The sequence below is a fragment of the Cyrtonyx montezumae genome, unplaced genomic scaffold (assembly GCF_038088225.1).
Source record: "Cyrtonyx montezumae isolate F1298 unplaced genomic scaffold, pur_monq_1.0 scaffold_7, whole genome shotgun sequence".
Lineage (NCBI taxonomy): Eukaryota > Metazoa > Chordata > Aves > Galliformes > Odontophoridae > Cyrtonyx > Cyrtonyx montezumae.
Genome location: NW_027072078.1, coordinates 7,108,170 through 7,231,812, shown reverse-complemented (window position 1 = coordinate 7,231,812; position 123,643 = coordinate 7,108,170). Strand labels below are relative to the sequence as shown.

At 40.6% G+C, this 123,643-nt stretch overlaps 6 protein-coding genes, 1 long non-coding RNA gene and 1 other non-coding gene across 10 annotated transcripts in view; 3 read left to right on the top strand and 5 right to left on the bottom strand.

Moving 5' to 3' along the window:
• Positions 1-3,715, bottom strand: part of LOC136057545 (uncharacterized) — a 10,245-nt gene extending 6,530 nt beyond the window's left edge. Inside the window, exon 1 of the long non-coding RNA XR_010623041.1 lies at positions 3,679-3,715. This is a non-coding gene — a long non-coding RNA (uncharacterized LOC136057545). The remainder of the gene's footprint in view (positions 1-3,678) is intronic.
• Positions 3,716-8,719: 5,004 nt separating this feature from the next.
• MSTN (myostatin) lies at positions 8,720-15,046 on the top strand. 2 transcript variants are annotated; one of them, XM_065750479.1, is made up of 3 exons: positions 8,720-9,199; positions 11,569-11,645; positions 13,682-15,046. In XM_065750479.1, the coding sequence occupies exons 1-3, from the start codon at positions 8,827-8,829 to the stop codon at positions 14,060-14,062; spliced, it is 831 nt and encodes a 276-aa protein (XP_065606551.1). In that variant the 5' UTR covers positions 8,720-8,826; the 3' UTR covers positions 14,063-15,046. The 2 variants fall into 2 exon arrangements, with proteins under 2 accessions (XP_065606551.1, XP_065606550.1); XM_065750478.1 differs by having other exon boundaries at positions 11,272-11,645.
• Positions 15,047-31,395: 16,349 nt separating this feature from the next.
• Positions 31,396-31,478, bottom strand: TRNAL-CAG (transfer RNA leucine (anticodon CAG)). Its single transcript has one exon. It is a non-coding gene; the product is annotated as a tRNA-Leu (tRNA).
• A 14,432-nt stretch (positions 31,479-45,910) lies between these two features.
• PMS1 (PMS1 homolog 1, mismatch repair system component) lies at positions 45,911-87,052 on the bottom strand. The gene is made up of 13 exons (XM_065751122.1): positions 86,941-87,052; positions 84,623-84,776; positions 81,733-81,915; positions 79,576-79,678; positions 77,877-78,040; positions 68,224-68,340; positions 64,308-64,430; positions 62,855-62,998; positions 60,791-61,656; positions 56,210-56,665; positions 55,531-55,661; positions 48,505-48,665; positions 45,911-46,234 (listed from the first exon to the last, which is right to left on the bottom strand). The coding sequence occupies exons 2-13, from the start codon at positions 84,752-84,754 to the stop codon at positions 46,064-46,066; spliced, it is 2,751 nt and encodes a 916-aa protein (XP_065607194.1). The 5' UTR covers positions 84,755-84,776; positions 86,941-87,052; the 3' UTR covers positions 45,911-46,063.
• Positions 87,013-91,606, top strand: ORMDL1 (ORMDL sphingolipid biosynthesis regulator 1). The gene is made up of 4 exons (XM_065751135.1): positions 87,013-87,090; positions 88,843-89,036; positions 90,053-90,204; positions 91,242-91,606. Exons 2-4 carry the CDS (start codon positions 88,863-88,865, stop codon positions 91,375-91,377), a joined length of 462 nt encoding a protein of 153 aa, XP_065607207.1. The 5' UTR covers positions 87,013-87,090; positions 88,843-88,862; the 3' UTR covers positions 91,378-91,606.
• Positions 91,607-93,105: 1,499 nt separating this feature from the next.
• OSGEPL1 (O-sialoglycoprotein endopeptidase like 1) lies at positions 93,106-97,987 on the top strand. Of its 2 annotated transcripts, none has more exons than XM_065751131.1 (7): positions 93,106-93,318; positions 93,963-94,350; positions 95,031-95,235; positions 95,310-95,458; positions 96,447-96,577; positions 96,707-96,778; positions 97,857-97,987. In XM_065751131.1, the coding sequence occupies exons 1-7, from the start codon at positions 93,113-93,115 to the stop codon at positions 97,945-97,947; spliced, it is 1,242 nt and encodes a 413-aa protein (XP_065607203.1). In that variant the 5' UTR covers positions 93,106-93,112; the 3' UTR covers positions 97,948-97,987. The 2 variants fall into 2 exon arrangements, with proteins under 2 accessions (XP_065607203.1, XP_065607204.1); XM_065751132.1 differs by having other exon boundaries at positions 93,300-93,318; positions 93,968-94,350.
• Positions 97,988-109,034: 11,047 nt separating this feature from the next.
• ASNSD1 (asparagine synthetase domain containing 1) lies at positions 109,035-112,072 on the bottom strand. Its single transcript, XM_065750403.1, has 3 exons — positions 110,594-112,072; positions 109,885-110,066; positions 109,035-109,419 (listed from the first exon to the last, which is right to left on the bottom strand). Exons 1-3 carry the CDS (start codon positions 112,070-112,072, stop codon positions 109,173-109,175), a joined length of 1,908 nt encoding a protein of 635 aa, XP_065606475.1. The 3' UTR covers positions 109,035-109,172.
• A 10-nt stretch (positions 112,073-112,082) lies between these two features.
• ASDURF (ASNSD1 upstream open reading frame) lies at positions 112,083-114,140 on the bottom strand. Its single transcript, XM_065750405.1, has 4 exons — positions 114,040-114,140; positions 113,583-113,636; positions 112,969-113,044; positions 112,083-112,165 (listed from the first exon to the last, which is right to left on the bottom strand). Exons 1-4 carry the CDS (start codon positions 114,103-114,105, stop codon positions 112,095-112,097), a joined length of 267 nt encoding a protein of 88 aa, XP_065606477.1. The 5' UTR covers positions 114,106-114,140; the 3' UTR covers positions 112,083-112,094.
• Positions 114,141-123,643: the final 9,503 nt, after the last annotated feature.

Here is a 123,643-nt window from a genome sequence, read left to right as displayed (position 1 = left end):
GCAACGATACATTTTGATTAAATTTACTCAAGAAAATCAAAATAAAATTGTGCTATGCACTGGTTGTTACTGGTACTATGAAGAGTTCCTGTGAGTTCGTACTTGCAGCTCTTTGTACAGTTTCACATGGGCTAAGCAGCTCAAGGCCATTCAAAGAGCTTCTTGAAACAAAGAGCATCTTATCTGCTTGGTAGAGCTTTCCAAGGTGTTATGCAAATAACAGCCTTCCCATTGTCTTATGGCTGTGTTCAATAGGACTCAAAGTGCAAGATACAAAACTGGCTATCAGTTCCCTTTCAGTTCCACTTCAGTAGCGCTGAATGCCTGCAAGAGACGTCTACATTTAACCTTATACAGTAATGGTCAGATAACGAGCTGTTAATTTCACTGATGACTGACAAACCATTTATGTTTTCATATGTCTGTTTTTAAGTACAACGTTCTGAAAGATGAATATATATAAGTCGCTCTGAAAATAATGCCTCCTATCTATTTCCATGGAAACTACAACAGGTACAAAGAGGACAACAACAGTATTTGATAGAGCAAATTCTGAGCTACAAAACACTATTTTTCAACATAGTCACCAGCAGTAGCTATGTGTTTTCAGATTGCCCCTCTGCTGCCATCTGCTGCACAGCAACAAAACACAGTACCGGCGGGAAGGTTCAACCCCTACTGCAGTACCACCAATTCTAACTTCATGGGCCAGCGTAATAAAACAGAAGGCAGTACTTTCGGAGCAGCTCTTGTATGTTTCATACAATTCCAAATACACGTTGAAAAACGTAATTATTTCTTATCATTTTTTGGTAGGCCTTTTTTCCTTTATGAAGTGCATACCAGTTGTCATGTAGCACAGTTCAAAGAAGTATTAGTCATGTTAATGGTGTTCTAGCTAATGGGAAGGGATATATGGGAAGGAAATCTCCTTTATTAAGTCAGTCAGTGAAGTATCCATTAAACCACAAATATCCTGGTGTAAAGCTCACTGGGTGTAAAACAAGCTTTGTGCACTTACCACAAAATTAGCAGTATACAAACAACTTCATCTATTAATCTGGGTGTGCTAGAAGTATTATTTCTATTAGCTCTTCCAGATCTACTCACAAGAAGCCCTTCTGTAAGTTAGCACATGGAGTGTGACTATTTTGGCAAACATCATGCCAGCACACCTTAATAAAGAACTCTGACAGAACGTTCACTGCAGTATTTCAGGTCTATTACATGAATTTATGAGATGTTCTCATCGTTTCCATGAGCCCAGGGTACATGTCCATTCAGGCAATGACAGGCAGCTATTTGGTACCAAGTGTTAAGTCCTAAATTGTTGTATACACCTGCAGAATGACAGAGGTGTTTTGAAAGACTATAACTGAAGGTGAAAAAAACAAAAACAAACAAACAACCCTCAGTCAGTTTCTTTGTGGTTAATTCTCACTTCTCCTCAGCCACTTGGCTCATACTGCAAATGAGGGGGCTTGATGGGAAAGAAGAGATTGCAAGTCCCAAGAAAGATTTGTAAACTTTTAAAGCAGCAGCCTTTATTGTGAGAAACTGGACATGTCTGGTAAAGGAGCCAGAGATAATTCCCAAGAGGAAAGGGCAGGACAGCTAATGCTCTAACCAGTGCAGACTTTTCCTTTAAGTTGGTGCTCTTAGGTGAAGCTTCATAATGGAGCTCATAAATAAGAAACATCTTTATAACATCAACAGGAAACAATCAACAAAGAAGAAAATATTTATCAAAGGGGAGATAGTAAATGCTGAGTTTCTCTTCAACGTTTAAAATATTCTACAAACAATGTGATAAGACCTCTAACACCTAAACCAAAGCATTACAGATGAAACCCTCGGGTTATGTTCCACTCAAAAGGAGTTCTGTGAATGCATTGCCACCACGGATGCACAATGCTGGAGCCATATGCCAGGCCTGCAATCACAGAAAGCTCTTTCATTTTAACCACTGGAATTTGGCACATGCGTACAAATTCAGTTCTAAGTTGTAGAACTTCTGCAAGACTTTATTTCAAAGCCAGTTTTTCCACTTAGAAAAAATAAAAGGTGGAAGAGAAGCTGCCTTCACCACTGCTTATCATACTGCTCTATCACATATAGACAAGTGGGCACCAGTCCTTGCTGCCCCTGTTCTGCCAATACCTGAGTTCAGCAGGCAAAGCCATGGAGCTGAGCTGAAGCAGAGGCAGAGCACAAACACAGGGAGCACTGTCAGAGAACAGCTCGAGATGGAGCCACAGGGATCACACACAGAGCTGTGTTCTGATTGGAAGTGTTTAATTCATCCAACTATGGCAACGGGCAAGAGAAAGCCATTGTATTTTTGCATTTTGCTAAACAGTGTTTCTCTGAAGTTGGCAGAACATCTCACAAGTTTTAACTTCTCACGTACTAGGGAAAAAGAGAAGGGGTGAGAGAGGCAAGAGAGAGAAGAAGGGAGGCAAGAGGAGGGAGGAAACAGGGAAAAGTGGGGAAAGGAAAAAGAGAAGTCTTCAGAGCTAGAGCACTCTGGCTCATCCCGTCCCAGCGGGTGCCATTCCCGCAGAGCCCAGCAGAGGACAGGCCGCACACAGCAAACCTCCGATTCCCAGCCTGAAAATCCCCACTCCACTTTAGGGAGTGTTACCGTGAGAGATAACAAAATGAAGGGCTTTGGTGCTTCATATGCCTTGGTTGCACGAAAGGAAAACTCACCCACTTCCAGCATCAGCTTCTTAGAGAAACTGCATGTTTCCCAGCACAGCAGCTGTGCTCCAAATGGAGTGCTGACATCCCCTGGGGTGGCTCCTGGCTTCACACCTCCGAGGCTGACAATGACAATCCCACCACCACTTGCAGGTTCTGCAAGGACCTCATGGCTTTCCTCAGGGCTCAGAGATGACACTTTCTACTTGTTAGATGCCACTGAAAGTTGCCATGGACAATGACTGGGAAGGCGCACTGATTTCAGTTGCATGCCTGCACTTGGGATTGTGCTGGTACCATCCGCACCATTCCTCTGTAACTTGGGGCGGGTTTTCCCCAGCTATTTCAGTAAGCATTGAACATTAATGTCAAGAATTCTGGGTAGACATAGAAAAGATGCAAGATTAAAGAGAAGAAAGCGTCCTGTAACAAGGAGGGAGCCTTCAGAAAACAGCAGGTGTTTAACATGGCCCTATTGTGAGATTTGTTGTAAGATTGGTAATGAAACACCACAGTGAAGGCTGCAGAATAAAAAGCTGAACACAAAACTCAGAAAAACTGGAAGCATTTACTGCAAGTGCATCCTCCCTTAAATGTTTTTAAGAAGTCCAATGGGAATACGTTTCTCTACCTGCTAGTAAAGTTCATTTCCATTAGTATATCTGCTCTGGAGCAATGATGCAAATTAATAAGCACGGGAATATGCAGGAGAGAAAAACACAGCAGGAACATTCCGGCCCAGCTCAAACATACAACTGCGCCCTGCAGCACTAATTCACAGTCAGGAGAAGATAGTGAAAAGAAAAAGCTGTTGGACACCAGCTGAAGGAGACCCCACGTCACTGCCCTAAGCCTTATTAAATCCATCATCAGCTCCTGGGTGAGCTGAGAGGTGCACGAAAGGCCAACATTGCTGCAGCACCGGTTTCCTATTTTATGTGTTTTTCCCATTTCGTCCATTGCACACTTACGTACCATTGCTGGTGTGGAAGTTCTGAGCAGGTACGACTCTCTACCTCTCTCAGCTCCTGAGGGGAGGAAATTATCTTTCAGGCAGAGTGAAGTTTAGTCCTGGTACTTAAAATGCAGACACAGACCCAAGTACACCTTGAGAGAAGACTCCACAAAATCCCAAGTCCATGAACATCTCGGTTTTCCTGGGAAAACAATGGGAGAGCAGGAATTGAAGAGCTGCAGCAGATCCCATTCAGATGCCAGTGCACCATGGCATTCACATCCTGCACCGTGCTCTTCTCTTACGTGAAATCTGCTCTCTATTAACTGGAACTCAGAAGTGGTGAAAACAAGATGAACTTGATACTTTTTTTTTTCCAGTAAGTGAAAGCAATTAAATATCCATATCATCAAGCAGCTGATGTAGCACAACATTTAGAAAGTTACAGATGACCACTTCTGTAGGAAAATATGCGGAGGAGAACAAACTCTTCTAGGGCTTTTCTTACAGACCAATATTTTTTCATAGTTACAGATTTCATCTTCTAGTTAGTTGTAATAAGTTGTCATGGTTCAATTAAAATTGGGATTATTTATGCCTTACAGTAGCTGCAGCTCTAATTTACATAATGCAGTTGTAGTCGTGTTTTCATAGTCTTCTTGTTATTGTGATATTTCTGTGTTTCATTAGACATTATCTTATATGCACTATCAAGTTCAATAAAACAGTTTTTCCTGCAATTCAGGTGTCTGAGAGAAAGTACCTGGTGAGTTAAGACAGATGGACACATGCTTACGCACTTAAAATACTCCAACTCCACTGCATTTCATTGTATGTCTAATTTTTCTATTTAATAGTAACTGCTCTAACCAAAAGTATTTCATAATCGGATCCATAAACGGATTTTTCTCTCCTTTTTGATATCTTCTTCTAGAAGCAGGGGGGTTGGACTCAACGATCTCTAGAGCTCCCTTCCAAGCCCTGCAATTCTTTGATTCTGACAAGTGATGTAAGGTGACTGAATGCATATCTTACCCAGATGTCCAGGAGCTTCCTTATAACATTTGTTTCAAATTAGAAATCGAAGCCTACTGGTTCTGAAATAGAACAAAAATCACTGTGAGCAACAAGTGCATGTTTACAGTGCATTTCAGCACACCTGGCTTTTTATTCAAATTCTGCCTTTTGCAGTGAATCAATTATGGGAACAATTTCACTGAAATTAAATAACAGAAAAAAGATGACTGAATTCCTAGTCTTCCAGTCTGTAAGTAAACGTTTGACAAAGTAGACTACAACAGAAGGAAGATGCCTGATTTCTGGCACAGATATAACCTACATCCTTCTCCTTTCCTGCCATCAGCTCCTTCATATTCCTGTAACTCTTTCTCGGAAATGTTCTGGTTCCCCTTCCATAGCCACTTGGTCCACCCCCACAACAAGTTCAAACCCCATCCTGTCCTATCTATCTTTTCTGGGTTGCTGGCCAGGCAAGGGGTGACACAGCCTAGATGGTCCAGAGCTATCAGCGTGTTAATGACTAAGCACATGCTGATTGGCTAATTAAAGGCTGCCAAAAAGGATGGGTAATGGTTGAGCTCTGCTTGCCTTCTCCTCAGGGAGGGCATTAGTAATCTCCTTTTCTTCTACACAGTCACTGTTTTTCCATAAAACTCACAGTAACACAGTGTCTTCAAAACCTTTGTATCCATCATGTTTGGGTTTTATTTATTTTTTTATATTTTCCTTAGGTTTTCCAATGAGTTGAAAACTACTGGTGGAAAGGAGAAAGCCAAAGGGCAGCTGACAGGTAGATAGACGTGTGCCTTTTATGAAAGAGACACATTCTTATGTTACTTGATTTTGGGGGCCTGAGTCATGATCTCTGAATAGCCAGTGTTGGGAATACTGTTCACTATTGGCAGGCACAGCGGGTAGAATGACACAAATCCCAAAGATAATATTAAAACGCCATAAAGTTCAGTAAGATGTGCGTTTCATTTTTAACTCTTCTTTGGTTTTGCTGATGCTAACGTGCTGCATATTTTAAAATCAGTTTTTGCAAAATATTTTTTGGGGGAAATACTTCTACCTGGTTACTTACTTTTCACTTATTACTTACTTCTGTCATCTACTTCTGTAGCCAGCATTCTCCTTAGATGCCACTATGAAAGTCAGAAAAAGAAAAAACATTTCTATATGGCACTGTTAAAGAAATAGAGCGCATGAATATCTTCAGATCAAATGCTATTCCTTAAGGTCTCTCCAAATTCTTGCAGTCTCATAGAAAACAAACAGCGACAACAAAAGACGAAGACAAAGTTATTCTGCTAACAACTTATGGGTACTCAAAGAATGTTGATATGAAGTGCATATCATGAGGGAACTACTGGGAAAATCTTACTTAGGATTGTGCAGCTGCTGTTCAGTTCCAGGGCCCTGTTGGTGCCTCGGGGGGTAGTCCCCCTGTCACATCTCCAACTGCCATTGCTATCTTCCAAATAGTGAGCAGCCATGGTGCTAAGGTTTGGCACCACACATCACCATGGTGGCTGAGAAAAAGCTCTGCTCTTGCTCAGAGCTCAGTGGTGTTTTCACACATAAAAAATAAAGGATTTTGGTCCTGCAGTCATAAACAAACGCCATGTTGAGGGGAAAAAGGTGGCCTTTTTTGGCAGAATCGTTACACAAGATTAACGAAAAATCATGCATTAGTTCACAACAAGCCATAGTCAGCGAAAAACCTCGAAGGAGGAGGAGGCCAGGTACTGCAGCAGGCGAGCTGCTGCAGGGCACAAAGAGGAGACATGGTGCAAGGGGCACTTCTAATCATCCACTTCTCTTGTCCCTTCTCCAACACGATCAGTGGCTCCCAGCCAGTCTGCCAGAGCATTTAATGATTCTGATTTTAATGACTGCGTCAGTGATCCTACCTGTTTATTGATGGATCATCATTCTCTTTGGAACTGTATCTAGTGTGAAACTTGGCACTATACCAAGGTTTCCACTCAGATTCCCTTTTATTTTCAGCTCTTTAGTCATTCTGATTAATATATTTTTTTATGACTTTCACTGTCATAATATATTAACACCACAGCCCAAAATGAAGAACCAACTAAAACCTTACAGCCAGTCCGAAAATGGGTTAGTGACTTTCAAGACCCTTGATGTGAATCATCCTATCCACCATTCATAAAGATTTTTTTCCAGCACCTGTAATGCACTGGCCTCTTTAAAGTACAATACTAAGAGTCGATTTAAAACAGTATGTTAGGGGCATGGCTTTGCAAACTCGGATCTCTCCTGACTTCAAATTCCAGTAAACCATGAGTTCATGTATGTTTATCATGTACTGAGAGCAGTTGCACAAATATCTTCTGTGAAAACAATTGCTCAGGTTGTAAGCAGTCAAAATGCTTGCTTTACACATAGATTTGACCGAAATGAGAACATCAGGGTTAGACCCTAAAGCCATAGCCTGGAATGTGCAAGGGTGAAACATTTATTGCTCACATCAGCTTGACACCATCAGTTTCAATACACAATCAATTTCAATTGAACACTCAAAATTTATGTTGCTGGTCATGAGTTGAATATTAGGCTCAGTTCTGAGCCATTGAGTGAATTTTCATGCCCTGGAAAGGTAATACAAAATAATGCAAACGACCAGGCAGAAAATGAGCTCTCGAATTGTTCTAATCCACATCTTTCTATGCAGTAACATTCTTCCTATATGAACATATGCAAAAAAATCCCTGAGCTTGCCACACTTTCAGGTGTGCTCATAATGAAAAAGAAACAAAAGAAAAATAATCAGTGAAAACCTGACAGTATGGTTCTAACTTAGATAGGCAAACTCTGGCATACTGCATGAAATTCCAGGATTTGTGTTTGTTCTAACATATAGACCCCCAACTCCCCAGATGAAATTCTTTTTTGTTGTTTTTTTTGTTTTTTGTTTTTGTTTTGCTAGCAGCTTGTCCAGTGTCATCTACGTTAATGTAAGATTTTATAAGCCATGACCTGTAATTATTTGATCCTGTCCAGATGTGTCTCGTGCAGAAAGCATATTAAAACCATAATTTTAAAAAATATAAGCGGGATATAGAGAACTTATAGATGCTTGAGTAGAAAGCAGAAGAAAACACTCTACCACTTCAGATGGCATAATACAGAGGTATCCTGAACTGAAATAACATAAAATAGGATTTAGAAAATGAAGATTTAGTGATTTAAAAGTTTTATGTCTTTTACAACTTGCAGAAATAATGGAAAAAGCAAGCTCAACTATTTCTGTGTAACATTAGAGTTAAGTAGCTAATGACATTCCTTAAAAATACCTTTGCTACTAAAGGTCTCTCAGTATCTAATTTGCTGCCCAGGATTTTGCTGACAAGGCAGACTTACTCTACTTAATAAGTGTCCACACACTTCAGTAATAAATTTTGATACTTAAAGGGTCAAATGGTTAGCACTTACTTGTAGTCGTATGCGCACTAAGTCTTTATTCCTGCTTATCTAGTACCTATCAGAAAAATCTATTAAAGTTTTCTGAAACATGAACTGCTTCATACACTTCAACTGTAGAACAGCATAGATTCCTAACATTTGCAGTGTATTTATTATGCATGTTTTTCCTTCCTGCTAGCATAAATCCCTCAGAATTTTCCTTTAGATAGTACAAACTTTCAGTCAAAATAGTGATAGAATACTAAAGCAGCTTTAAAGAGAGCTCTGCCTCAATTCATGGTGCAGCTATGTGGTTGGTGTATGTTTAAGAATGATAGTGCTGTCTTCCAGCACTGCTACCCATAGTACTTGGAAATATATCCTTTCAGTATGTGAAGACATATCCTCTATGAAGCCACCAGATAAATCAGTTCACCCTTGGCTGTAACTAAATGCTGTCTAGTGACTGGTGATCGACAGGGCTTTAACCTCTGACAGCTAGATTCATTGTTGGGACAACAACCAATCGTCGGTTTTGACGACATGAGCCTAATCAAAGTTGGAGTATAAAAGCCCCCTTGGCATATATAAGGCACACCAGTGTGGCAAGCTGTCTCTCAGATTGCATTTGCTTTCACGGATCTATTTAGAACTGAAAGAAAAAGGGAAAGAGGGAGAGGAAAAAAAAAAAGGAAAAAAGCTGCAGTGACTGTAAGATCATGCAAAAGCTAGCAGTCTATGTTTATATTTACCTGTTCATGCAGATTTCAGTTGATCCAGTGGCTCTTGATGGCAGTAGTCAGCCCACAGAGAACGCAGAAAAAGACGGACTGTGCAATGCTTGTACGTGGAGACAGAATACAAAATCCTCCAGAATAGAAGCCATAAAAATTCAAATCCTCAGCAAACTGCGCCTGGAACAAGCACCTAACATTAGCAGGGACATTATCAAACAACTTTTACCCAAAGCTCCTCCACTGCAGGAACTAATTGATCAGTATGACGTCCAGAGAGACGACAGCAGCGATGGCTCTTTGGAAGACGATGACTATCATGCCACAACTGAAACGATTATCACAATGCCTACGGAGTGTAAGTAATAACCCTGCTGCTTTCATCTCGCACCGCTCCTCCGAGAGAGGTGTCTCCGTGCTGTAGAGCCACACAACTCCTTCCCAGGCTCTCCCAACAGGCTGCTGGCTGGAGTCTGCCGGAGGGAGGGAGGAGAGAGTATTTCTAAAGAATCTGAGTCAGGTTCAAGTGACCGTGTTGCAAGCCTTTGTCTTACTGTTCATTTTTTCAGCTCCTTAGAATGTGTGTGCCCTGTAGCACACTTGGGATTTGCCAGTTGCTTTAAAAAGTAAAAGGAGACCTGCAGTTCAGTCGGCTCTGTTATTCACAGCGTTCAGGGCATTCCCTATTGCAGATAGAAAGCGCAAGTGCAGCTAACAAGATAACTATATTTTTCTGCATGGCATTCCACCTGCTGATGTGTTTAAGAGCAATAGAAGCGAGCAGAAAAATAGCTTAGAGTAGGAGAACTACTTAACTACTGCATGTTACAGCAAGTGCAAGCATAGAGTTAAATTCTTGCTTCTTGGCTGATCCCGTAAGCTAGCACCACCCACCTCTGAGTTAAAACCATATATTTAAAGCAGATCTATGCGTAACAGATTTAAATGTTAAAATGTCCACGTTATAGCAATCAGCTCCAGTAGTTGTGCCAAGAAAGAATGAAGGCATTTACTGAATGAGCAGATTCTAAGTTATCTTCTAAGTGCTAAACATCTGCTATGGCTCCTATCAAGTATCTTTTGCACAGCTAATACTATAGGATCTTATGTTCTTCATCAGCTAAAGTATTTGGCTGTGGCAGCTGTTTTTTAAAATAACACTTAAGAATATGATGTCAAAAAGGAAAAAGATGTCAGGACATATAAGGCAGGTTAGCAGTTACAGATACCATTACAACACATGTACTAGAATAATATCTGCTCCTGTAGCCAGCTCAAAGAGATGAAAAATGAACTTTATCTGTAACCTATTTCAACTTTAATTAGATGCATACTTGATGGCAATACATAACTGCAGCCTTATCGCAAACTGTCAGCAGTTTTATTCTAGCCTATTATGTCCAAGATTTCAGAACTATTTTCAATTTCTATATAGTTACAGTGACTGGGGAAAAGTCATTATGCTTTACTGCTCTATTTCCTTCTTTTTTATAAAAAGCCTTTGAACTACTATAAATATGCTTGAGAGGCAGTTATCTTAAGTGATCTGATTTATGAGTGTCAAAGATCCGTACCATTTAAGATGAGTATTATCTGTTTTATCCTGGCAGAGCAACACTATCATGACTAGGTAGGACAGCTGCATTATAGGCTACAGGAAAGAGGAATGCAGGACTGCACGTGACCTTCCTATAATAATGTTGAAATGAAAACAAGTCTTTAGATTAGCACTTTTAATTTTCTTTCTGCTCAGAAAAGAAAACGAAGTGTTCAGGTGGTTTGCACAATGCACAGCACCCTAAGATTATTTAGTAAACTATAAATTCCTAGAGGTGACTTAAACGTTGAGTCAGCTCACGCTAAGTTACTGTTGCTTTACAAAGGTCCTCAGATGAACAGCAGAAGTGGGCTTGCAGTAGTCACTGTGAAGTGGCACTGGCTGTGCACTACCCTCTGGCAAATTTTGTCTGGGAAAGAGACTTTTCTGCAGCTGCATGGGTCAGCCCACAGAGCCAGTGTGATGGTCAGATCCTGAGGACCGCAGGGGTCCCCTCCTCAATGCTTTTCTTCTCTTGCCTATCATTCCTGAATTTCTGCCTGTGCACATCATTCACTCTGCATAGCCTACAGAGTGCAAGGGATCAGCTACAGTTACTAAGAGAATGGTTAGCCAAACCTTCTTTTAGCCTGCTTACAAAACAGCCATCAATTCCTTGACACATTATGGTACTTTTAGGTGACAGAATAAGGATTATATTTGTTGGAGAATGCGAAGTGCAGAAATTGAATGATATTGCATCCACTTTGTTACCAGTACAATTTATATAATATTGTAAGACATCCTACATGATCTGGAAAAAAATTGGGTTGATATATGCATATTTCTTTTTGTTCCCTGTTCAGTAATTTGTTCTTTCCATTCATTTATAGCTGATTTTCTTGTACAAATGGAGGGAAAACCAAAATGTTGCTTCTTTAAATTTAGCTCTAAAATACAATATAACAAAGTAGTAAAGGCACAATTATGGATATACTTGAGGCAAGTCCAAAAACCTACAACAGTGTTTGTGCAGATCCTGAGACTTATTAAACCCATGAAAGACGGTACAAGATATACTGGAATTCGATCTTTGAAACTTGACATGAACCCAGGCACTGGTATTTGGCAGAGTATTGATGTGAAGACAGTATTGCAAAACTGGCTCAAACAGCCTGAATCCAATTTAGGCATCGAAATAAAAGCTTTTGATGAGAATGGACGAGATCTTGCCGTAACATTCCCAGGACCAGGTGAAGATGGACTGGTAAGTTTATTAGAAAAATCCCATTTAAATATCTTGGGGTTTTTTGTTTGTTTGTTTAATTGGAAAGTGTTTGAGTTGTGTTTTAAGGAAAAAAATGGAAATATTGTTTAGGAAATGGAAGATAAACTTTCTGTACACCCAATTCTTTCACTCACTGCTCTCAATTAATGGCAAAATCGCTTTGCATTTTTTGCTTCCATTATCCTGTTTGAAAAATTAAGATGAATTGCATTACATCGGGGTCAAGTTGAGAGGCACTGATTGGAAAATATTTTGGTACTTAACAATGGATGGTACTATCAAAGTTACAGTATTTCCAAACTTCAGAGCAAATACTGCTTAATGCAAAGTTATTTTGCATGAAGTAAAATAAAAGCAATTCAGCTCTTTCTCTGATAAGGAATTTGCCTTAGTGTTGAAAAGATTTTTCGTTCAACACAGATAAGAATTTTTCCCTATTCTGTATGCAGATACATATTCAATTGATTATGCAGATATTTTCAATTGATGACAATGAAAATTACCTACGTTTATGAATCCTGAATCACATATCTTTCAGTATGTGGCAGAATTAATAATTTCTCCTACTAGAAATATTTGAATACATAAATTCTGCTTGATTCAATAAGTGCATCATAATGATGAGAAAGAACATAAAATACCTTGTGGTTTCTTTCTGTAAGATGGATGTAATAAATCTAAAGTGTACCAGTTGAACTACAGCATTTTCCTTGCTGCTTCCCCAAATTGCTAGTCAACTACAACCACAGCTGAAATTACTTACTTGAACTTACTTAGCTGAAACGACCTAGAAATTTCTGCTTCTGAATAGCGTACCAAGAGCATAATTTTGCTTTTACAGCTACTCAATAGATAATTCTGTTTATGTAGCTAGGAGATGTTTAACTTCACGTCAGTGTAATGCAGTGAAAAGAATTGAGAGGAAAGGCACATCTTAATTGTAGATCCATCGCAGATGCGAGTTTCCCATAGTCGAAAGAGGCCACTTGCATATTGTTAGTGGTCACAACACCTCCACCCATTCGAACATCCAACAGAGTGTTTTCACACATGAGGATAAGCCAAGGTTCTCCCAGAGCCATTATCATCATCTGTAAAAACAAACTGAATCAAGAGCAGCACAGGGATAGATGCTCTGCAGCCAACGGCAGAGGAAATGTACCTTCTCATTCCTCCAGCTCTTCTCCAGCTGCTTTCTGTAGTGGGATATTCCTCTTCATCAAGCCTCCCTCCATACTGTTTACTTTTGGAGGGAGCTCTTCCAGCAGCTGGACACTGTGCAGCCCTAAAGGTGTGTGTCTTGAAAGGAACCAGCCTGAGTAGCAGTTAGCTGGGCTGTTATTTATTCCTGAGGCAACAGCCTGGTTAGTGCCAAACAGGCACACTGCTGAAATTGACATGGAGCAGAGGAAACTTTGGGAACTTTTTCAAACTCATGATTACAAAGGTTGCAATTTCTTTCTATTTTTAGTTAAGGACTGTGCAAAGACACCTTCAGTAGAAAGCATGTGGCTCAGAGATTTGCCCGAAGTACTTTTCTGACCATAAGGCTCTCTCAGCAGTCAAAATATCAGCTGTCCCTCCAAAGTCAGTGCAGCAAATCCAGCCCTCTAGCTGAGTGAAAGCTCTTACTGTAGTATTAAGGTAAACAACAGCTAAAGTAAAAACCCAGGATTCTCATGATTTCTGAAACTTCCTTTTAGCAGTTATTAAGAAATGGTGCTAGCACTGAGGTGATGGTATTTCAGAAATTAACACTACTTGCGGAGAAGCAGCAGGGAAATGCTGGTCTTTAGAATGAAGAGGAGAAATAATCCCTGAGCAGGGAACAAACGTAGCAGACTTGGATGAGGAAAAGAGTTCTCAGAAGGGTAGAACATCAAAAATGTTTGCACGTGTTATTTGAGAATATTAATTTGATACGTTCGTGTCAGAGATATCTATTTGCATGTTTTTTCTCAAATTACATATGCCTACCTTGTTAATACTTCCGATTCCTTTTCCTCCTCTCTCAGAACCCATTTTTAGAGGTCAGAGTTACAGACACACCAAAACGATCCCGCAGAGATTTTGGCCTTGACTGTGATGAGCACTCAACGGAATCTCGATGTTGTCGCTACCCACTGACAGTGGATTTTGAAGCTTTTGGATGGGACTGGATTATAGCACCTAAAAGATACAAAGCCAATTACTGCTCTGGAGAATGCGAATTTGTATTTCTACAGAAGTACCCACACACTCACCTGGTGCACCAAGCAAATCCAAGAGGCTCAGCAGGCCCTTGCTGCACACCCACCAAGATGTCCCCTATAAATATGCTGTATTTCAATGGAAAAGAACAAATAATATATGGAAAGATACCAGCCATGGTTGTAGACCGTTGCGGGTGCTCATGAGACCGTCGTGAGATCCACCACTTCATAAATTGTGGAAGCCACCAAAAAAAGCTATATCCCCTCATCCATCTTTGAAACTGTGAAATTACGTACACTAGGCATTGCCAATATCCATATACTGTACAATTGTACAGACCACAGTAAGCACAACATGAGCTGCAGAATGTGAACTAAAAGACAATAGAGTTACCTAAGGACTGGCTTTGAAAGAGCGGACAAAGAAGCTACGATCAAAATCACCGGATCTAACAGATGAGTTTTTTACATTGTGAGGGAATCAATATTCAGTCATTCGTACACAAATATATATGCTGTTTTCAACATATGTTGGTAATCAAAAATAAGCTCCTTCTCATCTGAGGACAGAAGGAGTGGGCTCTAAAATCAACCTCTTCACAGCTTCACTTAATATTGTATTTACAGGAAAACATATACTGGTAACATATACACCACTACACAATGCCACCAGAATCGTCCTTGAACACTTGAATACTTAGTGCAGAGTTGTGAAATGCATTGAGATTCCACATAAATGGACAAATCCTGAAGTTAGGGATGGTATAGTGTATTTAGCGTGTTTCCATTCCTTTTTTTCATTAGTATGTTAGTAATCAATGGCAATGGTGCTACGTAAGCAGGCTGAGTAAATAGAAAGATAGTTATCTAAGTGAAAGAATTTAGAGTAATAATGAATTTGCCCTATCCTCAGGTACACTATTCAACATTCGCAAGAAATAGGTATTTTTTAAAGGAAGGTGAACAGTTTTCTAAATGTAGTGAAACAAAAGGCAGCACGGAAGTCTAACATTCAAACCATAATCCCATATTGTAACCTGCCTTTGCAACATTACCGTTTGCACTATGATAAGCCAATGCAAATAGTTGGTTGCTACAGATATTGTTAAAAAACCACTTTGATATAACTGACTTGTGTAATATGTATGCATCAATATTTTGTAAATAAATGTTTATTTTTTAATCACTGTTGGTATATGTTCATTATGAGAAAAGAGTGATGTTAATCTGTACTTTAATAAACAAAAACCAGTATTCTCTTCATAATAGAATTTCCTGGTTTTTAACAATGATATGAAGGAGCAATGCAACAAAGTAAACTATACATAGACAATTATACCACATTTTATGTTTTTTTTTTTTTTTTTTTTTTTTTTTTTTAATTGGCACAAGCCAACTGTGGATAAATGAAGAATGCTGAATGTGAATAAGATTTCTTTAGGTTACTGTTTTTCTGGTCATTTTGATCTACACCTGATTTTCCATTCTTTGAGTGTTACATCCACAAATAATGGCCCCACAAAATACTATTAAATGCCTTCTATTAATTTTTACATTTTGCAGCAGACATCTTCATCTGAGCAAACACAGTAAACCACCCATTACAGCACTTACAGCAGCAGCACCTCTGCACATGGCTGCTATCTGTGCACTATCTGGCTGCAGCAAAGACATGCAGCAAAGAAGCGCTCACAGAACCACTTCTGCCACACTGCAGCTGCTATCCTCTGTGTTCTGCCCCTGGGAGCGGTCTGACCATAATGCTCCCTTGAAATATACATGTTTCCTGTCTTGAGCCAATGAAATTAAATGTTAACAAGCTCTGGAAATGCTAAAGCTCCAGTTTTATCTCCTGCTTAGTGCATAAAAAAAGAACAACAAAAAAAAACCCTAACAAGATCCAAAGAAAAATTTAGGATATGGGCCAGTTTATGGATTTGGATAGGCATGAGGTATTGCTCTGTTCACTCTTTGCTATCAATAAGTAATCAAAATAATAAGTAAACAAAAGGACTTACATTGCCAGCATCTCCTGAAGCAAGCTTGTGTGAAAAGCAATAGATAAGGGGAGGCATACAGTATGTTCAGCACTCAGCAACTATGAAGCAAAATTGCAGTGGGCATTCTACAGTCTATTGTTTGGTACTCCAGAATTTATTCAATTAGAAGCCTGGAAGTCATCTGTAGGTCAGGTGAAAAGGTGGGCAATGAGCTTTGCAGCAATCTGGGTGTAGATCTGTCTGACACTCGCCAGCCTTGACTGCTGAAGCTCATTGTGAAGCTACAGGAGAGACTTCATTTTCTTCAGAAGTGGATGTAATTCACCTTGCGTGTGTGTTTTCAAAGTGGTGTGGCTTCCAGGGAAAATAAAACAGCTCATGAGTCAACCTGTAACATGTCAGTTCGTAACATAAAGGCCATCTCTTGTCACACTCTCTAACTCTAATTATGTATCCAACAGCTCCCACACAGAAATATCTTTCACTAGAAGTCAACAACCAAATGTTATTTCCAAACTGTTGCTTTTCTGTTATATTTGTCATACTGCATTTCACCGTTAGAAGCAAAGGTGCTTTAAGTGCTGGAAGGATTGGGTCCAGATGAATATTAGCTGAGGAAATGTAAAGAGGGGTGAGCTGTAGCCCAGTCCTGTCTCCTGTTACTCCCAAAAAGTGCCACATGACCTTTGTGAGATCTGATTGGATGGGAAAGCATAATAACACTCTTTTTGTGGTGGGGAAGGCCATATATGTTCTGTGTTTAATTAGTTAAACTAACAAGAGCCCCTGAAGACATGTAACGGTATGAGAGGAAGATCCTGGAAGGCATTAAGGAGGCATTACTTGACAGAGAGTTCCTCAGAACTGTTTGCTCATAGCAAACCTGTCATGAATTAAGGATGTTTGGCTTCTACGTATTCCAGTACAAAACCTGAGATTTAATGGAGTGATGATTTCATGGGAGGTAGCAAAGACTGTGAGAGATTTTATATTCCTCTGTTCAGGAGGTTACAAAGAGACATTTGCTAACCTTTGATTTCCTCCACCATAAACATACCTGTGTTAAAAATTCTGAAGGAGGTATGCTCTTTGACAAGGCCAAGAGGTGTTTCAAGGCAAATCTATCTCAACCAGGTGCATCAGCAGCCTGAACACGTGGCATTACACAACACAGTCAGGATCCAGCTTACGGCTTGCAGTTAAGATTATTTCATCTGTGGACTTCTCCCACCCTGAAGTAATGCTCACCCACACAGCACTCACAGCAGCTCGCAGAGCGCAGGCTCCGTTTGCGCTGCAGCACGCGCACCTTTGAATGAGAGGCTTCTCCTGCCTTCGGCCAAGCAGCGAGCCTCTCTCCCGCCAGCACATTCGTCACCATTTTTCATGTCGTTATCCATCAAGTTCGGCCCCGCTGACATATGAACCCTCCAAACCGAACACCTGGCTGTCACGCATTATAGCATCAGGTTGCAGCGCGGCGCCAGGTGGTCCCACGTCAGGCAGATGCCTGCAGGCTGAGGTCAGCTGCCTACTGTATGCTGCGGCCGGCGGCACTGTCATGTGGGCAGCGCAGCGAGGTGCTGGGGAAGAGCCTTCTTCTTGGCTGTAGCTGGCACCGACCGTGGTCGGCAGGAGCTCCACCTCGCCCATCAGTTTCTGGCACATTGCTCACGCCTCACTACCGGAACAGCATCTAAAATACCCTTCCTGCTTGGAGTACTTCGGAAACATGACGCTTCAAGAACCGCACCGACTCAAATCCTATAAATCATCTCCTTCTTATGAGTCTTTAAGAGTCTTTCTCACTCGGGATAATTCATATGGTAATGTTTTCAATACACTGATTTTTGTGCTGGATTTATGTTGCTGCCTATAAGTCAACGTCTCAAAACCTATTTACTGGCTTGTGGACACATCCTCTCTCAGAATCAGAGTATTAGTCTGTGGGTACCAGGCTTCATGTACAGCTCATCAGACACCCAGAAAGAAGAAGAGGAACCTCCAGCATTCCAGCAACGGCCTCTGCATGGCCAGAGGCACCAACTAGCAAGGCTACACCAACCAACTCTAGCATAACCTCCATTTTCGTACTGACAGCTTATTTCATTTTTCCTATATCTTAGCAAAACTGAAGCATTATCAAAGCATCCTTGCAGATTCATCTTCTGCTTTCTAAAAGGATCTTACCCCCCTGGTTCCCACACCACTTCTCAACTTTTCTTATCAAGCCATCCTAATGCAGATCCAAGCTCTAGTTGACACACAACGGTAATCCCCTTAGAGCTTATCGTCGTCTTAGGTTTGTCCATTTCTGTCAAAAATGTCATCTGCCATCAACATTTTATTTTTTTTTAACTCCTTAGTTCATGAAAAAAAAAATCACAGTATGGTTTTAAAAAGTCAACAACATTAAGACAAAGATCAAACACACAAATTCTCAGGTTCAAGGGAAAAAAGTACCAAAAAAAAAAAGCCTTAATTTTCACTGTGTTATTTTCACCAAAAAATTCAGAATGGATTCAACTACCAAATTTTTTTGAAAATGGCTGCCTGAGGAGAATAGAGTTAAAAATAAAAAAGTGAAGAGGTCTTTTACTGAAAAATGTACCTTAAATATTAAGATACATAATGGGTACTGAGGCAGTACAGGGAAGTACGAAAGATGCTTAATGATTTTTCTTACACATTCTTTCACCACATGTAATCAGCAATAAGTAACAACTATTATTATTACTTTTTTTTTTAATCTCAAAGCACAGATTTCAGGCAGCACAGTATTGGCCTGCTAACAGAGTCTGTGCTCTCTTTGTGCCTTTGGTGACTGGCACCTTACCATTACTCCATGTGTTAAGACTGCAGGCCTTCACAAAGGTGCTGCCAAAATCTCTCACTGTTCATGGCTTTCCACTCCTTTAAGGCTCCACTGCTATAAGTCTCCCACTTGTACAGGAAGTCATCTGACTAAATCTGTGCCAAACTGTTATTGCCACATAATCATATACAACAGTCCTTTTTTTACAGTGGATATCAAAGTAAATTAAGTCTACAGAAGGTACAACACAGTCCTTAGTATCTGCTGTTTGTATTAGATATGACTAAATTTCAGATCTTTAGCTGAAAAAATAACCAAAAATTGGTTCCACAAATTTCTTTTGACTATGATTCAGCAGGAGCTTAGTTAGAACCAAATGTGATTACTCGGTTTTGGCTATGCAGCCTTCATGAGGCTTTCCCAGATCCGCTCCCACGGACCCTAATGCTGATTCAGAGGCCAATTGTTCCCTGGCAACGTTGCCATGGGCTTTGGTCAGAGATTTAGCAACATCTTCTCCATGGGCTTACAGCAAACACCGATGTGTCACACACGCAGCTTTCTTATGCCATAATTTTAAAGTCACAGAATCATTAAACAATCTGAGTTGGAGGGACCCTTAAAGATCATCTAGTCCAAATCCCCTGCAGTGAACAGGGACATCTACAGCCCAATCAGGGTGCTCAAATCTCCATCCAGCCTGACCCTGAACGTCTCCAAGGATGGGGCACTCAACCACCTCTCCAGGCAACCTGTTCCAGTACCACACCCTCCTTACTGTAAAAAAACTTCTTCTGTCTATCCAGTTTAAATCTACTCTCTTTTGGTTAGAAACCACTTCCCCTTGCCTATGCTGAAGAGTCTATCCCCTTCCTTCTTACATCCCCCCCCCCCCTTCAGATACTGACAGGCCACTCTCAGGTCATTCTGGATCCTTCTCCCAGCTGTGCAGCCACCACTCTCAGCCTGTCCTTGAAGGGAAGGTGTTCCATCCCCCTTTAATCATTATTGTGGCCCTCCTCCTTACATACTCTAATAGATCCACGTCTCTTGTACCGAAGACTCCACATTTGGACACAGTACACCAGGTGAGGTCTCACCAGCACAGACTAGAAGGGCAGGATTACCTTCCTCGTGCTGCTGGCCACGCTTCTTTTGCTGTAGCCCAGGATACGGTTGGCTTACTGGGTTGCGAGGGCATATTGCTGTCTCACATGCAGCTTGCCATCCACCAGTACCCGCAAGTACTTTTTGGCAGGGCTATGCTCCATACTTACATCCCCCAGCTTGTATTGATAGTGGGGGTTGCCACAACCCACGTGCAAGACTTGGATTTGTCAAAACTCTTGAGGTTCTCCAGGGCCCACTGCTCGAGTCTGCTAGATCCCTCCCATCCTCATTATGATGGAGGAAAGGGTGGCATTCTGTGCCACTTGAGAGGTCCTCTAGCTGTACCTTCTGCCGTATTCTCATTATAAATAGTTAAGTCATCTTGTAAGTAGAAATGCAACTGCAGTCTAGATTGAAATATCTGAGCTGAACATAATCTATTTTACAATAGCAGTGATGGTCCAGCAAGAAGCTGGATATATGCCTGCAAGTCAGCTGACCAGGACCAAGCCCTCGAGCTTCTCCCAGTGGAGCTGGTGAGGCTGAATCTGCTGGGCTGGCTCAGCACCTCTCCACAAGTCTCACACTTCATTCTCTCTGCACTTTGACAGAGAGTTGTGCAAGGCACGTGTCAAGGGTATGACAATGTGGTTATAGTACTTCTGCAGCAAGTGCTTTAAAACCTTCCCTCTCAGAGCACTGCTTTCTGTGTTTCAACTGCTCAAGAAGTGCTAAACAAGTTGAAACGCATGAAACTGAACAACTGAGCTGGAAATAGTTAAGCTCAAAGATAATAATATCAAGAATGGCCTCCCGTCTCTTTTTTAAGCCAATGCATAATGTTTCTGTGTACAGAGCAGTCTTCATCCATCCATGCAAGCATGACAGGATGAGAGCAGAAGGGCAAATCAGACAGCTGTCATTCAGTGACAGCATCTTTAGTACTTCCCTGTACCACCTCTGCACCCATTACCACTATTGGGTATTTTATTCAGAATTCTCTCTCTGACCATATTAAATGTTACATACTTCACAGTATGTAAGTTTCCACATATCCTACAGATAGTATCCAGGTCATATGGAAAAAGTGTAATGAATTCACAAGGCAACTTGACCTCTTTCTTTCATTATTTTTTTTTTTTCAACAAAATTCAGCACATCATATCTCAAACAGGATTCTCTCTTGGAGAGTAAAGAACTTGATAACTGCTCCTTTGGGACACGTGAGGGTGATACATTCATGGAACAACACCACTGAAATTATCCCAGAATTCCCAGACTGCTCTTAGACTCCTCTCTACAATAAATAAATACAGTGAATCAATATTTTCCATAAAAATTATTCCTAAAAATATATTTTTCAACCAAAGCCTCGGCAACCTGGCAACACACAAAAAGCAAATGCCACAAAAACCACCCAAATTTCAAACCCTATGCCTGAGAGCATTGTCCAGCACACTATGAACTCCAGCAGGCTTGGGGTTGTGACCACTGCCCTGGGGAGACATTTTAGACAGTTATGTGTAACACAGGGGTGCCAGTCACACGCACCCACATTTCTGAGTCTCCATAACTGCCTATGTCCTATTACCTCTAGTACTAAATCTCTCCAGCAGAAATACAGATGCATTTATTTGGAATAAAAGTTTCTTTTGGTCCTTCATTCCTTTTACCTAAAATTCTAAATTCTGTTTTTCTTTTCTTTTGGATGAGTACATTGTTAAGTTACAGAGTAGTTCTGCTAAAGCACTGTGCTCCAAAAATTGAATAAGAAATTACATATTGCTCAGAGTACTGGGAAAAGGATGCAGCCCTGTTCACCAATTAGGAAGAGGAATGTTTTATTCAATCTTTCTTTCAGTGAATTTTTAAGTCTTCTCACGTATGGTGGTTCATAGGTGGCTCAGGTCACAAGACTTCTCATACACCCCACACTCAACATCAGACCATGTTTTGCAATCTTTCTGGAAAAAGCATTTTGAAACAATTATACTGAAATTTTTGAAGTTTAATTTTATTATCTAATGAATAATAATATTTAGCATCTGACCTCTTGCAATAATGTTTGGCCAGCTTGATTAACTGGAAGAGTTACTGAAATTATTACAAAAAAAATTTACAGAAAGATACCTTCTTTTGTTTGACCAGATGGTCATATTTCATTGAACAGTAAAACAATAAAATCCACTGGACTCAATGACAAAATCATGGGCTGGAATCTGAATTTCCTAATCATTTTTTCTAAGTGAGGTGAAAGCCTTCAATCCCAGATTCCAGTTGTGCTAAAGTACTCGGATAATCTTTATTCTGTATGTGTGGAAAGAATGTAAGAGAATACTGCCGTTACAGCTGCTTGCTTTAGCACGCTATGGATGTGAGTACAAATAAGTGTAGTTCATCCCAGTAACTTAATTGGGAATATCAGGAAAGCTACATGGCCAAGCAGGTGGAAAGCCACAAACACTTATTTGGTCTGTTCTTCAGAAACCAGGCGACAAGATTTCTGGTTGGACCTCTCAGTGTACCCATACTTACCCAGTTTTCCATTTAACTTTGGACACATCTGTTAACAAAAAAGAATTTTCATTCACTCTCACTGCCAGCAAGGCAGTGGAACTTGGCTGCTCAAAGACAAGTCTCCAGTTAGACATTTTTAATTCTTTTTGGTATTTCCTGTATTTGGGATTAAAGGGAAGTCTGACTGCACATAAACTTGCAGGTGAGGAAGTGACCTTGCATGAGGCTTTGCATTCAGTGTTAGACCACAGACTCCTCCCTGGTTAAGAGCTCAACATGGGGCAGGCTAGAACTTACATTAAACAATGCTTACAGAGCATGTTATCCTCCCTTGCAAAAGGCAAGACAGGAAGTACTCCTGAAACTAACATACTTGGATATACAGAATATCATATCCTATTTAATTACACCTCAAAACATTCCATCCTATTGGCATGTAGTATAATGAAGCAGCAACAGGAGGGAAGGTTAAGAAAAACTACTGTGCACAGATTTTATCTTTCAGTGCCATAAAGCAGAAACAGCAAAATCCAAATAAAAGCAAACATCTGTCTTTAAGTTGTGCAACAAAGCAACAAAAATCCATCTTCCAGTACTGAAGTAGCATGCTTGCCCTTCAAAGTACTATTCAGAAGGTGAATTGGCTCCTAGAGCAGCAATAACTGACAATATCCCATTAAACCTCTTTTTTTCTTCTTCTTGCTCCACACATTATATGTAGTTTCCCCACTGTATACCTTTCCTGTAGAGGCAACAAACTGGTGTGCAATAGATATCCTGACTATCTAACTAAGTTCAGGTTATATGGTTTTCAACTGGATTAAATCACAGGGATGATACTGGCCTTGCCCTCAGAGCAATACATCTATCCAAGCACACATGGGACAAAGATTCACCAAGGATTCTCACTCTCTTTGAATCTCCCTTTGCAATTCATATAAAAGCTTACCATGATGCTTTCCCTCTTTATACCACCTCAAAGGTACTGACACCTAATCTGATTGCATACAGAAGTAATAACTTTCCAGTGCAACTACTTCTCTGAAGCCGTTTGTCACCACACGATAGCTATCCTACATGCAATTGAAAATCCAATTTCCATCCCCAGGAAAAAAAAAACAAACCTATTAAGTGATAAAACAACAGCTACAAGAGCAGTGTTGCAAATAGCCTACTAACAGCAGAAGCTTAATGCTACTTGTCAAGAAGATGAACTGCAGCCATTTCTTCAGAATAAAACATTAGCAAAGAGCTATAACAGAAAAATACATGCAAGCAAACACTTGCTTTTAGAACAATGCGCGCTTCTGCTCTGAAAGAATTACTCTTCTCAACTATAGAAGAAAGGGAAAATCGAACTCTAAAACCTATGAATATATGAATTACTCCTTGCTTTAACAAGGGTAAATAATGAATTACCACCATCTCTTTGAAATGGCTTCTTTCCCTTTGCAATTAAGGACCTACGCAAACAGAAGCCACAAAACATCAGCCTCTCTTGTACTGCTGCCTTTCTTCATGACCTGTGCATGTTATCGGGTTATTCTTGCCTTTCTCAATCTTCTGATCAATAAAGACGCCCATGATTAGTTTTACGTTGAGCCCTGATGCACTGTTTCCTATGATGTGCATTTTTTTTTTTTAGCTTATATTTGCTTGCAATCCACCACGATTTCTCCAGTGGAGCCACAGCCCAGAGATCTCCTTTAGTTCTGGGCAGCATAGGGTTGGAAGGCTGAGACATCAGTAACTTCTCTCATGAGGCCACCAACACTCCCACAGCTACCAGGCCTCACAGTTTCCCTTGCCTGGGGACCAACTTACTCAGCAGAAGTGTTGCAGCAGTTGCCTCTAAACCCCAAAACAGCTCACCCCTTAAATTTTCCACTATTCTGTTACTTATGTAAGCCGTGGGGTATTTCAGCCCTTGATGTTCTGCCATTCTGCTGTAAATTTGGAGGCCAGGTGTTAGGAAGGACCATAAGCAAATGGCTCTGAATGAGACAGGTACAAGAATTAACTGTACGTGGCTAATACGGAAGCAGTTTGCATGGCTTTATTATTACATCCTGTCCTTTAATGACAAGGAAAGGAGCCGAATGGAAAAAAAATAATGAATTTTTACATTAGCAACAATCTTTAGTCTCCCCCTAAAATAATTACTTGAAAGAGGTTATGACTTTGACGTATAAGTACAAAATTCAAGTAAACATGATTTTTGCCTCATCTTGCCAAAAAGTTGTTGAAAAAGGATGGAAAGTATCAGGAAGCAGAGATTTTCAGGATCCTGCAGGCATCCATTTGTCGCTGTTCCTGTAATGCGAAGCATTCCTAGTGAAAGGAGACACCTGCTTTTCTGCAGGGCAGTTCCCCTATGGGCCATGAATAATCTGATACACTTCAGCAGGGTTTTTCATCCTTCTGAATCCAGCAGTAATCCAATTTAAAATACAGAGTGGATTTTCCAAGGCAATAAATTATATCTGTTATTAACATAATATTTTGGACAAACCTCTCTTTGGTTAACTAGAGATTTCAAAGGACCTGGATAATTCATCAGTATGGTTTATTTTGGCATCCTGTTTTCTCAGTATTGATAATGAATATTCCAAGCTGATAGATATCTTAGAAACAAGGCAACATGATAAACTGTGTTAGAAAAGTGCTTATACATGGTACGTTCACATTGTTATATATTGAACCAATAGTCCGAAATAGTTGAAGAACTGAAAACATCAGTAGAAAGCTGAACTACATTATATATTTAGTATTAGCACATTCAATACATGGGAGTATTGGATTTCTGGACATGGAAAACATAAGACAGAAGAAGTACTTGTTAAAAACTCTCTCTACTTATACTTTTAAACCAAGAGATTCTGTTCAAGTTTGTTTAAGTGTACTATACTGAACTAAAAGCAATAATCTTCAGTTAGCAAGTGATGCTTTTGCTTTCTTGCTCTTCTAGCCTCAGAAATACTGCAAACCTGCATGTCTTTATCAGATGGGTCATATTAGACACTCTGCATTTAAGGCAGCGACAGCAAGAAGCTCCATCAGTGTTTTTACCACATCAGAACTGAGCATGTGCACAGATCCCAGCAGCATGACCACAGTGAGTGCACAAAGCTCATTTTGAAAATAAAACATGGGTAAATTTTTCTTAATAAACACAACCTGATCAACTGTCACTATCCATCTTAAATCGTCTCCAGTTTTGCTGCACATTTGAAGCATCTGAAACCAACTGACACTAGCACAGTGATGCTGAAGGGCAATTAGGAGCTGACACTGGACTGCAGAGCACTCTATTTTCAATGTCAGCATCGGAAAGCAGCAGTGGTGAGAAGCTCAGAAGTGAGGCCTTTTATAACTATGGCTTGGCACTTTAAGTGAATTCTCTAATTTTTTAAAATCTGTATCAAGAAGTAATCCAGAGCTTTTACAAAGAGCTTCACAAGAGTAAAAGCATTTACCAAAAAGCAATTAAAAATAAAAATTCCCTTCTTGATTTTTTTTTGCGAAGCTTTTTGTGAAATCTATTTGACGTATTTAAGTATTATTGTACATGACTACATCGATTCCAGCAAGGCACAACAGATAATGAAAATCACTCAATATCATTGCCTTTCCAGCTGCAGTTCGAGCTGAAATATTAAGCTATCACATAACCGTGGCAGCTCTCCAGGCAGCAAAAAAAAAAAAAGTTTTGCACCTGTTTACAAATGTATGTAGTCATTATTCATCATTACCTTGACTCTACATCTGATTAAATATATTTGAGCCAGCCTACTTTTCCACTACAACTGTTTCACAGCCCTCTTACAGTCTTGATGAATCCTTGGTTTCTAAATGAAAGAGAATCCCAATTGCACTTGCCATTTTATTTTCCTGCATCAGTCCAATAGTCTTTAAATAAATCCCCATATACATTCATCAGCAGTTCCCTGAAAATCTCCGAAGCTCTCCCCTCTGCCAACCTACATCAAAAGTGCATAAAAACCTCTTAGATGTCTTTTTCCAACAGAAAGCACCACACTGAAGATCACTACTTACTACTGATCATACTCCCCAGCTTCAGTAATTTACAACAGCATCCTTTCAAGTACAAATATGAGGGCAAATGGCATCTTTTTTTAACTGGGAAGAATTCACACAAATGCTGACCAGTTATACCTCTCATTGTCAGCTTGATAATTGTTCTAGATGTTTGAGTCAGGCCTGGACTATTTTGAAAGCATTACTCAACATGGGAATTGAGCTCAATCGCACAAAATAATCATGATGACGATATTTAGTTACACTAAAGCTGTAATATGACATAAGGAACCACTGAGAAAATGTAAAACAAATACAGTTCCTTTGCAGAGCTCTATCCAAGATGCTGACATTCCTGCTCCAACAAGAAAACTTCGGAAGCTACTTGAGAAACAAACAGGGCCACATGGAAAGCTTGTGAATCTGACTACACAGAGATTTGAATGATTCCAGTCATCATTTACCAACTATAGCCAGTCTACTTTCTTTTCTTAAGAAAGGTGATCAAAAATTATACTGACAGAACAGATCTTGGAAATAGGTTTTGCCTATAAAGCTCATGCTTAAGCTCCATACTTGCAGTATACCTGCAACCAGATTTCTTGGAATAAGTTTGCCCTCCTTGTTACTTGGAAAGCAGGACATGAACTGCATTGTAGCAATATTTTTGTTTGCCTTTTAACCTATGCTTCAGAATTTTGAATCAATACTGCTTCAGTTAATTGGGATGGAAAGGAAAGAAGAGGAATAATTGTAATTCTACAATTACAGATATCTACTCACTACAGCATGAGTGAGTACCCTGGGTTCCTCAAGTGGCTGCCCACACAGACTCTCATCCATGTGACTGAAAGGTATTGATACTGAGCTTCAAGATAGAGAAGTGCTCCTATTTGAAGGCTGAGGATAGGAGCAACTCGTAGTACTTCTTACAGCACTGCCTCGACAGGTACTAGGGAAAAAATAGTTCAGTTTTCCCTGCACTGAACCATAAAATAAAAGTTTTCACATAAGGAGTGTGAAATTTAACATGGTTCAGATTATAACACAGATTTTGAGAGGAAAAACAGAAGATAAAACAGTTACATTTAAAGTCTAAGAATGCCTTTTATAGAATCATGAGGGCATATCTAGATCTTCTTGCAACAGAATATGAAAGATGTTCCACAAGATCCTTTCCAGATCACTTCTGCTGAAGCAATAGCCCCACTGAAAGCTGTATCCTTTTGCAATTTGCAGTAATGGTCACAGGGTCTCCCAATAAAGGTCCAGGGTCATAAGGGACACAACAAGGCTCTTTATAAGTTCATACGGCTAGCTGTTGGGAGCACAGGAAGGTGCACCACTGGAACATACAGAAAGGACACAGGCAACAGCAGAATTATATTAATGTATATACTAACACAAGAAACGTCACATTTCCAGAGTGAGGAGCACATTATTATACTTGAGCAAAGCAAGGATCTACCAGATTTTACAAACCAAGCTAAAGGAAAACAACTGACTGAAGCATCTGAGAGGGGCGTGTAGAACATAACATCTCTTTTACTGATACCTGCATTTAAAAGTCAAGGTTAATTTTAAATTGTTGGGTGGTCACTTAAAGAAAAACAAACCCACAAAATCCCAAATATACTTTCAAGGAGAAAAACCACCAGAAGAGCTTTTGGAGAAGATGACAAATGAGTGCACAAAATTTAGTTGGCATCACTTGGTTTGTGATGAAGTCTTAAGAGCACGACTTCTCTCTGAGATGAGGCAAAGGATCTGGTTGTAAATCAACAGAAGTAATTTATATATGATAAAATTTTGAGGTAGTCGTGTTTACAACTTATTCTTAAACATATAGAAGGAAGAAAATAACAGCTCCCACAGTCTCTGCATTGTGAAAAGTTAATGAGAATGGCATGTGATAACGCTGAAGGTTAACATCTCCTTATTAACGATTCTCTTCAGAGGATTTTATAAGCCCAGTGACTCTACAATGCAAATGCAGAAGATAGTATTCCATAAAACAATTACAAGTCTAGCTCTGCTGCTGGTTGTGTGAAACCCATATGGTTGCAGCTGATGTCTCTACAGCAGACAATTCTGTCAACGGACAGTGTGACATCTGAGGTAGTACACTGGACTCCTGGCTGGCATATGGGGAAAAGAAGTCCATGTTCTGATATGCATCAATCAGCACAAGAGCCAGCCGAGCTCAGCAGGGAGCACAAGATTGCAGACTTGGCCATGCAAGAGGCCCCAGCCATGCTGCTGCTCCCACTTCTGCCATTGGTGGTTTGACCGTGGCCGCTGCTTGCCCTCAGTGGAAAGATAAGACTGGAAGAGTGGGAAGGAACAGGAAGGTTTTGCATTATGCTGTTATTTGCAGTGCCAGCAAAAGCCAAAACAGATTAATCGGTGTCCAAATTCAAGAGCACGTGCTTCAGAGCCAGCTTCCCAGTTGTTCACCATTTATCTACCCCTCATCTCCTCCTAAGATAGTGTTAACTATTTCAAAACTTGAGTAAGTCACCCTCTAATTACTTATCTCCATGTCAGCTAAAGGGAATATTCCTGGTATGACTGGTTTCCTCAAGAGCACAACTGATTCCCAGTGTAAATACCCACCTGTCTCCACAACCAATTTCACAAAATGGTTGTAAAAAAGTGGAATTCAGAACAGTCATTAAAGACAACATCCTCTAACGATGTTGAAATTTTGGACTATATACAGAGTTCTGAACACAGAACAGTTTTTTGTTCCAGTGAATGGTAATAACAGCTCACTCTTTCATGTAGAACATACAGTCTTCAAAATATGAGGAGATTGGGGCTCTGAGAAGAAAAGCTTCAATGCTTTTTTGTTTTGTTAATTTCTTTCCCACATTGACTAGCACAGTAATACTGAAAAGTATGTCCCCAAACATTTAATGCAAATCCACTGAACTGAATTTTGCAGATATTTCAGAATATTCACTTAGCAGCCTGCCTCTTAAATTACACACAAACACAGGAGGAAACTGCTGAGTGAGGAGTGCTAAAACAAGTGTAGAAAGAGGTATAATAGTATAAGTGGAGTGGGGGGGGGGGGGGGGGGAAGAAGAAACAGTGGGAACTCATGAGGAACAGGAAAAAAAAAGCTGAACGTTGTTTTTCAATCTCAGATCAAAGGCTTAAAAACCTGGATTTAGAGTTCAACAGAAAGGTATTTCTAATTAAAAGTTGCGCTCGATTGCCATGAGTTCTGGGGAGAGAAGGAAGCTGTAGATGGAAGGAGGGGTGGAGAAAAGGCAGCTGTGGGTAACTAAAAGAAAACAAGAGAGAAAATCATGCGTATGTAGAAGAGGACACTCTTTCTGAAGGAAGAGGCTGCAAGGGATGAAAGAGGCAGCAGAAAAAAAAAAGATGGAATTTAAGTAGTTGGAAAAGAAAGTGTATGAGCAGTAGAGACTATTTGCTGAAATAACAGAAAATTAGAATTAAAAATTTACAATATGTATAAAATCTAATACATTCCTCTGACATGATTTCTGACAAAATAAATATGGTGCTTAAACTAAAGGAATAAAGATATCCAAAAGTTATGTGGATGTCAGGTAGTGAAAGAGAATAAAAAATAAAAATAAAAGTGAGAAAAATCAAAGAGATGCACAAAATAATGGGGTTTGTACCTCCACAGAATCTAGCTACGAATCACCTTCCACTTATATAAAACCTCTAAATCTCATACTGGAAACAGAGGCTGGTATAAAATGCAAAGGGATGCTGATCTACCAAAGCTCAGACCAATAAAACATAAACGTGTCAGATACGGGGAAGGATGCTTAGAAATCACAAGTACTTGTGAAAGTTAATAGCAAGAGAGAATTAATGTCATGCCAGTTGAGAGAGCATCAGTATGAACAAAGCTGTCCACATTTACTTACACATAAACTGATTTAAAGTTGCAGGTTCTCTTTTGTAGCAGAATAACAACTACGTACATCTCAAAGCTACATTGCTGAAATTAACTTTGAATGGACATAAGAGAAAGCTTTTACAGCACAGGCATATTTTATGTAAATATTTACCATTGCATATCTAAATTACACTGGGTAAAATCATAGATTCCCAGGGGTCAGAAGGGACCTCTGGAGATCACCCAGTCCAATCATCTGCTAAAGTAGGTTCCCTATAGCAGGTTGAGCAGGAAAGTGTCCAGGAGGGTGCTGAATATCCCCAGAAAAGGAGACTCCACCACCTCTCTGGGCAGCCTGTCCCAGGGCTCTGTTCACCATCACAGTAAAAAGGTTCTTTCACACGATTATAAGTAACTTCCAGTTTTTGCCCATTGCCCCTTGTGCTGTGGCTGCACACCACTTAAAATATCCCTATCCATTTGACTCCTGTGCTTCAGATATTTATAAATAGTTATGAGATTCCCCTTCAGCCTTCTCTTCTCCAGGCTCATCAGCCCTAGGTCTCTCAGCCTTTCCTCCTACGAGATGCTCCAGGTGCCTATCCATCCTTGTGGCCCTCTGCTGGACTCTTCCTAGATGATCCCTATCTTTTTCCGAACTGAAGAGCCCAGAACTGAACACAGGAGTGTCCTTACCAGGGCAGAGTACAGGGTGAAGGTACTCCCTCACCTGCTCACCACGCTCTTTTTAACACGCCCCAAGATACCATTGGCCTTCTTGGCCACATGGGCACACTGCTGCCTCGTGGCCAACCATCTCTCGCCCAGCAGAAAGCCAAGTCCTTCTCTGCAGAGCTCCTCTCCAGCAGATCAGCCCCAAACCTATATTGATGCGCACAAATACTCCTTCCCACGTGTAGTACTTTACATTTACTCTAGTTGAGTGTCATCAGGTTTCTCCCTGCTCAGCTTTCCATTCTGTCCAGGTGCCATTGAAGGGCAGCTCTTCCTTCTGGTGTGTCAGCTCCTACTCCCAGCTTCCTACTGCCAACAAACTTTGTGAGGATGAGCTTCCTCCCCCTTTGTTAAGGTCATTGATGAAGCTGTTGGAACAAGATCGAACCCAGTACCAACCCCCAAGGAACACCGCTAGTAACAGGCCAAAAAACATTGTCAGGAGTGGGATTTGAACCCACGCCTCCAGGGGAGACTGCGACCTGAACGCAGCGCCTTAGACCGCTCGGCCATCCTGACTCACAAGGACTGCAGCGCTGAAATTCTTTTTTCATTTTTTAATACTAAATGGTAAATAGTTTCTAAGTTAGAATATATCTGAACTGGTCGTGGCAAGAGAGCCAAGCTTCCTCTTTGGAGTAAAAATCTCCTAAGACTTAGCCAGGCAGGCTTACTTTTAACCCTGGCTACATAGCAAGTATAGGCTGCTTTCTCAGCAACAAATGAGCAGTAGAGTATACTGAGCTAAACACAGGGAGAAATATTTAATTCAAATGATTTCAGCTTTCTTCACAGCTTAAAGAGAAGGATATGCTCATAGCATGTCCTTTCATTGAAACACTAGGAAAGATCTTCTATTTCAACTTGTCAAACTTACTGTGTCACAGCAGACATCTATTTATTTATTTCTATTATTATTACTTTATGTAATGTGTTCTTTTTTTCTTCATTTTGTTGATAGTTTGTTGTTGTTGTTTTTCTTCCCTTGTGTTAGAACTTCCAGACAAGCACTGGAAAACTGGCTGAGGCAGGAGCCAAAATGCAGAGATCTGGACTGACTGAGTAAGTAACACCAGGAAGCTCTCAGAAGCCTGAGAAGTGCTCCTTGCTCTCATACACAGAGTCATTTATCCATTTTTGAGATTCTGTCCAGGAATTGCATTTCCTGTGCTACAGGAAAGATCACCCACAAAGCTTTCCCTAACACCTGGGGAGCAGCTTTCTGGCTTCTGAGACCATCCTGAGCGAACTCAAGTTGGTCCCTTAGCAGCACAAGACACCAAGGCAAAGACGATCAGGGATCTTCTGTTTCCACTCACAACCTACGTGCTGCTTGTGTAGGAGAGAAATACCTGGCCTAAACGAGTGCTAAAGTTTGACACTAGAAGCACATGAAACGTAGTGTCCATCACACACAACATAAAAGGTAAAGCAATCTTGTACACCCTCTAAAATACAAGTTCACTTCATTCTGCTTGCTGTCTGTACAAAGACTTCCTGTGGAGTGCAGTTAGATTTGGTATGGGCCCCTCCATGACTGAAGGGAAGAGAGAAACTAACTTCCAACTAAAGAAATACCAAAACATCCCCTAGCATCACCGTATGATATTTGCATCACAGACACACAATGAAAAAAATCCCATATTTAGGCAACACAGGTTTTGAAATCTCTGCCATATAGCAAGATTACTTCTTCCCCTCAAAGCTGAGCACTAATTCCATATTTGTCTGCATAGAGGTAATACAAAAATCCATAGCAATCAATTTTCAATTAGTATGCATTAATATAATTAAAATTAACACTGTTTTAATAATAAAATTTCTGGCTAAAGAGTGTAGAGAAGAACAGCAACAGCTTCAGAACAGCGTTTGGATGATATTCTGAAGGTTACAGCAGAATCCCTAAGCAGAGAGTACATCATATACGCACACTTGAGTTGAGGTAAAGCTCACGTGAGCCTTGCTATGTAGTCCATATTCTTCCTGTTTTACAAACTCCCTGCAGTTTGACCTTCTCTATCTGAAAACCTCTGGAAAGAAGTTCAAGAAGGAACTGGAGCAGTTGTTGATCCTATCTCAATTCTAGGTCTGTTACACGCAGTTTACACGCATTCAAGGCTGAGATTAACCTACTGCACTTTAGAAAACAGATAATAAAAAAAATAAAATTAAGCATCATAAATTACATTCCATCCCAAAGGATCTTAAAATGCTTTATAGGTTGTGCACACAGAGCACTCCATCTGTCACCCAAAGCAAGTACCTCTGGGATGAAATGCAACAACTGTTGCACAGCGAATGGCAGCAGAGAGGAAGTGAGGAATACCAGCGCATCGAATCAGAATTGCAGGGGGAATTTAGGTAGGAAGAATGCAATTACCCACTTTGGAGCCCAGCCAAACCACGGGGGTTAAAATCTCATAAAGAGCCCTATGAGAATTTTAACAGCCCCTCGTGCACAGGACCTTCGATTCACATTAGCCTTCAGGAACAAGGTTAACAGCTCTGCTCAACTGTTTTTTGCATGCTGCCACAGGATGTGGGGAAAAAACAACTTCTGCTCCTTCCCTGCAGCTTCCACTCAACTCCTGAGCAGATTAATACTACTTAGTCTGCAGTAGCTGATGAAAACGCAATGGAAGGCAACATGATTGAAAGCTGTGATGAGTCAGAGCAATTCTTACTGATCCTTCAGAAGCTCAACAGGAAGAAAATGTTTCCTACTCCACTAAGTCCTCAAATCCTCATAATGAAAACATTTGAGGTCAGCTCAGCAGGTATAATAAATGCTTGTGAAGGTGCACAGAGAGGAAGATTCACGGTGCTAACATCAGAAAAAGGTATTCTTGCAGTCACTGAGAAAGAGCACGCGCAGATCAGGTCCTATCACATACAAAGCAATTGTCAGGATTACGTTTTGAAAATGAAAATATATCTCATGTTACCACATACGTACACGTTGCTCAAGTAAACCTGAAAGACTAAAGCAGCAGTGAAAATGAGAAAGGTGAGCAGGTAGGAAGAAACATGGGCATGCAGCTTGTCTGACTTCCTCCCACCCCACTGTCACCTTCAGGCTATAAAAAAAATTGCAGACTCGCTTCCAAGTTTCCTTCCTCCAAAACAAAATATCAAATGGGGCTGTAACGGAGCACGGCCCTTCACTCCCATTGAATTGAAAGCATTTGGAGCAAATTCCAACTCACTGCCAAATACTCTTGGAGACTGTTTACATTATGTATCCATACCCCACAGTAGTATCTTATTTCTTCAACAAAGTTCCACACAATTTAGATACATTTAACCTCTTGCCATAGACCAGTGCAACCCATCGCATCACAGATATCTTCGTGTCATTGCTTTGAAACATTTGAACGCCTGCAAGGGTGAATTTCGTTTGCCTTTGGCTAATTTGTTCCGTTCACATCAGATGAATAAGAGAAATATCACAGTATTGTAAGGATTTCTAAGAGGAAATCATCTACTCGTTCCATCTTACGACTCGTTACCATGAAGTAACGAGCAGGGGAAAGCAGCAGCAATCCAAAGCAGAGCATTTGTGGTTGTAAATATTCCTCGGCGATAGCAGAACCGCTGCGTGTCACACGGACAACGCTACTGCTGCAGGAGCTCTGTGATTTATGCTAATGAGAAAAGCCACCTTGACGAGCAGAAAACAAAGGACAGACCAGCTCAGTGCTGATGCACATTTTGAACATTAGGTTTAAATTTCACAGGAAATACCGAAGACCATTGGTTTTAGGAATCCTGCAATGCTGGTACATATCTGGGAGTCCACACTGGAGAAATGTCAGAGGCACAAATCACGTAGAGGCGATTTGTACCATGTGGTTTCATCCCAGGTCTTATCAGCTCTCTTGCATCTTCTGTTGAAGATGGAATGGTTCTTGCTTTTTATAGAGGGTACACAGACCAGTGCTGCAAGAGCACCCTTGAGAAAGCACTTAATTCAGCCTCCTCTGCAAGGTCATCATGCACAAGCACAATACTGTAACTGCAAGAGAGGCTTGCTTTGCTCTAAGTTTAGGTTTAAGTGGGTCTTGGCATGGAATTAGTGCAACCTTTTCCTTCCCAAGCACCTCCGGTACAACTTCCAAGAGCTAAACAAGTGTTTAGGCGTCTATTTATTCACTGGCTTTCAAGGTTAACCGAGCTCCTCTGAGTCCCTGAGAACCAAATTTTCAACAGCACTTGGGTAGTTGCAGAGATTTCACATGCTCATCCCTATAAATTTCAAAGCAGTGAGGAAAACAGTAGCTCTGGCTTAAATCCCGTGTCTTTACTACATGCAAAAAAATTAAAACCAATCATACGAGTCCTCCGAAAGGCTACAGAGGTAGAACTTGCAAGCAACACTTATTTTCAAAGTTACTGTGAGTGAAACATACAGAACAGCTAGTACTCACATACCACAATGAGCACACTTGCTCTTATTCTGTCTTGAAAGAATTTGCTTGGCAGTGTCAGAGACATCTCCAACTTTGATGCTTATCTTTCAATTCACCTGAAGAGGTCATAAGGCCACAAAAAACCTCTTTCTTCTGACTTCTGGAGAACAACAGGGCTGAACTCCAACTACGCTCAGTATTATTTCTGGTTGAAGCACTGTCAAACTCTTTACGCATCCAGCCTGAGCCACATTTTCTTTCAGAACATGCCACTTAACACTTTGTACATGTGAGTTCATAGTTCAAGACCTCATAACTTGTTACAGGTCTGCTCCATGTGAAAGTCTAAGTTCATCCTACCCACAGAAACTGGTCTGAGTAGGTAGGTTACTTCTAGAGGTAATTATCTTTCAGATCATATAAGAAACAGTTTGAAATTATGAACTCGGGTCTTGTCCTTATTGTCTACATAGAGATTACATCAGCTCACTGGCAAGAAAGAGCCATCAATAGTGATTTATTTATCTGCAAATGATTGTGTCCATTGATAAACCTCATGCTTAACTTTTGACTTGACTAAACAGGGCAGTAAGTGCCACTGAGCCTACTTGTGATTACTTGAAGTGCCCTCCCTCTCCAGCATCTGAAAGGAGAACTCTACTCACACATATTGCTTATTCACACACTATATTCATGCCTCACAGTAAATGCAGCAAATACTACTTACGTAAAGTGCTGCAGGGTTAGAAAACAATACTTAAGTAGAGAAATCTAAACAAAAATCCAGCTTGGATTTAGGGAGGGATTCCACTTAAGCTGCCGAGCATAAGACAGCTAATAAGTGTTCCTACAATCATAAAATGGATGGTAAGAATAAAAGTGATTTGAAAATGTTACTGCTAACTCTTGTGTGGTTAAACTGCAGAAATAAATATGCTGTTGAAACGTAAGTTAATGGCTTTAAAAAACTACAATTCTGTAATTTGCAGGGTCAGCAACTGCTAATTCATAGCAAGACCATGTCACACTGAGGAAGACCTTATTTAAATTCTCTAAATATATACCACCATACAGATGCTGCACACTATGACACGTATGCACAACAATTAACACGGACACCTTCCTTTACTTATTTGCTACGACATCTTAAACAAAAATCACACCAAGTAACAGTTTTGGGGTTTAGTACAAGGTGGGGAAGAACAAGGAATGTATTTTGCCCCATTGATTAGAGCAAACAAAAGTGGCCATGATCTTAACACCTGGGAAAAGTCAGGGCATGCACAGCTGGCCGCGAGCTGGTCACACATTCCTGAGGTTACAATTACGACCAGTGTTCTCAAACCAGGCTCACTGACGAGCAGTTGCAGATGGCCAAAATGCTTATGTGTGGAAATAGCTTTACTCAGCAAAATCTTAGAAAAATAACGTATCAATAGGAACACTTGTATATGTAGATGTAGCATTTTCTCAGTGATGCTTTCTTCAGTTAGCCCACAGGTCATGTAATATAAACTGCAAACAGGAAATCTTTTGTGTTGCACGCCATATATATCACCCGGTACCAGAGTATCGTTTTCTGCAGCGAGCAGACTTCCCGTGCAGTTAAAATGGGGAAAAAGCCTGCACACAAGGTCCCATTCCCAGGTCTGCCAGCACCAGGACAGCCCTGGGCTCCACGTGCCAGATTCATGATGGAGTGAACGGGTGCAACGCTGCTGTCACCCACATACACAGCAATGGGGTGCAGACATGGGGATGAGCAGCACTGAAGGCTGTCAAATACTATTTCAGAATCTCTACAAGTAATGTGAGAAAAAAGCGTACCTATGTTTTCCTTCTTCAGCGGTGACATTTGACAAAGATGTTACAAAAACTGCAGTGATCAAAACTCAAACAAGGTAAAAGCAGAAACATGGCTTGCACAGTAACATAAAGCTTAACTTCTAGCTGTTTTCCAAACCATGCCCACACAACGCTCCTTCAGCCAGGTTACCCAGGAGCCATTCTACCAGGTGACATGTTTTTATGCTGAGGTTTGGACATTTGGTATAGAAAAAGGACAACAGCTGTTACTGTGCCAGAGTACAGGAGGGAAGAAGTACTTCAATGCAGCACATACTTTGAATTTGTTGTTTTCAAACTTCTGAATCAAGTGTCCAGAAAAATTTATACCAGAAATGGTCCAGTTCAAATTATCAGCCTTCCCACCAGTGGAGACAGAGCTGGTAATCACGGAAGAAGTATCAGCTGAAACTTAAATTGGGACACCAATGCCTATTTGGCCCACTAAATGGATCTTGTTTTCAAGACAAAAGAACAGTTATCTCTTCCAGCACAAAACATACCAAAATCCCGTCATCCGAGTACAATTACAAACATTTTAATCACAGAATTTTCTCTATAAAAACCACAGGAGTACAAATGTACAAGAGCATTGCTCATTCCTGCTGTCCCCTGAGCCAGTACCTTGTCGCTGTGTAAAGTGCAACGAACATCTTTATGCACATGGTCAGCAAGACCAAAAGGTCACTATGGTTTTAATTTACTATTTGCTATAAAACTTATATTGCAAGCAGACTTAGCATATATATTTTCAGATATTGCACATAACTCAAAGTCAACAAACAGCAAAGTTAGGTTACAAATCACTCCGTGCAAACTCCTATTAACAATTTCTGATCCAAGCAGCCCAAAGCACACCTCCCCAGGTGCCACCACACCTATGTTGCACTCCTTTGCACAGACACAGCCCCTAGGATGATTAAGGTATTTTTTCCAAGGTACAGTGAACAAGACCAGAGCATTGGACAGCCATAAGCATTACATTCTCCTAAAACTAGCAGCGTCTTCACACAGCGCACGTTATCACTTCATTTACAAATCTTTAATAATTAGCTTAACATTTATTTCCTAAACTTGAAAATTAATAACAGTGAGCATCAAAACCTCTTGAAAGAGTTTGCTGCAAGATAAATATGAACTGGTGTATTCCTCTCTGTATATTGAGCTTTTCAGAGATAATTTTAATTCAGCTTGTAACTACCAGCACAAATGCTGATTCTAAATATATCTGCTGAACTCTAAATGACTTCTGTTTATAGAAATAGGACATAACAAGCCATTAAGCCCTCCTTACAACAAACTGCTCTGGGCCAAAAGACTTGTTGCAAATTTTTAAGTTAGAGACTTAGACTGACAACCCTAAGAAAACTACTAAGACAGTTATTATTGCAATATATTGTAGCTCTGAAGTCTTTGTTAAGAATTTTAGTTTTAATTCTGTATCCACACAGGTGTGGCAAAAAAGAAAAAACCTACCAGAGCTTGAGACCTTCATTGCTTCACATGATTTAAGAAATGTGCACAACACTTTCTTGCTATACAGCATCCAGGTAAATATAGAAGGAACTGGACACATTAGGAACAAAAGATCACACAGTTTTTGTCGACTCTTAGTACTATTTGGTCTAAAATTTCAGTCCTAAGGACTGTACAAAGAGTTCCTAATTAGGCAAGAATTAGGCACAGCCACACATTAACCATCAGGTTCGTGCTAATTATACCAAAACCTAACAGCAGAAGTTCAGCTGCAAGACCTGGGTTTTTTGTTCTCCCACAGCTCTGCATCCAGCTCAAGCTGCTGATGGAGTTGTGTAGGAGCTTCCACAACCTAACAGTGGTTGTTGTGCTTTTCAGGTTATGGAATCATTAAGGTTGGAAAAGTCCTGTAAAGACCATCTTGCCCAAATTTCCACCTACCACCAATAAACCATGCTCCTTAATATCACATCTACCTGTTCACATCTACAACATAGCTTGCTAATAGTATAAAAGGTTAAAGTTCTGACAGGAGAGTCCATCTTATTGCTCTGTCATAGTCAATGCATCATCATATTCACTTGCAGATGTACCTCAAAACTGCCAGCTCAAGTCCATGCTCTCTAAAGGAGCTGGCAGTGATTTTGCATGCTCAGAGGTTGCAGTAAACACAACAGAGAGTTACAGATCTCCTAAGTGACAACAGATCACAAGTAAATCGTTTTCAAATGCAAAGCTTCAGGTTGCAATAATAATAATGGTGGCAACGTTCTGCAAAGGAGGATGCTACCTTGTGGGAGAGGTAACTGTGGAGCCCTCTGAAGAAGCAACACTTTACTAGAACTAGTTTCATGCACCTGAGTACCTCTGAACAGGTTCTTACATTAAGTTAAACGTACCTAAACAGCCAGGGAATAATAGAAATTTTAACTGACTAAGTAAGAGTCAAACTCTGTTTGTTTTAAGTGAAGAAGAACAGAAATCCCACAGCACATTGCTTTGAAAGAATCTATTTATTACTAGTCAGTTCTGGCCCAAAGTTTGACAAGAATCACTCCTCACAGCTGAAACCATTTGCCTTTCAGCAACTACTTCATATGAAGTAAACTCAAATAGTTTCCAGAAGGATTTTCCTTTACTTTCTCCTGAAGTTTGATGACAGGACTTTTTCTAAACGTACTGAATGAAAATAAGAGGGTTCCTTTTAGTTTTTAATTAAGACAATAAATTATCTCATCTCTCGTTAAGACCACTCATTCACCTTATAGAATCAGCACCGGGCTAAGAAGAACAGGGAAGGACCTAATGCCTTTATTACTTTATATCCACTTAAATAATTTGCCCTGACTCATCATCTTTATAATCCTCCAAACTGTAGTTCTACCAATGTCATTTTCCCACTTCAATGGCCTGAGAACACTCCTATGAAAACACCTTTGGCAAAATGGTTGCTCCTTGTGCAAATATTCTAATTCGAACAGCTATCCTCAGTGTTGAAACACAAAACATTGGTGATTTAAAATCACTAAAAAAAATGTAATGACCCAATTAATGTCGTGTTACTCCATGCATGAATGAACAATTTGACCAGGGTTCGCATACAGCGCTTTAATAACGCAGCTGCCATATTCACTGGTCTCTACATTTCCTGAAAACTAATCTGCCAAACAAGTTATACAGTATTAATCTTCTGTGCTTCCGTTCTTGGAGTGCTGAGTTAGTAATGCTCCAGTGAAATAACATGAAATTGTGAAATGTTGGTTTTTAAAAATATACAACATTTACAGATACTATCACTTCAAAATTAACACATTTTCACTTGAGGAACTGTTACTATCAGCTCTAAGGATGTGAATGGCAGGTACTGGAGTCTGTGCAACCTCAGGTCAATTTAGGCACTGACTTTTAAATATCTTTTTTAGCTACACGTGGTATCTGCATTTGTGAGGTATTTTTTTCCAATAAACTGTCAGAATCATAGTTGTTCTGTACTTCAAAACCTCAGTAACATGATACAGCTGTCTCAAGGCATACAGAAAACAAACTAGGGCTGAAGCTATTTTCACAGAAAACAAAAATTTCCATGAGCTGCCTCAGAGCCTCACTTGTACCACCTTATGAGTACTGCTCCAATATGCAGCGATGGAAAATGCTGGATCTGAAAGAGTCTGCTCTGGCAAAGCTTTACCCATGACACCAAGCGACAATGGAGGGTGAAATTACCAAGAAAGAAACAACCACTGGGCAAGATCCAGGCTCATTTTGCCTGAGTAACTCCAACAGAATCATCAGAAAAACTACTGACGTGCAAAAGGACGTGCCATCGATTGCTAAAAAGACAACAACAACACTGGATAAACATTTACAATTTCAGGTACATAAATGATTAAAAAACCCCTAAGAATTCTGTAGCTGCAGATGACAGCAGCATTACAGTTAATATTTAATTGTGAGATTGTGAGAATGTTCAGTAGTGGGGGACAGGATTAACATATTGCTTTAAAACATTCCATTACTTTCTGCATCTGTTTACTGATAATAAAAGAAACAGCTGTTCTAAACGTAACATTAACAGGTGTAAACCATTCATTTGAGAACATAAAACAATAATTCTCATCCATTTCCTCTTAAGCTATTTTGAAATGACATTACGAGCACCCCTCCTATTAGCTTACACAATTAACTTGTAATTGTTTAACCTCTTCTCATGTCCACAAAACATATACATGTGGAGTTAGCTTCCTTCTCATTTTGTGCAAAAGGCTCTGTTCTTATGCAGTGCACATCCTGAACTAATTCACCAGATGTGTTCCATAAAATGTTTGGTCACACTATTCAGCAGCTTTCCTTTAGCAACTGTTCTATATCAAATTTACTGTAAAAAAAGCATCATAATTATGAAGTAACACTGTATCAAATTCACAGACCTAATACTTCAGTATGCGTAGTTAAACTATGAATGATAATTGAGCTTGAAATTGTATATTTACTTTAAATAAGTCCTCCAAATCATCTGCAACAATGTGTGCTTAATTCGAAGCCATTAACAAAAGATTTAACATTTCCACATTTATACTCTCCATAATTTTAGATATGATACTCCACGCTTGAGGAAGAAGGGGGAGGAGGGGGAATAAAAGCCTCTTCTGGTAGGTTTCCATTTGAAAAACTAAATGAGCTTATTACAAATCTTAGCCCAGCCTGCTAAATGCTGAGTATAAAAGAAACAGATTTTTAAACTCTTCAAATATTGCTACTGTTGGAAAAAAAAACAACAAAACCCACACATTCAAAGCTATAGGTTAATCTAAGAAATACACACACAAAACCCAAACAACCCAAAGCCAGACCTGACCACAAAAGATAAAACAAGCTCTGAAGACCAAACATTATGAAACCGTCTCAAAAATAATAATAAAAAAACCTGGTCTTTGATGCTTCCATGAAAGTAAGGCCAACATACTTGTGAGAAAATTTTAGAAAAGAATTAAACCACTTGCATGCATTGCAACTGAAGAATTATCAGTTGTATAAGTAGAGCATTGTTTGAAGGCGTTGATTCTATTGCTAGTTATATTCAATATCCCATACTGGAATAGAAGTTTAACAACACGTCATACAATTCGCTGCTAATGACTGGCTAAGTGCTCCTGAAACAAGCTACCACTCCACTGCTTTTGCTGTTATTCTCTGAACTGGTGCTACTCATACTGAATGGAAATATACATATATATATCCATGGAAATAATCCAAATAATTCAATATAATCCAATGGAAATATCCCTTCAGATACACACTTCTTAACCAACAGGACACAAAAAATTATTAAGTTTTAACACATTTAGAAAAGAAACATTTAGAAGATATTACTTCCATTGTATGCTTATATTCACATGCAGGAAAAATTATTCTTCCTTCAGTAAGACTCTCCTGTATTTTAAAAGGAAAATTAATGTCCAGAGGCTTCGTATTAACACACAACTTCTCAGAATTTGGGGGAGGTGGACACTGGAGCTGGAAGCACACCAGCACAAGCAGCCAAAAAGCACCATACACATGATCCTTCTGAGGAAAGAGTAAAACTACAGAGAGCCAGAAGATTAAAAAACCAACCAAACAAAAAAGCTTTAGCCTGGAAAATTCTCTGTGTTATCGGACAGGGAATGCTGCTACCTGCTCCAGTATTATCTGGGGAAGGGGAAAATAGCACCCCCCATGAGAAGCTCCCTGTGTGGTAGCACTCTGACACTCTGGTGACTGAAAGGAGGGCACGATGCTCACTCATAACCAGGCCCAGAGCTGCCAGTTGGTCGTTTTAATTAGTTAAATTTGCACAAGAATAGAATGCCAGCAGATGGCAGTGCAAATACTGGAAGTCCCCTGAGGTGCCCAGAGCCAGACCCTGGTGGCAGGGCTGGCTGCTGAGGTGCCCTGCCTGCTTCCCTGCACCCTCTCTTGCTCCAGCTCATCCTTTAAGGGAATAGTTTCCTAGTAGCCAAGCTTTTACACCGTGTTTCACCTCTTGAGCATTTGCTCTTCCCTCCAAATAGGGAATGCAGCTCAGGCTGCTGCCCACAGACACCCATGGTGCTCTGAGGAGACCCTCACAGGTCTGCCATGTCACCCAAGGCCTGAGTGACACCAAGCAAGGATCGAAGCTGACAGGCCTTCCAATGCCAGAACCACTGTGGCAAATACACCGCTTGGCTTCACTTAAACCACCTAAATCCATCACCAATTTCCCTTCAGCACAGCATCGGAGCCACTCACAGCTTCTACCCCAGTCCCCCAGCTGCCATTGCCGAGGCGAGGAGGCACGGCCTTGCCCCCACAGCTCTCACTGCCAGCACCCGGCCTCAGAGCCTCACGAAGACCAAAAGAGAGACAAAGCACGTGGTCACTTACTTCAGGGAGATATCTTGAGGTACCCTCTGAGCAGAGAAGGGCCAGCCTGGTCAGAAAGGCAGGAGGGAAGCCCTGGAGCTCAGCCCAGCACACCTGCCCCACAGAAAGGCCTGCTGCTCATCTGCTGCCACAGCAACAGAGCCCAGCTCAGCACCTGTGCAGATGCTGACTAGACCAATTTACAGCCCAGCTCAGCCTAGGCACCCTTTGTTAAACAACTGTTAAATTCAATAAATGTTATATGCGCAAACTGAGATACATACAAATCATGAATTACTCTTCCCACTGACTAAAATCAGTGCATGCATTCACTTAATTTCTAGCAGACTTCACTTGGTGATCCATTCTCCGGATTGACTTTGGCATTTCTCATGGCTAGGGCTACTCTTTCAACTCTTAACAGTTTGTATCCAAACAAGAATAAAAATAAACTATAACCTTCGGTATCCACTGCCACACTAGGATCCTGTTTTCCCCTCAGAGCCAAGAGTCACATCTTGTTCCTGTGCCTCCATATACCTACTCACTTTCACTCTAAAAATTCACATCTTCTGCAGTGAGTGGCACTTAACAGCCAATGTGTACCCAGTTTCACAGTTGCATTCTAATTACAAATTAAGATATCCTGCTTGTGCCCTCCTTTAGTCCTTGCTCCATTCTCCTACACCAGTCCCTGTGCTGTTAACCCCCCTGCCAGGCCTCTGATGGGGCTCTTAACACCTCTGTGAACACATCCCAACACACCAAAACCTGTTAAGACCTCTCTCAGCTGGGAAACATAATTAAGACCCCCAAAAAAGGTGGCAGCTGCTTGATCACCCAGGCCTTGGAACCCCAGCATGCTCCTCTTGCTGGCTTTTCAGTCAAGCACCACATCAACCCCATGCCTTCTGCAGGCCTGTTACAGCCAGGATATTCATGGCTACATTTTAAGACTCACTCAGCATGCCAGCAGATATCAAAGTTTCTCCAGAAAGAAACTACTTCTTCCCCCTTTACAATTAACTGCTTCTCTTGAAGGCTCTCACTGCCTAATATTTCAGCTGCTCTCAATCTGACCTTAGATAGGTGCATTAGAAAGTTAAGGAACAGCAACGGGAGAAGTCACATGCTTCTTGTGCTCCCATTCCTACTAAGATGGCAACAGGAAGGGAGTACCTTGTTCCCTACTGCACTTCATCTTGCCTTTGCACCTTCCTTCCATGAATCAGAAGAAGTAATAAAAACTAATTCCTTTTGCATCATTCATCGGTTCAACATTGTTGGACAGAGAGCAATAAATGAGTAATTTGCATTTTCACAGTGTACATTTCCTTAGTTGGTACATTCACACTGTACATTTTCTTTCTTGTCCACAAACCACCTTAGACTTGGGCTTTTCAGCAACCTTTTATACACTTACCTAGCAGCCACACAAACACTGTGAAGTTAGGTTAGCTCCCATACTTTCACAGTACTGAAATGTGCTGTAACAGAACAACTAGGGATATACACAAATTTACAGGTGATCTTTTTTGAAACTTTTAAACATACACTTCCAGAGACATAAACAGTTCAGTTGCACAGAAGGCATAATCCTGTAAATTTATGGAAGTAGCCTACTGATGGAAATGCAGGAATAAACACTACATTATGGTAGAAGCAGAACAAACAAATTTACCACTATCAGCAGCTCTTTATATAGCAGATTTCTCCCTAATTATGCCATATTCTTCTTGACTGAGGCCTGTCTGCTTCCAAATGGCAAACAGTTTATGTATAGCTCTGCACTATCACAATGCTGTTGACATCTGCTTTCAGTGCTAACCTGTACTCTCATTACTCTGATCCATTCACCTTTTAAATAATTAGCCAGTTTTCATTAATCTTAAATTTTAAGAGTGTAGCTTTGCAACAGGTTAGAAATAATTGATCGTTTGCATAGTTTATAGAAAAGCTTTTCAGAGACTGAACTCTAGGACTTCAATACTCACAAAATCTAACCATTTCCAAATATAAATCCAACAACATAAATACGTGCCAATGACAACTACGTATGGTAGGGCCATATGTAAATACCTGCTGCTACCTGGCTTCCTTTAAAAATTAACGTATCTTGTCATAGAGCAATAAATTTTGCCAAGCTCTGTTGAAAGCAGCTTATAACCATATAACATTTTGACATACTGACATTTTCTAAACCTGCAGCAATGAGAAAAGCATCAAACCAGTTGAGAACATTTCTTTAATAGATTCTTTAAAAAAATAGCAAAGCTTTTCTCTACAATATTAATTTATTTCCATTTCTTGAGTAGCATCTGAATTTAAATTAAAAAACAAAACACAAGAAGGTGAACTTAAAATAACAAAAAGCAATTATACAAAACCTTCACACAAAACGTGCTGAAGTTACAGAATAATGATCAAAATTAAGCAAGAGAAATTTGATCCCAAACAAAATGTTCCATTTACTGAATAATTTCCTTGGAGTTATGGCTTGTTAACTTCTGGAATATCTGTTAAGTGATGAAAAAAAGGGCGACCATGAACACAGCCTTTATTTTCCCTTCCAAGCTGTTGCTTCATCCTGTAAATTGTGTTTTCTACATCTTCTTTTGACAAATGTAAGGGCAGCTGCCGAGCTAAACGCACTGCTTCTCCCTGTGGAAAAGAAAAACAAAACAAAAAACCCAATAGTTTTAAAGTACTGCTTTGTAACATACTAACCTGCACTAATTAAGCACTCACTGTTGAAAGGTCACTCTCCCCTTTTACACTGATATACTTTGAATCCCAGAAACACAAACCGAAAACATATTGTACAGGTTATTTCATTCTCTTCTATGACAGTCACACGCAGTCTACTGGCTATATTTGCACTTCTTCTAGGGTCCCTGTGTCTCTTAATAGCTCAATTTCTGTTGGTAACAGTATTGCCTGAAGAGATTTATCAGTTCACAAGACCTATTCTGCACCACAGGATGATGAACTGGTATAAATTAATCAAACAGTTAAACAGAGTTTTAAAAATACTACAATGAAATTTTAGATCAATGCTAGGGATTAGGTATAATACACTACATGCTGTGATCTCACAGTACTTGAAATCAAAAGTGACTGCTAAACATTGCACTACTAGCAATCATCCTCAAAGAATCAGTAACTTCAAAATGAATTTTTGTTTCCTTCTGTTATCTTAGGCTTTCACGCCTTCACAAGCCTCAACCATTTTTACCATTTTTTAATGTGAATCTTTTCAGTGGTTTCCCCCCCAGCCCACTCTTCCAAATGGTAAAAAGATCACTGTGGACTATTCTCTACTTAGGAAGGCTTTTTCTTTGACCATTTCTCTCTTTTTGCTTCTCAGTTTGCCAGAAGAGAGCAAAAGAGGATATGCTGATTACTCCAACTTAGGACAGAAGTTTAAACATGAAGTGATGGTTAAAAAATCCAGTCCTTATTTTTAAAATCAATCTTTTTCATGAACGCAAGCCATATACTTCCAGTGAGTATGCGTTTTCCAGCTAATATTACTGCTGTACATTCTTCTTTTGAATCATTCCTCACAAGATCAACAACTGCTTTTAATAATGCCTCAATGTCTCTTGTTATACACCGTTATTGTACCTTTATATACATGCACACACACTCTTTTTAAACACTGGCGTTCTCACAAACCAACTCCATTCCACTCCACCTGACTGGCAGGTATTTGTAAGCAGAGGACATAAAGCTTCCACTTCCAAACCAGGTTGTATTCCTGCCTCAATGCTGAACTGACTCTTTCTTTAAGAGTGCATGAGAATATTTCACTTCCTGCAAAGGCAGCTGTAAATTTACTGACCCAAAAAGACAGCAAAAGATTTGTATAGTTAGTGTTCAGAAGGTTAAGTATATATGATGTGTAAGTGTCTAGGCCTCACTATGCACCCTAACTCAGAAAAAACACGTAGGTAAGAGCTTGTGTAAGAACCAGCTTAACACATTGGTATTCTTCTGAACAGATATCTCAAGAACTGTGGCTATACATGGCATTAGTGAAACATTTAGAAATAAGATAAGAAATTATGGAAAACTACTTCTGTTAGTTATTCCAGCTTTCACTAGTACCATATTTATTAGTCGTCTCTGAAAATTCGTGCCTATTATTGTCTCTGGACAGACAATTTTATCTATTGCATATCAAACATTAAAAAAAAAAGTAACTCTGGTTCCAACTGTTGCATAAGAACATCTGAAAGAAAACAGCTACAAGATTCTTCTACTAAAGTACCGTTTCTCTGGCTGCTTGTGAATAATGCTGGCTGCTGGTGAACAACACATGGTTTCCTGCAAAACTCAGTCACCAGTGCATCGAGTAGAACGTACTTCTGAGACCGTCAGTTGTCAGCATGCGCTTCCCTTAAGTTCAGAAGTTATTGATGTTAACTAAATACAAGCATTTGCAGAAGCATATAGGCTTCACTACACGTAAGACTTCACTTTTTCACTTGAATGTCTTAATGCCAGTGACAGCTTGCTTTTTTGGCAAAGAAGATTCCCTTTGTCTCTATCCCCTCTTGGAATGAATCATAGGAATTTTAGTTCGTCAAGTGAAAATGGAGTACTATCTGCTTTTCAGGACATGCTTCTCTTTGAGGTTAACACGAGAATTAAGTTTTCATTAATGCCTACTTTTCAGAAATTAATAACTTAAATCACTTTATAATTTCTTCTATTTAGAAGGGAGTCAAAGCTAGGGTACTGTTCTGAGTTCAACTGCGCTGGAGAACTTGCAAGTAATTTTATGACTTTTCTGTACTCTGACAGGGAAAAATGCCTTTCCAGTCTGAAAACTGTGTATGCAGAAAAATCTTGTGAGCATAAACTCTTTTAAGGACTTGCTATGATCTTAGCCAGCCAATATCTACAAGGAAATTGTAATATCTTACCTCCAAGTAATTTATCACTTTGAGAGGTCTACATTCATATACTTCCTTTGCATTTCTGTTAACCACTGCATTCAGAATTTCTTTCAAGTCAGAAACACCATAATATGACAGACAATTAGCCATTCCTTCTATTTCCATGTGGCTTTCTGTAGCTGAAGCACCTGAAAATACAAGAAACAAAACAGCAGTTTACACACTGCTTTGATTTCTATTCTGAAGCAATTCAGAGAAAGTTAAATGGATCTAAAATCACTTAATAGATTAGTATAATGAATCCAATACAATTAGGAAACCTTTTCTACTCCTCCTTTGAAAAGAAATGTATTTATTTTTTCAAGGTTGCAAAATAATTATTTGGGCGTATTGACATCACAAGAGTACCAGTTCAATTTAATTCAAATCCTAGTCAGTGCTGTTGAAACACTTAAAATCTTCTGCAGCCTTGAGCATAGCTTTAATTAAAGCTCCTACAGCCTTAATTAAAACATACATGAAATTAATTTAGAAGTTTGTAATAAAATAGAGTTGAATTTGAAAATAATTAAAACAACGTTGGCCCAATTTCTTATGTAATTGGTTTAAACATCTGTACAGTTCAACTTCTGTCATAACAAATTCAGCTTCTACTGAAACAAAAAGCAGTTATTTCTCCTAGCACTGCAGAGGAAGATCTGAAGCCTGCATATCTAAAGCCTCAATGACAGACTTCATACACACTCACGTGATACCAATAAGCTTTATAATGAGAATAAATCCTCCCTTTGTTTTGGCCTCGTGTGGGAAAATTACGTGCATTCAGCCTGGGTCATGAATGACTTTGTAAAGTCAAAAAAAGAGGAAACAAGCAGGCTGGTATAAACTGGATTAAACCAAGGAACTGTGATAAGGGATCACTCACATTCCTAATAAAGACACAAGCTAGTACTAAGAATTATCTGAAAGATTTTAGAAATAAGAAAAAATATACACACAATGGAAGTCAAGACAATGTATCAGCTATTGCAACGAGACCATTACCCAAGACTAGTCATTGTTGATTTGATAGTAATTAAATGAGACTGTAGATGAACAGAAGGACTGTATAGATTGAAAAGAGTTGTCTAAATATGGGTGTGTATAAGTGTCAATAATTTTGATGGAGTGTTTTGGGCTTCACAGCAAGAAATATTTTGACCAGAATGTGAATTTGGTACAAGGAACATGATCTTACTCCAGCAACACATTTAGCACCACTTCAAATTTGGAATTGTATTTCCTTTTTCATCCAGCATTGTTGTCGCCCTCTTCCTCAAGCTGTCTTTCCCTAATCTTAGCTAGTAAACTGTTATGGTTTTTTTTGACATTTTTATGTACCACTGCAAGCCTGCAATCAGAACCAGCTGAAAGCAATGCTTCTGAAAGTTCACCAGTTATTAAATATGAGATAAGATCACATACAATGCCAGTATTTCTCCATAAGAAAAGCTGCAAATCTGCTGTTTCAGATCATTTATGCTTATGCTGCTCTCTCTACAAAAGCAGCACATCCTATCTGACAACTTTTCAGTAATTTGCAGTAAATGCTACCATAGACAGGATGCAGAACTTTGTTAAATCTGGGATTTTCTGTTTAAAAGTTTGCATCCCCAAGGCTACTCTTAAAATTTCAAGACAGTGTGATTCTGGATTTGCAAAGCAAATTTTTGCAAATGCAGTAAACCACTCAGACAAGCTTGCTGCTTGAAACTCGCGGTGTTTTAGCAATAACAATTTCTCTGCAAATTTTGACAGTCTGATTTGATTCACTATAAGTCAAATGCGACTTCAGAGCATAACAGAAGAACAAAAAATACAAACTCTGAAGTCTCCTTCTTCGGTACTTCTATTTCTCCTTTTCTGCTTGTGCTCCTTGGACTGAAAAGTAGCCCACTGCATTCTGACTAACATATATTTATCTGCAAGTCTTTGCAGGAATTCAGATATTGGCGACATTTGATGATATAAGCAGATGTCCAAACCTCAGTATACTTGTAAATTTTTGACAAAATATACATTAAGATTTTTGAGTACTCAAACAGCAGACTTCAAGCAGTTTCCACGGTGATTTCTGTGAAATGCTTTCCAACTTCCAAGGAAAATATTTCAATGAACAAATAAACTAGTTTTCAACTGACTAAAAATGTGGATTTCTCATTGCTAAAAATTTCCCCTTTGTCTGTCCAAACAAAACATTCACAATCACCTTTGGATAATTCCTTTTCGATGGCCAGGAAAATTTGTTCTCTTCCAGCTGCCACCTAGATTATGTGACACTATAAGACTACCTAGCTTACAGTCTTTGATCAAAATCAAATCGAAGTAAAGTAGCAGTGTGATTTTCCACCAGTTGTTTACAAGCAGCAGCTCGTATTACCAAATAAGGCAGGTTGTTTGTCTGTTACTGCTCTTTGACACCTTGTAAACACAATCTTTGTACACATGTGGCTTGGGTATGTGTATTCTATTAAGATTACAGCTGTACTCTAAAATTTTGCCTTGGTTCAAGGCACATTGATAAAAAAAATGGGTAAGACATAGTGCCTGCTCTCAGTTCATTTCCAATCATGCATTTCCACCCATCTCAAGCTTTCACGAAGGAAACAGACAGATAAGATGTGAAGGTCCATACGCTGTAAATTATGATAAGAAGAACAGGATGGAAAGCAATCCATCTTACTTCCCGAAATGGCTGTCTGCACAAGGGATCACTGCAAGCTCTACCAAGCAAACAAACGCCAGGAGAAGCCCAGAAGTAAATGCAATAATAGCACTCTCTCAAAGGCAGCCTCACTTGAAGTCTCAGCAAGGCCAGAACACTGAGTGGGTGGGAGGGTGGTGGAAGGAGGACTGGAGCTCAGCGTCACTGCTTAAGAGGATCACAATTGGCATGTTCCACAAAGAAACCATTGATTTTGCCTAAGTGACATTTATGGCAAGAAGCTTTTTCTGAGTTATTTCACAACATGTTTTTCACTGTCAGCTAGCCAGAGAAAAATCTAGTTAAAAACTCTTCAGATTGCTGAGCAATCAATACAGAGAGACAAAGAGACAAAAATATTGGTCTACCAAACAAGAAGACACAGCATATCCAACGTCTAGAATACTTAAAATAGCTTCGGTTGCAATCACTCAGACCAAAGGTAAAACTACATTCTCATTTTACAGCAAAGGAATATGCAAAAGATAGCCTTAAAAGAAACCATACTCAAGCATGGTCCTGTCATACTCCTGCATTCTTGTAGAGATTACTGTCCAAAGGTTGGACTCATGAAAAAACTAAATGTTGCCAGAAGTTCAAAGATTTCCCACTAAAATGGTAGAAAAAGATCACACTGAGCTTAACAATACTGTCAGTGCTTCAGCTGATGTCAAGTATATCATCTTGTTATCCAAAGGTATGATAAATATATCAGGTAGGTACTTCAGTCTGCTTGCCTTTCTGCAAAACTGGACTGGCCCTGCACCACTGTATTTATGGAATATGATGGAGGTACTGTCATTACTCTGAATACTTGGTTTTGTGATACCAAGTTGAAAGGCAAAGCAAGCACAGAACACACAGCTCTCGTGTGCTGACAGCATATGGATCTGTGGAGCCACAGGTGGACTGGCTCCACCTGCACATGGTACTCTCTGAGCACTCAGACCAGCCGAATGGCCCCACCACATCAGATTGAGAAGCGCCTGCAAAGAGGCATGTGGGTCATAAGAAGGAAGAGTATGAGGAGGGGAACAAAATGGCATTACTTTAGAGACGTTGACAGGAACAGCCTAAACAAAGAAAATGGATGATGTGACTTAGGACATTTCATTTGCCATGGAATACTGAACAGACAACCTGCTCAACATAGTGTATGTGATACAGTGGGAAATATACTGTACAATGTCTTAGCTGAGAAGATAAGCACACAGGACTGTTCAGGAGTTGCGTGTTGTACTATTATCAGCTCAGAAATAGTCTGCAATCATAGCAGCATTGCTGCCTTGCTGGCTTGTCAGTATCAACTTGAAAAGAAGCAACTGAGGCTTCCAACAGTTGATTGAAACATGGAAAATGATCAGTTGTATCTCTTGAAATAGGATAGACCAGTATAGTCGAGTCATAGCCCATTTCACAAATGAAATAAAAGGCTCATGGGAATAGTAACAACCTCTAGAATTATCCTAAAAACAGCAGAGAAGGCAACGATAAAAACTATAGCAGCAGAATTAAACTGAGCATCACCTGAGCTGCAGCATTAAATTGAGGTGACAAAACAGATGGTAATGTATCGCATCCCAAGCACATCTCAGTTTTCTCTTACAATTACTCTGAGAAGGCTGCCTGGAAAACTCCAGTCTTGTACCCTGCACAGAAAATTACTTTAAGAATTAGTAAGACAGGAATCAAAGTCTATGATTTTTGCACTTAATGTCCCAAAGGCTTTCAGACTGTCCTTTGAAAGGTAGGAAATTATCACAGGAGTTGAATAAAATCTACATTAAGAAGCAGCAATCAAAAGAAGATTTATAAGAGCCAACAAATTACAAAGTAATAGAGTTAAGGACCAACTGATGGCATTGCAGATTTATTCACAAATATTAACAAAAAGGCTTTTTACTTTGTAAGAAAAAATTATTGGGGATGCTACTGTCACATCCAAGTTCAAAGATACAGAAACCAACCCTTTGCTTGTAACAAAAGAGAATCTCTGACAGTTAATGCTATATACTCAGGAAACAAAACCTTGAGGCAACTTCATGTTCAAAAACATCTGTCCTGTTCATAGCCTCTGTCTGAGTCTTTAAAACACTGCAAGACAAAACAAAGGACACTGCAGAATGTTTCATTAAATGAACTTGCTCCCAAAGTTCAGAAATCCTACAGAATATTCAAATCTAAGTTTCACATAAAGGTCTTTAAATTAATGAACCTCAAACTACACAATGAAATTCTATAGAACAGACAGTTAAGGAGTGCTAATAATTAATAGTTGTTTCTGAAAAATAACTTTAATAAAGTGTTTTTAACAAAAGTAGATAGTGCATTTCAGAGCTAAGTTTAAGGGAAAATAATAAGGAAAGGAAGAAGAAAAAAAAAGAACTGATGAAGTATTAAGTAAAAATCCATAGGTCAGTTGGAAAAAACGGCTGGGTGAAATTCCATTTTTCTGTTGGCATTTCTACCTTCATCTGCAATAATAGGCTATAACAGAGGCTGTAACTGCCGTAACATCATTAGCAGAAGCTTATAAATATGACTGACAAGCCTCAAATGTTATTAATATTTCATTCAAGTAGTTAAAATATAAGATTCTGACTAAGAATTGAATTAGATTTCCATTCCTTGTATGGGCTGGCCAGACAGTACCCACCAAATCCTTGATTGAATGGTTCCTCAACCTTTACAGTGCACGTAAAGCCAACAGAGCACTGTTTGTACTTCCGTTAAACTGCAAACTAAACAGGAAAAGGGTTCCTCACTGGAGTTCATTTTCTTAATTTTATACAATTAGGGACTCTAGAAAACTAGAAAACAGTTACTATTTCCTGGTTACTACACTGAGTCCTCTAATGTTACATCATACAATTCCACTCTTGCACTAAGCAAATCATTTTAAAAGCAGATTCCTTTTTCCAATTTCACAAGACTGCTCAGCAACTCTCTTCTTGTTGTTGTCTGAAAGCAGACTTCAAAATGATAAGAAATTTATTCACATCCAGTTTACATTAATTTGACTTTGTGCAAACTTAACTGCTGGGAAAAGGGAAAAAAACAGGGAAGTATGTGAGCAGAAATGCTAAGCCCCAATCCCTTCCTCCCACATTTGTCTAGAGACAAATTGTAGACCTGCTCAGTTTTCTATCTGGTTGACTGACAGCTTTTTAAGAGCTGTCTCTTACCAGAAATACTTGATTCCCTTAATAATCTGATCTAAGATTACCCTCAAGAATACTTCTGGACAGTTCTTGCAATTTATCACAGGATTTAGTCACTCAGAAAGAAGCATCCTTGTTTTTGCTGTACATGGTTCAGAAAAGAAAACAGCTCAGGCTCTATTCTTCCCAAGAGCCAGCCTCTGACAGAAGGAGTTACTGTACATCCCTTTTTTTGTACCTACTCTTAAAAGATCCCATATGTTTGAGCAGATCTGTCATCACTGTGCATATGCAGGGATCTGTAACACATGAAGCTATAGCATTTCCAACAGCTCTTATAGGGAATCTTTTCTCTGAGCTGTCACAGCTAGGTACTGCCCCCAAGGAAGTTTGCTTTTCTTGGAACCCTGCTAGAGAAATCCTGCTGCACAGAACTGACTCTGGGAGGGTTGCCTCTGGATTTCCAACAGCATTGATGCAAATTGTTCTTCAGAAAAAAAGATCTATAAGCATTTAATCTTTACTGCTAAGCTGAAAGAATCTCAGCATGGAGACCAACCTCTATCAAAACAGCTGATGATGATCTTCCGACCCTCTCTTTACTGGCCCCTTTGGGCACTGTTCTACAATCCTGGTATGAAAGAAGGCCTGTAACCAGCTCCAACTCCTTACTGGACCTCCTCAGCTGCTGAACAGAAGGGACAGTCAGCTAAAGCACTCACTTACATAAGATTCTGCTCGTAACTATCATCTTGAAAGAAGCTACCTTGACTGTAGAAGTCTCATCAGATTAATCATTCTGTTAGAATGGCAATTCAGCATTTTGAAAAAAGAAATACAAATGTCACGAGAATATGGATTTCATTCTTTGAAATGCTGAGATGTGTAAATAAGAAGTGCTTGTTATACCACCAACTACACACACTTCCTTTTTTATTCATGTTTTCTGTTATCAGTTTCCATTAATCACTATTGTATGTAGAAGACTACATTTCTAGCAAAGTAATATAATCTTAATGCTTAGGAAAACAGGATCTCAGTGCTTTCAATGATAATGTGATGTAGAGCAACAGAACATACATCATTAAAATCATTAAATTGGAAGAAAGAAAGCCTCAATGAGAATAAAAGATGTTAAAGCCATCATACCTTCAATCACTTTTATCTGGAAGCCATTTGCTACAAGCCTTGGATCTGACAAATAACTCGATCCATTGAATCTCTGGTAATCCTTCTGCATTTTATGAAGAGCATCCATATAGTGAGATTCTCCAAGAAGACTGGGAAAAAAACACCACCACACAAACACCCAAAGGGTTAAAAAAAAAGTCCTTAATTTAAAACTAAAACTGTTCAGAAAAAAATACATTAAAAATGTTAGGTATCAAGAGCGATTATGATTTTGAAAAGTATTTAGAAAAAGAAGTCCTTTTAAAGAAGAAATACAGAATATCAACTATTTACATATCTCACAGAATGACCAAGTTCAGGCAAATAGCAGTAATTACATCAGCCATCCCATAATCCACAGGGAAAGATAGCTAGAGTGAAGCTGTGAAAATGTGGACCATTTAGTTCCCCTCCGGGAGAAGACATTTGTCTTCACTTCATTTCCAAACAGGTCAAAATTTGTACTTATTTCAACTGGAAAATGACCAGGCTTGCTCATTATTTCTTCTTTTGTTTATCTGTAAGAGCATATTTTTATGTTTTGTACAATTACAGATTAAAATAGTCAGAGAATTTGTAAACAAGGCCTTACCAGCCTACTCTAAATAATTATAAATAACTAAAATAATGTACAAATTTTTCCTCATTTGTACTCTACCTGTCTGATAACACAACTGGCTTGTCCAGTTTCTCTACTGGAAGCTTATGATTCATCAGCAGCCTTTTACGCAGCAGGGCTTCTTCCAATCTATATGGATTCAGCAGCATTAGCTTTTTTTCAGTAGCAAGTATCCAGATATCAGGAAAACTCTGACGACGGATCAGGCAAAGCTCATGTTTGTCTGAATCCCTCTTCTCATGCCTCTGAAACTGATGTCTACAGGAACTCAGAGAAAAAGGCACTGTAACGACTTTCACGGGCTGATTAGATTTCTGCTTCTTTTCAGTGCGAGCATGCAACATTTCGTCAAGCTTCTGCTGGTTGGGTAGGGAAGTCTTCAGCCTGGGCTTCTGTCTTTCTGTCTCCTTTACAGGTCTGCGTGCTGTTTGCTGCATGGCTTTGCTGGCCTCCCTGTTGTAGCGCTCCAGGTCTCTAGCGGCTTTTATTTCATACCTTAAAAAAGAAAAGGAACAATTCGAATCAAATAAGAAATCACAGACTCCAACCCCTAACACACAAAAGCAAAAGGCAAGGCAACCACTCCTACTGAGGAAAGAACTATAATTGTTCACTCAAGTAGCCACATCGATATGCTTTCCCTTATGACTGGGTAGGAAAGAGATCAGGCACTGTGCCCCCCTGCCTCTACCCAGTGAGAGTGACGAGTTTGAATTCTTCCTTCATTATGAGAGGCAGGAAAATCTGAATTTTTGAAGGGGGATACACAAACTTCACTGTACAATGAGCAACAGCAGATTGCGTTTGACCTCAACCTCAAAGACTACATTTAATTGAAATTTGTGATGAGACATACAGTTTTGGAAGGTATTTTGTCACAGGCACATCCAATCCGATTCACAAAGCCATTTGAGCTTCCAGAGCTCTGCAAATTTCAAGCAAAGTCCAAGCATTTGACAGAATTCTAAATTACAAACTTACAGATTTTTCAAAAAGTGGCTTGATAATGACCCACTCTAAAAGCTGTCTACATAATTAAATGACTACTATATACTAAAGCTCTACAACCTGACGAGATTCTTAATGAGTCTGTAAACATCAAGAAGATAGCTGAAGTTTTATAGACAGTTTATGCTCGCCTCCTTCATACAAACCTCACTTTTTTGAAGGACAAAAGAGCAATGTACTACCTCCTCCTTTTGCCCTGATTTGATACTCTAAATTCTGTCAGGTTATTCATACCAACCTGACCTTCAATAAAAGGCAGTGCTATCATACATAGGTATTGGAAATAAATATTTTAACTGGTCATATTTATTTATTGCTACTTGCTGGAACAGTTTGATTCAATTATGTGCATGCGTGCTGGAAAATTAAGGTCAACAAAAGGGTCACCATTTGCAATTAATTATGATGTGCTAGCATTCACATATGGTACCAATATTTAGTTAACTAAAAGAAGTCAGCTTAAATAGTTTCTTGCAATAAATCATGTCCTAGAAAATATGGAGTAAATGCTAAGACAAAAAACATCTGCTCCTTTTAAAACATATCGATGAAATCACTTGACCAGAATTTTTTCTAATACAGAACAAATTTATACTATCAATAAATACTTCTTTTTGAATAGACACAGTTGTAACACAGGGCAGTATTTAACTACAAGAGTACTGCTAAAGATAATCCAGAACCAAAACAATTCCAAAGAAAGTCCTACATGCTTTCATTTTAGGCCACCATCAGAAAAATTCTAACTTTGCAAGATCCAACTGCAAGGGTTTTGTAAATGTACCTCTTTAACTTGCACTGGCCAAGCTGAGAAAGGAGGCACAACATTTGGAATGTAATACCTCTCAGCTTCAGCCTCTTCACATTATGAAACCCAACCAACCACCTCAAGTAAATGTTACATTCTATTTCTGTGTTTCCTGCCTTCGTGAAGGGAAAAGACAATTAAGTTTTTAATTGCTTGTATCAGCTTCTCACAAGAGTGCTTCTGAAATGCCTCAGCTCCAGGTGACTAGTGTACTTTCCTAAGAGTGAAAGGGTTAACATACAGTAACAAAAAATAATGTTTTTCTGGAATGGCTAATTGCTAACTTATTCCCCAACAGCTGCAGAGAATGCACTCACACAAGTCATGAGATGTATGAAAAATTTATCAGGCAACAAAAAGTTACCAGACAGGAGCTAGCTACTGCTAGTCACTTATGATAGTCTACATGCATGCTCTCATCTGTCAACAGACAGCAAAGGCCATGCCACCTAAAATGATATTTCTCCCAAGGTACAAATATACCTATGAAGAATTACCATATGGCACTGACAAGGTAATTTGTTAGCCCCATGACAACATGTGCAGCTCCAAACATTTCTTACACCTCCAGGACATATGTTGCCGCTGCTGTCATTGCAGTTGGATGGATTTCTCCCACTGCTACCTGAGCCTGATAAGCAAGAAATATTAAGGCCAGACACACACACACAAGCTGCGTTAAGAAAGAGTAGAATGAGTATAAAAAAATTAAGCCTGGCTTTGCTAAGGGGATAGGCAATGCTGCCACTATGGGCATGCATGGAAGCTTTCCTCTTCTATTATAACCTAAAGATCATAACATGTTACATTCCGGTTGAGTAAGAAGTGCTGGCTTGTTTTGAAAAGGCCAATCCCATGTCATTATGTGACATCTGTTGGTTGTACTGCTCCCAAAATGAATTGAAATCCCTTTAGACCTGCTAGAGAAGCCACAGAGACAGAGATGCTGAAGCCAAGCATTGTCACCTAAACATGGGACTTCCTGGCAGAAGGATGGAGGTACAGAGCCCAGAAAAGCAACGTCTTGCCAGGAAGGTTGCCTGAACCTGGAAGCACAGTGAGCTCAGTGACAGCGTGGCCCTTTGGCAGCCCTGTCCTATACACAGTTGTTGCTACCTCTAGGTGGCCCAATTCATCCAGAGTGTTTGATAGGCAAGACATGCTCCCTGCCAGACGTGCAAAGGTTCTTTGGGATTGTATCTCTTCACAGCTGTTATTTTCTGAGGCAATTTTAGAAGACTGAAAGTGAAACAAAAATATACCAGAGTTGAGAAGTATTGATACAGCTAGTGGCAAATTTTTCACTGCCCCCAACATCTGCTGGGCCATACTGCATTCATCTCTATAGTTAAGAAAAATTCCATTAACAGAGAGGCCCCTTTCTTGAACTAACACAAAGTTAATCTGTAGGCACACTCTTAAACATAACAGTTGTAGGAGGAAAGCAACCATGAAATCTCAAAAGCTAAAGCAGAGCAAATTAAAATTTTCTGAAGCAGCTGGCAGAACCCTTTGTTTCATTTCATTAACAGCATGGATATAATTGGAGAAGATTTCTATTATTACATTAATATTCTTGCTGAAGGAGAGATGGGCAAAACACCATTTCTCACATGCATGGTTTTGTGATCAGAACACACTGCCTGCCCAGCAACCTTGAATAACTGTACAGGTGTAGCTTCTTTTTTGCACCACTCTCCTCATCCAATCTCTCAGTAGTGTGAAAATTGCACAATTTTGTCTGGTGGCATCCTCAATCCCCTTCTTTGCTTCTGCACCATTAAGAAAACACATTTTCACAACTCTGAAGTGACTCTGTTGACAATAAGCATGTCAAACTGATGAAGAACTTCTATTCTCTCCTTTCTATGATTCCCCAAAGTGTTCTATATTTTATAAAATCAAAAGAACCTTCCACATTTTGAACTGTCTTAGAATGCCTTAAAATCTGTTACTCCTATTGATCTTTCACTGCACTAGCAATTCTGCATGCATTTTAACTAACCGACCACCAGATTCCCACTCCAAAAAAGACCATAAAAGACACCAGAAAACCCAAACTAAAAAAGGCTAAAATATTTTCCTTACTTGCAGGTGGATTTCAAAAAAAAATCACTGATAGAACAGTTTAGAAAACAGGAAAGAGGTTTGATTTAGAGTGAAGGACTGACTAGCATTCAACCTGTACTACACTCTGAACCAGCACTGGAATAGCCGTTGGGAGAAGAAATTCCTTGTGTCATTTGACTGGGTTTAATACACACAATAATGGGGTAGACTGGGTTGGGATGCTTACTAAATTTAGGGGAAAGGAGTTTACCAAATGTTCAAATACTAAAGATCCTAAAAGAGAATTCTCACTTTAAAGCAATAAAAAGAGAACTGCTGGTTGGAAAAAGCTCTGGAGGAACAATACAGTGCCTCGTTCATCACTGTGCTCTTTTTCATTGACAGTGCTTCTGGAGTGATGATACATAGGCAAGCCCTTAAAAAGCTGATGCTTGTATGATTCAGAAAGCACATTTCTTGCCCAATTATTTCTAAATAACAATTCAGGGAAATTGCCCCTTCTTAACTGCTGCACAGCAAATACTGTGGCCAAATAAGTAACTCAAATCAGCAGTGCATGTCTGCGCAGCAAAGGATGACAGAACCAATGCTGACCTTAAACAGACAAAAATAATTTTCTGTTCTGTTTTTCATAAATAAGGGAAGTTATAACCTTTCTCTCACTCACAACAGATGACTCATTTGCTCACTGCTAACTACTAGATTTAGAAGCAAGATGAAGCCTGGAAACTTACTCCTGTTTTTCTTCTTCATTTAAATTCTTCCACTGCTCTTCAATTTTCAATAGGATGTCCTTCATGCTACACCTTGGATTTTCAGAAAATAATTTTGAACGATATTCTTGGGTGAAGAGTTCAAATGCAGACTTTGGTTTCCTTATTATTCGACTACTAATTAAGTCATAAGCCATTACTTGTCCTGTTTTGTCATTTATTACATTTGTTTTCTTTGTACTTTGATTTGGAATTTGTTCATTGCTACGTTCACTCTGCTTATTAATTGTTCCTCCAGCTTCAGGAGGAATTAAAACCTTCACAGGTTCCAGGTTGTCTCCTGAAGAGTTTTTAAATGCATTTCCCATACTCCAGTTATCAGCAGAGATTTCAGGTAAGTCTTCAGGGACTAAGGCTTCTTCAGCATTATCAGTACTCAAAAGCTGCCCACCATCTTTTTTAGACTCGGGATCTATAGGAGCACTGTTACTTGGAATACCAGTTGTATTTTGTCCATTCTGCTCCTCCTCACACAATAAATGTAAGGAACCTTCTTGGAAGGCATCATTCTTAGAAGCCTCTTTTTCTTCTAGGCGACTATGTACAGTACCACCAGAGAATATCTGATGGTTTAAACAGATCTCTGTGTTTTTTCCTGCTTGACAACTTTGCACATCACTGCTGAATGAAAGGAATGAAGTATGAGCATGTAGATCATTGTTTCCAGATGGTTCCATTTCATTAACAACCACATCTGTTTGTTCTGCTTTATGAACAAACATGTCTTCTGAGGTAACATCTGTTTTATTAGCTTCACCAGAGACCGTAGCAGGTAGTGGCCCATACAAAGATTTCAACACATTTTCAACAGCAAGTAAGACAGACTCCTGGGAAGAAAAAACAAACAAACAAAACAAGACACATAAAAGCATGAGTAAAAATCTATAATACATAACTGACAGATATTAAGAATAAAAAGCAAAGCGATTCATAATATGAATATATTATTCTCAGAATATTTTTTTAACAGATCTAGACGGGTTATGGCAAATTTTGTTTTTCACATATGTTAAAAAAGGCTCCAAAATGGACAAATTTCACCTCAAATATTCTGGGATAGGTCTTCTGCTTCACCGGTATACAATGAAATAATGAAAGCAATTCACTGCTTTCTTTATAGCTCAGTGTACTGATTGCTGAAAACCATATCAAGTAAAGCTATTCCCACCTAATACAGTGTCAAAAGCTCATAGTAAAGACAGAAGTACCAGCAACAACCCAATTGCTGTAAGCATGTTTGCGAAGGTGCTGCCAACACAGCTCTGCAGCAAATGATGGAACAAATAAGAAAACCTCGACCCTCTTCCAAATACCAAATAAAAGTTTCAAACTAGAATAGGTGTGAAAATGCTATGTTAATTTTCATATACACAGCACTTCAAAGGCAATGCATTGGCCACATTAACATAGACAAGTACAAGAACTGTAATTGAGGGATAAACTGACCTCTGTGGCTAGCTATGTGCACTGTGAATAAGAGCCTTACCAGTATAGCTTTCTTAATTTCTGTGGCATTACTTATCATATTAAGTACTAAGAAGTGAAAGTAAATTTATGGAACGTTAATCACTATAAAACCTCTAAAATATGGGCATGTGCCATTTAAAATTCAGCTCTTGACAGTATCAATAAGATATCCTGAAACTTAAGTGACGTCAACAATTATTTAATCACATAACAGCAAACAGCGCAGTCAGCAGAAATCAACTTCCCCTTCACAATGTATGTGGCGTTTTAAATGTTTATTACTTAGTGCATTAAGAAACTAAGCTGAGATTTATTTAAGGACAGACACCACAATTACATTTAACTTTGGTCACAATAAAGCCAACTGGAAAAAAATACATGTACGTGACAGCACATCGATGATCTTCAAAGTCAACTGGGAAATAAGTTTTGAATAATCCTCCTCGAAAACTTCAGTAGCACTGCTTACCTTCAAACACTTCAGCAGTTCCAGAAGCCCTTATTACCTGTGCATAAGTAAAACTTGTCAACTCAACAGCAGAGTAAGACATTAGTTACCTTGCACTGCAGGAGAACTTCAGTTTTATCAGGAGTTAAATTCACATCCACAGCAGAGGCAGGTACAGTAATGCTCAGAAAGAACACAGGGTATAAGCGTGCGCTGTCCTTTTGCATCAGCGCACTGTAGTACTGTCGAATTAACTACAGATTAATTTAGTAAAGAAGAGTCAGTAAAGGCAATCAAATAGACACAGAGACACAGAAACAAAATTTGATGTTACAAAATTTTGACTGTATTTTTTCCCAAATGGACAGAAAGCTAAAAAGATCTTTGAACAGAATAATCACCAAAAGGGGACTTACTGGTGGTTTCACGTATTCAGAGCTAAGTAAAAATAAACATAGCCATTAAAAAAAAAAAGGATAAAATTCCAAGAAACAAATGGTAGCTGTTTTGACCTTTTGAATAAATACATCAATCATATTTGGACAAACACATATGATATGCCTGAACTTAAAAATGACCAAATTGGACTGCAATTCTAATGCTTAATTCCTCACTCAACACAAATGCTATTATTTCTGTGTTTGTTTTTTAAAGAAAATCTACTTGCACAGCTTGCAACAACATTACAGTCTCTTTCAGCCAAACTGAAGTCTGCTTGAGAAAGTAACACTTGCACCACAGAGTTGATCTTTTCCCAGAACAGGATTAGTTTGTTCCTTTTGTTAACCCAATTATAAATTTAGAAAATTTTCAGAATTTATGTCAAAATAAAAGGAGTCACCGCTACAAAAACAGCCCTAAACAAAGGGCAATGTATTTTTACTTTGTATTGTAGTGCCCTGAAAGCCATCCAGCCCTTGGTTAAGAAGTGGTCTCTTTCATGGGATCCAAACTGAGCCTTACACAGCAGCAAGAACCTGGTATGTCACACAGCGTGCGCAGATGTAGCACAGGATTAGTCTTGTGTGTCACTTACAACACAGACACAAATCCAGGCCTTACTTCTACAAAACTCTGAGTGTAGACTGAAAATGAATTCGTTTTCTCTACTTTGAACCCTATGCATACACTTCAGCATGAGTTGAATTTTCTTTTCTGGGAGGCATGAGGATTAGAACAGCAATGCTACTCCGAGTGAGGTGCTGCAAGGTTCAGTAGTGTGAGAAACCCAAGAGTATCAAATTCTGCCTACACAATGCCTAGCTGTAGCCAGTGCTTCTGCACTATCACTTTCATTTTTATTCAACGCCTACATAGATTTAAAGTGAAAGTGTGTATAAGCCTGATAAGCCCTCAGTATGAAGTAGACAAAATTGTGATTTTAATTTCAGAAAAAATCTCTTATGGGAAACCACATGACAAACTGCACAGGTGCAATTCTGCTAGGCTAACAGCAAGAAAGAATCAACTATCCTGGGCTCTTATATATCTGAAATACATTTTCTTTAAGCAGCCCTAAGTATAGCCTCCAGCTCTGCAGTTGTAAACATTAGAGAGTGTTACCTTTAGTATTTCTTTCTGATGAACTGGACGATTATTTACAAAAATAAAACTCCGCTCTGAGCTTGAGAGACTTGTCAAAGAGCTGTCTGACTCAGCTTTTGGGAGAAATCCAGAAAGATTTATCTGTAACGATATAACAAACACGGCACAAAGGTCTTTAAAAGAAAATGTCAGAAAGATTGTAATGAGGTGGGATATTACATGAAACACACAGGAGTCCCAGCCATTCAAATCCATGCACTGCTTCTTTAGAGCTATGATGGTTTGGTGGGAAATACTAGTGGTAGGTGCACAGTTGGACCAGATGATCCTGGGAGGTCTTTTCCAACGTTGGTGATTCTATGATTCTAAGATTCAAGTGATAGAAGTGCTATTAAAAAAAAAGAGGCTGAGAAGGATACTTCTGTCTCTATTACCCCTCATTAACTGAGACATTTCCCATCGGGACTGCAGGTTCAGCAGGTTGCTGTCTGCAGCTGGGGGCTGGAGTTGGTTGGAGCCAACAAACCGATGCCAGCTAACTGCATACTCGCTGACGGCAGGTCTGCCAACTACTGCTGGTCTAAGTTAAAGACACACACTGCTGTGCAGCCTGGAGAAGGTGGTAGCGAGCTCTCACTGTGATAGAAAAGCAAAAGATGAAATCCCTCTCTTTCCACACACAGGACACCTTAAACAGCCTGCTGTCAGGCCTTTATTCAGGGCACCCAAATGTACCTACACCACTTCTATCTAAATCATCTGCCTTCGAGGTGTGCCGAGCACCCCCAGCTCACATCCTTGAGCAGAACCTGTAATGCACCCAACCTTACCAAGGAGCCCAGGAACACATCATACAATTCAAATAACATTAAAAATTTTGTAACTTCTCTGTTAAGCCTTTTTAGCTTTTGTTGTTTGTTGGTTTTTTTCCAGCCAAAATGAGGCCGATGACACATACTGCCTGCCTCATCAGCTCCTCCTCTCCTCCACCAAACAACCTAGATGCCCTTAAATAATTTCAATTCTATCTGGTAAAGAAGCAGAAATCCAAAAGATACTCTATTTCCACACTTCCTGTGATAACCGACAGCTGTTTGGAGAGGACAGCCTCGACATAATGACCCTCCTGCAGAAAAAGGCAATTGTTCCTTTTACAGAGACAGGATCCACCAGCACTGACCCATGCCAGGTAGCACAGGTACTGCTCCAACATTGCCCCACTGCAGTCTGCCTGGACAAGTAGCTCAGGGCTCAGCAGGGGGCTGGTGCACAGCAAAGAATGGATTCTGGATACGTGGGAAAGTAGGGAGAACATTCTGGTAACAGGGTGGATCACAGAATACAGAAATCAGATCTCTTAGTCTTTTCTCTTGGCAGAACCTCTTGCACATACTAAGACCCAAGCTATCATGCATTTGAAACGGGACTTAAAATCCGTGGGACTTGGCCTATCCTCCCCACTCACCTACGTCACACCAGCTATCTGCTCATGTGCTCCCTTATTCCCTCCTGACCTTGTAACAAGCATTCTGTGCTAAAGCTGGAGTGTTCTGGTCAGCAACGTTGCACATAACCAAACACCACTGGTCAAGTTAAAGAGGTGTCAAATATCTGCTGGACGATTATCAAAAAACAACATGCAGCACTTCTCGATTTTATCCCGCAGCTTTAGCACATCCTCTCTGAATGTTCCTTCTTTATGTGCTTCAAATTTCTTATCCCGTTTCCAAACATCTGTATTATAGTGTTTCACTTCAAACAGTATTTTTATATACAGACAACATTAAAACAAAACTGAAAGTCTCTAAATAAGTCATTTAAGAAGCTGCCAGATTAAGAAATGGCTGACTACTGTTACTATTTAAAGCCACGTGGAATATCAGTACACTCATCAGAAGTTAGTAATGAGTTCTAAAACTAATCTTAATTACTGAAGTTATCATATATAAAAATATTCTATAATTAAGGCAAAATTACAGAGACTGGAGAATGTAAAATATCAAATACATGTACTTACTCAAATATACCTGTGTTGAGTGGACAGTAAGCCTTTCTTCAGCACTTGCCTTTTTCCCAGCAGCTTGTATACCTGCCAAACTTAACCCTCACAGAATAATAGGAAAATTCCTAGGAATTCCATAGGAATTCCTTTCACTGTCAAAATTTCCTGAGTGAAACTTTTCAGCCAAAATGGATCCACCCATTTCCAAGAATGGGGATGCGAAAAGCATAGATGAGGTTTTGCACATGACAAACTGTCCACTCTTTATTTTCTTTGGTTCTCTTTCTACTTTGTGAGCACTTCCTAACTTTTCCATGCCTTGGAGCCAACTTGAACTATGTTCTTGTTTCATGCAGTGCTCGTAATAGGGAAGAAGGCGAGTCTTTAAAATGCTTGAATCACTTATCACAGAAGATTCAAATGTGAAGTTAGTAAGGTACAGCTTACAAAATGATTACAGCAACGCTGTTTTTTCCTTCAGAGATGACTTTGCAGTAAAGGAGTAGGAAGCTACACAATGGACAAGGAGGAAATGAAGAGTTAGTGCTGCTCTCATCTGTGTACTAAATGAGACACAGTCTATGTGGAAAGGAAAAAGTGGCATACACGTTGTCTTTAAATACCTACCTTAATTCCTGCACACGAGGGAAAGAGACAAGGGCTACACAGGCAGCCTGAATTCTGTCATTTTGTTGTGTTTGCCTGCTTAAATTAGAAATATCCATGGTTTCTGAACGTAAGTCTGTGCACGCGCAACATGCACGGATCACTTAGACACCTATAAATGATGCACGTGGTATTTTACACACTATTTAGAGACAGAGAGAGAGATGGAATGTTCCCCAACTTCTATTCAAGGAATATGGATGCCTCATGATATAGCAAAGAGGTAACACGAGAAGCTGAGTGCCTCCCTCAAGCTAGTCCCTTTTAAATACCCCCGGGTCCTCCCTGCAGAGCCCCCTGCACTTGCCATATGGGCACAGCCAGTGAGCACTCAGGTATGAACAAAACACCTGTGCTTGTCCTGACATAAACAAGAAAAACTTTGTAAGCAATGAGAGTCAATGCTTCCCCCCCCCCCCCCCAGTTCCCCGTATGTATAAACTATAAGCATTCTTACGAACTCCAGATTTAAGTCTGACTAAACAGCTTCTTGCAGCACAGTAATTTGTGTTCAACAGGTGCTCTCACTTTACCCAAGGTGATGCATCTCATCTACATGACTCTGGGCAAGATCCACTACTACAACATACAGAAAAAAGTTAACTTAGCAGCCTCAGCAGGAGTTACACTCTCCTGCATAAGAATGTCTGCAACAAAAATAGAAGCAGAATTAAAACAAAAAAAAGTGAGAATATTAAGACAAAGGACAGTATCATGGGCAACTCCTTCAATTTCAACAGCGGCAAAGAGTTTTGTGAGCTTAAATTTGTTGAAAGCTGGCAAGTGTTTCCTTCAAATATAGGCTTATTACAATTCTTGCAAATCTTGCCTTCTAAGCACGTGCTTATTTTGCTCTTCTGATAACCCCGACTGAAACTGAGGGAATATTTAGAAGATAAGGCTAAGAGGCCACGAGGATCAGCAAGACATAACTACTTAGTTATTAATCGGAGCACAACCTGCCCGCAGGCCAGGAATCCTAACTTAGACAGCTCTGAGCAACCAGCAATTCTGCATTTGTCATCACAACTGTTTTTACTGCCATTTGATCAGTGCCACATGAGTCCTGACGAGATGATTCTGGGAGTGCATTTTCAATCACCAAACCAATTAATTTTACAGAGAGGCCAGTAACAGAATCAAATGTATTAATCAGATGTCAGTCTAGAGATAATATTCTTTATTTCAAAATCTTTTTTTGGGTACTGACTTAGCTCTTCATTGACGGGCTTTAAGTGGATCTGGGAGAAGGAAGCTTAAACTCACCTCAGGATCTTCACAGCAGTGTTGAAAAGGTACCATACTGCCCATAATGGCTGTTCCCAGAACTGACATACAGGCCATTTTGTGATCTGACACCCTGTTCTTCTGCCAAATAACTGCCTGAAACAAATGGCACAGAGTCAAATTTTTGACATTATATTTATATTTGTTGAACTTAAGTCATGTCTATGAACATGTATATGCAACTGCACACATACTGTATATGTAACATTCTGTACTTTGACCCTCTTACATTCACAACTTTCAGTGTTAACACACACGATATGGTGCTTTTTGGCAAGGCTTCTCATGCTGTATTACTTATTTAGACTTGTAGCCATCAGAAAACTAAGGAAAGTTTGTGTTCTTGAATATTGTATGGCTAATCTGGACTTCTGCACATAACAATTGTTAAAAAACAAATCCACAAAAATACTATTTTTCCTCTTAGATATACTGCAGTGAGCTACATAACTTTCACTGAGTACATATATTGAAGGTTTACAACATCTTTTTGTCATGACAGTCAGCATTTTAAGTAGGGCACTATAATGCTTATGGTACTTTAATCTGTTTAGGTTGAAGCTGGGACACTGTACACCCATTCATAGCTCCCATCTGGATTCTCTAGGTCTATAAGTCTGTTCTACAGAAGGAAAGCAGTCTGTAAGGAAGTATCTCTAGGAAAGTGGCTGTTTGTCTGTTGAAAATTTTGCAGAAGTTAGAAGGATATGTACTCTATCAGATACATACCTTTTGCACAGATTTAGCCAATGCAGTAAGGCAGCGTGAAGTGCAACTCGCATCACAGAAATTTACCTGTTAAATCCTTACATACTTGGGGAGTATTAATTACCTTGGGAAGCAATATTTTGCCTCTCCAATATGAAGCCTTCACTAACATGAACCCCTATATTGAACAGCCACAAATTTAACCCTGAATCTGCTTGCCTTTTACTTACCACTATGTAGCAACAACAACTGTGCTTAATTGGCTTTCTACTTCTAAGCAACTTCTAGATTCATACTGGCTTTGTATCTACTTCTGTCATCGTTAGGTGACCGAGTCTATTTTGGGGTGCAACATTCAAACATAAAAGGAAAAAAATGCAGGAAGTTGCCCATTAAATCTGACATTACAGTGCCAGTTTAAAAATAGATGTTTAAATAGGTGCTAGGTGTCCAATAAATTTAAGATGAGTTCACAGTGCTCTGGCACAGGATGTCATGTGAAAGCGTGGTGAGCGAGCAAAGAATATGCAGGCACCAATCTCAAGAAATGCAGTACAGAGCCTTAAAATTCCACCTGTCCTGTAGGATATTTGCTGGCCTTGAAAGGTGAATTGCACTGAAGAACGCAGTGCTCCTGTAAAACAATACCCTCTTCTTATGGAATAGGTGGGATTTTTTAAAGCTTTGAGACTGGGAACCCTAAAACTTCACCCTAATCTTTAACTGTTTATTTCCAAACTCACTCCTGCCTGAATCTAACTCACTTTCTGCTCACCGCTGACACTGTGCACGCTGCCCTGCCAACCCACAGCCACCTGGAAGCTCCCAGATGCAGAAGACAACCTACGTGAGGGATGACAGGGCACACACGAAGGGGTGAAGGAGAAGGGGTGCAGAGGGCAGTGTGCCTGCAGCTTGGTGCTTTGCAGGCTTGGAAGGAAGGAAGGAAGATGGAGCCCTGCAGTGCTCAGCCTCCCGGCTCCACACCTGCTGCACATCTCCTCAGAGACATTTGGGAGTGATGAAAGAATCTGTCCTCTTCCTCAGAGCTCATCTTATAAAACATATCCTGTACTGCTGCTATTTTAAAGTTGATTACTTAAAATGGAAACACAGAGTGCCAAACGATTTTTTCTTTACTGGATACATTTTAAATTAAACACTTGTGACAAACAGAGAAAGACACTTGTTACGTGACTAGTATAAACACCCCGCTGTTTATTTTAGGTTATCCTAGTGTGATGCCACAGGTACAGATATAAATCCTAGCTGCTGATTAATGCAAGGCTGCTATTACCCTGCCTGGCCTGCTGGACGCTGGTACATGGGACTGTAAAAAGATCACTGCAGTGAAGTGCTTTTAGAAAAGCCATGGAACATGAGAACTTATTAAAGGCAAACTTGCTAAAAGTAGATACTGTTAATAAGTTCAGAGTTTATTTATTTATTTATTTATCTATACTATAGAGCAGACACAGAATGGATTGTGTGCTCTTCTTTAGCTCTCGCTGCGTGTTACGAAGCCACGGTGTAAGAACAGCTGGTTAATTTGAAGGAAATTACTTTCTAGACTCTCTACATGCATTAATGAGCTGTAAAATGTAACCCATTAAAAACGATTACTCCATTTTATTTATTTTAAAAAGTGCCTGCTTCCACGAGGTTCCTGCTATAGCCTCATTTTTTAACCTTGATTATACCCTTTAGTTCAGCTAAAAATACACACCCACACACCCCCCTCGTATTTTTTTTTCTAGGTCATATAAACCTGGTGTCCAGGATGAGCCAAGGAAGAATCCGACTCTGGTCAGTATGATGACACTGCAAAAACAGCCTACTCAACGATATATTATTACATACGGACCATCTTAGGGTTTGTTAGAGTCAGCCAAATATATCTCACCTTCCTCTTGGCTTCATTGAAGGAGATTACATGATCCAGGTCTTATTTTAAAAGTCCCAACATATATGAAAATCTACTGCACATATATACAAGATAAACACATGCATATGTGTATCTATTTCCTTGGCCACATCCAGTTCTAGAACATGCAGATATCCATCATTTTGTGCAGTATGACAACACATGCATGCCTGGAATAGGAATCTCAATTTTATAATACAGATAGCCTAGGATTCCTTGAAAAATGGTCATGACTGGAAAAAGAGTAGGCAACCTCTTCTCATCAGGGTACCTAATATTTGTCACTGAGGAGAATGATAGCTATTCACAGTGTCAGACTCCAAAGAAGAACAATTGCAAAAATGCAGCCACTCCTCAAGCCAACCCATTTTTCATGTTCCAGAATTCCTACCAGCAGCCACGGCAATACACAAGTACAAAAAGAGAAATCCTACTCAGAGCTGAAGACTGGATGCTGCACCTGGTTATGGAAACACAGAGCCACTACTATGCTGAGATGAATTCCTCCTGTTCACCTTACCACTACGTAACGACAATACTTAATCAGCCCTCCTTAGCACAATTAAGATTCTTGAATTAAGGTGGTGTGGACTTTCAGTACCCAAATCCAGTCTTTTTCTTCATTTATTTTGTGATAATCATTATGTTTTGTTTTGTTTTTTATCTTAGATATAAAAGTTCAAGAGTGTAAAGGTCTAGTAGAGCAAGCTCTGTACCTCAACTGCAGACTGGAAACACCCATTGGCTCTGCTCACAAGAGCTGCATTCCGCAGCCTAATTTTGTTTTACATGCTCCAAAAATCTCATCCTGAGATCTTACTGTAGACAGTTCTCTCTCCAAGGCAGTGTCTTTCTTAGCTTTCCTGACTTAAAATATAGCAGCTTTTGGGGCTCCTTCATAACCAAAACCATGGCTGCTATTTGTTAAGAGGGCACACAAACAGGAACTAAGCCAAGCAGCAATATCAAAAGTGTGAATTCAGTCACAGGGTAATAAAAAACCCATCACCATGAAAGTGAGCTTTTGCTCATGCTGCACAGACACCTGGCTGCAAGGGGAGGCACACTCCTGCAGTGGAAGAAAAGCTATCACTTAAGACTAAGAACACATCAACATAAAGATTTAGCCACGTAGGTTAAAATCCCAGCCTTGAAGCATCAGTGTTGTTTGATCTGCTCCAGGCCACAGCTGGAGTCTTGGTTTAAAAACCGTGGGAAGCTACCTTAATGACAGAACTCTGGTGTTCAAGAAACCTTTAGATGTTGTACTGAGGGCCACAGTTTAGTGGGAAATATTGATGACAGGTGAACATTTGGACTGCGTGACCTTGGAGGTATTTTCCTACCTTGGTGCTTCTATGACTCTATGATTCTCTTGCATAATCTTCCCTTGAAAACAGAAATTATGTCAGTTTCTCAGTTAAACTTAACACACCTCTATCAAATTATAACTATCTTCCCCAGATGTTTTCTATTTGCCTCAGAAGAATCAGTTACCTCATCCACTTCATAACTGGCAGTGGTTCAACCACTGCTGGATGCACAGGATGAAGAAACTCAAGGTCCTGTTGTCCCCCCTCATCAGTCGCACTCAGTGAACATGTCCCACAGGCATCAGACATTACAGTGGAGTTTGATGAAAGGTAGTAATTTTCCATTGCACCATTCATTCTACAAATTCTTAAGTAGTTCCTTAAGTATGAGAGCTCCCTCCCAGTGAAAAGGCATTCCTGAGCACCACGCACCAGAGAAGTGCTTGGTCTGGGCACTGGGAGGTAAGCTATGAGAAGAACTGAAAGGTATTGAAGGGAGCCATAGGCCTTCTTCTGGCCTTTCTTCTTACAAAGCTTTTGTGAATTACAAAGACAAAAGCAAATGTTTTTTGGGGGAGCTGCTTTTACCACACACGGTCAAGTGTGGTGGTTAGGGAAATCGCATTTCCCTAACAGGAACAAGAAAAAAAATCTAAACTGTCCTTCAGAAGATGCAACATCAGCACAGCATGTTCCATATAAAAGAGTTTAAAAAGCCTTCTGTAATATAGTAGTTAGCAAAAGTAACAGAAAGCACACTTAACCCTAACAAAACTCACTGTTACAGAAGAAGGGAAGCTCCCACGTGGCTTTGGAAATGCCCTTTTTGCACTAACCTTTTGCAAGCCTGTAAGGGAAATGTGCAAGCTTTACAAGAGCCAGAGGCACATCTCAGATACTACAGCTCAAGCTGCCTATATGAAGCAGTAATTGTTTTGAGATTGCAGATATATACTGGGCTGTCATTTGAAAAAAGTGATGGATGAGAAACTGGAAACCTCGGGGAATTAGTAATAGGATATAAAGCATTTCACCTCTAGGTCACCAGTTCAAATTCAACCAGGTTGGTAGTGACCAAAAGTAGTTACCATCTGGCAGCTGTTCTCAGGCTGATGTAAGCTGAGTTGAGGGTCTCAGCGCATTTCCTAGTGGACAGGTGGCCGCATCACAAAAAACATCAGAATTAACTCTCTGTTGGGCTTTCTCAGCAAAGCTGCTCTACAGAAAAGTCTGAATTCCACATCAACATGAACGCACGCTGCTTGCAGAGCACTGCAGATTTTTACTCATTCCCCTGTATATTTTGAAGCATAGATGAGGAATGGAGTCAATCATCATCATTATGTTACAGGAAGCAGCCTTTCCAACTCAAGAAAGAGCTTATGTGCTGCTGTTAATGCTCAACATAGACTTCTTTTCAACATGCAGCTAACAGTTTGGAAGCAGAATGAATAAAGGTGAAGTATGATCCCATTTAAAAAAAAATGGAAAACTTACGCTAATGGACAATTCTGGATATTCCAACTCTGAAGGAAAAAAAACCCACAGTTACTACGGAAAGCTCAGAGACAGACAAACTGTTGTGAGACTAATGGATACAGACTGCAGGAGGTCCAATATATTATATAAACCTAATTAAGATAACGTAGCAGCAGCATTTCCTCTCACAGTACATACGTAGCATTTGGTGGCACTGTTTAGGTCAGCACCAGTCACTAGCAGAAAAGGGCTTTGGCTAAGAAAGAATGCCAGCCATAGGTACAGCAACAACTGCAGAACAGACCACCTGCATCCCGAGGTTCTCTTCTCCCAGGAAACAAAGAGCAAACAGCCTGAGATCAGAGCTTCAAAACACTAAGTGTGAAAAGCACTTGGAAAAAAAAATACTCCCTTTTGTAAAGATTTTTCTCAATAGGAACTGCAAAGTGTACTGAGCCTTAGGGCCCACCTGTGCTCTGTACACGGCAGCAGTTGTGTATACGTGACCTGCTGATAGCCACCACATACATCAACTGCTGCCATAATTTGTTCAGCAATTTTATGTCTGAAATTGTTATGACTGACAGCACTACCGGGCGTCATCTCTCCTCTTGGTGTTTGTGGAACACAGATAACGAGAACAGAGTTGAAGCATTCAACCTCTCAACATGCCAAGGTATCCCTTAGACATCACTGGCTTGAGACTGGGTCACAGGCCACACACTTGAAGTGGGAAGGAGCAGGCAGAGAGCTGCTCCAGGCAGAGCCCAGCAGCACTGCTCGTCCAACACAGCCCGAGCTCACTGGGGGCTAGAACGTGGCATTTCGGGCTCAGGGGTTTGATGTGGCTTCAGCAGTAGCTGACTTTGGAATGTTCTTAGCACGCTTTCAGATAATGTTAACTTTAAATAAACTTGCTGAATACTCATGTAAATTATTTCCATTTGGCTGTCTCATTATTCAATATGCTTTCAAGGAACATGGTGATGAAAGAAGAAAAATACCTTTCTAACATAACCATACTGGCAAGAGGATCGACATTATCAGTATTCAAAGAATGTCTTGGCAGGATAAACCTTCATAAAAAGAAGGAGCACTAGCTAATCCAAGTTGTCAAAATAGCAATAGTACTTCAAGGGTTGATCTGCAAAGTGATTCATTATTTATTGCTAATGCAAACAAAACATTCTGAACAGAAACAGCAATTGTTTATTTCCTATCAGAAATTCACTGACAGAGTACACCAATAAATAAAGGACTCGAGGACTGACAAAGGGATATCTATTTTTCTTACTTATGAGAAACACCCTGAGGCAGTAAGAGCATTGCTCGTAATAGAAAAGAGATCACACATTTAATGGTAACATTTTCATCTGTACTAACACAGATAAGTAACCACAAGAAAAAAAAATATGGAAATTTCATTCAGAAGCATAAGGCACACAATATTTACAAAAGAAAAACCACACACAAAACCAATGCAGTAGAAATACAGCATGCAGTGAATGTATCGGGGATAGTAAGAATGCATATGCATTCAACAGCTCAAGAATAAGCCTGATCTCCCAAAACAAATTTAATCCAGAATCAGCTACACAACCATTTTCAGATGCCTAACTTCAGGTACATTAATGAAAGTTTCCTCCTCATTACACAGTATATTCTTCCTCAGTATGGTGAGAGCTATGCTTTCTTCCATTCTCATTCCTTGTAAAATACAGGACTTTAAGAAAGATTATTTTAAAAGGCACTGGCTAACTGTCTTTGAGACTAATTTTCAAGAGCTTTTTGAAATGCACTGTACTGTACTAGCCTTCCTACTTCTTCAACCCATCTTCCCTCGTCTCCTTCTGCAGTACCTAATCTCTGCTACCTCTTTGCTCTTTTAAGTCTGGGAATTTGATCTTACTCCTGACGTCTACCATCTTCTAATGCAGCAGAAAGCATTGGCTCAGCCTCAAGAATCTGAGATTCTAGGAACTCGTTTGGATAATTGGACATACACATTTTTTAAAACTGATCTATAACCCGTGAGCTCCATGACAAACAAAGCTTTTCGAATAAGGCAATTCATTCTCCTAGTGCACATCAAACAGAAACACAACAGGCACTACAAAAAAACCAAAAAAACACAGACAACCCTATTCAGTAGTGTATTACCCCAGCATACACACCCTATAGGGTTGTTATGGGAAGAACATCTTCCAATTTGACTTAGTAATTTTAATGACAAAGCCACTTATAATCTGAAGGAAAATGAAATTCACATGCCATGAAACAATGGCAAAACAAATGCACGCCAACCTGTTGAAAATACTGTACTGAAGTTTCAGAATTTCAGATTTCTGAAAAGGTATGGTGCAACAGGCAGTTTTTAATTTGCAAGAAATGACAATGACAGTAGAAATACAGCAATCTGCATTCAAAGGCTATTTTTTTCCTAGGTATTTTTTTTTAATTTTTATAATTTTCAGACTATTTTAAAGCAGTGCACAGACAAACCGCACCTCCTACATCACATCTTGGGCCTCTAATTTTCCCAGCTCAGCAATAGCTCCTGAGCGACCTCTTGTGGTTAAACATATCTGAGCAGCTTCTTTTTTTATTTTTATTTTTTGTAAATAAAGTAAATGCACGTAAGGGCAGCAGTGCAAGATCTCTATCATTACAATGAACACGTGCTGCCTACAGATAGCATCTCTACTGATTTACTTTACCAAGCATGCCTACCCAAAGTTGGCATTGAAGAATTTAACTTTGAAGCAAAGAGGACAGGCAAACTTCATGTATTCCCAGCAAGTACAAAGAGATTGGTTTGTAATACAGAGGTGCCACTTTCTAAGTTGAACTGTTGAGTCTACCACCTGAAAAGAGCTTCAGTTAGATGGCACAAATTCTGCATCAACCATGCAATAGATGTCTAGTTCAAAAATGTCAACTGGGCAAACACGTTCTACAACAAAAGAGATGTTTCCCCAACACAGTATGTCAAACTTCAGATGTGTAATAAATGATAAACTACAGTCACATAGGGAAAAAACAGATTCACAGAAGGTACAGTTGATGTACTGTACTAAGTCCTTGCAGCAACTAACAATGGTAAATAAAAGCCCCAGCATAACCACAGAAGAATTTTACCACACTCATCAAAGAGGGAAAAACCACACCACCAATTAAATACAAAATTAGTTTTATTAACCAGTATTTAAGACCAATACTGTGAAACACTACTAGATATGTCAGAGAGCTTAATACAAGCTAAGAAGTGCAAACATCTGTGGTCTGTGGTTTTAAGCTTTCTGTAGTCTCAGTGAAGTAAGACTGAAAGTAGTTACTCAGCTTTGGAATACAAATTCAGTAGTGACAAGACTGGCTTTTTGTTTTTGTTTTTTTTCTTGACAACATCTACACTTATATACGTATGTACTTCTTCCTATCTATCATCAGAGCGTGTCAGACAACTCCAGAAACAGATGGACAATCTATTTTAAGAAAGCACAGTGGCATTCATCATTTCCACCGAGAGGGAACTCAACTACAAACGTATGGTAGTAAAGAGTAACTGCTCAAAACTGACCAATAAACAGGGAAAAATAAGAAGGTCGACAAACAAAAGCAGTCTAGAACCAGAAAAGAATTGCTGAGGGGTCTGACCAGGAGATGTCACTCTCTACTGTGTAGCAACTTGGGAATTCATTAGGCTAGCATTCCTCTGCTGTGTCGAAAGGAGGAGCACAGTCAATAAAATGAGCTACATGTAATTGAGGTCAGGTGAAGGAGAACCACCCAGTGTGTGACTTTGGTAGCTGTATGTTCAAATGACTGCTCAGTAGCCCACAAAATCAAAGCAGTCTCCAGGACGCCTCTGAATTCATTCCCCCAAGTCTAAATAACAAACAACTGGCTCCATTAGCTTAAATTACTAGCATAGGAGACAACATTTATGCTTCATACATCTACCCGAGGTATCTGTTGGAGCAGCCCAAAAGGCAGATCTGAGCCTGAGTTTTAGGAATTTTTAAGATCAAAATCTATAACTATCATAAACATTCATACATAGAATGAAAAAAGAAGTGGAAGTCCAAAACTGATCTACAATTAAAGATGATTCCTACGGATCAAATATTTTATGTAAACATTACTTTAACTGCACAAATTCATCAGAAAAAGACCTTTAACACAGCTGACAGAGAAATAATGATTATTACCTTATTATGTACGAAGGTTATTCTCAGTTCTGGCTTTATGATGCCATATGCTATCAGGAGGTCCTGGACTTTTTTCAGTTCTTCCTTACATTTTCTATTTGTTGAATAAAACTGCTTTCTCACAGGAAGATTCTTAAACAGCTTGAGGACTGTTACTGTTGTGCCTACAGCAGGTGATGAAAAAACAAGCAGACATTATACTGAAAGCAGATCACCCTCTGCGTAACGAGGAAGCTTTGTTTATCCTTGAAGAGCCCTGTCTGTATACCACTGCATGCAAATAAACCCTAGCAACACTACATTTGATTACTAGAATAAATTTGCTTAAGGAGAAGAACTATCAGTTAGCAGTCATCTCACAAAAATAAGTACTAACATAAGCTTTGATTCCTTTCCTTTGCCTAGAGTTACGATCAGAGCATTAAGCATTCATGTGCACACACTGAGAATACTTAGAATCAGCCATTAAATAAAGCCAAAGACTCTAAGTGCACTGTTTTAAGTTAACTATTTTATTAATGAAAGTTAATCAAATTAAAGATGAATTAGACACATCTGGAGGCAAAGGAATGTTGAGGCATTAATGCCTTTTGCTAGCATTCCCATTAGGGTATACCTGAAAGGCCAGATACCTTTGTTCAAGGCATACTATGTGGTGAGAAGAGGGGTATGAATCAAGCAATATAATCATGAAAATTCCTACCCTACTAAGATATTGCAAATATTAAAGAGATACCATGGAATTCATTTTTCAGTAGCAATCATTAAACAATTTTGACAAAACATAAAGCCATGCCATTTACAGGCTCTGTAAAGGCTTTCTGGCTGTAGAAAATACTACAGCCTGAATGTTACAAAGATTCTCTGGTTAAAATTAACTGCCTATATTGTAGAGATTTCAGATTCAGCTCCTTCTTCAAGAGCCAGGTCTGGCAGGCAGGCTCCGCTCTGGATGTACAAGGCACTGCACCCATCACGGGGCACAACACTGACAAGGAGCTTCTGTGGCTCAGCCGGAATGTGCTAGGGGTGAGAACAGATCTATCTTTAGAGAAAAGCAGCAGCCGCTTCCTCAGAAGCCCAACTTGACTGCGAGAAACAAGTAACCATCTCTTCTGGGAACACAGACCTGCGAAGAATGTGAAGGCTAGGATACAACGTGGCCTTACTGGGCAACAAACAGCTCAACAGAGTACAGAGACCAATGCTATCCCAACTTTCACATACACTAATTTCTAGACACAGTCTAGGTTAGAAGTAACTCAGACTTCACTAGGTAGGTCCAACAGCCATGCTGATTCTAGGTACTCCCTCAGATAGGAGTTTGGCAACTCTTCCTCCCTCAAGCAAGGGTTTTGCTACATGCAGGAACATAATCTTGATTCTTAAGTTTTCATGTATAGTGTGTGCCTGGACCTGGGGCACAGAATCTTTACAGCTTTTATTTCCACTCTGTCAGCTTGAAGAAGAGTCAGAGAAGGCACAACTACCTTATAATTACTATTTAAGGCAACTTCTGAGACATTGTTTCTTATGCTAACACCACATTCTTGGCTGACAGACACAAGGCAAGGGATGTTTACAGCTGCCAAGATTTCACCCTCAGCCTCTAAATACAGAACAGATATTTTGACTTCAAACAGAGCACAAGAGAAACAAAATCTCTGTCACGACACAACGCTAGAACACAATATCCTACCTTGACCAAGATGGGAAGGCTTTTGGGAAGTTATATGCCCGCTACTATCCAAAACATACTGAGTGCTGATATCATCATCAGCTGTCTTCGTTGTGATCAAAACCTGTGAAGAATAATAATAAAATCACATTAATCAAGGATTCACAAAGATCAGAATGAGCTTAGATAAGCTTTGCTATCATTCTTAACATTGTACTATTTTAGTCACCACAATTGCATGGAATTAGTTTATAAGATTCCTCTCCTACAGGTGTTTCTTAGTCACAGAAAACATTCTGCATTATCACTCATTTTCCCACCCATTTAGTTAAAAGCTATGCATTTTGATCACAGTGCTACACAGTATAAGCTGCTCCTAATACCTACAATGCATACTTTGTCTTCTACTCTAAACACAATTTAAATTAACACCTAAATCAACTGATAATTTTGCATTTTCATCCTTCAAGAGAAGATATACTGCGACAACTTCTTAAATTCAGGCGAGATTACACAAACATAATCACTGTCAAAGAGCGTATTAATCTTCCACACCCAGCTGTATCTGGCAATCACGAAGCCGTACGTTTTGTAAACTGCTAAGGTAAGACACAGACTGTCTTTAGCAAGAGCAGTCACACTCCAGCAGTTCAATAAAGTTGCAACCCTGTGAGTTCAGCTACTGATATTCTGAACAAAGAGCCACTACGCTTTAAGCACCCGGGAGACATAAAGGTTATTATTCCTATAGAGCTCAGGATGTTTTGTTTTTTTTTAGTTTCCACATATGAATCATTCCTCATTCAGCCATGCCTCTGGAGAGAAAAACAGTAATTGATTAATTGGAAACAGCAATATCCCAGGCCTAGTTACAGGCCGGTAGTAATGTACCTCTTAACTGAAACTTCAGGGGGCAGTTTGGGTAGGCAGAATGCAATTAACGCCAGGAGCGTTTAATTAACATAATTACTGATCCCCATATTAACGTAATACCTACTACGGTACTTAATAGACCAGTCAGACCAACTCCTCTATCTTTTGAAACACAACACAGGCTGATTAAATGCTCAGTACAGTCGGCATCCTGCCCTGACAACTCATCAGAAGGAGCCAACCATGGACATCTGTCATCATCTGCCAGCACCCCACCACTTCTGAAAGCCTCTGTGGAAACCTCCATCCAAACACACAACCCACTCCTGCTTAGTGCAATGTGAACGTAGCCCAAGGTAGCAAGGAGTCTGGCACTCTCACCCTCTGACACCTCTTCTGACCTCGAGAGCTGACGGTTCCCAGCAGACACTGATCTCAGTATCTTCCTGCAGTATCTAACCCTTGGGAGACTGAAAAAGAAGTCCAAACCTGACCTTGTCTCAGCACAAACACAGAAAGACAGAGAATTGTGGAACAGGTAGATGCTGCACGCTTCAAAGTCTGAGCATTTCTAGGATGGTTTTGAACCGACTTCCTTTTAGCCTACAAGTCAAATCTTAAATATCAGTACACTCTCAATGTCAGTCCTGTCAACACAAACATATGGATCAGACTCAGGTAGGCCAGGGAGCAGGTTCCTGTTTACTCATATAGACACCCATTTGTGCAACTGCAGTCATGTGCATGTCAAGGAACAATATGGAGTGCAGCAAGATCCCATGACTGTTGATCACTTAGATAACATCAAGGCAGAAATCCTTACTAGAACTGCAGCTATGTGGGCTATCAGCATCCTGAAGTGATTTCTCCTGGCCACCATCTGCTGCTTCTTATTTTGAGTTTGCTCAATTCAAGTGGCCAACTCAGCCAAGCTCTTAGACATCATAACACTAAAGGGGGCAAACCAGCATCCCAAAGAATCACGTATCTATACCCTGATACGACAGAAAAGGACAAGGAGACAACTAAGCAAACTGTCTCTGATTGACTGTTACTGAGCAAACAAACACAGCACCGGTAAAACCAGTATGACAGAACACAGGACTGACACTAACAAGAAATCTACATTGCTTCCTAACCTTTATGGTACGACTTAGGGGTGAGGAAAGGCAGCACACACAAAACAGACTGTTCCAAAAACAAGTTCCCAGTGGCTGCCAGAACAATTTAAAGACTTTGCACTGATACTTTATTAAAACTTTCACAGACGCACACAAATCACGGCACAGAAGTCTGGCCACTTACCTCTGATATGCAACAAATTGATCCCAGGGCTTCCCCGCGGAATCCGTATGTAGTCAACTTTTCAAGATCCTCAGAAGAGCTTATTTTTGAGGTGTAGTGTTTTATTGCCATAACAGGAACATCAGCAACCTTGATTCCATTGCCATTGTCTCTTACTTCTATTTTGTCAAACCCATAATTCTCCTAAATATATATATATAAAAAAACAGTAATGCATAGCTAGAGCAGAGTAATGTATTAGGGCACCAACAAAGCAACTGCAAGTTCTGCTTCTCTCTTTTATTATTTCAGCATGCATCACTGTCATTTCAATAAGCACGTGCATGAGCAGATAAAATTCTAACAACCCAGGTAATTAGAACAGATCAATGAAAGATGAAATTCAGATGCTGTAACATCTCAGACTCAGACACAGCAAACAAATGCTTCCTTCCAGTTACACTACAATCTGCACATATAAATGACATTAAAAAAAAATCACAAGCAGGAGGAGAAAGTGATTAGAACTGCAGGATCACTAACTCCTCTCACAGAAGTCACACGTAGCTCTTTGAAAAGATTATGATCTATCACACAGAAAAACAGGCTGTGGTGTGTGGTACATTTAGGCAATCATACAATTGATTTGCTTCAAAAAAACATCTTGAATGAGTGGTTCCCGTGTTTCCACAGCCCACTGACACTGTGCAGAGCACATGAGGGGTGATCTCAAAAGACGACTGATTCAACAGTACTGTGCTGCTCCACCTGGACACAACCTGGAGGCAGTTAAGGAAAACGTAACATACCCACAGGTTACTTCTCAAAGAAAAACTAATGCAATTCAAAACAAACTAAAGATAACATACAATCTGCCTTATGAAACATCAAAAGCTTCTGGGGTAGGCAAAGAACTACAAATATTTGATACGCAGTATAAATGTGGATATGTTTTACTTTCCATATTAATCTACGGTGCTACGTTCAGGTTACGTTCAAGCTGAAAAACGTTTTTGCTCATGTTTGTGTCAACCTCCTGCTGGGAAGCAACATCAAAACTATGATACACCTGAATTGGACATAAAATCATGTCAAGACATAGAAAAAAGGAAATCTCCCACTGCTGCAATATGCAACAATGCAGAGTTTCTACATTTTACTATGAACCACTGTGTTCCATTTTAATTTTCACAACCATGACGTTTATCTGCTTTGGAAAAAAGAGTGAGCAGATTTATCTTCTTCAACTTGAATCAAAATGAACCAATTTCCACTTCAATCCTAACATTATTCACTTTTACTCAGGCACATTTACTTAAAATATTATAATGTCAAAAGTTTGTATTCTGCAACACCACCCTCTCATGCTAAATGGCCTACATACCACTATGATAGAAGGTTTTTAAGCTACTCTATCAGATCACTGCTGCCAAGCCATGTAGTTCAGCTCCCTCCTCTTTTAATCACAGCTTCACGGTCCCATCTCTACTACCCATTACGACTCTCAGAATCACACAATCGTAGAATCATTTGAGTTGGAAGGGATATTTAAAGGTCATCTGGTCCAGCTACCCTGCAATGAACGAGGACATTTACACTAGATCGGGTTGCTCAGAGCCTGATCCAGCCTGGCCTTGTCTGCCTTCAGGGATGGGGCATCCACCACCTCCCTGGGCAGCCTGATCCAGTGCTTCACCACAACTCTTTGCAGATCAATTTGGCTCGTTAAACTGCCACAAGCAATCTGCTTTTCTCATTGGTCTTTAGCATTAGCCAGATGAACAGAACACGAAAGGCAGAAAGGCCTAGCAATGCCAAGCATGTGGTTTTAGGTCTTTACTTTTCAGGTAACCAGATGGATCAGCTTTTTAGTTATACTTCTGATCCTCAGCTAAACTTTCTCTCAGAGGGAATAAGAACCAAAGCTTCCACTTTCTGCACAGGAAAAGCGAAGCAGAAACAAATGTCTGCCTCTTACAACAGCCATTTCATGCAACACTAACAAATCGTAGCTGAGATCACCACATTCTGAATCCTAATTCTGCTCTAAATATTAACAAAGGCTGTTGCTCATCTACTCTACTAAATTAGAACATGCAGGTGTAAATCAGACTTTAAAGATTACTCTCATAAATTCCTGTTGTTAGAGCTCAGTCAGAGAAACTGATAAGACTGATACCTGTGGAGTCTCTTTACTCCTATACAAGCAACTATACTGCTGCATCAGCAGGTCTTAGCATACTTTAACCCAAACCCAGGTCATCTCATCAAGAATAAAACCATGACTCCATATGTTTACTGCAAAGTCATGCTACTGGGGTAAGCTGACCCTGCTGCTAACAAAGCAAGCAAGCTCCAGCATGTTTGTCTTTCTAATAGCAACAGAGTGGAAGTTCAAATTAACACACAGTTAGCATGTAATGCCCTGGCCACAGTTCAATTTTTAATCAAATGACTGGGTTTATAATGTAATGAAAGCAGTATCACATTATCTAAAGCTACAGTACAAGCTCATGTGTCCCTCCCTGTCTTGTGTAAAAGCTGTCTGATACATCAGGCAAAGACACTAAATAACATCACCTATCATACTTCTATATGAGTTTGGTTCATCAAGTTAGCAAGGATACAAACCTGTCCAAGACTTCATGCTATACCTTGCCACTACTACAGCTTCTGAGAAATATCTCACCTGCAGGTCAGCAGGTGCTGTGCCTGCTATGCTATGCCTGGCTACTGACTTATCAGCGAACCGATTTTGGACTATTTTTGTTTGAGGTTAAATTATATACTTATAAGTAACACCAAGCCCTCCCACACCCAAAGCAATGATAGCTTGAAAAACACATCGGCAGAGGAACACCTTTCCCAGCTCCTTATTTCATACACAAGTGTACAAGAAGTGGGGCCTTACCAGTTTAATGTCAATAGTCGTGGCACTGGCATCCAAGGAGTTTTCTATCAGCTCCTTCACCACGCTGACAACTGATGTAATCACTTGAGAACTTGAAAGGAGACGAACGGTTTCTGCTGACAGCTGCTTCATAGTGGAATTAGGATCAGAGAAGCTGCATACAAAGATATGAGAAACGGAATGGAAAAGACACGTTACAAATACACATTTCTAAACATGTGAAACATAACATTAAGGCTAAGGGGTAACATTTTAAAGACTCATTCAGACAGTGCTTCCTCTGCAGTCAGTGGCAGTTTGACTTGTGGAAAGAACAGTATACAGAGGTCTAGAATAGAAAATACTGTTTGAAGCACACTGAATTTCTACCCCCAAAAAAGTTCAAGAGTTCAGAGATATACTGAGAAAACAGTGTATTATCTCACATTTACCAAGCCATTCCTCTAAGTTACTACAACAAATAGTTTTGCTCTTGTGATTATAACGTAAAAGACAGGTTGTATGGTAACCCACAGTGCTAATCAGAAACATCTTCAGACAGCGTATCTATCAGCACCGTGTCTAATTCTAGCACTAATGACAAAATCTAAGGATTTTGAACCTTTACTATTTTTTTTTCCCAAACTCGTGGTATTACTTTTTCCCTGCTTTTGAAATTTCTGAGCTCAGCTCTGCTGTGTTCCGCATACAGTTCCCAGCAGCCAAGAATTCAAGAAACATGTCCTCTTTCTGCTCTGGAGCTGGGGGAAGGTAGGGGCAGCACAGTGAGAAAAATACACATAAACTGGCATTGTGACCTATTGGCAAGGAGGAAAAAAAGCCAAACATTCTCCACTGTAACCTCACTTTTCTTATCAGACTTACTGCATGCCCTCGGGTGGGTCATTTTATTCCTGTGTATTCCACATGAAAACAGAAATGCCTCACATTATAAGAAGACAATAGAGAAGTTCTTCTCACTGGAAATGCCTACAAAGGGCTACAACACGCCAGCTCCATTATACATGGTAACACTTTGCCATTAAGATGGGAAGTGGATCTGCAAATTTTTGCAGGTAATGATCTTTAAGTATGTACACAGGCCTAATCAACCAAACTCCTGAAAAAGTCTTTAATGATCCTTGTAGTATGACAAAAAGAATTCAACCATAGTTTGTTGCACATATGGGAAAGGTGGCAGAAAGAGCATTACCAGCTCTTTGCATCCCAAGAATGCTTTGAACACTATGCCACTCCGACTCTTCAAGAAACACTTCTCTTTTGTACCCAACAGCCCACTACTACTGTGAGACACGGAAGGCCATTATTCAAACTGGAAGCCAAACAAAGCCCACAACACCTTGCTCCCGATTGCATCCACTCAAACAACCTGCTGGAGGACAACGTGGCAGGTCCCCTGACTGCACACTCAGCATCCACCCGAGGCAATGAGCACGTGGGAAGGAATGGAGCAGACCCAGCCACGACAGCAGGAAGGCGAGCAGGGTGAGCACTGCTGCCAGCCCCCAGAGCAGGGCTATCCTGCAGCATCTGGGCCACTGGCACAACAAGCACACAGCTCTTCTCCACCTTCTCAGAAGCACCATTCAACTTAAAGGGCCAGGCAAATACGTATACTACATATAATATGTAGTATTTAGATTCCAAGGAGTATTTCCCCTTCAGATGTGGCAAGATCTTACAAATCAGTTTTCCATCAACCAGTCAAAGAGAAGGAAGATGGGAAGAAGTGTGTTGCTGAACACATCCACAAGTCACGCAGCACTCCTGAACCAAGTGTTTGATGATATATTGACAAGCGCCAGCCTGGAGCCGGGTATCTCCACGAAGAGATGCTGACTAAGGGGAGGGAGGAGCTGATCACAGAAAGAAACGCTCTATGAGCTGTGCCTGATGCACAGGTTACGGCGAGGAAGCAGCTTAGAGTTTGTTCCCCGGTCCCAAACCTCAGCGCTCAGCCCCGCCTTGGTGAGCGGCTTTGATGGCGCAGCCACACCTGCCACTCCTTGCCTAACACTTCTGGGGTCCGCTGCGTCGGGAACGGGAAAATAAACACAGCAGCGTGCACAGCAGAACCCCGCGGGCACTCATTTCCCCGCAGCCCGCTCCGCGCCTTTCCCGCCGCGGCGCTGCCCGCAGCAGGGCCCGCCCGCCCCGCGCTCCGCCCCGAGGCTCCAGGCCCGGGCCTAGGCCCAGCGGCACGGAGAAGCGCCCTTCCTTCTCCCCACCCTTCTCCTTTCCCTCCTGGTTCTCCTCCTGCCCGGCTGGCAGCCGGCCCGGTCCCGCTGCACCCTTCGCGACCCCCACAACCCCCGTACCTGCGCGTCCCGCTGCCCCGTGGGCGGCCCGGCCCCTCCCCGCGTGGAGCCCTGCCCACGGGGCGGCCGCACCGCGCTACCTGCGGCCGTGCTTCTGCTCGGCGGCCGCAGTCGGAGGGCGACTGGAGGAGCTCCCGCAGCGCCGGAAAGGTGGGGCCGTGCCCGGGAGGAGCGGGAGGGGGAGCGGGGCGGCTGGTAGCGGTGGGCAGGGCCCGGGGATGGCTCTCTCGTTCCTGTGGCGCCGGGGAGCCGAGGTGGACCGGGCCGTGCTGCTCCGCGGCCCTCTGTGTCGCGGCGCCTCCATCCTGCGGCGGTTGCGGCTGAGGGGTGTCAAAGTGTGAGACGGGGATACCGCGCTTTTTATGAGCCGGGGAGCACGAGTTGTGAGTGAGGTGGGATGACGGGCTCTGAGATGCCTTCTGGTCGTGCAGTGTTTGGCACAGCCATGTCACCTCACGGCCTCTTCACCTTTCTGCTGAATCCACGTACACCACGTTGGCGGCACAGCTTCCTACCCTGTGGCTGTTGCCTGCAGCCCCATAACGCGGCTCCTTGGGTGTGCAGGTTTGTTTGGGCAGAGAGATGTGTCTGTATGGGGCCCTGAATGAGCGCTTGAACAAGCACCCTGGTATGGAAGTCAGCAAGTTGGTTCCACTTCTGTAAGCCAAAATACAGCCAGGTTTCTGGCATTAGGAAAGAAAACACAGGAATGCGATAGATGGAGAATATATTCAGTTGATTCAACAAGAGATGATGAGGAAAAAACAGCTTTGTTATATCAAAATACAATACTGGCTATCTTGTGATGTTTTGTCCTCAGGCGGCAGCAACAATTTTACTTTGATCTTACTTCACAAATCTCAAATAATATGCTCCTTGCACACACGCGTTTTGAAACGCTTTGCAGCGAGGGTTGATTGCAATCAGCATTGCTGCAGTTCAATTTCAGGTTCCTCGCATCTATTTTTGTATTACCACCTCCTGATAATACATGCATTGCACACTGCAATGCATTACGCTGTGATGTTACAGATGTGATGGTGCCCTGCAACCTTGAACAAGTATTAGAAAAAAACTTCCTAAAAAAAAGAAAAAGGCCCAACTATTCCTGCCTGTTAATGCTCCTGTCAACGGATTCAGAAGGAAGTTAACAGTTCTCCATCCCAGTGCTGTAAATGTTTGTAAAGAGTCTTGTGGGTTGTGTGTGTATGAAGTATGAAGGAAACTCTTTTTAATACTGAATACCAATTGTAGTACACCGGGCCGATCTCCTAAAGAAAGGAGAAGTAGGAATTGTGTTGTGTATGTCTGTCAAGTAGAAACCTTCAGAGCCTTTGGCTATTGTCATATAAAAAAGCAGGGTAAGAGTTCCAAAACTTGCGGGGGGTGGAAATCTGAGATCTGGTCTTGTGCTGCAGAATAAATTGGTTCTTACTTAGTCTTCCCAGCAGCAGGTTGCCAGACGGACGGTGTATGCAAAATTCCCAAATAGCCATAATGTGAGTGAGAGGGGGGAGAGCTGGTGAGAATTGGGAAAGAGCAGTTAGTTATGTTACTAGTGGCAGAAGAAAGGAATTTAGGGGATAGAAATTTCAAAGATTGGTGTCCTGTGGGTTTGCACCTTCTGCTTCTGGCAGTGCCGTTCACTAATCTCACATCATCCCCGTTGTGGCAGGCGTGGAGGTGATCGTATTTGCTTGGCTGTTTGTTTTTAGACAGTCTCAGCATCCTTTTTGTAGTGATTTCTTTATAAATCATACTTCACTTGAAGGTCTTGGGGTTCGCCTTAGCTTGCGTGCAGCGTTCATTCCAGACCTGCTTATTTAAACCTGCCTCTTTCCTAATCTGCGAGCTGCATGTATTAGATACCTCTTTAATACAGCAGTCTCATTCTTTGAACAGCTCTGTTCTGTAGGGTAAAAATGAATGTCGGAGTTGCCCACAGCGAGGTGAATCCAAACACGCGGGTGATGAACAGCCGTGGAATGTGGCTGACGTACGCGCTTGGAGTCGGCCTGCTTCACATCGTCCTGCTCAGCATTCCTTTCTTTAGTGTCCCTGTTGCATGGACTTTAACAAATGTGATTCACAACCTGGTGAGTGCCCTATCTCGTAATGCAGTTGAAAAAGTTGTTCACGCATACTCGATTTTAAAAGCAGGAGAAAGGAAAAATAGCTGGGCTGCGTGGATGCTGAAAGCAGTTGAGCCATGGTAATAGGCCTCCAGTCAAGAGGCTGTTTCAAAAAGAAAAGAGGAAGAAGTGGAATGACTTGCTCAGCTTTCACCTCCTTCGTAAGAATTCAGAAAAGTGAGATTTTTTTTTTTCTGGATAAAGCTTTCCATCTCTGTGCATGAGAACTGAATGCACCTGGAAGAATGCTGAAGCCTTTGATGTTTTTTGGTAGAGACTCTTGCTTGGAGTTGGCAAATAAAAGACAAATGATTGTTAAAATTGGAAGTTCTGTTTGTTTGTTGAACCTGGACTCTCCTATCTGGGATTGATGGCTGCTAATTTATCTTTCAGAACAGACTAGCCATAGCATCCCTCCATCAAATAGCAACAAAGAACCCAACGTGGTTAAGGAGAAGGAGCAAAAAGTACAGATGGAATTCAACAGATTGCTGGTATTCAGCTTTGAAGCATTTGAAGCTAGTGAGAGGTTGAGGAAGCTTTCAGATGTTCTTGTAATAGTGCCAGTATCCACCAGATTGATTTCTCCTTGTGCAAACTCTGCCTCATAACTCGATTTCATGCTGTGTTAAGAAAGCAGTAACATAAATGGCAGCTCTGAACTTGCTACAGTGCTTGTGTAAATTCTGTTGACTTCATGTGATCTTTGCCATCTAAAGTAGAAGATAAAGCATTGGGCTGTGGGTCGTGTAGACTTTGGCTTTAATCCCAAATGCACCACTGGCTGCGTAACTTCAGGCAAAGCACTTCTTGCCTCTTCTTTGCTCTCCTATAATTTGTTATTTCGGGTTAGCAGCTCTTCTAGGTGAGAATTTGTTTACTCTTTTTTGTTTTGTTTGTCTCTACATTGTTCAATGCTTTGCAAAATAGCTATTACAAAACAGCAAAAAGTACCAATGTATTCATTTGTTTTCCCCCAGGGAATGTTTATTTTCTTACATGCAGTAAAGGGAACTCCTTTTGAAACGCCTGATCAGGGGAAAGCGAGGCTCCTGACACACTGGGAACAACTGGATTATGGAGTACAATTTACATCTTCAAGAAAATTCTTCACGATCTCTCCTATAATTCTGTGAGTTCCAAACTATGTTATAAAGTGAGTCATAAAACCATGGCTTCGAAAGCCTCCATTGCAATTTACTTATTTCTTCTCTTTTTTTTGCTTGGATCTGCATCAAAGATGTAGGAAGTACATATTTGCAGGCCGTATAGTCAGCAGTCTTCTTGCAGTTTTCAACACTGATTCAAAGTGCTGAAGTGATTAATGGGACGGGTTTTAAAGATTAGAAACATTAGGAGAAAATCTACCCACTCTTGAAGTTCTGTAAAGGACTGTGAAGTCATAAATACTGAGAAGCTAAACTAACTGTCCTTCAGTGCGTGCACATTACTTTGCAGTTGGTCCTAACCATTCCGTAACTTGTGATTTGTGAGGAATGCAGCAGCCCTCACTGAAGGAGATCCAGGCTGTTACAGATTGCTTTCTGTTTATGCTAGTTATGTAAACAGGCCGATTGGAAATTCTGCACCACCTGTCTCTGTTGACAAAAGTATGGTTGCATAACTGAAAGAAATCAGATACGTATTTAATATCCAGTTCTAAAAAGTCTGTTTTTCCTAAAAGGAAGTTGTCTGCTTGCTTGGCAGGGTTGAGGGGTGAGAGGGAAAATACAGTATTGTGCATAGGAAGCTGTAAAGAAGGAAAGAAATGGAAAGAAATACATGTAACTGCTCAAAAAAAAAAGTCCTCTCTTTCTTCAAAGATAGTTTCCTACTTTCCTGTAGGAATGTTGTACTTACAACACACCAGTAATGCGTAAGAAGCTAAACAAATGTTTCTAGTTTGCTGTGGGGAAAACAGCACAGTGCTATGACGTTTATGGAGAGCTGTTTTTTAGCACCTTCAGGAGCATGGGAAGAAGATTCTTAGTCCATAGTGCTGCTGTATATCATTGTAGAACCTAAGATGAAGTATTTAATACAAGAACACAGCCATGGTTAATCAGTAAAATATAATTGAGCACTGAAACATCTTTTTCCAGCTGTGCTTTGTTGGTGTGTTTGTAGATAAGGATGTCAGCAGCTCAGTTGCTCCCTTTTCTCCTGCAGGTACTTCCTGGCAAGTTTCTACACAAAATATGACCCGACACACTTTATCTTCAACACCACCTCTCTTCTGACAGTGCTCATCCCCAAGCTGCCACAGTTGCATGGTGTTCGAATCTTTGGCATCAATAAATACTAGACAGAAGGTGTGATGCTGACTGATCCTGACACGGATACTGCTTCTCGGGCAAAGGAAACGAGTAGTCTGCTGTTATCTAATTGTATTCAATGAGAGATGCTTTTACATCTGAGATACAATTACTACTTCCTTGCAGCATTGTCTGGGGTGAAAGTTGAGTTCATAAGATGCCTTCAAATACTGAAATGTGTATGGGAAACTTCTGGATGGAAGATTTCCTGGAGTAGTGGGCAGGTGTACTGAGCATTACTACGGTGTACTCAGCATTACGAGTAGCTGTAGGTCTGGCTGTGGCAGGTAGGGGACGTGTGAATAACTGCTGAAATGGGGAGTGATGTTTCACCAGCACCCAGCCAGCTGTGACACAAATGGTAACTTACCATGTAAATCCAGCAGCCTCCATTGAAAGGACTGGCGGGGCCACCTCTGTAGATAGGTGAACATAGCTGGTTCCTGCTCCGTGGATTGTGAACGGGTGTGTTTGTTATTGCATTGTACAAGATTGTCTCAGTAAACACTGTGACAGTTGGTAAAAAGGGATGGTATGATTCATGCCCTATCTGTCCTCGTAGTTTTTGTCACAAAGACTGGAGAAAGTCCGTAGCTGTCTGCTCAGGGGATTGCTGCATCAGCTCGGTCGCTCGGTTTGGGTGTGCTCTTGCAAGTTGCTGCTGTTGTGTTTATTTCAGTTTGCTTACAAGGACATCGGCAGTTCTACCTGTAATTGAGCCCTGTAACGCTGGGGGGAAGGGACTTGGATGAGCAGCAGCTTCACCATAGAACAAGTCAGAGGAATACGAGAAATTCCGCATAGATGATAGGTTAGAAGTGGAACTAGCACGGAAGCGTGTGTGCTGCCGTTCCGTGCTGTGCGTGCGCTGCGCACATGGAAGGACGCGCTGCACGGCTGCAGGACGCGGGCAGCCCGGGGCTGGCAGCAGGCTTGCTTTGTCTTCTGGTTGCAGGGAGGGGACAGAGGGGAAGCAGTTCGTTGTCCTGCCGGGAGAATCTCCTAGCAGCGCACGATGAAGATGCTGTTCGAAAAAGTGTGACTTTTTATTTTTATTTTTTTTGAGTTATTGGAAGTAAATAATTCCTTCTTCGAGCAACGAGCGTTACCCGGTTCCTTTTTCCTAGCGTCCCTCACACGGTTTGCGAAAGTCGCCGTGCCGCGTGCGGGTGCCGGTGCCGCAGGCGAGTGGGGGGGTCGGCCCGCGCCCCGCGTGGCAGTACAGCCGCGGTGCCGCCAGGGGGCGCGCTGCCGCCCGACACCAAGATGGCGCCGCGGCCGCGTCACTTCCGGGTGTGCCCCGCGCCGGTCACGTGTGCGTAGCGCGGCGCCGCCGGTGTGGCGGTGAGCGCGCAGTGCGCGGGCTGCGGGCCTTTGGTGCCGGGCGGCGGAGCAGCGCACAAAGAACGCTCGGAGGTGAAGCTCGGGCTGCGGAAAGGGCGGGGCGGGTCCCGAAGGCGCCCTCGTGGGGCACGGCTCGGGGAAAGCAGACACCGGCCCCGCCTGCTCCGAGAGGAGCACCGCGTCTTGTTACGCGCCTAAAAACCGCGTGAGGTATCCCGTAACTTTAAGAGCAGCGTCGCCTTTTCACAGCAACGTAAGCTATGAAACCGTGAGTTTAGGATAAATAGATATTACCGGTGTGTTTACCTTAAGTCCGTAAGAGTGCATACGTGAAACCTGCCCGTGACGTTAACCCATCCAGCTCCGTTCCAGACATCGCTGATGAGCGGCATGGCCACGCGCTTCCTGCAGCCCGCGAGGCACGGCCGGGCCGCGTGGCTGAGCAGCAGCTCTGCCGGCCGTGCCGGGGCCCCGAGGCTGGTGTTGGGCATCGAAACGAGCTGCGACGACACGGGCGCGGCGGTGCTGGACGAGGCGGGCACGGTGCTGGGAGAAGCGCTGCGCAGCCAAAAGGAGGTGCACCTCAAGTAAGGGCGTGCGGCTCCCGCAGGGCCTCCTTACCAAGTGTATTTTGTGGTCAGAGGTGCTCCCTAGTGATGTTACTGTTATTTCTGATACCGAGAAGTACTTCCTCATATCCAATCTGACCCTCCCCTGGCACAGCTTAAGGCCATTACATCTCATGTAAACATCTTTTTGTCCTCAGCACACTCTGCAAGGCTGTCAAAAGAAATGCTGTGCATTTAATAAGTTTCATCACATTTTTTCCACAAAAAGATACAGATTATTCATCTAGTTTGATTAAACATTACATTAGTACTACTGACACTACAAAATGTTTCCAGTTAAGTGAAAATTAATCAGAAATAGGCATCAGTTGCTAAATACATCAACTGACAAGTGAAGTGCTGTGTAAAGTTATAGCCATTGCAGATTTAAGAGGAACGCATCAAAAAAAGGAAACGTAGATTCTTTCCTGATGTCCCAGTGTAATTATGCTCCATTCAGTGCACAGATACAGTTCATGTCATTTAGACTAAACGTGGCGTTTGGAAATATCCTAAGGAAACTGTTAGGGTGGAGCACAGTTATGAGGTGTTGAAAAAAAATCTACTGTTATGTTTCTGTGTTATGAAATACAAATACATAACAATTATTTGTTTCCAACTAGAACAGGTGGAATAATTCCTCATGTAGCGCAGCAGCTTCACAGAGAAAACATCCAGCAAGTAGTAAAGGAAGCGCTTCGTGCCAGTGGAGTTTCTGTAAATGAACTTGCTGCTATTGCAACTACAGTGAAACCAGGACTAGCACTGAGCCTGGAGGTGGGACTGCAGTACAGCTTACAGCTGGTGGACAGGTACCAGAAGCCTTTCATACCCATTCATCACATGGAGGCTCACGCACTTACCATCAGGCTGACAGAGCAAGTGGAATTTCCCTTCTTAGTTCTTTTACTCTCTGGAGGCCACTGTATCTTGGCAGTAGCACGAGGAGTTTCAGATTTCCTTCTGCTTGGACAGTCCATAGATATAGCACCAGGTGACATGCTGGATAAGGTAATATTTCCACGTACGTGTGAATCTACTTGTTTTTCTTCTACTGCAGTTACACTACATCATTAAAGTATTAGAATTAGCCTGAGGACAGCAATACAGTGTGACAGGAGCTTTACCTTATGATTTCTTTAGTCTGTTTTGAAATACATTAATTTTGAGACACGAGAACATTAGACATCTATGCATTTTGCTAGTACCAATATTAAGTAGCTTATTAATTATGTTTTTAGCAAATAGATAACATAACCAAAGCTGGTTTTGGAAGGTTCACTGATAACTGTTACACAAATGAGTTGTATTGATGCCATAGGACCAAAAGTATTATTTTAAAGGATACTGTCAGACCTAAACCAATACACAGTAACACATTTGTTACTAGCTGTTTTGTAGTTATTTGCTCTTTTAATAGTTAGAAAAGCCTTGTTTGGATTTGAGAGTATATTGCTTAGGTTACTGAGTTGAAACCAACTTTGTTCCTGTTTACGTAGTAATACAGTATGAGAGTCCTAAAAGTTGAGTAATTAACATCTCCTGCAAAATTTACTCCTGCTTTCCCAAATTGTTCTGGAATTGCATTTCTCATTGCTGTAGAAAAAAGGTCCACTGACCGCATAAAGTCATGTGGTTAGAGGAGGACTTAGTCTAGCTCTCTATTTTGAGTCTGTTTGTTTTCTCCTTAGGTAGCAAGAAGGCTGTCTTTAATAAAGCACCCAGAGTGCCACAACATGGCTGGGGGGAAGGCCATAGAGCACCTGGCTCAAATGGGAGACCGGCAGCACTACACATTCAGGCTTCCCATGCAGCAGTATCGTAACTGTGATTTTTCTTTTTCTGGACTTCAAAGCCTTGTCAATAAAACCATTATTCAGAAAGAAAAAGAAGAAGGTATTTTTAAAGTAATTCATGTACTTCATGAGCTATATACTCAGGAAAACCCATCTGATCATGCACTTTTATAGGTGTTCAAGAAGGTGAACTCCTGTCTTGTGTTAAGGACATTGCTGCTGCTGTACAGCATGTAGTGGCTGCTCATATTATCCAGCGGACGTACCGAGCCATGCTTTTCTGCATTAAAAACAGCATATTATTACCAAAAACTGCAACTCTGGTGGGTATACATTAGTTTATGTTTCATTTTGTATGTTGCACAAGAAAGATGCAGAGCTCTTGGAACAGGTCCAGGGAAGGGCCACTAAAATCATCGCAGGGCTGGAGCAGCTCTCCTCTGAGGAAAGGTTGAGGGAACCAGGCTTGTTTAGCTTGGAGAAGGCTCCAGGGAGGCCTCATTGTGACCTTCCAGTACCTAAAGGGAACATATAAACAGGAGAGGGGAACAACAGTTTACACAGGTTGATAGTGATAGGACAAGGGGGAATAGTTTTAAACTAAGACGGGAGATTTAGGTTAAATGTTAGGAGGAAGTTTTTCACTCAGAGTGTGGTGATGCACTGGAACAGGTTGCCCAGAGGTTGCGGATGTCCCATCCTTGGAGGCATTCAAAACAAGGCTGGATGCGGCTCTGGGCTGCCTGCTCTAGTGGCTGGGAATCCTCCCCACAGCAGGGAGATTGAAACTACATGATCTTCAAGGTCCTTTTTTAACCCAGGCCATTCTACGGTATTTAAATGTTACATCATTCAGGATGCAGATTCCCTGTACTTTTTCCTCATGACAGAACTCATACTAACAGATAAAGAATATGTCAGCGTGTACTAAACTTGATAAAAAAAGATTAAAGGAATATTAATTTCAGGTATTTGTATGGCATCTTTCATAGTTGGTTTTAAGCTAGAAGAGAATTTTCATACCAACTAACCTTTTCTAAGCCACACAGCTCGATCTAGTGCCGCCCAGTACTTGATAGCTCTTATATTTAGGAATTGTTTTTAGCTACAATATGTTCACATTCTTTTCTGATAGGTTTCAATCTTCAAAAATGCCTTAAGCTTGAAATACATTTTTTTTATTGCAGTCTTCAGAACAAAAAAAAAAATGTTTTTCAGATAGAAGGGTAAATTAGTTTGACCTACAAGTCCTTACTTTTGAGTTAAAGCCTTTTTTCTTTCTTTTTTTTCCCTACTTAAACCTGCCATTAGGTTGTATCAGGAGGAGTCGCAAGTAATCAGTATATCAGAAAAGGCCTGCAGACTCTGGCAAACGCAAATGGTTTTGCATTTCTGTGCCCTCCTCCAAGACTGTGCACTGATAATGGTGTTATGATTGCATGGTAAGGGCTGTTCTGCTTTGAGCATTTCTGTATCATTCTTTAAAGTTCATCAGAATAAGGCATTTCTGTATATGGTGTCTAAAGCATTTCAGTTATGACGTGCTTTTACATAATTGCTTTCTCATTTAGGAATGGCATTGAAAGGTTGCATGCAGGATGTGGTATTTTATACAGCACTGATGGCATCCGCTACGAACCAAAGTAAGTGACTCAGTTCATTCACAGCCTGTTTCTCCATGTATTCACTGTAGTGAAAGTGTAAATGAACAGAAAGTGATGAAGAATACCTTCAGAGGGTGTATAAGCTTGAAAAGTCCTTTTCTATTTGTCGTTAAGTCATCCAGTACTAACAGGAAGGAGACCAACTTTTTACACGATCTGTTCGTGACTGGATAAGGGGGAATGGCTTTAAACTAAAAGAGGAGAAATTTAGTTTAGATGTTAAGTGGAAATTCTTTACTCAAGAGGGTGGTGAGGCATTGGACTAGTTCTCAGAGAAGCTGTGAATGTCCCATCTCTTGGCCAGGTTGGATGGGGCACCGAGCAGCCAGATCTGGTGCCTGATTTAGTGGCTGGCAACCCTGCCCACAGCAGAGGGTTGGAACTAGATGATCTTTGAGCTCCCTTCCAACACAAACCATTCCATGATTCTATGATCTTAAGTATTTAAGTTTATGATGTATGATAAAAATCTGAGTCAAAACAAAGTTTTATATGTTTTCCTGTGGTAGTACAGAAAACAGGAGCAAGTTGAACAATATGCTCTCCCTATCTTCTTTGTTGCTGTGGTCATAAACGTAAACACTTTGAGTCAGTCTATGTTTTCATAATCACAGAATGGTTTGGGTTGGAAGAGACCTTTAAGATCATGTAGTTCCAACCCCCTGCTATAGGTAGAGACTCCTCCTGCTCACAGCCCCATCCAGCCTGGCCTCAAACGCTTCCAGGGTGAGAGCATCCACTACCTCGCCAGGCAACCTGTTCCAGTGTCTCACCACTCTCACAGTAAAGAATTTCTTCCTAATACCTAATCTAAATCTGCCCTATTCCAGTTTAAAACTATTTCCTCCCTTCCTGTCAGTCTACCTGCCCTTATAAAGAAATCCCTCCCGACCCTTCCTGTAGGCCCCTTCAGCTATTGGAAAGCTGCTGTAAGGACACCTGGAGCCTTCTCCATGCTGAAGAGCCCCAGCTCTCTCAGCCTGTGCCTATAGGTTTCAGCCCTCTGACCATCAATTTTTAATTTAAAAAGTATGACTTTTATCATGTTATTTCCTAGAGCTCCCCTTGGAACTGATATTTCAAAAAGAGTTGAAGAAGATTCCATCAAAGTGCCAAGACTAAGGAAGACACGACAGTCAGCACGTTAAGTAGTAAATTAATAAAGTAAATGCAGCTGTAAGTTGTTCGGTGAAAACTGTTTCAGTGCTGTTACATGTACTGACTGTGGCTTACAATTGTTGAAATAACACCCATCAGAGAAATAAACAGACCTCCAAGTGGCAGCTGTGCCAATACAACTGAATTTCAACAGCAGCTGCTTCTCCTCTGCTGGTGCAAGATTATTCCTACTCACAAAAATTAACATTTAGGGTTAAATAGTTAGCACTGCTTTTTTTTTTGTAGTAAAAAGGTTAACAGTTCAATACAGGTAACAGTAAAGATGGGTTGTTAAGATCCAAGTTCTGGGTTTTGATTTCATGTGTTATTTAACCTCACCTTTTAACATTCCACTCTAGATGATTTTGTATTATTATTCTTTGCACAAGTTTTAACTGGGATAAAGTGCTAAGCCTGTCCTAATTTAGGTTGATGTAAGTTTTCTAGTCCATGATGCATGTGTTTAGAATGGCCTCCATTTAAATACAAATTCTAGTAACTGGGATTTGTGAGGCAGTTTGGCAGTCCAGTTGTCTGATGCAGTGAAGGTGAAGCAGGTGGTATTCTTTGGTAAGACTCAACAGCAAGATATAACACATAAGGCACATAGTCTTTGCTCTCAGGCAGTCATTCCTGCTGGCTTCCATTATTTGGTACACCATCTTAAATGTCAAAATTAGCCAGAATTTTCAGAAATGTCAGCTTTGAAATACTCCACGTAGCACATCCAACTACAAAAGAATACATATGAAAATCCGCTAAAAACTGAGAAGGTACTTAAAAGGGTGGAAGGGACAATTTTGTTTGTAATGGCTTCCTTACCAGAAGGAACTAGATTAGTACTCATTAGTCTCAAAAAAAAATGCATGACTACTCAGTCTGTTCTAATACAAGAAGACAGGAGAACTAGATGGAGTGAAAAGATAGGCTCAAGGCAAAGAATTCTAGAAATTTTTGCAACTTCTGGAACTCCAATGGTGTAGATGACTTAAAAATAAGCAAAAAATAGAATAAATAGACTAAAAGCCTTTGGATGTTACCAAGCATACTGTTTCTAAGCTCATGAAGACTGTACTGTGAAACTGGTGCATTACAAAAACAAGTTATTCTAATGACATTTCAACAACAGAAAGCAGTGTGGAAAAAAAAAGTTTACATGTACACTTACAAGCAAAGCAGTTGTATATGACATACACCCTTAAAAAACACAAGTACCTTTTTGATGCAGCCAGCTGATACTTTTATAAACAGATAAGCAGGTGCTATATATGAGCCAATTCTACATTTCTTATAAATGAAGGAAGTTTCTGTTTGTGTTCTTTAGAGGGAATTTATTTTTTAAACTTCTGTAAAGCATCTGTAGAAGTGCAGTATGCAGTACCACAAATGAGGTAGCCATGCTTGTCTGTCTGCAATTGATTTACAAAATTCTGGCTAATTCTTCCACCTGCATCTGTGTTTAGGTTAATCATTAGATTGGTGGCTGCTTTGATCTGGCATAGTACTCATAGCAGGTTGTAAGCAGACTGGTATCTAAGCTCTGCGGATGGGGGATTGTTGCGGTGACCCCAGGAGGATGAACCACGGCCGCGCCGGAACGATCTTCTTAAGATGCCGATGCAAGGACTCAGAGAGACATCAATGTGATTATGCAGCTGAGCCAACTTTATTGCGCAGGTTACATACTTTTATACCCCTTGAACATATGCTATTTTTAGAATAATTGTTAAGCAGTGGTTCTTGCTCTGTCCTTGCAAGATAAGTAGTGTCCAATTAGTTCTTCTTTTCCCACACATACCAGGGCCATCTGGTTCCACCGCAAACTTACTCCCTCATCGTTGCCTGGTCAACGGTGCACTACTTCTCAAAATTCAGTGATCTGAACATGCTGTTTTGTTCGCACTGCTACAAAGATAAGCACACACAACCTCCTTTCCCAAGCCAGTTCTCCACAATTCCCCCTTTTTCTTTTTGCGCTAACAAAACAGCAGAAAGTAGTTTGGACAGTAAGTGTTTTACAATGTCAAGTATAAATTTACTGCAAAATCACAAACCGCATTAGTAACATAACTACACCTTGTACACAGCATCCCAATCACCTGACCTTCAGCTCTCTTCGTTTTGTGTAAAACTTTGTAACAGCATTGAAAGGTTCATTTAGGCTATCACAACTTAGTCAAGGTTTCAATAGTTAACACGCTGAATGTAAGAAAAGATACAAGGCAATCATATCATAATGACAAGAAATACTATTAAACTTATTAACAAAAGAACAAACATATATTCTACCTACAGCTTAAGTTCCTGCAACCTGAAAAAGAGTCCCTGAAGGTATCATTCTATGTGATTCAGTAATTGATTAGGAAGAATCTTTTAATTTTTATATACTTTGATATAGTGGTTTTCTAATGTTCCCTAAGATTCATATAGCATGTGCCCTTAAAATCTTCACCATCATACCTTTGGTTAATAATGGAAGATCAGTGGTGGCACAACTTTGTTAAGTTGCCTGTCAAACAGAATCAATATCAGTGGGTAAATCTGCTAGAGCATCACTGGTGGTATAATTTTCCTTTGCTAGCTAACATCCTAACTTGGTGACTGTGATTAAAACTCGAGTGGTGCTGTTTCAGGAGATACTGGATCTGAGAAACAGGACATCTTAAGAACAGGAGCAAGCAGACTGCACATTCAGAGTAGCACAAGGGGTTAAAGTTTAAGTCAACATACACTCAGACACATGCAGACATTTATTTTCAGATGGGAGCAAGCACGAAGCAGAAACTCCTTAAAAAGGTGTATTTTTAGCTATTAATCCTTAAGAAATGACAGATCACCAGAAAGAATAGAAAAAAGGAACATACCAGCGGTGGATGCGAAAGGCAGTGCTAGCAAGGCGTCCCCTGCTTCAAGGTGCACTTTTCCTCTCTCACCCACCACAGATTTCCTTCAATTTTAATTCTTCTCAGAGTTTGCAAAGTTTTTTCCATTTGTACACTGCATATGCGTGGCCAGTGCATGATGCAGAATCCAAAAGGAACACCTGTTTGCAAAGCAGAATAAACTATCAAGATTAGCTCTATCTAAAAATATTTACAGTCATAAATATCAATTGTCCTGATGCTATCAGAATACTTTGTTCCTTCCCAAGATCATTCCTTTGCCTGGGATTCTTTTTCAGGTTTGTTTTAACAAATTAGAAAAGAGCTAATTGATAGGCTAACAACATAACTGCGTTCTAAATACATTAAAAGTGCTATTTCCATAGGTTACAACATTAGTAACATCAAATCCTATCTAATTCACACTCGATTCACTACTAAAATAGAAAAAGCACACAACAACCTAGATAATGCCTAATAATTCTGATTCTTAAGGCTACATTGGTAACACAGAAAAATCACCCATTTTTGTCATACCATGATCAGTGTTATTAGTGAGATACCATTCAATGGCTAATCCAGCTGTTCTTCATCACATACTATGGCATACATAAGTTATCAAAAAGTACAACAATCTGCAAAAAAAAGAAAAAAAACAATAAGAAAGAAGCACACAACCCCAGTCCGTAAGAGGGTTGGATGCTATTTTCTGCCTTGAGATAAGGCCAAATGGTATCAAGCCGGAATCCATGTAAGGTACTCATGTTTTCCCGTTGATCCATGCAATGTAGTTATTTCTGGTCATGCCAAGGGCGAACACAGCGAGCAGGAATCCAAATTGGTCCATTCTGATCTGTAGAAACACAAGAATAAACCCTACCGGAGAAGATTAGTGTGGCTGGTCCAGACCATTCTCCTGTTGTTGGATCCCTATACCAAGACCTCCATTATGATGACTGCATTGTGGACATGTTTGTACAAACAGTCTTGCATCAGCTTGACTGATATGAAACTGCCACTGCAATCCTTTGTGGTGAATGATATTCTCTCAGCTTATTAGATATAGGTAATCTGTCATTGCCTTTCTCTTTGTTTGTCAATGGCATCCTTCTTGGACATTGTAGACATTGCTGCCTAATATCCCCCACATCCCCCTTTTCTTTTTGCCATTGACGAACAACTGCAAAGGCATGAGTACTTTGGACATAGATAACAACCAATAACCTAAGGTCTGGACAATACCGATAAGATATTCCTGCTTTGATTATTTTGCTGATTTCCTGCAATGTATCAGTAGCTTCCTTAGTCAAGGTAATTTTAGAATTGGCAGACCTTTTTCTCCTAAGTAATTGTACCAATGGTTCTAAGTGACGATTCGTAATTCCTACTGTAGGTCGTAACCACTGTATATGGCCCAGAACTGTTTGTAAATCAGTTACATTGTGTACATTCACATCCAGCTCTGCAACTTGCGGTCAAATCATTGCGTCAGACAAAGACCAACCAAGATACAAATAAGGACTTGACCGTTGAACCTTCTCAGGAGCTACCTTAAGGCCGAATTCCTTAAGATGTTCAACAATGATTTTTTTCCCATTGTTTTGTAATGATTCCTGCTGGCAAAAAAGGATATCATCCATATAATGATAGATAATAGTATTGGGATTTTGCTGCCTGATTGGTACCAACGCTGTAGCTACAAAAAGTTGACACAGTGTTGGAGAATTTTTCATGCCTTGCGGCAAAACAACCCATTCGTATCTCTGTGCAGGTTGCATTTTGTTTACGGCAGGTACTGAGAAGGCAAAACGTTTACAATCTTGCTCTGCTATAGGAATCGTAAAAAAGCAATCCTTAAGGTCTATGGTCAGTATATGCCAATTTCTGGGCAACATACATAGGGATGGCATACCAGGTTGTAAGGTTACCATAGTCTCCATCTGATCATTAATTTTTTTTTGGAGATCATGTAGCAAACGCCATTTTCCAGTTTTTTTTAAGGATTACAAAGATTGGAGTATTCCAGGGGCTTGTAGAGGGACGAATATGCCCTGCCATCATTTGTTCTTGAACCAATTGTTGTGTTATTTCAATGCGCTCTTTTGTCATAGGCCGCTGTTCCACCCGTACTGGCTTGTTAGTTTTCCAACTAAGAGGAATTGGTGGCGGCGCAACAGTGGCCACTATCCTAAATTTTGATTTGTTAGTTGCACACCCAATTGACTGAGTATGTCTCGTCCAACCAACATTTGTAATCCTCCAGGCAGAGGGGCTACATGCACCAAGCATGGCACTGGTCTCTCATGTACTATTTTTACTGTTACAGGATTAACAGCCTGTTTAGTTTCAGCTGCACAGCCCACCCTGCTAATTCCAGTCACTACCTTTGTCAGCCAATCCAAGGGCCACTTGTCTGTTGCCACAATCGAAATGTCAGCCCCAGAATCGAGTAATGCTGTTACCTGAATCTGTTTTGATAGCATAACGTGACACTGATGGTAGGTCGCTCCCCTAGATCAGTGACTAAGCAGACCGTTGCCCCTGTGGAACGGAAAGCACCTGACCGCTCACAGTCCATTCCAGGATTCTGAGGAGTGGCCGGAATGGAGATAAGTTGCCCAATTCGAGTCCCTTTAGGGATAAAGACTGGAGCATTAACTGTAAAAACCATAGCATTAATCACCCCTTTATAATCAGCATCAATTACCCCTGGTATTAGAACTACATGTGATACTCCGAGAGAGGACCGTCCCATTAGTATCGCATGTAGTTTACAAGTGGTAGATAGTGGTCCCACAGCATCAAATAAAACTTTTTGCATCTGTGTATCTGTTATATGAACATCTACTGCTATTGCCACATCCACTCCAAGGCTTCCTCGGGTTTGTGGATGGTGGATATCGAGATATCCTGTTCCCTTGACCCTGATATTTGTGTCCCTGCGTGACGGGGTTTCACGCTGCACTTTCCGTTTCCCTGCTTCCTACAGGTTTTGGAATCGTGTGTAGGTTGGTTACATTTATCACACCACACCTGTTTTGTACACTGACGCCTCATATGTCCAAGCGATCCGCACTTATAGCATTTAATGTTTTCCCAAATTTGTGATTCTTTCCCACCTTTGCCTATTGCTGCTTGCACAGCAGCGGCAATATGTAATGCTTGTTGTCTCTGTTCTGTTCTCGCTATGCGTTGTAACATAACCTCTACCGACACACCTTGTGGAAGGGTCGCAAGAATTGACTTGGTAGCCGCATTAGCATTATCATGAACCATGACTCGAAATAATTGCTGTTTTGTCTCCTCTGGTAATTCACTATCACGAATCGCAATCCACATACGATCAACAAAACGTGTAAAAGGCTCAGTTACCCCTTGGCGCACAGAAACGAAAGCTGGCTCTCTCTTTCCAGCTGGTATAGCAAAAATAGCTTCTAGCGCTAGTTGGGCAGATAACTGATGAAAATTCCTTGGGAATGTGAGCTGAACCTCCCCACTACTGTACTGCCCAGCACCTATCAGCATATCAGTGGTAAGACCATAAAGGGGATCATTGGGCTGACGAGTTGTCTCCGTGACTTTACCTGCCCGATCTGCCCATTCCTGATTGAATAGAAGCAGTTCAGAAGGGGTTAGTAGCAAACGCGCAATATTTTTGATATCAAGTGGTAACAAAACATCTGCAGTAAAAATCCACTGAATAATTTGTTTAGACGCCTCAGATTTTAAACCGTATTCAGTAACAGTCTTTCTCGCCTGCTGCAATAGCTTCCAGTCGTGCGACTCCCATCGAGCCGTACCAGCCTGATCATAGATGACTGGACACAGTACACGGGAGGCTGCTTGCCATTCCCCATCTAATATCGCGTCCCGTATAACTCCAGACCTACGAGAAACTGCTGGCCGGGGCCCTGCCGGTGGTATCGGCAATAGTGGAGCGGATGGAATGGCCATCTGAGACCCCGGCGCTGCAGGTGTTGCAATCTTAAGCTCCAGTTGCCGAAGTCGTTCTGTTAGGGATTTCATCTCCTTTTCTAACTGCGCCAGATCTGTATGAGTCTCTCCGTCAGGCTCAGTTTCCGAGGGTGGCATGATAGCGACTTGCGGAGGGGGGGGGGGTGCGGAGAGGGGCAGCTTGCGGGGGGAGCGTGGGGGGGAGCGACGAGCGGCAACGGCGCGGGGCGGAGGGGGGGGGAGGAGACGGCGAGCGGCTACGGCGCAGGGTGGAGGGGGGGGAAGGAGGCAGGGGTGCAGCAAAACGTGTCGAGTTCCCTGCTACCCGGGCGGGGATGAGGTTGGAATCCGAGATTGAGTCCCGGCAGGAGCTGCTTTCCGTGCTAAGGGGCGGCGGCGGGGGTGGAGGGGGGGGGCATGGGGAACAGTCAGAAGAATTTGTCCTTTCCCGTCGAGTTAGTTTGAGCGCTTCCGAATCAGGGCTATCCTGCTCCTTTACTCGTTCAGTACCAGTCATTTCAGCAGACTGAGCCCCCTCTCTGCCCTCTACAGAGGAAGATTCCAATGCCGCTTTTACTTGGGCTGCTGTTGAACAAATGGGGTGCCCTATGCCTGGTGATGGAAAGTCTAACAGGTTTATCGTAGTCGTTGGAGATGTAGTTGGAGTGGAGGGAGCAGACAGGGCTTGGACAGCCGCTGCTACAACCTGACACTCTGCCTGCATATGGTTCAAGCTATTGATAATGGCCCGCCAGGTTGGGCCTAGCGATACTAATTGTTTTCCCTCTTTTTTATCTTCTGTAACTGCGTTCCACATATAATTTCCAATCTCACGCCACTCAGAGACACTGAATATCAGTGCAACCTCTGATAAATGTCCATTTTTTCGGGCCCATTTTATCAGCTCCGAAATGCCTTTTGGAGATGCCTGCTTGCCTCCCTTAGAGAGAATACATAGAAGCAGTTTCTCCGCAGCTTCCCACTCCATGGTGGCACAGAGGGCAGGTCGCGACCCCGCTTCCAGCTACCGCAACACTTACGTCGTTTAGAATGCTGCAGTGCCAACCGTCTGTGAAGCACCGGTCACCTTCCTCACGTCCCAAGCTCGGCAGTGGCTTCAGGGTCCCTGTTCGGGCGCCAGATGTTGCGGTGACCCCAGGAGGATGAACCACGGCCGCGCCGGAACGATCTTCTTAAGATGCCGATGCAAGGACTCAGAGAGACATCAATGTGATTATGCAGCTGAGCCAACTTTATTGCGCAGGTTACATACTTTTATACCCCTTGAACATATGCTATTTTTAGAATAATTGTTAAGCAGTGGTTCTTGCTCTGTCCTTGCAAGATAAGTAGTGTCCAATTAGTTCTTCTTTTCCCACACATACCAGGGCCATCTGGTTCCACCGCAAACTTACTCCCTCATCGTTGCCTGGTCAACGGTGCACTACTTCTCAAAATTCAGTGATCTGAACATGCTGTTTTGTTCGCACTGCTACAAAGATAAGCACACACAACCTCCTTTCCCAAGCCAGTTCTCCACAGGGGATGTACAAACATAGAAGAAATACTGCTCTCATCCTTACTTTCAAATCAAAACATGCTATGCAAATTTACACAACAATTGGTCACACAACAAAATTTAAAAAAAAAAGTGAGAATGTGCCCAAATGTAGTAACCATGGACTTAGTAACAAAGAAAAGAATCTGCTTACCTTTGGAAGGCCTCAAGTATGCAGGGATGTCCAGCAAGATCCCTTTGCCTCCATTGCCAGCCCTTAAATGAGGTCTGGGAAGGGGGGGGCCCTGACTCCACCTCTTCCAGTTACTCAGGTGCATTGTGTTCACCTGAGCTCCCCTTGGTTGTCCCTGTCTTCCCACTTGGTGCTCCATCACTGCTTCAGGTCATGACTTAGCATTTCTACTACAGTTTGCAGTGATGAATAACTTTTCAAGAGTCACCTATTGGACAATTAACATAATCACTATCACCGTATACAACTGTATAACATATTTGTACAAAAGAAGTACATATTAGAATACTAGCAGCTAAATTATTTCATGCTAGCTTCCAAAGTCATCTGTTCATACATTCAAACTGCAGGTGCTGTAAGAAGCACTGCTGGTACTTAGGTTGTTACTCACTTAGTGGTGAGCCACTTAGTCCTGGAGATTTATTGCTATTCCAGTAGATGTTTTGATAGGACACAAAGCATTGGTTACAATAACAAACACATTATGGGCCACTGCAAGTGCTGGGAACTTCCCCCAGTGTCAATCATTGATTCAGTTTGGAATACAAATTGCATATGGATGCAGGATTTAGTTACAATTAAAAAGGTGCAGTATATATAGTTCAGAATTACAAAGATAAAGCCATCACTAATGATGGAACTGACTCAATGAAGATTCAGAAAGGAATGGACACAGTTGATGAAATTATAATTGGCTGAATCTCAAGACCATCAAAGAATAAAACTTTCTTCTTATAATACATCCTGCAACTCACTGTTCCTCAGAACAATGAAGACTGATACATATGTAATTTCTGTCCAGAAATTATAAAGCTACTCTTGATACAGTTACCAGGGCAGTTACTCTTAACTGCAAATTAATTTCTTACATCTACAAGGAATCAGGAATGTCCTTTTTTTAATTACAAATATGTGCCTGCATTCAAGTACACACACCACCATATTTCTATTTCTAGTATACTCACACTGGAAAAATACAGAATAAACAATGCATGATTTACTAGTAGTTGCACAAGCCTTGTTCATGCTTTGGGAACAGAAATTAAAGCTGAAGTGGTATGACAGACACACCAATAATAACAGAACATACAGAAGTGGTAAGCCTAGAAATCTATTCTTTTAGATAGAGAAGTCAGGATAGTTAATGTAACAGGTTCCTCAGTCACTGGGTGTTAGGAAAAGTAAAGTAGTTCTTACTAATGCTCTGCAAATACGTTATCCGCTAGAAAAAGGTCTTGCAGCCCTACACTGCATATACATGAACAGTTAGGCCTTGTCTTCTCCCCATACTAACCATCAGGATACGACTACAATGCATAGAACACGATCAGTGTCTGTCATCTCATGAGTCACCCTGTTTTTTAGGGTTTAACAAATTCAATAAGCACAAAATCCATCATTAAGTTTTATGTCCATTAAATATGTTTGAGCTGTACAGTTGTTAACTCAGCCAAAACACTTACTGATAAAAACAACAAAGAACCTGATATGCTTCACTTTGGGTACATACGCCTTATACTTCCGCTACGTGTTCAGCCCTGATTAAAATTAATCCAATTTTTGTGTTAATGTAAGGTGGAAGAAACAAGTACCGTGATATTTCATATCTAAAGAGCTGGAGGTATTCAGACAAAATTCCACTAGCCATCATCTCTCTAAGTCTAATGGGTTTCTTAATCTTAGAAGAAAAACACTAAAATCAAATTACATGGTATAAAGTGAAAGAAAGTACAAAAGTGACAGCAGAGCAGCAAGATCCAGGCCACAGCAAGCAAGGATTTGCTCAAACCCAACAGCAGCAGACACAGAAATAAAGGAAAGAAGCTGCTTACCTTCAGAAGGCCTCAGGTATGCAGATCTCCAACAAAACCCTCTTGCTTCCACTGCCAACCCTTAAATGAGGTCTGGAGGCAGGATCCACCCCTTCCAGTTACTCAGATGCATTGTCTGCACCTGAGCTCTCCTGGGTTGGCCCTGCCTTCCCACCAGGTGCTCCATCACTGCTCAAGCCACAGCTTAGCATTTCTGCTACATGTGGTTGCTTTTTAAGGCTAACACCTAAAACTATCTAGAACCCTTCCAAAATTATTTCTCATGTACTTTTTATTTCTAGAAATTAAAACTTATTTTAGATAAGAATAAATTTGTACAAAAGTATGCCTGGGCATAAAAAGCACAACTTTTTCTAGGAATCCTAGGTAGGGCACAACTTCTGAGTACCATAACACTACTACAGAGTTAAATTATGTTCATGTTTATTCAGATTAAAGATCCAATCTCTAGCTGCTTTAAAGAGGTGATAGAATAATTCTTGCCAATTATCAAAGGTAACATACAGGGAAGTCAGTTTTCCTCAGAGAATTTTTCTATGTCAGGGAAGGGAGAGAAGAAATGCCAGCCTGCAGCTATCCTCTATTCCAAAGAGCAGCATTCCCTTCTCCCCTAAGGGAGCATTCATAATGTGTTTATTACAAGTACACATCTATGTATATTATTCTGATGACTGTAATAATGCCTAAGTGTGAAAAACAAACACACCGAGCCAAACAGTTTTAAAAATCCCAAAGATTTACTACATTTACATATAGGATAAATAATATCTTAAGATATAGCTTTATAATCCATCTACTAAAATAACTTCAGTCTGCTGCATGTGTTGTATCCTTTTTCATTGTTGCTCTCCAGTTTTGCAATCCGAGATCCAAACTGTACAGCCCTTTTTGGCAAAATACTTGCAGCTTTAAGGCCAAGCTCCTTGGCTCCAAGGCGCAGGATCAGTTTCTCACCAATTCCTCGAGGTAAAGTCAAGTCTGCTTTTTCTGAGATGGGCAGTGAATTGAGGAATGAAACAACGTCTTCATCAATAAAAGGAAACCTGAAGACATTGGGAAAAATAGATGTGCCTTAAACATTAGTGACACAGTACTGAGGGAAGTCTCCAAAGCAGTTATTTTGTCTGAAAGCAGGTAAAACATACTACAGTTAAACTCAAAAGCCCAGAAGTTTCCAAAACTAAACTCATGCAAAGAACAAGAAATGCCAGTTTTTTATAAAACAAACAAAAAACCTACTTGCTAAAATGAAAGTGTGTGATTACAAACACGCCTGGAAAAACACTGTCAGGCACAAAGATTGGTTTAGAAAACCTTTCACACACTTAAGCAGCCTCTGTATTTGACAACAACTAAGGGAATTTCCATGCAAGTCAATCAGTGCTAGTGTGGAGGAAGTGAACTCCAAAATCCCAATTCTTTAAGCATTCTGACTTAATGACTAGGAAACCCATGGGACACTGATGGGACACATGCTTTTACTGCACGGGTAGGAATGTTAATACTACCTGGCTTCTTTTCCATGATCACCAATAATCCTGTCATCTCTACCAAGATTTCTAGAAGAAATGCGACCTAGCTCCATTTCAAGTTCTTTATTCAGGCCTTCTGGGCCATGTTTTCTGAAGCAAACACGGTGTCGGGAATAGCCAGCAAGCTGTTCATCTGCTCCAATTCCTGTAAGCACAACCTACAAAAACAGAAAAAAATCTTCCTTAATATCAAGAAGCCTCATAGTGGATCTCAGAACTAGACATGTGACAAAAAGGTACAAGAAAGAAAGAATTACCCTTTGTAGTTTGAACAGTCATTCAGACTGTAGAGACAGAAGATTGCAAGTAGTTATCTTTTCTGTCACTGTTAGTAGCTACTTCCTCACATAAATCATGTGCCTGAAGAATATACTAAATTTATCTATTTATTCAATTGGGTCAATAGCACTTAGCTACTACTGAGTTAAGACACTGAGAATGATAGGCACTGACTTATTCCCTAGTAACTACTGCTTATTGAAAAGCCCTTCACATGGCCAAAGAACTGAATGCAGGCTTTAACCGCAGAATTACAAAGATTACCAGTATAAAACTATTCTGCCACTGAATTTCAGAAGCCTTGTGAATATTAAAGACCCCTGCTAATTTCTGAAACAGAACTGTTTTCATATTCACAAATCAAGTGTAGGAAAGAAAACAAAACAATATATGAAATAATCAGTACCTTTGCAGGACTTTTATATGGTTTCATTTTTCCTTCCTTACTAAGGTAACCCTCTCCTCTGGAAGCAAACCAGATTGCACAGCCAATGCTGTCATCCAACACTGTATCCAGTGGATAAATTAAGTGACTGATGCGCTGTCGTCTCAGTTCTTTCAATTCCTTTAGTGTAACATTAATTTCCACAAAGTTCCAGGTTCTTGAAGGGTTAAGGGCCTCTAATTCTTTCAGTCCTGCCCTACCAGTAATCCTGTCAGGAACATCAAAGCAAGATAAATCATCACCCATTTTAGCACTAAGATTTTTATGATTTTCTTGACCACGGTACAAATCAAGCTGCACCTCCTGGTCGATACAGTTTTTAGTGGTACCTGTTTGCTTAGTTTGACCTTTTGTCATGAAAGCCACATTGAGAAGATCAATCGGTTCCTCCAGAGGAACATGTCGATCAGCAAGGGCTGCAATAACCATAGAATCAATGCCACCAGAGAAGAGCACTGCAACGTGAGCTTTCCTAGGAGAAACACCTTCAACTCCTCTTGTTCCCTGATCTTCATCTCTTAAGAGTAATAAAACTCGTCTCTTCACCGCTTCGTCTAAAATGTCAATAAACTGATGGACTAGTTTTCTCCTGTGCTCCTCTGCAAGATATCCCTCAAGAGTGTCTATGGAAACCACGGGACTAGTGTTGCTACTATCAGTGCTTGCATGCTCAACTGAGGCTTCAGGAGTTGTTCTGTTTAAGGGGATTACTGGTGCCCTGAGACATAGCTTTGACTCATTCATCGCAAGAGTGACATGATTCGGTAAGTCTTTTGAAATGTGATCCACAACATCAGTGAACATTTCTTCTGTTTTCTCCGTGCAACTGTACTTCCACGGAAACAATGTTAAGGACAATGATTTAGTTGCTGCACCATCTTTGAGATCAATTTTGAAAATTCCAGATGCTGGGACTTCTTGACATTGATTACAAGATTCCAAATTCGCACTCACAGATGTGAGACAGAAAGCACTATCACTCGCATTACCAAATTGCCAAAGCAAACTTCGACGACCAAAATAATCTCTACCAAACCATAAGCTGTGCCCTGATGCTTGATAATAAATAAAAGACCACGGACCCCGAAGTGATGAAAAGAGAGATAAAATGTCAGCTGCACTACTGCATAGTGCAAGATGACGAAACATAACTTCAGTGTCATTCTCTGAATCTCCTACATGCACTCCGTTGAAAATTTCTCCATTCCAAAGAAAAATATTGTGATGGATATCTTCCAGAGGCTGAGGAGTCATCAGTCCCCTCAGGTGAAGCACGTGGCCAGAAAAAAGACACTCATAGGATGGCTCAGATACAGTTTTTATCAACTGTTGGCTACTGTCTGGTCCTCTTCTTCTAAGACGGCAGTGCACATCTTCATTGAAGTAATCACCAATAGCACGCTGTCCAGAAAAGGCAACAACACAACAAATACCACACATGGTCGCAGTGAATTCAGATGGATTATTTCTTGACTTTAGTCTTCTCTGAATTTTCCAACTCCTGATGTGCTTTCTTTAATTCATCTAGCTTATCTGTGTGATAAAAATACAAGAGTAATGAGTAAACGAGTAGCATTAGTTACTTGTTCAATTAGAAACAGGAACACAGAAGTAAGAAACACGTGCTAAACAAGATTGACATAAACATAGCTCAGTGCAGCCTATCTGTCTTCAATTAAACAAAGATTATGATCTTTTCCACCTCAAGGAAATCCATACTGCACATTTAATAACAAAGGAAAGGTCAATTACTGTCTACATAATCAGTATGATTTAGACATTTGGCTATTCACTTTTCTTATTAGAATGTATCAACGCTGTAAATCCCAATCAAAAAAGATACTAGAAACTGTTCACTCCAGAAAGTAAATTTATACTTTTAAATTTCTAACACCTTTGTTCAATCACATCTCTTAATCTTCCATTCCCTTACCTTGATAATCCCACAAATTCATTCTTTCAACTACCACAGGATTTCTAGCTTCCCTTCCAGTTTAGTTTGTCATTATATATTTCGTACTTGTTCCACTCAATTTTTAGTGTTAATCATTAAAAAAAGGAGGGGAACCGAGCATATACAGCTTCCCAAAGGGCACTAAGAACTCCCCTGTGGGAGGACTCCCTCCTGTATCTTCAGCACTTGATTTTTCACCACACATATCAATCAAGTGGAAACCACATTTATCCCACCCAGAAAAACAGGCACATCTGAAGCCCACTTGGCATTTAACATGCAGTTACCAGCTTTTCCACTTTACAACAACTTTGAAAACCATAACAGCTACAAAGAGAGCTTTTAAACAGTTAAACTATTATCTTTTGCACTGCAAACTTACTTTTGCATTGAGACAGTGTTTCTGTTCGGTCTGCAAGGAAGAATATGTTGCTATTGGGTTGCTGCCTATAAACCTTCTGTAAAATAAAAGCAATTCTGCATTAAGTAGAAGTAACATACGTAGGCAACATCACTGCAGCAGAAATTCATGTAGGTCCACCGAGATACCCTTCTCTTTTTTGTCAGAAGGCTACTTTACTCTGCTACAAGCAACACTCTCACGTTGCACCCAAATCATTTCAGGATCAACCCACAACCATTCTGCATTTTTCTTTTCCTCATACCTGAGGGATCACATTTTACTCCGTATCATATACACATGAAAATTATGAAGATTTTACAACATAATCTGACCCCCCAAACATCATAATGTAAAAATCCAGCTAAACCAAAAAGTAAATCTTCCAAAATCACACTGTGTCATACTGCACAAGTTTAAACCGTCAAGTTCTGTGGGGAGCTAAAACACTTTGACAGCAGACCACATCTGCATCAGAACCTTTAGTGCACCAACTGAAGACAACACATTTGTTCCATGATTTTGTTTGCCCTCGTGTCTTTACAAATTAATCTGATGCTAAAATGAAAGCCAAAAGAAAATCTGTAGGTATTTACCCTGTTCTTCTTCAAATTAGAAAGCTCATCAACTACAACTTTCTGTTCTTTAATCTGAAAGACAAAAGACACTTATCAATTTAATTATTAACAACCACGGCGCTGCAATCCTGGAAGTGAAAACCTTTACTCCTATTTTAAAGACAGCTAGAGGAATATACATCAGCGTTCTCTGAACAGTCCACTAAAGTGAAAGTGGACACAGGAATGAAAAAGGTATTCGAATACCCATTATTCCAAGCATCCTACAACTCGTTGGACTGTGTGGCTGAGTTACAGCTTGCACGTACTTCCAGCTGTTTAGAAGCTGCTCCGCAGGCACTCAGTGCGGGCCACAACGCAGCGCAGCCTCCAGCCGGCCCCCTCCTCAGCACACCACACCTAGCAGGCTTCACCACCACCCTCCTCCCCGCGGTGAGGAGCCCCGAGGCCGCGCCTCTTGCTGCTCCAAACTCACCTTCCGAGCCAGCTCCTCCTTACGGCGCAGATCAGCGCTCTCCTCCTCCTCCTCCCGCCGCGACATCGCCCCACGCGCGACCCCTACGCCTCCTCGCCAATAACTTCCGGCCGGATACAGCGCATGCGCCAAAATGGCCGCCGCGGGTGCGCATGCGCGCTGGGGAGCAGTCATGAGGGGAGTGCGCGCGCCGCGGCCGTGAAGGAGGAGGGGCTGCTGCCCTGCGGTGCAGTGCCTAGCTGGTCCTCGAGGGGATTGCGAGGCGATAATCTTCACTAAATGACATTACAGTAACTGAAGGTGACAAGATGCCTTCTCATTCGGTGCTGCCTTCTGAATCACGTTGGTGCTTTGGTCCAGGATGCAAGTCGCACGCTGGAGATGTGGCAGCATATCTGCTCTTGAAGCTGAAGCACTAAGTTAAGACCAATCTCGGCATTCAAAACACGCTGAGGTGGTAGGACTAAAAGACACATCACACGAATTAGTGCCGACCTCATGAGTAAAACAAGCGCCTCACACTCAGCGTGCGCAGCCATCGGTGGAAGAGGCAGGCTGCTGCACAGCCATAGAGCAGGAGGCTGTGAGAGCACCTGGGCTGGCTAATGCAGGACATTGCCCACCTTCCTACCTCATCACACAAAATTGGTAAGTGGACAGTAAGAGTTTGACACACTGCAATAGGTAGCAGCAGATGGAGGTTTGAGATGTATTCCTGACACAAGAAATGCCACATGCATGGTTTGGCAGAACTTAAAGATGTTTTGCATTCATAGCAATCTTAATTCTGATTGCAGTCCTTGTAACCAAAACTGACATAAGTCCATCATTCTGAGCACGTATAAAACAAAACTATCTAATCTCTGACACTTGAGACCTTGTTCACACATCAGCTCATACTCTGCTGACAGTCTGAGAGGGAAGAAGCTACTGAATTACTTGTGTAGGGGTTGCTAAAGCCCATGGAATTACCAGAGGTGGTCAGTAGTTCAGTTGATCTGTTCCAGTCTTATGTCAGACATGAGTAGAAGCCAATTTTACAGAAGTAGACAACGCACTAAAGTGTCAAACCTTATCAGGCCCCTGAGCATGCTGTTCTTGCCTATCCTGGAAGTGCCAGCCCTCTATTAAGAGAAAGCTATTTGAGAAAAAGCCGCGAGATGCCTTAGCATCCTCAACTAGGCATGAAGCCCAAATCAGAGCCCACGCCTCCTCTTGGGAAGTACACCTCTTTCCCCGTTGCTTTCAAGCAGAGCTTGTTGTGTTTGGCTCTCACCCTAACCCCTCTTGTAGCTGTGGGGCTGTGTAGGTAGGACATACCTTTGGACCTGGACCCTGACCCACTGACTTGTTTCCCAACTGACCCTAGACTCACCTCATCAGTGGAGCTTGCAGGCCCTGGTTACTCTGTCTAAATTTGACTCTGACTTGCTAATGACTTCTTATTTTGACCTTGGACCTGCCTCATCATGTAGTTCTCTAATAAATTTGGCTCTGCACCAAACCCGGTGGCTGCTGCTGGGTCTGTCCTGCTTGCATCTCATTTATACTGCAGGATAACGTCCTTATTGCTGAGGCCACCAGCCCTGCTCTGTTCCTCCTCCCCAGCACCTGCAAGGTTACAGAAACATTCAAATAAGGACTAAGAATATTAACAACCATATAGAGCAAAACATTATGATGAAGAGAATGAAACCCACTAAACAAGTGGATTCTGTTATTCAGTATCTAGGATTAAAGAAAAACTAGACTGCAGCTTCATTTCTCTATGAATTTCTGCTGTACCAGGCTGGAGTTGACAAAACAGATACGAGTTCACTACAAGTTGGGCAATCTCTTCATGCAGTCAATCTGATATTTTACCTGACTGCTGATCAGTTGACACACAACATTATTACTTTCAAGGAAAAATGCAGCTCTTGATGATGAAGCAATTATTTGTGTTAAATAATGTTGTTATATTGTCAAAGTGCCTCAGCGAGGAAGCATCTTGTGCTCTATGTGTCTGAGACATTTTAAAACTCTTCAAAAAATAAAAATTACAAAAAAGGATGCAAAAAAGGCTTGGGGCCTTGTTTTGGTGTGGCACTTGTAAGGTGCAAATGCCTCCAGTGATTAAACATACCTCCATCATAATATTTATGTCAGAAAACATCATGCTATACTATCATCATATACTATCCACCATATTTTTGTTTGACAGCCAAAGTAGCTTTTGTTATATTGTGATTCTATTAACACAGTGCAGGAAATATGCATAATTTTCCATCTGCCAATACTTAATTCCCAGTCACATAATCACTGTCATGATATGAGAGACAGAAGGAATTTAGCTTGGTTTTAGTTCCTGAGGTGTTACTTTATTTCAGTGCAGATACTTCCGAGTGAACATCTTTTTAGCAGCGATCTGATTAGTGATTTACCAGTGGTGATGTGATTAGCAGAGAACATGATTTAGTTATTTGTGGTTTCTATAACTTGTTGGAACAGTTACTGTCCTTGTTCTTTTTAAGAAAGTAGGTGCCTCAGGTAATCACTTCTCATACTTCAAGTCATAGAAGGGACAAGTGACACTAGCATCATAAGGATACTTAATTGAAATACTATAATAAATTGGATTGCAGTAGTTCAGCACCCTTTGACTATCTAACAATAACAACTTCTTGTATAAGAAGGAACTGAAGAGGAAAAATTCAAGTAAAATACTTCAGGAGATTCATATATCATTATCTTTCAGGAAATTGTTAAATAACATGAAGAGATCTTTTAAATGGTGATTAACAGTGGTGATTACTTCCTAAGATAGCTCTGAAATAAGTTAGCTCAGTGTGGATGGACTAAGTCTTTTAGATTTAAATTTAATATTTGGACTGTCTGAAGGCTTTCTTAGTCACAATGACACAACATCTCTACTGTAGGAAATGCGATTGTTGGCACTGACAAGGTAAAAAGGGAAAATAGGCTCACAAGGAAGCATTTGTCTATTAATGAACTTAAAGGTATTCCAGAAGAGACATGAATAATATAATACCTACAGATAGTAAGATTATATAATTTACTCTGTGATTTGGTCATCTTAATTCTGTCTTTTTAATTCTAGTACAGGTATATTGCAGCAATATATCTGTCTCCCTCTTTTTGCAAATATATCAGGGAAGGAGAGGGCTTTTAAAGTGGTAGGATGATAGTAACACAGGGACAGATAACAATATCATGACTTAATATCATAAATTTAGTCTGAGAAATGAAAAAAGAAACCAAGTTACTAAGGCAAGAAAGATCTGAAAATGTCTTCCGATAGCACCTCTTTTAAGGTATCCAACTCTAAGATAGAATTCAATTTAGTTATGAAATAAATGTTATGTTCTGAACCCATAATTGACTGGTGAATAAAGAGTACCTGAGGGGATCAGAAACCTACTAATTTTCATGGAAAATTGATAAGTATATGCACTATGTGTATTGGTGGATATTGATGAGGAATTCAAGTAAGAACACATTAAAGAAAGTAGATATAAGAATATTATAATGTTTAGCTGTGTCTCATTTTAAATGTCTCATTTTATTCCTTTCTCTATTTTTAAATACTGTACATCATTTTAAAAGCTCAAGAGTCATTCCAAACTTAGACAGCTACTTACAGCTCAATTCATGTAGAAACCCCATAAAATCTCACAAGTCCTTTTGCTATCGACTGCACTGCAAACACTATACAAATCTCTATGAATTCTAGGATTATTGACTTCTGCTACTCTATGAAGTGTGTCTTAAAACACACACGTATTTTAATAATACTTCCAGCTTGTGAGCTACCTTGTTTTGATGATGCCCATGAGCTCCACAGACATCAACTGGAATTTCTGGCAGTGGTAGAAGAATAAGGATTCCGGTTCCTTAGCAGAGCATAGGGTGATTACCTTGAACAAATAGCACCCAAACAATATAATGAAGACAGACAGTATATTTTTGTACAGATCATTCAGATGACATAAAGACACCCAATAAATTAGGAAGGACTCACCTGTCACTGAAGGTTTAGGCTCACCTAGAACTCCACACGCAAGGGATCTCCAACAAGAGATCCTCCTCTGGTGGTGGTCAGCCCTTAAATGGGGTCTGGGAGAGGTGGAGCCAGACTCCACCCCTTCCAGTCACACAGGTGAACTGCCTTTACCTGTGCTCCTGCTGCAGATTCAGTGATCAATTAGTGGTTCAGGCTGTGACTCAACAGTTCCCATACAGCAGAGTTGTGTAAAAAGACAATCAGGTTGTAAGAATAATTATCAATACAGTAATTTGCAAGCATTACACTTAGCCTTACTATATTTGCCTCCAATGGAAAGAGAAACAGAATACAGCTTCATAAGGAGCGAGTCCTGCTCCTCTGCTTTCAGCCGTACTGCGCCTCAACCCTTGCATCAGCACAGCTCCCTGTGGGATTGTGCGGTGTTGTGAGATCAGCAAGCTGAGTGCTTATGTGATCTGAACAGTCCAGAAGCGAGTTAACTGAAGACACTCAGTTAACTGAAGGGTTCAGGGGCTTATCCTTCAAATTCTAGAAGAAACACACATCTGGGTCAAGTATGAGAGTTTCAGTGTTATTGCTTTGTGCATTTGGTAATTTGTCACTCTTGTTCTTTGGAGCAATTCATTTAATCTGAGCACCCCTCAGCAATCTGCTTTCCGAGTGTTTTATTTGCTCTTACGTTACAAAGGTTGATGATTAAGTAACCCAGTAGTCAGAATATGCTTTCTGTAATTATGATCCTTTTACCGTTCAGTAATAAATGCAGTTAATGTTTATCAAGCAAAAATTCATCACTGCGTTTCTGGCACGGTTTCATTGGTGGGTTCGTGAGAGCGATGGCAGTGGTTGTGAGATGTACTGGTGAAGGTGGAATGTTTTAAAATTCTGATCTTGCCACAGACCATGGATATGCACTCATGGAACGTGCTTTTGATAAACCAATTTAATAAACAAGTGGATTCCTACTACATGATCACTCCTGAACTTACACGCATTCATACCCACACTAACAGTGGCTGTGTTTAAAACTCAGTGAAGGGAAAGGTCTGCAGCTTTCCTCTCTTCATGCAAGTCTGTGAAATATTAAATCAACTTTATTTCAGGGCTGCTGCAGCTCTGTTGTTTACTGTGTGCTTGCACTGAAAATTTTGAGGAGGGTGTTGCAGGATAATTATTTTATCTCAACAGTCAACCTTGAGAAATAACCAAACGTGAGAATTTAATTAATGCTTTTCTCTTGCTCTAAGAGGCGAGTACTGGCTGTAGCCTAGGAAAGGATTCAGTTTGTCTCAGACAGGCAGCAGCTAAGGGAGTCTTCACATGCATTTCACCTTAGCTTTCCTTCAGCTCCACTGATGACAGTTCCTGCCTGGCATGTTCTTTAACATGTGGAAGAATAGAAGTTGCAGTCGGCACAGGTCACAAGAACTGATCAGGCAGGGCAATTACAAGCAGTTTTACTCCTCTGCATAGCTGAGTGAGGCAGGATAGAACCATTTATTCTCTAACTACTGGCAGTTACATTTAATTTGCCATAATGACTCTTAAAAATATTGAGAACTGAAGTGTTAGGACTATTGTAGTTCTAATGATGACCACAAGAGAGCAAGCTGGAATTGTGCTGGCTGCTCAGCAAATCCAGAGCTGGTCAAAGAAAGAATGGGACTGGAATATATGATAGGTAGATGGAGTCCATAAAAAAGGGGAGAAAGTTGTGTGAGGGGATTTGCATTTGTGTTTGCCTTGTTTGGAATACTTTCCATTGTGATCCTGGGTTATTTTGTATTAAGACATTGCAAGTTAAGAATCCCTGTTAGTTAATTCTGAGGTATAATAATCATCTCTACATTAACTTATCTGTTAAACAGGTATTTTAATAACTTACTAAGTCATACCAAGAACGTTTGAATTGCTGAAATCAATCAGTTTGGCTTTATAATAACCCTCTACTAATTTGATTGAGACACTGGGATATGAAGGGAGTTAGGTTAGTTTGCCCAACCAGCAATCTAGATCTCTGTGCCTGAATCTATGCAAATTTGTGGCTTGTTTCCTTGGGTTGAGTATCTGAATTATAAATTGCACAAGAAACCTTGCAAACACTCTGATTGATCTGTATTAAATGTCCTATTACTGCAAACAAAACAAGAACTCTGAGTGTGTTGTGAGCTTGTAGTACTGTCAGGCTTTTTTCAGTGTTTACTACTGATGAACATTTAAGATAATCGGAAAACTCCTCTACACAAAAAAATTCTGTGTAGATCAGATGCACATGATTCTTAATTTTCTAATTAAAAGCAGAATTTCATCCCTTTCACGTGAAGTATTTTCAGATCATCGTGAAAAATAGCTAAGAATTTGCGTAGCATGGCTCTATCAATCATTTTTTTTAATGTTCAGATTGCACCGCTTTAGTATTCCGAGTGTGTTGCACAAGCAGCTTGTTTATAGAGATATTCCCAACACAGTGTTTCATCTGATGATTTAAATACAATCTATGTCCACTCTGTGTTCTCTGGTACAAAATTGAGACAACTAGTGAACTCAAGGGCCTTTCTCCAGGTCTTATGTCTCTGTAGCTGAAAACGCAATGTGACTTTAATTCTCATAATCTTTCCTTCCTGAGTGCAGAATACCTTGTTGTGCACTGGTGAGAAGTTAGTGTGAGTTGTAGTTGTTCTTGAAAAGTAGAAGAAAAGGGCTGCTTTGTTGTATTTGTTTTACACACTTAATCAACTGATGTGGCAGTTGTTCCTCAAATACTTTGAATAACTGATACACAGGTTTTCTTCTAAAGTCTTCATACTTTTACAATTAGCAGTGAATGTTTAGGCATTTTTTAAGCAGTAAATGTTTAGGTATCTTAAATAATCAAATGCTCTGTCTTATAACAACTATTGTTTTGTTTGCAGTATGAAGCTGGAAGTTTGGTGCCTGAAAGCTAGAAGCCTCACTTTTGATGCAGCTAAAAAGCAGGAGTATGAGCGGCTTCAAGCTGCTTGTGGACAACAGATACCTCCTTCACATTGCCCTCGACTGGGGCATCTTCATGCAAAATCAGATTACTGCCAACATTTCTGTCTAATAATAAAAGGAAAAGAGAGCTGCAGCAAATACACACCGAGTGGTGGGGCAACCTGTCCGGTACTCTGTTCTTTCGCAAGTTGAGCTAGGAAGCCTGGAGAAGATTAGAGAGATAATTATGCACTTCTTTGTATTTCCTGTTGGGAGTGCCTCTCTGTTGGTAAGTACTGTTTAAAATATTATGATATTTTCTTGAAGATAAAACAACAGAGATTAGATTGCTTTAGAGGATTAGGCTGATCCAAGCAGTAGGGGCTGAAGGTACAGAAGTAGCATCCTGCTTGTGTTATTCTAACATAGGTCTCCTAGAATCAGAAACACGGTTTCAGAAGGTAATCTATTTCCATTGGTTACAGTCATTCTCATAAGGTATGTAGCCTCAGACATAAAATGACGCCGTGTAAAGGCAAACTTGGGCAAGCCAAAACATGTCTGAGTAGGTTGGAGAGAGAGGAACATGCTTAATATGTTTGTAAAGCTTTCTGAGGCAAAGTGATGGATAAAGACAATCACGTTCAAAAGCCTAGGCAGCTCATCTCACTAGCTGGAAAGAAAATATTCTGTTAAAGTTCTTGTGGGGCAGCAGACTGACGATTCCACAGCCAGGTATGCTCTGACTGAAAAGCTTACAGGATAGATCTCATGAGACATTTATGACAGTAGGATCAGTGTCAGATCATGAAGGCATAAAGAAGGAAAATTCCAAGTGACCTAACAGTAGGAATATATGAAGGTGAACGATAAAGCTGCCCTTGGGCACAATTACAAGCAGTGTGAGCAACGTGTGACTACGTTTGATTATCCCTAGGCTGGAACAGAGGAAATGCAATGACAGTATATTGTAATGGAAGAACAGAAAATCCTAGAATGATACCAGTCCAGAAGGATGAAAGTTCTCACAAAAACAGAAAACTGGCAAATATTTTTCATACCCTTCGTGTCTTTTGAGCTTACTCAGATGGTTTCCATCCTCCCAGTAAACGTTGAAAAATTATTATCAGGGAGGTGACGATTTTCTATCTTTAAGACAGAAGTTCAAAAGTAGTATTTGAGGAATGGGGTAGCTGTTTTTCTAGTGTGGGCTGTGTGTATGTTACATGGAAATGGCTCTTCCTTACAGCGTATCAAAAGCAGTTAACAATATTATCTTAGTCGTAAAACTGTTTCAGTCTACTTGTATCTGAATTACAGTACTACATTGATACAATGACAATTGTGCTGCTACTGATACACAACCGGACTCTGTGCAAAGACACACGGAGTCAGATCAAAGGTCCACCTGGGTCTATAGGCTGCCTCTGTCTGCACACGACAGCTGACGCCCAGGAAAGGATATACGAAGAGATGTAAACAAGAAAAACTGTTGGGTTTTGAGTGCTGATAATGCTAAAAAGGTTACCTATATGGAAGAAATTCTTTTGTTTTTGGAATCATACTGCCTTCTTCAGTGAGATGAGGTGGATTTTCCTGCTGTTTCCTACTGTTTGCTAATAAAGGGTCAGAAATGTGCTTTCTCAGTATACAGAATGAATATAAAATGTGTATAAAAACTCTCTTGGAATCTTGTCAGTTGTTACAGGTATACATCTAAGCACTTGAGAGGAATTTTTAAGGATTTTTTCTTTGCTTTAAGTCTGTTAGAGTAGGAGAATTACTGTTTTATAACATAACTGCATGGCCCAAAGGAAAAGAAAGCCATATTTTCTCTCAGTAGTGATCTGCAAAAGAAGTTATATTGCAGAAATCTCTTTATAGATGTTAGAAGTGTGTATAATACCGTGTTTATAATATGGAGAAAGTAGTAAATTGCAATTAATTAATCTCCAAAATGTCTGCTGAAGACACTACTACATATTTAAATAGGGCACAATGGTAAGTTGATTTGCTACACTCTCATTTGTTCGTATCAAAGTTAGGATTATAATCTGGCATTTGATTTATTAACTTGCAGAACACACAAGACTGTGCTACTTCTTGAGGAACTGTTCTGAAGCTGAGTTTTATAGTCTGCAAATTCACTTAAAATCCTCTTACTGATTCTGTTCAAAACTCAAAAAAAAAAAAAAAAAATTCAAAATATAAAGCATCCTTAGGGCATATAGGTCAGCATGGTTAAGTTGTTGAGATCCCATGGATAACTCAGCTAAGGATTTTTTTCAAGTTTATGGAAGTCATTAAGTGCCAAATGGAGGTGAAATTAAACACTGATATAAATGAAGCAGGGAAGTGGGCAGTCTTCACATCACAAGTAACAAATCAGACCTGAATGTGCCTCTAACATCACTTCAGTTTACTATTTTCTTTTAGGCATGACTCCACACACAGAATCAAGTAATGTTTAACTTGATGTGTAGGGTTATTTAGGATGCATTTAGATTCTCAAAACTGAAGGTAGAACACGTGGCTGTGTTATGTCCTGGGCTGATGAGGAAAGCCGAAGATTTATCTTTAGTTACTGGGTGATTCATTTTCTAGCCATTACACCATTGCAAG

Bases quoted from the DNA above. Each gene is read 5' to 3' on its own strand.
- OSGEPL1 (XM_065751131.1), top strand. From the start codon at position 93,113: ATGAGCGGCATGGCCACGCGCTTCCTGCAGCCCGCGAGGCACGGCCGG. The intron at 93,319-93,962 runs GTAAGGGCGTGC...GTTTCCAACTAG, and splicing joins CAAAAGGAGGTGCACCTCAA to AACAGGTGGAATAATTCCTC. The intron at 95,236-95,309 runs GTATTTTTAAAG...GCACTTTTATAG, and splicing joins TCAGAAAGAAAAAGAAGAAG to GTGTTCAAGAAGGTGAACTC.
- ASNSD1 (XM_065750403.1), bottom strand. From the start codon at position 112,072: ATGTGTGGTATTTGTTGTGTTGTTGCCTTTTCTGGACAGCGTGCTATT. The intron at 110,067-110,593 runs GTACTGATTATT...CTGTTTTTGTAG, and splicing joins CATATAAAAGTCCTGCAAAG to GTTGTGCTTACAGGAATTGG. The intron at 109,420-109,884 runs GTAGTATTAACA...CAATGTCTTCAG, and splicing joins GATCATGGAAAAGAAGCCAG to GTTTCCTTTTATTGATGAAG.
- ORMDL1 (XM_065751135.1), top strand. From the start codon at position 88,863: ATGAATGTCGGAGTTGCCCACAGCGAGGTGAATCCAAACACGCGGGTG. The intron at 89,037-90,052 runs GTGAGTGCCCTA...GTTTTCCCCCAG, and splicing joins CAAATGTGATTCACAACCTG to GGAATGTTTATTTTCTTACA. The intron at 90,205-91,241 runs GTGAGTTCCAAA...TTTCTCCTGCAG, and splicing joins ACGATCTCTCCTATAATTCT to GTACTTCCTGGCAAGTTTCT.
- PMS1 (XM_065751122.1), bottom strand. From the start codon at position 84,754: ATGAAGCAGCTGTCAGCAGAAACCGTTCGTCTCCTTTCAAGTTCTCAA. The intron at 79,679-81,732 runs GTAAGTGGCCAG...TATTCTTCACAG, and splicing joins CAATTTGTTGCATATCAGAG to GTTTTGATCACAACGAAGAC. The intron at 68,341-77,876 runs GTAATAATCATT...CATTTGTTTCAG, and splicing joins TAACCTTCGTACATAATAAG to GCAGTTATTTGGCAGAAGAA.
- ASDURF (XM_065750405.1), bottom strand. From the start codon at position 114,105: ATGTCGCGGCGGGAGGAGGAGGAGGAGAGCGCTGATCTGCGCCGTAAG. The intron at 113,637-114,039 runs GTGAGTTTGGAG...TTTGTCTTTCAG, and splicing joins AGGAGGAGCTGGCTCGGAAG to ATTAAAGAACAGAAAGTTGT. The intron at 113,045-113,582 runs GTAAATACCTAC...TTTATTTTACAG, and splicing joins CTAATTTGAAGAAGAACAGG to AAGGTTTATAGGCAGCAACC.
- MSTN (XM_065750478.1), top strand. From the start codon at position 8,827: ATGCAAAAGCTAGCAGTCTATGTTTATATTTACCTGTTCATGCAGATT. The intron at 9,200-11,271 runs GTAAGTAATAAC...ATTCATTTATAG, and splicing joins TATCACAATGCCTACGGAGT to CTGATTTTCTTGTACAAATG. The intron at 11,646-13,681 runs GTAAGTTTATTA...CTCCTCTCTCAG, and splicing joins GACCAGGTGAAGATGGACTG to AACCCATTTTTAGAGGTCAG.